We start from the raw sequence: 132,087 nt of genomic DNA, 5'->3' as shown, positions 1-132,087 counted from the left end.
AAGCCTAGTGTTGGTCAAAACCTGAGTACCAAATTCCAATTATCCCTTCTCTATAACAAAAAATTAATTTTTGAGGTCAGGAGTAAATAAAATTTTCTTAACAAAAAGTTAATTTTTTTATTCTAAAATTCATTTCAAAATTTTGTTTCCAAACTAACTTATGGATTAGCAAACATACGCATGGATTATAGTAAAATTATGTTATAAATATAATATCAAGTAATATGCAAGAATGATAGTGAATATACACATGGATTTGCACTATCTAAATTATGTACTTATCACTGATGTTGGATAACATGTAAAGGCCGTTAAAAAATAAAATATTGGACAGAAAAGATCATATTAATATGTCGATTTTGGAGTAGAACTATTAACAAGCTTCGATGTTGCAATCATAAATTGAGAAACGAATGAAACATTTACTGATGTTCCTTTTGTTTTTTGTAATTCTATAAATTATCCCATTTTTTCTTAAAGATAATGTGATTTGAAGAAATCGGAACAAAAACACATAATAATCAGTTAAACCAAAAGGTACAAAACCTCATCTGGATTGCTAAAGTAATTGTGGAACCTTGTTAACAAAAGTAAAACACATATGTTTCAATCTGCAAGACTTTATCCTGGAGAAGGAATGAGGAAACCGGAAACCAGCCTCACTGTCAGTCGTATTGTCAATTGTTTTTCCAAGAGAAAATCCAAAAGCTCGTCTAACGGGTACCAAAACAGCATTACCAACCTGCATATACCTATGTTTTATTATACCGAAGAGCTTATAATAACTGGAAAAACCATGTAAACTGGAATTTTCCTTGATTCAATTTTTATAAGAAATGAGGACCCACGATTCTTTTTTTTCTTCTAATTTCAGGAACTACTGTAATTGTTGATACTGATAGTGACGCAAATGGTTTGTTACAAGTTTTTATAGCTAGAATAGATCTATTCAAGTCATAAGGATCGTATATTTTTAAATAAGAAGAGAGATTGAATAATGGGTTTGATGGACAAAACTGATTTTTATGGCATATTTGGAGCTTTCTCTAAATGCTTTTTGATTAGATTTTTAATTATTTTTATGTCTGGATGAGGATTTGTGAGACTGACTCAGGTGAGTGAGATTGAAATAATAAAATTCTGAAGAATCCGAAGTGCTTTGAAAACTTTCTAAATCTATGAACATTAATGTGTATATCATATTTGTTTAAATGCAAGACCTATGTGCACATATACCTTACTTTTCAATTTGAAGAGGATATTTAAAAACAACATGATCATATATGTATTGTTAAATTAAAGAACCCCCTCTCTTTATTTATTTTTTCTACTGTAGTAATATTACTAACGTTATACTTGGAGACATTAATACAACACACTTACACCATCGGATGAAAGATTTCTGAGACGGCCTGACATGGCTAGTGAGTATATACAAGTATGTTGTTTTAAGATTCTCAACAAGTTTATCAATTTGGGCCGGAAACTAAGAACTTTCCTGAAATCTTACTCAATATATATATATATATATGAATGTCTTTCATAATTTTTTCATACTACCCGCTTTTGATGCGTCAAGGCCGTTTCATCATTCTGTCCGTGTAAAATATACATATTTGCAGCTAACTTTTCCCATGCACGTATCTTGACGTCACTTTGTTTTATCCCCAATTTTATTTAAGCTAACTCACTGGGAGAATGTACTACTTTAAATATTCTCTATTTTTTTTCTTTTCGATAGTTCTCCAAAATAGGTTATGCATGCTCATTCTAGTCCCAGTCCACTCAGTTGTACAAGATGGATGAGTATTTTATGTACTTGAGGAAAAAAAATAGCTAAACCCACTCCATCATGAACTCCCAACATTACCTCGTATGTACTCACTACATATGCAAATCTCAAGCAATTCATATTGTTTCCAGGTTCGACTACAATTACTTCACATCTCAAGCGTTTATCCATATTAACAATTTTTTCCCATTTATTAATTTTTGACTTTTCACATGCGAAACAAGTAGAAGCCTTGTTGTTGATTCTTACTTATTGTCTAATTCTGTTTGATCTTGATTGCATAGGCCATTGTATTTAATGAATATGAACTTCTTAGTAATTTAGTGATGTTTGTCATTGAGTCGCCTTTAGGAGATCCCATATGATCTATACCAAAATTTTAAAAAGAGAGGCAACACCCCTCAGGTTTAACTGAGGGGAACTTCATATGTCTCATCAGCTCCTTCATGTCTTTATCCATGGTTGAATAGGTTCCAGGCGTTTCCGTCAAAGGCCATGCCCTAATTTGTTTATTCAGTGCAGGTACCTCTTTTATCTGCTCTCCTAAGAGAATATTTTGAAAACTTTCCATAGATATATTTTATTAGATTTGCAGAATTAAAAGAAACACATGATGATTCAAAACAAGCTATGAAAATGCGGGGGTCTAACAACCACACCCAATAATTCGTTTGGCAATCTGAGAGGACTTACTCCAATACACTTTCTAGAGAATCAACTAGACAGTCAGACTCAATCTAGAGAAAAAGTATATCAAGGAGTTTATATATCTATCTCTCTATTCAATCTGCAATCAACAAATAGAAATCTACGAGCCCGATTGAATATTAGATAAGTAACTTGAACGGTACCAAAGACCAATGTTCAAGGATCAATCGATTTCAATCAACAGCCAAAGTTTGGATTTCCTAATTGATCTATTCAACGCACAACCTGTGATATTTCAATTATATAACAAAATATAATGCGGAAAAGAAATAATATAGACACCAGAATTTTGTTAACGAAGAAAACCGCAAATGCAGAAAAACCACGAGACCTAGTCCAGTTTGAATACCACACTGTATTAATCCGCTATAGACACTAGCCTACTACCAATGAACTTCGGACTGGAATGTAGTTGAACCCTAATCAATCTCACACTGGTTTAAGGTACAATTGCGCTCCTTACATCTCTGATCCCAACAGGATACTACGCACTTGATTCCCTTAGCTGATCTCACCCACAACTAAGAGTTGCTACAACACAAAGTCGAAGACTTGATAAATAAATCTGTCTCACACAGAAAAGTCTATTGGAATAGATAAATATGTCTCCCACAGAAATACCTATGAGTTTTTGCTCCGTCTTTTGATAAATCAAGGTGAACAGGAACCTATTGATAAACCGGACTTATATTCCCAAAGAATAGCCTAGTATTATCAATCACCTCACAATAATCTAAATCGTATGATGGCGAAACTAGATATTTTGGAACCACAAACGATGAGACGAAGGTGTTTGTGATTACTTTTTATCTTGCCTATCGGAGAAATAAATCTCGGGCAAATCTTAGAGAAGGTAGTGCTCAAACGATAGAATTGGGCAAGATCAGAACACGCAACTACAAAGAAAATAGTTTGGTCTGGATTCACAATCCCAATGAAGTCTTTCAAGTCGTTAACCTACAGGGTCTCGATAGAAACCCATGGTTAAAGAAGAATCGACTCTAGTTGATGCAACTAGTAACACACATGAGGTGTGGGGATTAGGTTTCCCAGTTGCTAGAGTTCTCCCTTATATAGTTTTCAAATCTGGGTTGAGAATCCAAGTTACCTTGGTAACAAAGATTCAACATTCACCTTTAGATGAAAAACCTGATTCAACTAAGCTAATATCTTTCAACCGTTAGATCGAACTTAGCTTGTTACACACAAATGAAATGTACCCTCATTTAGTTTTGTGTAACCGTACCCAAACGTGTACACCATGTTGACTCAATAATAGTTAACCGAAGTTATCCATATGATCACTCTCATATCAACCTTATTCATTTTAACCATAACTAGTTCAAATGACTCAAATGAAACTAGTTAAAGAGCCTTTAAATTGTTATATTCTCATAGAAGCATACAAGAACACAATTGAGGCAAAATCGGTTTGATTCACTCGAATCAATTCATGAACATTATAGCCACTTTTTGGAAAGATTGCATTCCTTATTATATAAATGTCTAAGTTCATGTACACAACGGATTTTAAAAAGTAACCCACTCAAGCACGCAAACGGGTATGCATACTTAAGTAGCCAAACCGAGTTTAGTTATGCCAGTATGCGTACGGGTGCGCATACTAATCCACACTTCCAAACTCCAGCAGAAATTCACGGACGTGAGACTTCTGCCAGTATGCGTATGGGTACGCATACTTGCCCATACATCCAACAACGGCTAGTACGCATACGAGTACGCATACTTCAGGTTCCCGGTTTTGGACTTACACACAAATGTGAGAACACACTATGTTTATATTCAAACATGGTTACTTGATTCTAAGCTCTTTATTTCAATCACTGAAACTTTCTTAGAGGATGTAAAATAGTCTTTTTCACACACTATTAGCATCAAAGCAATTTTCAAGATATTGAAATAATCAATACGAAACATTCCAAGTCTACACCAAATGATTGTATTACACAAACCATGTAAGATGTTTACTTGGAAATTTTCACATGATCATATTCTGACTTTCGTCAGGCATATAAGATAAACTTGGCCAAAACGAAAGCTTTCCAACACATATTCCGAGAAATATATAAGCGAGTTAAACTCAGCTCGAAAACTCAAATGTGTATAATTGAAAACTATATCGTAATATGACTTATGTCTCAATATGGGAGATAGAGTAGAAATTGACTTTCCAAGTGATAGATGAGTTTTAGTCTCCACATACCTTTTGTTGATGAAGTTCCACAAGGTCCCCTTAGTAGTTGTTCGTCTTCAAATGATGAACGTCGTAAAGTCTAATGCTCAACTACACAATCCATGTATTAGGCTAGAAATCAAGAATTATAGTTTTGATCACTAACATTGACAAACATGCTTGAGATAGTAACGCATGTGAGTTCGACCGAGCAGTGCTCTAACAAGCTATTGATCTCTACAATTATGTCAATTGTAAAATCAGGTTGATCATCTTCTTCACGGATCTGATAGGGATGATGATGGAGATGATAATGACATGGGTTATGAACATTATCTAGAAATTATTCCGATGGATGAGAATGATTCAAGTGAAGATGAAGGTGTTTAGTCGCATGAAGGCGTTCCTATTCAAAAATCAAGCAGGTCTTGAGTCGCATGAAGGCGTTCCTATTCAAAAATCAAGCAGGAAGAAAAATGTAAAGACATATTTTCAATATATTTCTATATGTGAGTGTATATCCTCTTCATTTGTTGCCCCTTAGTATTTATCTAAGTAGAACTTGTTCTCGAACTTTGTTGAATCGTTGGTTTTACTATGTGCATCTTTTGTTGAAACAATGGTTTTACTCTTTGTTAGAAATTTTTTTTCCTTAAGTACTTATAAACCGCCATTGTCAATATCGATTATGGAGTATCTAGATAAGTATTCAAAAATCACTTTATGTGTGAATATCTAATACCGATTAGAATTGGTTATAAGAAATTAGTGTTTACACATGATACTCGGAAGTGGAGTTTACACATAAAACTCTTCAAAATATATGTTTACCTATACTCTTAGAAATTATTATATTTATCTCATGTAAAGGTATGCAGTTTTTTTCAACCAAACAAAATCCAATTTTTGTCTCCTATGAATAATTATGAGTACTGTTAATAAGAGGAAAAGAATAGATTTGAGGAGGAAAAGAAAATGGTCCAATCATGGTCAATACCAAGTCAAAATCAGACAATACGAAAGGAAATAAATATTTTTAAACTACTAAATACCCTCAGTGAAAAAAAGTTCGGTTCGTTCGTTTCCAGAACTAGTTTTAATGTTCTTTACCTATCTTTTCCAAATTTTCACGAACTCACAGTGGTTCAAGAGTGAAGAACGATCAAAATCAAGAAGGAATTAACTAAACCTTTTCGAATTTTAAAATCATAATTTCCACTTTTATTTCATTATATATTACTTGGATGGTTTTGTTGTAGTTGGTCGGAAACACAAAATCCAACAGACACCAACATGATTAAGTTGGAATTGATATTGTACTAGTTATGAGTATAAAGGGCCCACCAATTGGGTTCTTCAAACACGATGCTTATCTTGGAGGTATCATTTGTCTCTTCTCCTTTCCTTCACTGTGCAACTTAAATTTCATACATCATTCTTCCCCGTTATTATAAACCATTATTATTTCAATTCAATCTCTAAGTGTTTGACGGTGAAAATAAAATCGTTCATGGTATTGATGTCGATTTTGCAAATTGCTTATTATTATTTACTCTTCTATGGCTAGTAAAAAAGGGTTCATAAGAAAATGAAGGATATAATTGACATTTCCGCATTTTATGAAAAGTCAATATATCCTCCCAAATTATAATTCCCTCCTCAAATCCATTTTTTCCCTCCTATTAACATGACTCATAATTATCTGTGTATAATATTTTTGTTTATTTTTTGAATTTGATTATTTTTATTATGTTCCAGTATCTAATGGTTTTTTGTTTATGTTTTTTTCAAGATTTTATATTGAAATGCTTAGTTTTATTTTATGTTCAATATATTGTACTTTGAAAACGTGAGATTCATTTTCATGCTTACGTTAGTATTAATAATACATAAACACAAAGTAAATACATCTTTTTATTTGATAATCATTTTTCTCCAAGAGTAAATATATTAAGATATCACCAATCCGTTATCAAATCTTGTCATTATTACTTTTTTAAATACAAAATATTAGCAATACTGTTATCAATTATCAAATAATCACTGGAAAAATAAAATCTTTAAGTCATAAATGAAAGATTATACAGTAGAACCTCTTTATAAGAATATCCTAGGGACCAAAAGAAATTATTCTTATATGGAGGTCTAACTTGAAGAGAGCAATAAAAAGTTGATATATATGTACCTAGGAGAAAACGTAATTACGCACAACATACCTAGGAAATACTAATTAAATTTTGTTTAGTTTCACATGTATGATACGGAAGTTAAATATGCGAAGTTTGCTATGCAACACAATGGACCTATACAATACCTAAGAAAACATAAAAAAGAAATTTAGTTTCATATGTGAAATTTGTTTAGTTTCACATGTATTAGTTAAATATACGAAGTTTGCTATGCAACACAAACCGCATGAAATTCAACAATGATACAAAAAATTGACAATCAAAGATATTTGAATGAGTCGTGCAAAAAAAAAAACATCAAACTTGCTAAAAGTAAAAGGATTTTCCAAATTAGTTAAAAGAATCTATTTTTCTTAAACTTTGTTGTACGATATGACCTATATTAGCTATATACTATTGTGAATTATTCCTATATGGAGGTAAGTTCCTTAAGACGGGACCGGAAAAAAAATACCACTTATTCCAATATGGAGTTTATGCTTAAATATAACTGGCCTTATATGGAGGTTATTCCTATATGGAGTATTTTTATATAGAGGTTATAAGATCTTGTTTGCTTGAATAATCAATTTCTTACCTAGTTATTCAATTTGGCGACTTTAAGAATACTTACATTAGTTATGTGTTAAACATGTGTTTCAAGAAATAACCTCATGGAAAGTGAATATATCCTGAAGTGGTGGAGATTTCAAAAAATGTGTGTAAGATCATGTAAGCTAGAAGAAAATTTATGCATCAGGATTCTCTATCTCACAAACACACCGGTCATTCAAATTTCAAAAAAACCCCGTTCCCAGGGATTTTCAGTGGAAGAGATTATCCGAGGTTAATTACAGATTGCTCGCCATGGTTGCTTGAGTTTGGTGGAGGGTCGGAAAGAAAAGAGAGAATAGTTCCAGAAACTATTCCTCCACCGTTTCCAATACCTCAAATAGACGACAAATATTTATTTACATTTAGGGAAGGAGGAAAGTTGCTTATCAAACAATTCTGGCACGTTACCGACCGATTTGATACAAGTTATGAAACACAGAAATGGGAGATTCTAACCGAAAAGATGGATTATTGTTGGGTGATAAATTGCGATGCAAGATGGAAGGGGGATCGAGATTTACGGGTATGTGAAAAAGTTTCAATTGGTTTCGTTTTTAGAAAAAGGGTAGAAACTTTTATTTTAGCTGGTAATGAAGAAATAATACCCAACAATTGGGTAGATATCACATATCACGAGCTACAATCCATTCTTACGGAAATGTTAGTTTTCAGGCGTGAATCTCTATTATTAACCGATGATAAACAATATCTCTTAAAAATAATTGTAATTAGGTCAGATTACGAAGATGCGATCAATGTTATTCGTAAAAAGCTTGAAGTCAAGTACTATCCAAACAAGTTATATGTTAAACATGTGTTCATTGTTTAACATAGAACTGATGTGTTGATGATAAGCTCGTTCTACAGCAGCAGAGCTTATATATATGTAGCTTTAGTATTTTAGCTTTAGTATTTCGTCATAGAAGGAAACAGATGAAACGAATAATAAGAAAGCAGAATAGAAGATCACTTGACTTTGCCTTGACATATGACTTGTAGCAAGTTATAGACTTGCAAGTTGAGTCCACTATAAGTCTATGGACTTGCCTGATTGACAAAATCACTGGGCAAAAACTAGTAAATTTGAGTATTTGGGAATTGCGGCAAAAACTACCGTGCAGAAAAGCCGCCGAGTAGAGTTTTTTCCAAGCGGTAGAGTGTCTGTTGTCAGGCGGCACAGTCTTTGCAGCTACCAAGTTTTATTTGAATCTTTTATGTATATCAAATTTCAACATCAATTCTTCTCATACCTTATTACCTTTAATTCCATAAAATATCTTTTAATCCCAAGTAAAAACTGTACTGGCCAACCTTCTCTAAGTAACAATGAAATTTGATATTCTGATCTCACACTAATCTTCTAAAACATATTCCATAAATATTCTGGTCTCACACTAATCTTCTAAAAGATATTCCATAAAATATTTTCTAATCTCACACTAATCTTCTAAAAGATGACTATTGCTGGCCAACCTTCTCTAAGTAACAACGAAGTTTGTGGTTCAAATATTTTCACCGAAGAAGATGAATCAATTTGCAGAAGCACTTCACACAAGATTCTATCAATGGTGCTCAACAACAAGGACTTGACTTTTGGGAGAAAAATCATGCGAAATTTTGTAAAGAAACACTTAACTTCAAAAGACGTGATACTACAAGATCGCCAGGCCATTCCCATTTAACCAATAAAGAAGTAGTCATATAAGTTGTTGTGGTCATCCAATCCATTTGAGTCGGAAGGAACATCGAAATTTATTTTGATGTGATAAGTACAATTACAAGAAGAAAAAAAACAATTTTTGAAAATCCTAACTTTTAAATTTAATAAATTCATTTGTGAAAAAATTGTGGAGAGGATAAGTACAAGGGTATGCTGACAATACTTATTGGTAATCTCTCTCCAAATTCAAATTCAAATCTGAATGCTAGTAAAACTGCAAAATTTAAAAGAATATATAGGTCAAAAAGTAGCAAAAAGACAGATAAGAAGGCCAAGAAGCAGCAACAAAATCTTTTTAACATTGGCGAGTTAATAACCAACATGCGTCTGAAAAACAAATAACAATTCAACGTATTTTTGTGGGAAAACAACTTACAAAAAATCGTCTTCGTAAGAAAAACATTACTATAGTTGGGAGAAGCATAAGATCTCTTTATTTGTGGGAAAGGGATTTTAACAAGTTACAGAAGCCCATGGAAAAAAATAGAAAACCCTTATTTTGTTAACGTTGACGGCTTTGATAAAGATGATGAACTTGATGAAGTTGAAGGTCTAAATAATTAGTTTATATAGTAGTTAATTGCAACTAATTTAAAAGTACTTTTAAGTTGAATATAATAGTTTTATTTTGAAACTAATGTTAGAGGTCGCCCGGTTAAGCTTGTTGTCAATGTTAAACTATTTGTTGATATATAGTCTACTAAAGTCAGTCTCCGAATAGGATTAGAACATGATAGTTGAGTATCAGAAATCACCGAGTACCCTCGAATATTGAAGAATGAAGAACAATGAAGACATCTGTGAGAATTTCATTAACAAATGTATGTGAAGACTAACTATGCTATTTACTCATCATTTATACCATTTTATATTCTGAATGTATCACTTTAGTATATGATTTTTCAGTTTGCAAGCTACATACTTTTAGGTATGAGCTCCAAAATATATTAAGTTTGTGAACCACTTTTCTTAGTCCGTGAACTTTTCTATTTTTGGGTATTACTGAACTCCAATTGATGGATAACATACTTTAGTTGGTTATTCATAAGATAACTTCTATGTACGATTATTTAATCGATAAATACACGGGTACACATTATTTTTTTTATTACAAAGAAAACTTTTCATGTGCTTACATGGTTTTCATTCTTTGGAATCAATCTATATTGAGAAGCTAAAGTTTTCTTGGGATCAAAGTAATTCATAAACATGGAAACTAGTTCGCGAATTTTCTTTAATCACAAGAAATAATTGCTTGAACTTTAAGAAACCTAGCACGTTTCATCATTGTATATAAAGGACTCTCTATAACCATGAAGATCAATCCTGATACGGTGTGCTCTAGTTGATGCTATAGTAGTCCTCTAAATACTAAGGTTTCCTCGAGAAACACAAATAGGTTATGACTTTGAGGTCTTCACTAAGGGATTCGTGAAGCTCGTTCAGACTATCTTTTATCTTATAGATCCTTGATATCCGAAATCTTTATCTTGATCCTCGTAGTTTTTGTATATTCTAACTTCTGTCTCTTTTGTTATGCGACGATTTCAAGAACTATTGATTGAGGAATAAGATTGACAGAAACTACAAAAACTTCTTCAGCTTTGACTTTGTGGTTCCGTAAGACTGACATCTAAACTTGATTTATATTGATCTTGTGAGGTAAAATCAATTAGGAATATTTATGACTTTTGAAGAGAGTCACACTCTGCAACTAGGGCGATTAACTCGGTCAATTTTTTTATTTTTGGATTTTGATCTCTTTCTTCTTTAATTCAGGTGAATTTGTGGTTGGATATCAATGACTGGTGTTAATACTACTCCGATCTGTGTCTGAGTTTAACAATATCTGAATTAAATTCAGGTGGTGGTCTTTAATTTTTGGATTTCGTTTTTTTCTCAAAATGGGATCGCAACTGCAGAACCCTAATTTTAGTTTCTTCTCTGAACAAAGTGTGAAAAGTTTTGAAGGTGCAACTTCTGGTGTAGTTCCATCATTATATATTCCTGATGAGGATCTTGATGAAAGTCTCAGTGAATGGAATTTTAGTTTAATTGGGAGATTGGAGTTAGTTAAGACAAAATTTGCTGATGCTGAAGAGAATTTGAGGAAACAATGGAAAAATTCAGGTAACTATCAACTAATTCCTATTGGAAAAGGTTTTTTCATCATTAAATTAGAGAATGAGAATGATATGAAATATATTTGGAGGGGTTTTTGGAAAGTAGATGATCAGATTCTTAAACTGAGATTATGGGAACCAAATTTTAATCCTGCTGCTCATAAAATTACCACTGCTTTTGTTTGGGTGAATTTTCCCGGGTTAGCTATTGAGTATTGGAAGGAAAAAATTCTTATGTCTTTGGGTGATGCTGTTGGAAGAGCCATTAAGGTTGATGATGTAAGTCTCAAAAGAGAGGTGGGATTTTATGCTAATGTCTTAGTTGAAGTTTATTTAACTAACACTATTCCAAACCAAGTTCTGGTTAAAACTAAGTATGGAAGCTTTGAACAAGAGGTGCAAATACCAAAAATTCCTAGTTTTTGTAATCACTGTAAAGTGGTTGGTCATGTAGTAACATAATGTAGAGTATTGAGGAAGTTGGATGATCAAAATAATACAAATGGGGAATTTCAGAAGGTAGTACAAAAAAAAGCATGGAAACAGAAGAAGAAGGATCCCCCGGAAATGGGTTTTGCTGGTGTTTTTCCTCAAACTACTCCAACTCATAATATGGATGCAAATATGAAATTGGATGCAGATAAGGTTATTACTAGTTTTGTTACTCCAACATCAAATAGCCTTAAAAATGATACTGATTTTGGTAATAGAAATTCAGGTAAGTTTCATATTCTGCAAGACTTGAAGGAATCTGAAGTTGATCAAAATACAATTCAGCAGAATTTGGAAGAAGGTGAAATTAAGTTCACTGGTAATGTTGCTTCTTTTGAGGAATTTCTTCAGTTATCTGTAGAGAATATTATTCAGATTTCTGCAGAAGTGCAATCTAAGAATCTAAATACTTGTGCCTCTGCAAGTAAATTTCAAACTTTGGTGGATGTTGTAAAAGAATATTCAGAGCTTCCTGTCAAGGAGAAGATGGTTATGAAACCAAAAAATGGGAAAGGATTACACTCAAAGGAGACTGAGGTTTCTAAAGCTAAGTCTGGTATATCTATAATCACTACTAGAAAGCATCCTACTAAATTTTTAGCAAAAAATAAAGGTGTGAGAAGTCCTGCAACTTCTCAACAGAATTCCTCTCAATGAGAGTTCTCTTTTGGAATATCCGTGGCTTGAAAAGATTGAGAGCCAGGGATAAATTATATAGTTTAGTGAAACAATTTAATCCTTCTTTGCTTTGGGTTATTGAACCTAAAATAAGAGTAAATGGTAGCAATATAAATAATTTGAGGTTACCAGGAATGTGTAAAAATTTAATTCATAATTCTACAACTACTTGTAAAGGCAATATCTGGTTATTCTGGCAATCTTCTTTGGCTTCTCCTTCTGTCATATCATCAACAAAACAGGCTATCACTGTAAAAGTGGGTGAAGTTTTAGTGACTGGTATTCACGCAGCTTGTCTTGTATTGGAAAGAAATGATCTATGGGAAGAATTACAGATAATTAGTTCTTTGAATTATCCTTGGTTAGTGATTGGTGATTTTAATGTGGTTTTATCTTGTGAAGATAAAAGTGGAGGTAGAAGTCTTGTAAAACAAGAAATGATAGACTTTAGAAATTGTGGAATCTTTTGAACTTATTCAAGCTCATAGAACTGGTATTGAATTTTACTGGTGCAATAATAGAGTGGGGAAGAAGAGAATATTATGTGATTTGGATAAAACTTTTTTCAATATAAAATGGTTGAATATGTATGAAGGTTGGAACTATAAGGTGGTAGTAAGAGGGGTATCTGATCATGGACCTCTTATGGGTTGCACTAATGATATTCCTAAGCCAATAAATGTACCTTTCAGATATCAAAGTGTGTGGACTACCCATCCAGATTTCTTTAAGTTGATTAAGGATTCTTGGGAAGTAGATTGTAAAGGGAATCCAGCTTTTGTGTTTATGTTCAAACTAAAAAGATTCAAAAATTGTGTTAAGATTTGGAATTGGGAAGTTTTTGGTGATTTAAGAGTGAAAGTTAAGCAAACTTAAGAGGAGGTAATGAGGACTTCTTTGTTATCTGATGCTCAAACTGAGGATATAACTTTGCTAAATGATCTTGTCACAGCTAGAGAGAAACAAAAAATAGTTACTTAGCAATATAATGAATTGATGAGAGCTAAATCCAGAATCCAATGGGTACAAGAGGGTGGAGCTAATACTACCTTTCTTCATACTTAAATGAAGATTAGAAAAGCTACTTATAATATTATAGAACTGGAGGATGAAAATGGTAATATCATTACAGATCAAAACAAATTGCTGATATATTGGTGTCTCATTTTTAAATAAATTTGAAGCTCAAGCAGTTAATATGGATAAGCATATTTTTGAAGTTATTCCCAAAGTGATTACCGAAGAAGATAATGTTATGATGGATGCTCTTCCATCAAGTAAAGAAATTGAAGAGGTTGTTTTTCATATGAATGCTAATAGTTCTCCAGGGACTGATGGATTTCCTGGTAATTTCTATAAGTATGCATGGGAGGTTATTTGTCCATATTTAGTAGCTGCTATTCAATATTGCTGGAACTGCAAATTTATTCCTAAAGGAATGAATTCAAACTTTTTATTATTACTTCCAAAGATTCAAGGTGCAAGAAGAGATGATTTATTCAGACCAATTGGTCTAGCAAACTTTTGCTTCAAGATAATTAGTAAAATAATAACTTCAAGAATGGAGGGCGTGATAAATAAAGTTGATTCTAAACAACAAGGAGCCTTCATTAAAGGAAGAGGAATTCATGAGAAGATTGTGCTGGCTCCTGAGCTAATTAATGAATTGGAGATTAAAAGAAGAGGAGGAAATGTGGGTTTGAAGTTAGATATAACTCAAGCATACGATTCTTTAAGTTGGGATTTTCTGTTTGAAACAATGAGGCATTTTTGTTTCTCTGAAGTTAGTATTCAATGGTTATATAAAATTTTTATTTCTGCTAGAATCTCTATGTTGGTGAATGGAGGGACTTGTGGTTTCTTTGAAGTTGGTAGGGGTCTTAGACAAGGAGACCCTTTATCTCCAATCTTGTTTGTTATTGTTGAAGAGGTGCTAAGTAGGAATATTACCAAAATGGTACATGAAGGTGCTATTAAAGCAATGGTAAATAGAAATGGGTGTCAACCATCTGATTTACTATTTGTTGATGACATTTTTGTCTTCTGCAATGGACACAAGAATTCTTTAGATCAACTGATGCAATTATTATTAAAGTATCAACAAGCCCCAGGTCAAGTGGTGAATAAGAATAAGAGCAAATGTTGGGGGGGGGGGGGGGGGGGGTTAACTGATAGAAGAAGAAGAGAGATTGCAAATTTCTTACAAATGGAGTTATCTGATTTTCCAGAAAAATACTTGGAAGTGATTTTAAAACCAGGAAAAATAAAGAAAGCTCAAGTTTGGTGCATAGTTGAAATGCTACAAAAATTGTTAGCAGGATGGATGGGTAAAATTCTTGCCTTCTCTGAAAGATTAATTCTTGTGAAAAGTGTGCTTTGTAGTATCCCAATCTATAATATGTCTGTTTACAGATGGCCTAGTGAAGTTTTAAAGGAATGTGAAAAGATAATCAGAAACTTTCTTTGGTCAGGGGATCCAACAGTTAAGAAGATTATTACAGTAAAATGGGATGAAGTTTGTGCTCCAATGGAAGAAGGTGGTCTTGGAATTAGAAGAATGGAAGTTGTTAATAAAGTTATATTGTTGAAATTGTTATGGAGGACTGAAACAGAGGATGAACAATGGACCAGGTTCATGAAAGAAAAATATAAAAACAAGAAGGGTGAGTGGATTACTACTTACAAAAAATCTTCTATTTGGCCTGATTTAAAATGGGTGATTAATGAATTTGAAGAGAAAACCAGATGGATAGTGGGTGATGGCCAAAGTATTTCTGTGTGGAGAGATAAGTGGATAAAGGCTCAGACATTATGTGAGTTACATCCACAAGACAATTTTATTCTTCAGCATAAGGATACGAAGGTAAGTGATTTAATTGAAAATGGTGAATGGAGAACTCCAGTGGATATGAGAAATTACTTCGATGAAAATGAACTACCTTGTATTGGGAATGGTGCTGATAAGAGGATATGGGAAACAAATCTGATTGGAGATTTCTAAGTCGCAAATGCAGTTCAAGATCTAAGAAAAAAATTCCATGTTTGTGCATGGGCAAAGAAGATTTGGAGAAGATGCGTACATCCTAATTTGGCTTGTAATATGTGGAAGCTGGTGAGAGGTGCAGTTGCAACAGAAGACAGTGTGAGGAAAAAAGGTTTTTCTACAGTTTCAAAATGTTACTTGTGTGAAAATGAGCAAGATATTCTGCAGCATATTCTTTGAGAGTGTTCTTTCAGTAAGCAACTTTGGCATTGTCTAGGAGGTATTTTTCACTTTCTTAAACCTTCTAATTTTGATGAAGTTCTTAGCTGGGTAAAATCTAAAAGTCCTGTGGTGAAGGAGATTTGGTATATTACTGCATACGCTCTGATGGTTGAACTTTGGCTTACTAGAAATAGTAAGATATATGATAATGAGATCCCCAGAATATAAAGTATTAGACAGAAAATTCTGTGGTTTACAAAAATATGTAATAGCAGAATTAAGGGGAAGATGAATAATTGCGGTTATGATTTGGATATCATATTATTTTTTGGATTGAAAGTGATAGGATGTAAAATCATAAGAGTGAAAAAGATTCAGTTTAAATTGCCAGTAAACAATTGAACTCTCATTTGTTGTGATGGAGCTGCAAGAGGTAATCCTGGAATGGCAGGTTTTGGTTTCATTGGCAGAAATAGTAGTAGTGAATGTGTGGGTGCAATGGCTGGTGGACTAGGGATTGCAACAAACTTTGTGGCAGAGATGATGGCCTTAGTAATGGCAGGTGAATGGGCAGTCTCTAACTCCTTTCTGAATGTGATTTTCAGCCTAGATTCTCAAGCTGTTCTGCAAGCCTTTACAAACAATAAAATTCCTTGGATGGTGCTGAATAGATGGAAAAAAGTTATTTCTCATCTGAGATGTATTGGATTTAGACACACTTACAGAGAAGTAAATGGTTCAGCTGACAAAATTGCAAAGAAAGGTGCTACATTAATAAGAGGAGAAATATTAAGATATGAGAGCAAACCAAGTTATGTGGAAAGAATGGAAAATGAACATACCACTTACTTTAGATTTTGCTGAAAAAATTGTAATTGTTTATGTATCTCTGTTTTCCTTTTTGTGTTAAAAATTAAGCCTTGGTTTGTCTTGGCTAGTAACTTTGGTTTATTTTGGTAATAAAATTTCATGATTTAGAGAAAAAAAAAGAGAGTAAGTTATCCTAATTATTGAGGTTTGTTTGATATCGTTTTTACCTGGAGATCCGTTGAAGCAAATATATTTCCATTGAAAACTAGAGTGTACCTAGTACACCACCTATTTTTTGGGTCGTGAACCTGGATGAATAATCCTTGTATAATCAATGCTTTTGGAAACCAAATCAATTTTCAAGATTGCAAAACAAGGAATCATTAATTGACATGATAAATTAAGATACAGATCTCTACAAGGTCAACCTTGTATGGACTTGAACATTTAAGATTTGAATTCAATGATGAAAAATTCTTATATGATCTATATTCCAAGATCTGAATTTAATAAGAACGAGTCTCTTCATATATTCTATGCACAGGGATCAACCTCATTATCCTTCTAATTATAACCCGCAATCCAATAATATACCCATGTAAAGCTTATTCTACTTTAAGAGCCTTTGGATATAAGTTGTAAAAGTGTTTCTGTTTCTTTATAACCTAAAATTAATTTTTGAGGTCATGAGTAAATAAAATTTGCTTGACAAAAAGTTAATTTCTTTATTCTAAAATTACTTTCAAAATTGTGTTTCCAAACTAACTTATGGATTAGCAAACATACACATGGATTATAGTAAAATTATGTTACAAATACAATAACAAGTAATATGCAAGAATCATAGTGAATATACACATGGATTTTCACTATGTAAATTATGTACTTATCACCGATGTTGGATAACATGTAAAGGCCGTTAAAAAGTAAAATATTGGACAGAAAATATCATATTAATATGTCGATTTTGGAGTAGAACTATTAACAATCTTCGATGTTGCAATCGTAAATTGAGAAATGAATGAAACATTTAATGGTATTCCTTCTGTTTTTTGTAATTCTATAAATTATACCATTTTTCTTTAAGATAATGTGATTTGAAGAAATCACAACCAAAACACATAATAATCAGTTAAACCAAAAGGTACAAAACCTCATCTGGATTGCTAAGGTAATCGTGGAATCTTGTTAACAAAAGTAAAACACAATTGTTTCAATCTGCAAGACTTTATCCTGAAGAAGGAAGGAGGAAACCGCAAACCAGCCTCACTGTCAGTCGTATTGTTAACTGCCTTTCCAAGAGAAAATCCAAAAGCTCGTCCAACGGGTACCACAATAGCATTACCAACCTGCATATACCTATGTTTTTTTATACCGAAGAGCTTATAATAATTGGAAAAGCCATGAAAATGGAAATTTTCCTTGATTCATTTTTTATAAGGAAGGAGGACCCAAGATTCATTTTTTTTCTTCTACTTTCAGGAACTACTGTAATTGTTGATACTGATAGTGGCGCAAATGGTTTTTTACAGGTTTTTATAGCTAGAATAGAGCTCTTCAAGTTATAAGGATCGTATATTTTTAAATAAGAAGAGAGATTGAATAATGGGTTTGATGGAAAAAACTGATTTTGATGCGTTGTTCATACTACCGGAAACTAAGAAGTTTCCCGAAATCTTACTCAAAATATATATATATATATAGGAATGTCTTTCGTAATTTGTTCATACTACCCGCTTTTGATGCGTTGTTTCATTATTCTGTCCGTGTAAAATATACATATTTGCAGCTAACTTTTCCCATGCACGTATCTTGACATCAGTTTGTTTGATCCCCAATTTTATTTAAGCTAACTCACTGGGAGAATTTATTAATTTAAATATTCTATGTTTTTTTTTTCTTTTCGATAGTTCTCCAAAATAGGTTATGCATGGTCATTCTAGTCCCAGTCCACTCAGTTATACAAGATGGATGAGTATTTTATGTAATTGAGGAAATAAATAGCTAAACCAACTCCATCATGAACTCCCAACATTACATCGTATGTACTCACTACATATGCAAATCTCAAGCAATTCATATTGTTTCCAGGTTCGGCTACAATTACTTCATATCTCAAGCGTTTATCCATATTAACAATTTTTTCCCATTTATTAATTTTTGACTTTTCACATGCGAAACAAGTAGAAGCCTTGGATGTGTTGTTGTTGATTCTTACTTATTGTCTAATTCTATCTGATCTTGATTGCATATGCCATTGTATTTAATGAATATGAACTTCTTAGGAATTTAGTGAAGTTTATCATTGAGTGGCCTTTAGGAGATCCCATATGATCTACATCAAAATTATAAGAGAGGCAACATCCCTCGGGTTTAACTGAGGGGATCTTCATATGTCTCATCAGCTCCTTCATATCTTTATCCATAGTTGAATAGGCTCCAGGCGCTTCCGTCAAAGGCCATGCCCTAATTTGTTTATTCGGTGCAATGACCTCTTTTATCTGCTCCTCTAACTATAATGTAAAAATTCGCGATTTTCTTATACTTATAAGAGAATATTTTGAAAACTTTCCATAGATAGCTTTTATTAGATTTGTAGAATTAAAAGAAACACATGGTGATTCACAACAAGCTATGAAAATGCGGGGGTCTAACAACCACACCCAATAATTCGTTTGGAAATCTGAGAGGACTTACTCCAATATACTTTCTAGAGAATAAACTAGACAGTCAGACTCAATCTAGAGAAAAAGTATATCAAGGAGTTTATATCTTTATCTCTCTATTCAATCTGCAATCAACAAATAGAAATCTGCGAGCCCGATTGAATATTAGAGAAGTAACTTGAACGGTACCAAAGACCAATGTTCAAGGATCAATCAATTTCAATCAACAACCAAAGGTTGGATTTCCCAATTGATCTATTCAACGCACAACCTGTGATATTTCAATTATATAACAAAATATAATGCGGAAAAGAAATAATATAGACACGAGAATTTTGTTAACGAGGAAAACCGCAAATGCAGAAAAACCACGGGACCTAGTCCAGTTTGAACACCACATTGTATTAAGCCGCTACAGACACTAGCCTACTGATAGGTAAGGAATTAAACCTAAAACTATGGTTATATTTACACCTGCAAGTGCACAGGATCTAAAGTAGAAAGTGAATAAGCAGGGGTTTGTCCACAGGGACTTGGAGGGAGCTATTGTTGTTTTCCTAGAGATTTTTGTGTTGTGTTAAAACACAACTGAGCTGTTTTGGTGTAACTGAATTAGTGACAGAAAGTGAAGTAAATGTGATAGTGAAGCAAAGGTAACTGGAAACAAAACCAAATAAACCAAGGCTGTTAGCCAAGGGCAGGGAGGAGAAGAAGTAACAAAACAGTTAAAAAAAAAAGGAAAGAAAAGCAAAGCCAAGGCAATGGCTTTAGGCATTCATCTAGAGTGGGAAGAGAACTAGCTTGCTCATTGTCACAAGTGAGCACTAGTTTCTCCCCACTACTCAATCAACACAATGCACTGAGATTTCTAGCCTAACATTCCACTAAACTAACATTACATGGAACACCAACATTTAACAGGAACAACACATATTAACAGGACATATGTAAACAACATTTAACATTTGCAGTGAAATTAGAATTGAAACATAACAGGGAATTAAAATTGAAACCCTAAAATTAAACAGTTGAAATTGAAATTTAAAAATTAAACCTAAACTAACCCAATTTTGGGGGAATCTCGGCTAGCCCAAGAACACCCTCAAATTGCTCTACACACTCTCTATTTATAGCATACAGTTACCCAAATTTTCAAACCCTAAAATTAGAAATTAGGTATTTATCAATTCCGAAATTGCTCACCAAATTCGCTGAATTGGTGGTGACCCATGCCTCTTTTCTTCCCTCTCGGTCCTTCTCTGCCTCCAATTGTGTTTCTAGGTCGACCTATTTCATCAATTTCTCACCTAGGGTTTCAGTGAGATGAGAGATGAGAAATTGATGTAATAGGCCGCTAGAAGAATAGGGGAATGATGCGTTTTGTGTAGGTGATAGCCATGATGGCTTTTGGTGGCGGTTGTGGTGGTTGAAGCAGTGGAGTTGGCGGAGTTGGTAGTGAAGGTGAGGCTGTTGCAGACGGAGGTGAGGGAGGTGAAGTCGATGGAGAAGAAGGAGGGGAGTGTTTGGTTGATGGGTATAGGTATTAGGTGCTTAGGTGTGTAGCGGGGATAGAAAGCTTGATGATTTGCAAAGTTGAGCCGAGGGATGCGGAAATGATAGATCGATCTAACGGCTACAAGTGAAGAGGCTGGTATCGACCGTCGGATGCCTGATACAACGAAACTGACGGCTCAAGATGGAGTTAGGTGCTGTAGTGTTAGACAGGAGCTTCAGACTTTGATGTACTAGCGATGCTGCGACCATAGGATACTGAGATGATCCAATCTGACGGCTAGAAAGGGAAACGGGTATGGATATAGGAAATGGATTTGGGTGAGGGTTTTGGGCCTTGGGTATGCCAAGCCCATATCTTCTTTAAGGACAATTCTTCCTCTTCAAGCCCAGTTCTAGCCTTTTGGTCTTGCGCACAACATTCTTCGCGGCTTCCTTGTGTAATTCCTCCCGACTTCTCACTACTTTTCTGCTCTTTTCTGCTTCGCAATTCATCTAACTTTATTTATTACCTAAAAATGCAAAATTAATTAATAAAAATATTTATTCTCGAAAACAAAGAAAATACAGAATATGGGATAAAATGTAGAATTAATGCACAAAAGATGAGTTAAATTGCCAACAAAAGGGGATAAATATATACAATATTTGGCACTCATCAAATACCCCCAAACCTGAATTTTACTTGTCCTCAAGTAAAACAAAACTAAGGAAATCCTAACTATACCACTGTCGCTGGTCTCTCGAATGCATTTAGCGTATGCACTAAGCCTTTTAAACCACTAAGTGTCCCTAGTGGACGAGTTGAAGTCTCGTGAAGGTTTACCAGAGGTGTGCCTACAAAACCTAAGGACAAAATATAAGCTCAGATTCCATCAAACGTGACATGTGCAAAACAGTTTAAGCTCACAGCAAAATGGAGATGTCAATCTAGCTATCGAAGGCACAATCCTAGCACTGATAACAAAAAAAGACATGTGATAAGAGTGTAAAGTGTATCTACACATGTGTAAAGAAAGATCTGAAGTTATGACTACTAATCACCAAGAGATAGTTTCTCAGGCTAAGAACTGAGGTCGAAATCTAGCTAGCTGTCCGGACTTTACGAGAATTGTGAATGAGTTGGAGGTATTTCACAATTACTCGCGTTGTACATCAATGGCATACACCCTCCTTGCTTATTACAAAAAACAACAAAAGATGACTCTTTACATGACTCTTATTTACATTGACAATTCTCTTTTTATTTTTGGAACAAGAGATGATGGAATTGATAAATACTGATTTTTTTGGTATTTTTCTGATTTTTTTTTTTTTTTTTTCTGAATATTACATTGTTTTTTTTTTTTTTTTTTTTTTTTTTAACACTGACTGATACATTTTTGATATATGTACAAAAGGAAACAAAAGATTACATGACACTTTGCAAGAGGTAGCCCTTTTTGATGCACCCAGTTAAATTCGATGGTTGTCTTTCTTAATGTAACCTCCATCTTCTATCCCAACCAACCAAAGAACAAGCTAGTCCAGTTTCGTTCAGTATTCTAAAGTGATTGGCAATCGTAACTTCCTATCCAACACCTTGAAGATCGAGGCCATACATGTATTGGTAGATCGTGCGCGTGCAAATTTCTTATCACTATGTGAATTGTGCTAGAATCAGGGTGCCTAAATATCTAGACTAAGACTCCTAATAAAAATACATATTTGCACAAGAGTCAACATTTCAAGGTAAATGAGCTCCATTTTTTATGATTTTTTCATTTTTTAATTTTTTTGAATTTTGATTTTTCAATTTTTTTTGGAATTTTTCAATTTTTTCAAAAAGAAGGAGTTCGTTTTCAATTATAGCATATTATCGTGGTATCTACTCTATACCCCCAAACCTAAACTAAACATTGTCCTCAATGTTTCAAAATATGGAAAGGGTTAAAATGCAACATATGGAAAGGGACATGCTGAGTAGAGTAAAAGGAGAGAGAATACCCGATTTCGGCGAAAGCAGAATTAAAACTCCGTTATTCAAGGCAAAAATCCAACATATTTCAGCCGAGATCATATTGGATTAGCAAAATATATACAAAAGGAACAAAAGGGTTTTTAAGAAATTTTAACTACTGGATTATGTACAAAAATATTCACCATACACTAACAATCTAAAGAGTTGAGGATCAACCCAAAAGACAAAGTGTAGACATTTCAACAGCTTCACACATATATAGCAGGAAAGAAACGCGAGTGAAACTGCGAAACAAAATGAGCTACCCCCAAACCTGGATTTTACAGAAGATATAGTTTTGAAAACAAAATCGCGCAGTTTTGGGGGTTCATCATGCAAAAGGTCTAGCTCGAAATGAACTGTGCTAGGGACGGGCAAACATGCTAATTCCAACTGTGGTTCCTCAAATGTATTATACTTAGAAGCAAAATAGTCCAAGAGGACTTGGGAAGCATACAGTTCCAAACCTAGGTTAGGAATTTTCAGAAAAATTGGTTTGACAATATGGGTACAAACCAAATCTAGGTTGGGTGGAAGGCCAACAGATTGTGACTCATGTAGGAAATAGGTATATCATTATCAATCAAATCAAAATCTCCTAAATCGTCTACACATGTCACATCATGCTCACAATCATCAATCACATTGGCAAGTTCACACTCAGAATCATCAACATCATCAACAAATTTATTCTCATGCATCGGCAAATCAGGAGAAATATCACAATGTGACCTAGGTAGAGAATCAGACACATCAAATATATTTTCATGCATATTAGTGTCTACAGAAGATCCAACTATTCCTATCATGCTCATCTTCACAGAATAATTGTACGAATCCCATGTCAATATCAAAATCATATGAATTACAATGAGTATTAGAAAGAACAACATTCATGAAGGTCGAGGGCGAGAAGCCATATGTTATTGAACCAACAGGTTCCACAATATTTTCATGTTCCTCTAATATATCATAATCATCATCATGGTAGCATGCATATTGGTCCTCATTAACAGCGGTGGTGTCATTAGTCGATTCATGTTCCTCTAAATTAGGTTCATATTCAACATTATTTACATGAATGGGACTAGACACTTCATTAGGGACAACATACATTTCCTCATGAATTTCCTCCTTTTGTCGGTGAAGCAAAATCTGATCTAAATGTGCATGAATTCGTGCTGTAGATCTATCATAGTCTTGCTTACAGAGTCTTAAAGCTTCTGTGGTGGAGTCTAAATTCATGGGAGTACAAAATTCTTCATGTTCAAATTGTGGTGAATGGTACATGTGTGCATGGTCATTAGGGTCTACAAAATATTGATCGCAACCCTCAAAGGATTGATTATGGTCCCAATGACTACCATTCTCACAATTCATGGGCATTTCATACATTGGATTTTCTCTAGATGGCCTAAAATTATGCAAAATATGACAATGCTCAACAGGGTGGTCTAAACTACCACATGCGGGACATGCATAGATTTCAGGTTGCCTAAGAAAATTAGATGTGACAGATTCCTCATGTGATTGCATTTCTAAAGCTGCGATTCGAGCTTCTAATTGATCCATAAGTGATGATTGGGTGAGTGAGGCACTAGCAAAATGTTCATTTTCACGTTGCGATGAATGATGCATGTATGAATAGTCAGTAGGGTTCATGTATTGCGGCTCAGGACTTTGAAAATGTCCATAATAATTCCTATGACTATTGACATCATGGTCCGTGGAAGGTTCATAACGTGAAGTTTGTCCATAAGCAAGTTCCCTAAGAGTTTTATTTCCATCTCCAGGAGCAGACCAAAATCCAGACATGATTGGCTCAAGAGCTAAGTAACTATGTTACAAAGCCCAAAATTTGGTTTTTAAAGGGTTTGGATTTTTGGGAAAATTTTGGTTTTGGTGGGAGACATTGGAAAAAGAAAATTTGGTTTAAAATGGGAGTAAAAATAAAAAATTTGGTTTAAAATGGGAGCAAAAGAAAATTTTAATTTTAATTATTATTATTATTATTATTTTTTTTTTTTTAAACTTAGCCTAGCATAAATTAGCACAACCCATAAAAGAAAATAAAAACAACAATAATAATTACAAACCCATAAAAGAAAGAAAAAGAAGAAAAAGAAAAAATTATTACAAGCCCAAATAAAAAATAAAGAAAAACAAAAATTATTACAAGCCCACAAATTAAAAATGGAAGCCCACAGGTTGGGTTCTCTTAATGGGTTTAGGCTTACCTATAAAGCACAGCCCAGCTGTTCGGTTTGGTTGCAAAAGCCCAGTTGGGCTTTGGATCATCCTAAGCTTTGGCTTCAACACTCAAGCCCAGTTGGGCTTGGTTCAATTTCTTCTCCTTCTGCAGCTTACAGCCCAGTTGGGCTTTTGTTTCTTTATTGCACAGCCCAGCAACAGAAGCTTGGCAGCAGGGTCACTACTGCAGTTCAAACAACAACAGGCCAGCAGCAGGCTTTGGGTTTCAGGCTGCAGCTTTGGTTCAGCAAGTTTCAGCCTTAGCAGCACAGCAACAGTGCAGCAGCAGCTTGGCAGCAGCATCAGCAGCAGCAGCAGCTTGGCAGCAGCAACAGCAGCAGCTCACAGGATTCTTGGCCTGGCACCAGCAGGAGCACCACAGCAGCACAAGAGAATAGCAACAGGAGTACAGCAGCAATAGCAGCAGCAACAAGGGTCAAATTCTTACAACCCAGCAGCTAGGCAAAAGCAAGAGCAATAACAAGAGAAAGAAGCAAGACAATGCACTAAAGAGGTAAGACAATGCCTAACAGGAAGTGCAAGAACAGGGACTATGCTTACATTAAGCTAAGCTAAAAGATGCAACTAAGTAAGCAAGAACAGCAAAGATGCTTGGTAATGCAAAACAGTATGCAAGAACAGTTAAATGCTTACACAGAAGCAAGTGAGACTAAAATGCAGTTACACAGTGATGCTTATGCAAATGGATGCAGTGCAAGAAGATATGCAAGAATATAAGATGACAAGTATGCCAAGATGATGTAAGATGCAATGCAGATGGCACAAGCTTCAGATGACAAATAAGAAAGTTACAGGACAGAATCAATGAGCTGCAAGATGAGTTGATAACTGAATATGCAGGACAAAACTAGATGCAAGCTAAAGCTAATGATGCATCCATGAAGGCTAGATGGTGCAAGTTAAGAATTCTGTGAGGCTAGATGACAGTAAATGAAAGAATGCAAGAATGCAGTTGTAATGAAACAGTGAATGCAGTGAAGATGCAACAGGATGCACTAAGGATGCAACAGAAAGGTTAAGAAAGGTCTAGCAGCAACAGGCAACAGTTAGCTAGCTAGCTAGCAAAGGCTAGCCAGCAACAAGACCTATAACAGCAAACAAATGCAGAGAACAGCAAACAAATGCAGAACAAAAACAACAACAGCGCCGCTAACCGAGTCCCCGGCAGCGGCGCCAAAAACTTGATAGGTAAGGAATTAAACCTAAAACTATGGTTATATTTACACCTGCAAGTGCACAGGATCTAAAGTAGAAAGTGAATAAGCAGGGGTTTGTCCACAGGGACTTGGAGGGAGCTATTGTTGTTTTCCTAGAGATTTTTGTGTTGTGTTAAAACACAACTGAGCTGTTTTGGTGTAACTGAATTAGTGACAGAAAGTGAAGTAAATGTGATAGTGAAGCAAAGGTAACTGGAAACAAAACCAAATAAACCAAGGCTGTTAGCCAAGGGCAGGGAGGAGAAGAAGTAACAAAACAGTTAAAAAAAAAAAGGAAAGAAAAGCAAAGCCAAGGCAATGGCTTTAGGCATTCATCTAGAGTGGGAAGAGAACTAGCTTGCTCATTGTCACAAGTGAGCACTAGTTTCTCCCCACTACTCAATCAACACAATGCACTGAGATTTCTAGCCTAACATTCCACTAAACTAACATTACATGGAACACCAACATTTAACAGGAACAACACATATTAACAGGACATATGTAAACAACATTTAACATTTGCAGTGAAATTAGAGTTGAAACATAACAGGGAATTAAAATTGAAACCCTAAAATTAAACAGTTGAAATTGAAATTTAAAAATTAAACCTAAACTAACCCAATTTTGGGGGAATCTCGGCTAGCCCAAGAACACCCTCAAATTGCTCTACACACTCTCTATTTATAGCATACAATTACCCAAATTTTCAAACCCTAAAATTAGAAATTAGGTATTTATCAATTCCGAAATTGCTCACCAAATTCGCTGAATTGGTGGTGACCCATGCCTCTTTTCTTCCCTCTCGGTCCTTCTCTGCCTCCAATTGTGTTTCTAGGTCGACCTATTTCATCAATTTCTCACCTAGGGTTTCAGTGAGATGAGAGATGAGAAATTGATGTAATAGGCCGCTAGAAGAATAGGGGAATGATGCGTTTTGTGTAGGTGATAGCCATGATGGCTTTTGGTGGCGGTTGTGGTGGTTGAAGCAGTGGAGTTGGCGGAGTTGGTAGTGAAGGTGAGGCTGTTGCAGACGGAGGTGAGGGAGGTGAAGTCGATGGAGAAGAAGGAGGGGATTGTTTGGTTGATGGGTATAGGTATTAGGTGCTTAGGTGTGTGGCGGGGATCGAAAGCTTGATGATTTGCAAAGTTGAGCCGAGGGATGCGGAAATGATAGATCGATCTAACGACTACAAGTGAAGAGGCTGGTATCGACCGTCGGATGCCTGATACAACGAAACTGACGGCTCAAGATGGAGTTAGGTGCTGTAGTGTTAGACAGGAGCTTCAGACTTTGATGTACTAGCGATGCTGCGACCATAGGATACTGAGATGATCCAATCTGACGGCTAGAAAGGGAAACGGGTATGGATATAGGAAATGGATTTGGGTGAGGGTTTTGGGCCTTGGGTATGCCAAGCCCATATCTTCTTTAAGGACAATTCTTCCTCTTCAAGCCCAGTTCTAGCCTTTTGGTCTTGCGCACAACATTCTTCGCGGCTTCCTTGTGTAATTCCTCCCGACTTCTCACTACTTTTCTGCTCTTTTCTGCTTCGCAATTCATCTAACTTTATTTATTACCTAAAAATGCAAAATTAATTAATAAAAAAACAAAGAAAATACAGAATATGGGATAAAATGTAGAATTAATGCACAAAAGATGAGTTAAATTGCCAACAAAAGGGGATAAATATATACAATATTTGGCACTCATCACCTACTACCAATGAACTTCGGACTGGACTGTAGTTGAACCCTAATCAATCTCACACTGGTTTAAGGTACAGTTGCGCTCCTTACGTCTCTGATCCCAACAGGATACTACGTACTTGATTCCCTTAGCTGATCTCACCCACAACTAAGAGTTGCTACGACATAAAATCGAAGACTTGATAAACAAATCTGTCTCACACAGAAAAGTCTATTGGAATAGATAAATATGTCTCCCACAGAAATACCTATGACTTTTTGTTCCGTCTTTTGATAAATCAGGGTGAACAGGAACCAATTGTTAAACCAGACTTATATTCCCGAAGAACAACCTAGTATTATCAATCATGTCATAGTAATCTAAATCGTATGATGGTGAAACTAGATATTGTGGAATCACAAACGATGAGACGAAGGTGTTTGTGATTAATTTTTATCTTGCCTATCGGAGAAATAAATCTCGAGCAAATCTTAGAGAAGATAGTACTCAAACGATAGAATCCGCCAAGATCAGAACACACAACTACAAAGAAAATAGTTGGGTTTGGATTCACAATCCCAATGAAGTCTTTCAAGTTGTTAACCTACAGGGTCTCGATAGAAACCTAAGGTTAAAGGAGAATCGACTCTAGTTGATGCAACTAGTAACACACATGAGGTGTGGGGATTAGGTTTCATAGTTGCTAGATTTCTCCCTTATATAGTTTTCAAATCAAGGTTTGCAATCCAAGTTACCTTGGTAACAAAGCATTCAATATTCACCGTTAGATGAAAAACCTGATTCAACCAAGCTAATATCTTGCAACCGTTAGATCGAACTTAGCTTGTTACACACAAATGAAATGTACCCTCATTTAGGTTTGTGTAACCATACCCAAACGTGTACACCATGTTGACTCAATAATAATTAACCGAAGTTATCCATATGGTCACTCTCATGTTAACCTTATTCATCTTAACTATAACTAGTTCAAATTACTCAAATTAAACTAGTTAAAGAGCCGTTCAATTGTTATATTCTCATAGAAGTATACAAGAACACAATTGAAGCAAAATCGGTTTGATTCACTCGAATCAATTCATGAACATTATATCAACGGTTTTCAAAGATTGCATTTCTTATTGTATAAATGTTTAAGTTCATGTACACAACCGATTTCAGAAAGTAACCCACTCAAGTACGCAAACGGGTATGCATACTTAAGTAGCCGTACCGAGTTTGGTTACGCCAGTACGCGTATGGGTGCGCATACTAATTCACACTTCCAAACTCCAGCAGAAATTCAAGGACGTGAAACTTCCGCCAATATGCGTATGGGTACGCATACTTTGCCAGACATCCAACAACCGCCAGTACGCGTACGAGTACGCATACTTCAAGTTCCCAATTTTGGACTTACACACAAATGTGAGAACACACTATGTGTATATCCAAACATAATTACTTGATTCTAAGCTCTTTATTTCAATCATTGAAAATTTCTTAGAGGATGTAGAATAGCCGTTTTCACACACTATTAACATCAAAGCAATTTTCAAGATATTGAAATACTCAATACGAAACATTCCAAGTCTACACCAAATGATTGTATCACACAAACCATGTAAGATGTTTACATGGAAATTTTCACATGATCATATTCTGACTTTCGTCAAGAATATAAGATGAACTTGGTCGAAGCGAAAGCTTTCCAACACATATTCCGATAAATATGTAAGCGAGTTAAACTCAGCTCGAAAACTCAAATGTGTATAACTGAAAACTAGTAATACGACTTATGTATCAATATAGGATATAGAGTAGAAATAGACTTTCCAAGTGATAGATGAGTTTCAGTCTCCACATACTTTTGTTGATGAAGTTCCACAAGCTCCCCTTAGTAGTTCTTCGTCTTCATCTTCATCTTCTTCACGGATCTGATAGGGATAATGATGGAGTTGATAATGACATGCGTTATGAACATCATCTAGAAATTATTCCGATGAATGAGAATGAGTCAAGTGAAGGCGAAGGTGTTTAGTTTCATGAAGGCGTTCCTATTCAAAAACCAAGCAGGTCTTGAGTCGCATGAAGGCTTTCCTATTCAAAAATCAAGCAGGAAGAAGAAAGTAAAGACATATTTTCAATATATTTCTATATGTGAGTGTATATCCTCTTCATTTGTTTCCCCTTAGTCTTTATCTAAGTAGAACTTGTTCTTGAACTTTGTTGAATTGTTGGTTTTACTCTGTGCATCTTTTGTTGAAACAATGGTTTTACTCTTTGTTAAAAATAAATAAATAAAAATAAATCCTTAAGTACTTATAAACCGCCATTGTCGATATCAATTATGGAGTATCTAGATAAGTATTCCAAAATCACTTTATGTGTGAATATCTAATACCGGTTAGAATTGGTTACAAGAATTTAGTGTTTACACATGATACTCGGAACTGGAGTTTACACATAAAACTCTTCAAAATATATGTTTACCTACACTCTTAGAAATTATTATATTTATTTCGTGTAAGGGTATGCAGGTTTTTTCAACCAAACAAAATCCAATTTTTGTCTCCTACGAATAATTATGAGTACTGTTAATAAGAGGGAAAGAAAATGGTCCAATTATGGTCAATACCAAGTCAAAATCAGACAATACGAAAGGAAATAAATATTTTTAAACTACTAAATACCCTCAATGACAAAATGTTCGGTTCTTTCGCTTCCAGAACCAGTTTTTAATGTTCTTTACCTATCTTTTCCAAATTGTCACGAACTCACAGTGGTTCAAGAGTGAAGAACGATCAAAATCAAGAAGGAATTAACTAACCCTTTTTGAATTTTAAAATCATAATTTCCACTTTTATTTCATTATATATCACTTGAATGGTTTTGTTGTAGTTGGTCGGAAACACAAAATCTAACAGACACCACATGATTAAGTTGGAGTTGATATTGTACTAGTTATGAGTATAAAGGGCTCACCAATTGGGTTCTTCAAACACGATGCTTATCTTGGAGGTGTCATTTGTCTCTTCTCCTTTCCCTCACTTGCAGCTTAAGTTTCATACATCATTCTTCCCCGTTATTATAAACCATTATTATTTCAATTCAATCTCTAAGTGTTTGACGGTCAAAATAAAATCGTTCATAGTATTGATATCGGTTTTGCAAATTGCTTATTATTATTTACTCTTCCATGACTAGTAAAAAAGGGTTCATAAGAAAATGAAGGATTTCATTGATTTCAGGCTAGAATGAAGGATATAATTGACATTTCCGCATTTTATGAAAAGTCAATGCATCCTCCAAAATTGTAATTCCCTCCTCTTAATCATTCCCTCCTCAAATCCATTCTTTCCCTCCTATTAACATGGCTCATAATTATCTGTGTATAATAGATTTTTATATTTTTGAATATTTTTTTCAATTTGATTATTTTTATTATGTTCCAGTATCTAATGGTTTTTTGTTTATGTTTTTTTTCAAGATTTTATATTGAAATGCTTATTTTTATTTTATGTTCAATATATTGTATTTTGAAAACGTGAGATTCATTTTCATGCTTACGTTAGTATTAATAATACACAAACACAGAGTAAATACATCTTTTTATTTGATAATCATTTTTCTCTTAGAGTAAATATATTAAGACATCACCAATACGTTATCAAATCTTGTCATTATTATTTTTTAAAATACAAAATATTAGCAATACTATTATCAATTATCAAATAATCACTGGAAAAATAAAAGCTTTAAAACATAAATGAAAACTTATATATTCAAAGAAGATACACATTTATAAATAATTATAAGTAAACAAGAAACAAATCATACCACAAATTATAAATATAAACTAGAATCTAATGTTGTATTTTTCTTCAAAAATTTGAAAGCAGCAAATCTTTTGGTATATAAAAATCCCTCGTCTCTCAAATTCTCGGATGCCCTAAGTGCAATACCATTGTTGTGGCTAATACAACATCAGAAGTGAGAGAAAATTATGGGGAGGAATTCAGTGAAATTGATTACCCAAATTGTAAGCCGAGGACGAACGTTGTGTTTGTTAGGGAAAAGAAATTTTGAATTCTTACAAGAAGTTTTTGTTACTCAAACCAAAACGAAGAAAGAGCCTTGAACTGTAAACTTAAATACATGTAATACAAGAGTTAATGAGCTTTCCTGCTTCTGCACACTCCTACCTTCTTCTTCTTCATCAAGAAGTCCTGATGAAAAATTTACTGAGTTTTCATCCGTCACCATCATCATTATCATAATCAGAATCAACAACCTTTACCATAAATAAATTTAGGGTTTGCAAACCCTAAAATACGGGTAACGGTAAACATTAGTTAAAAGAAGGTTTCGTGTGTAAAGAAAAGATTGTATTTGTAATGTGGTGTACTTATAAGTCATCATTGTTGATAAATTAATTTCTTGGGTGTTAATCGTGTTAAGTATAACATAATTAACTTTTATTATCCTTGACTATCTATTTAACTAGACGATAATTGAAATCAAATATTAATCCTTCTTCACTCTGGCCCCACAAAAAGATGACGTGGACAACTCTGGAGAGTATTAGGAAATGTGATTTAATATTTAATAATTTTTTACAAATAATTGAAATCAAATAATTAACTTTAATTATTTTTTTTACAAAACCGTTGTGTATATTTGTCCAAAATATGAAGAATAGAAGTAAGAATATTACATAGCAATTATATGTTTACGATACTAGTACTTATTTCATATTCTTGTTTTGGTGATGAAATAACACTGAAACTAGTGCACCTTATATGTTTGATTATATGCATAGTAGAAAGTTGTAACATGGCGTTATAACTACTGAAGTTCAACATCTTTGTTTGATATGTAAGTGCAACTTTCAATACCATTTTTAGTTGATTTTGAGGCATTCCTATGAATATATATCTTAATTATTTTGGGATATATAAGATCACATGTAAATGATTGTGATAGGTGATAATTTCAATTACTTGAGCAAGTTTTTATTTATCAATGAAAATTAAAATTGTGAGTAAGTGCCAGAAATCAATCGATGTGTGGAGTAACGGTTTTGTGGATTTCTTTGTTGTTATGGACAAAGTTGACAATGGATCATGACCAATTGAGCTTCCATGGAAAATGAAGTACTATGTTTGATGATCTACTTGTGGTTGTTGTAGTGATCAATTAACTGCATTATTAATTGAAAAAGTGACTGTTCAATCTTAGAATGATGTATATGGAAACAGGTTATTAAGAATAGATGCTTATTGTTTATGACAATAATAATGTGACTCATAGAAGTTTGAAACTTATGAAATATAATTTGAAACCAAAACAAAACCGAATAATAAGAAACCTTCTTTTTTTTTGATGCCAAAGAGAAATTTTATTAACTTGAAATACTTTCAAAGTCTAACAATAGATGATCTGTAATAATGTCAGGTGGTTTATCTGACCTCACCTTAGTGATACCAAACTTCCTACTGAACTTCGCTAGTTTATCAGCGGGCTTATTACAGACTCTAGAAACGAAATTACACTCCCAGAATAAGATAGATTTAAGATTCTCTATGGCGTCTAACAGAATGACTTCATTCTCCCAAGCTATGACTGGTGCAGATTTGTTTATGTAACCTTCAATCCATTGTAGATCAGTTTCAAAAACGATGTGAGTATGCTGCAAATCTAGACTCCAGCTGACTGCTTAAAAGAAAGCTAGGCATTCTCCCTGTTCCGAGTTCCTTATTCGTGCATAGCATTTGGATTTGCAACCCCACCAATTACCTGCATAATCACGCAGAATGAGAGCAATTCCTGTTAGTCCCGTATTAATATCAAAGGAAGCATCACAGTTAATGGAAAGGTAAGGATATGTAGGGGGTTTCCAAGTAGGTTTGGTTATGCTAATCATTCTGTCAGTATTACTTCTAGCCATAGTGTTAGTGTAGAGCTTTTGAATATAATTGGAGAAGCTTATCGCCTTTCTGGCAGTAGTAATTGGATCAGCTTTCTGGTTTTGGAATACCACTTCACAGCGCTCGTTCCATATGCTCCAGGGTACAATCATGACAGTATTAAGCCATTTATAATGATCAGGTTGATGTTTAATTTGAGTCATCCAGCTTTCAGACAATGTTGCAGTATCAGTAAAACCTTCTGTAAGAATGCTTGCACCTCCTTGCATCCATACAACTCTTGAAAAATAGCAGTAGAAGAGAACATGCATTGTGGATTCATCAGATTGATTGCATAAAGGACATTGTCGATTTATGTAGACACAATTTCTCGAGAGCCTGACCCTTGTTGGTAAAGAATCAGACAAGCATATCCACCAGAAATGCTTAACTTTAGGCCATGTGTTAATATCCCATAATTGCTTCCATCTGATATTGGTATTCTGAATGTTAACTGATACCTGTACTGGTCCCAAACTCTCTTCATGCAGTTTGTTATATGCAGATTTTAAAGTAAAAATTCCATTCTTCGTTAAGTTCCATATGAGCTTATCATCAACTATTACTGGAATTCTCATTTGCAGTATCAATTCTACTGTAGAGCTTTCAAACAGATGATGAAGTAAGTCCATATTCCATCGTCTACTCCCTTGTATAAACAGGTCTTGAAACCAGATACAATGTTCACTGTCATCCACACCCTTCCTTGAACTAGGTGGTATATTCATGCAGAAATCCAAATATCAATCTATATCTTGATATGATTCCCACCCCATCTACTGTGTTGTTTTATGAAGGATATTTGTTTTTGTATCCCCTTCCAAGCCCAAGAGCAATCTGATCTTATCACTGCGTGAAGTAATGAAGTCCCCGCAAAATATTTAGATTGAATTGCTTTGACCCACTGTTCATTAGGGTTTATGCATATTCTCCATGCAGCACGAACTAAAAGAGCTTTGTTAAGAGTTTTAAGATCTCTAAAACCCTGACCGCCTAGGTTTTTATGAAGACCAAGAGTTTTCCAAGAGATAATACATGTACCTCTATGATCTTTGAAACCCCACCAGAAATTGCGCTGTAGTGCATCAATCTGTTTTATAGTTTGCCTGGAAGTTGCAGAAAACTCATGGAATATGTTGGTATAGTGTTTGTAACGTTTTTAATCATCAAAGACTTGCTGCATTGATACATTGTTTCTCCATTCCAACTTGTCAGACGATTTTTTACTCTATCCACCAAACTCGTAAAGCACTGCACCTTATTCTTGCCTATAATAAATGGAATGCCTAAATAATGTTCATTAGAATTCATCATTGGGACTTTTAACCTTCTAGTAATAATTCTGCAGAAAAGTTGTGGCACATTGACACTGTAATAGACACTTGATTTATTAAAATTCACCGTCTTACCTGAAGCCGCCCCAAAATCTTCAATGATATTGAGAAGATTATTCACATTATGAAGGTCAGCAATGATGAACAACAAGCAATCATCCGCGAAAAAAAGATGTGAAATAGATGGAGCACCTGGAGCTATCTTGATACCAGAATTTTTTTTGTTTTGTTCTGCACAAAGAAGTTGTCGAGAGAAAGCCTCCGTAACCATATTAAAGAGATAAGGTGACAGGGGGTCACCTTGTCTCACCCCTCTAGTTAGTTTGTAAGAATCACATGCAACCCCATTCAGAAGAATAAAAATTTGTGTGGTACTTACGCATTGCATGAGATCACACCAATCTTGAAAAAAACCCATCTTCAGCATAACATCTCTGAGAAAAGACCATTCCAATTTATCCAATGCCTTGGACATGTCAAGTTTTAAATCTAAGTACTTTGAAACTTCTTTTTTATTTTTCATAGTATGGACAATTTCTTGAGCTAAATGGATATTATCTGATATTTGGCGCCCTGGAACATAAGCATCTTGGAGTGGATAAATGATTTTTCCCATAACTTTCTTTAATATGGAGGAAAAAATCTTTGAGATGATGTTGTATGTGGTATTGCAAAGAGCAATTGGTCTCAAATCAGAAGGAAATTGCTTATTCTTCGTTTTAGGGATTAACGAAGTGACATTCAGACTTTTAAGAATAAATACTGATTGAAAGAATTGTTTTACCATATGCACCACATCAGTCCCAACAATATCCCAATGGTATTGAAAGAAAGCAGAGGGAAAACCATCTGGTCCAGGGGCCTTCTCTGGTTTCATATCTTTCAATGCCTTGTGGATTTCAGCTGCAACTGGGATTCTCATTAAATCCATATTATCTGAAGGAGTGATGACAGTAGGGATACAATTTAGGATTTTTTTTTCTGGAGATGAAGTAGTATGTAGAGAGCTATAATGTTGTATTAATAACTCTTCAACACTTTCTCTTATTGTGCACCAATTACCATTACTATCCTTCAAGGAAACTATGTTGTTTCTGATTCTTCTTCGATTTGCATTAGCGTGATGGAATTTTGTGTTTCTGTCCATTTCTAGATAAAACTCATCCCTAGCTTTTTGTCCCCAGAATTCATGTTGGACTTGCTGTGAGTGCTCAATTTGATTTTCCACCTGAAGTACTTCATTATGTGTGTCTTGGATTTGATCACCTTGTTGTAGAACTTCTAGTTCTTGATGTAGGAGATTAATATTACTATGAATATTTCCAAGTTTATCTCTATTCCACTTGGAAATGTATTTTCTTGTATGAATGAGTCTTCTTGAAAGCCTGAAAGCATGAGAACCATTAACCTCATATGTCCATGCAGAAGCAATTTCATTCTTAAGAGAATCATCTCTTTCATAACACTGGAAATACTTCAAGTTTCTCTTTTTATCACAGTTAATAGATGAAGTATCCAACATAATGGGACAATGGTCTGATCCCAGTTACGGCAGGTGGAAGATTTTTGAATCAGAGAAGTTTATGAACCGGTCATTGTTGACCATAGCTCTATCCAGTCGTGATCTTTTTATACCTGTACCATGTACATCACTTGACCAGGTAAAGATCTGCCTGTATAACCTAAGTCTTCCAAACCAGCTTCATGAATTATATGAACATAAGGAGCATCTCTTGAAGAAGAAGTCATATTATTTGAAGTAGTAGAAGCATTAGAAGTAGCAGAGAGAACACCAGAAATAAATAATCTTTCCTTATTATTGAAAACCAGATTTAAGTCACCAATCACCACCCAAGGTTGTTGGATAGTTTGACTCAGATCTTTTATGTAATTCCAATGTCTTTCCTTATGTTTATGATAAGAAGACCCATACAAACAGGTCAAAACCCATTCCGGTTTCGAAGGATCTTCACGCACCACACAATTTATTATCCATGAATCTGCATTTACAACATTAAAATGGAAGCCATCCTTCCATAAGAGAATAAGGCCTCCTACCAGACCTCTCGATGGGATGAGCTTAATGTTAGGGTACCTATACTGTCTTATAAATTTTTTCATTTTAACCTCCCCCATTTTTTCTTCTGATAATAAAATGACATCAGGGTCATACCTATAGACTAGGTCCTTAAGATGATCTCTAGTTGTTTTATTAGCAAATCCTTGACAATTCCAAGCAAGGACTCTCATGATTCTAACGAAAAATTTAGGGGTGCTTAACTCAAAATAACTATACTGAAAATCAAATAAATGCAAGAAGATAAAAGTAAGTGGTAATGAAGCAGTAAAAGAAGTACAAGAGTTGGTATGATGGGAATTAATTACCTGAGTTGCATGGTATTCTCCTTTGCGCTAGCATTGTTCACATCCATTTCACCCATTTCTATCACATGCATTGTATTAGTATTTGAGTTGTTAGGGACATTCACAGTATTCACCCCACCATGACCAGCTAAAATAGGACCTTGGATAGAAGGATTTGATCCATTATCTTAACTAGCTTGATTTCTAGCTCTTTTAGCGTTTCTTTCTTCTTCTGCTTCAGCCATATCATCACTTTCTTTCTCAATATGAACATAATATTCATCAAGATATCCTTCCATGTTCACCTTGTTGTTTTTTGCATTGCAGTGTTCTTCATACTCCAATTCAGTCATTGCCCTTTCACGCAGTCTCTCAGCAACTTTTTCACAGTTTCCATCGTTGTGATCAATTGTATAACATTGGTCACATAGACTATCAGGATGCTTCAACCAATGGTATATAATCCATACTGGTTCTCCCATGTTCGAGTTCCACCATTCACCTCTCTTCAGTGGTTGATTAAATCAATCTCCACACGAGCAGTAATCATATTACCGGATCATGGTCTGCAATTTTTGGGCTCTATAGAGATTTTTTTACCCAAATCTTCAATAACTTCAGTAACAACTGCAACATGATGATGTTCCAATAACAGACCTTTAAACTGGACGTTGTACTCTTGTTTAGTGAATTTATAGTCTTCATAAGCAATTTCCGTAGAGTATTCTTGAAGTGCAAGTAAACATCTTTGAACATTCCAAGGAGATTTTTTCAATACATCCTTCATATCTTTTTGAGAATCAAATTTGAAAACAAACAAATATTTTCCCACAACTCTTGTTTCTCTTTTTTTTGTAGTTCTTCCAGAGAGTATTCAGATCATCCTTGACAGCTGAGATCTCAATTTCATCTTCCTCATTCTTGATTATCTTCTTAGTTATCAGTTTCCCAATCAGACTGTTTGACCAGGATTTTGCAGCTTCATTGAGGTTTCTCACAGATCCAATAACACCTCTTTTACTTCTAATAGAAGTTTCCTTCATCTTCTCTGTGATTGTTGTTATATTGTTATTATTGGAATTATTGTTGTTACCAGACTCCATTGATTCTTCACAAGACTGCTTGCTAGGCTTTAAAATAGTCTTAGGTTGATGAAGATTCCAAAGAACCTTTTTGTTTGTATTTATGGAGAAAGTTACGCAATATAAATTGTGAATATTGTTTTTTCTAAATATGGTGTGAAGATAATTTTGAAAAAAGGAAGGATAGATTCTGATAGTTTTCAACTGCATGTGATCCGAAGAATAATGAGGACTCCAAAAATCTCGGTATGCTTTGGGCGGAAAGTGTGATGTTTGAAAATTTTGAACTTGGATTGGAGATCGACTCAGCAGAATATACTGGTTTTTCATGGTTTCAAAAAGTTGATAAGGGGGAAACTGATGATTCTCATAATGATAGATACTCAAAGCAAAGATATTTTGGGTTTGCAATAAAGCAGGATGTGATAGGATTAATGGTGGCAATATAGCCAAGATAGACAATATAGTCACAAAACTGGAGATGATGCTATGCGCCAAGGTCCAAAATTGTAAGGAAACCATGATCGAACTAGAGGTACCTGCAAAAAAATTAACACTCCATCAAAAGAAAGAAAACACAAACAAAATAAGAAAAAATGAAATACAGGAAGAACCACAGGATTAGGGCTAATAATCGTATACTGTAAAAAACATTATAATTTTTGTACAAAAGATTAATCACAAGAAAGATAGAAAGACCAAAGACATGAAAACTAAACAATCAAGAAGTTAAGTACAAGGGAAATCAAATAAGAGAAGAAAATTGAACTGATTGAATCAAGAGAAGGTTGAAAACATCATAAGTGCACATAAAGCATGACCATTAGAATCATTGATAAGTAGACCGAGAAAATGAAAAGCAACTCAAGTCGTAAGCCTGAATAATAAGAAACCTAATCAAAAGAAATATCAATACCATTCTCCTCAAGAAATGAATATAATTTTAAATTATAAAGATTCCAAATTTTATATCATAAAAATTCCAAATTCTATATATCATGAGTAAGTTATACTCGTCTTGCCATGACAAGAGATACTAGATGACTATAATTATTTATATATGTATTATACCTGAAAAAAGGTCTGCACGAAATTTTGATGCCTTTATTATTTGTTTTGTTTTGTTGTGTTGCGTGTCTGAATCTCATAGAGACACAAGCAAAACGACTAAATTCTCACTAACAAGCCGAATTTGTCCACAAGCACAGCCAATGAATCCTTCCTAACTGGCCTGCTCGTGTAGCAACCTACACTAACGGGAGTATATTGGATCGTAATTTATATGGGTGGGAAAAGATTATAGTTCAACCTAAATCTAATCGATTTATAATGTTTTTGATATATGATTTTGGATTATCATGGATTGAATTTGGATTAATCTAGATTTATAGAGATTGATACAGATTTCCAAACACCAAATAATTTCTTAGAAGAAAGGTTATGAAGCATAAAAAACTAAAGAGCTTTGTAAAAAAATTCATATTCCGGGTCAAATGACAGTTTGAAAAGGTAATTTAACAACGCAACATATGGAGATGAATGACATAAAATACAATAATTCTAGAGGAGAAAATGAGCAAGTTAACGAAGGAGAAGACTATTCTTAAAGGGGAAACTCATAACCAACATCACCTTATAAATCCATAGAAGAAAGTTATATGTTTCAATGGAAAAACATAGCATAACGTGATATAAAGAAAGATTCAATATAAAAGATATCTATAAGAATCCATGAAACTCTCATGGTTCGAATTCAAATTAATTGAAAATAATAATGTACATGTTTTACTTCCAATTATTCATATATGTCTTAGAGCAACCACAATGGACGATCAAACCCATAAATATGGTCCAGAAATGAGACATAGTGGGACGGACTAAAGAGTAAAAGCTGGACCAAAACCAAATCCCAGACTATATTTGGTCTGGGACCAAGACCAAAACCAAATATAGTCGAGCGAACGTATAGTGTACGTTTGTTAATAGGCGAGCTTTTAAGTTACGCTTGAGTTGAAGCGGACGTATATCTTCCGTCCGTGTAGTGAGGCGTACATATAAGTTACGTCTCAGTGAGGCGCATGTATAAAGTAATCCTGATGGCTAATGGGGCGGATGTATAAAGTGATCCTGTGATGGGGCGGATGTATAAAGTGATCCAGATGTATATTTTTTCACCAAGCGAACATTATATGTGTGCTCGACCAAATTTACTCTTCCACCCTAATGTAACACCACGGACTAAACTCAAATTTGATCGTATTTTTTTGGTCTTTGGTCTTAGACCTTCTATTATCATAAGAAATTTTAAAAAATATAATTAAATATTTAGGATATTTGTGTAATTTTAAAAAGTTCAATTTGAATACCGTGGATATTTACCTATGTTTTTTTAGGTTTCCAACGATCCTTGTAATCTCAATCCAATACACCCTTATAAAGCTTACCCTCCTTTAAGAGCGTTTGGATATCAACAGTAAAAGTGTTTTTGCTTCTCCTTGGAATAGTAACTTTTTCGATTCTATAATTGCCAAATTAACTTTTTCTTTTCGAAAACTAATTTTTTAAGATGTATTCAAACATCCTGTAAGAAATAAAATCACTGCAAACAAATGAGACGGCGAAAAGAAATTCTACGGTAAGCGGAATAACACCGTTTTTTTCATTTTAAGCTGGATCTAGGCTTAGGCGTCTGCCTCTGAGAAGACCCACCCCATTGAATCTGCTCCTCAGCAGGTTCGATGTATAACTTCAAATAATGTACATCTACCAACATGTCACTAGGCGTCCTTGTCCTTTCTCGAAGTATATTGGAATCATTTCCCAACAAAATTTGAAAGTTATCCTTAGTTGTTACGGTTCAATATGAAATCCACTTCAAAAACTGCATGATCAATGACTTTGTACCCTTCTTTTCTCAGTTCAAGTTCTTTCAACGTTTTATTTGATCCATTTTCCTTTATAGATTCTTCTGCTTCCTCTTCCAGTAACCTTTCTCTCGCGTTTATCGCCTGCCACATTTCAGGAAAAATCAATGAGGTTGTCATCATCACAATTATTACCAAGAGGCAAGAGGAAACCGAGTGATCGCAAAGTCAAGCCTTGTCAAAAGACAGAAGTACGAGAAGGAGTTCTCAGGCTTACTTGTTTTTCCCAGTTGGTTCGACAAGTTATCAGAGAAAGCATAGCTGATTGTATAGTAGACCCAGTTACAATTCCAATCCAAAGTCCTTTTCCAGCCATATGTAGATGGAAACCCAACAAAATGGCTAATGGAACCCCAGCAAGGTAGTATGCACCTAGGTTCACATAAGCGCCAATATCCTGCCATCCGCACCCTCTAGCCACACCTAAAATAACATAAAATTCCAGCAAGGTATGGCTATTAGTGTCCATTGTAACGATGAAAGTTCATAAATTTCGATGGCACAACAATTGCACTAACCTGAGAGGACACCTTGTAGATTGTCCATGACCACTGTTAAACAAATTAGGGGAATCATTTCTGTCACGTAATCTATGACTTCCCTCTCATTAGTGAAAGCATAACCCAGAATGTTACGACAAGAGTAGAGCGTCAAGCTTACTGTAACCATCACAGCTGTTGTAATTATCATGGCGGCATTGACGGCTAAACGTGCAGCTTGCGGTCTCCCAGCTCCTAGTTCGTTTGACACTCGAGTGCTACATAATGAAAAAGGAAACTTTCTCACACACACATATCGACGCATCAATGGATATAGCATTGAAGATGTTCACAAGAGACCAAGGAATGAAATCTTGGTACAAACCTTACAGCAGCAGCAATTCCATCGGGTATCATGTAGAGCAATGAGCTGCTTGCGAGGCTGTTAATCAATAGCAAAGATATAAATGCTTGATATTTGCATAATTAAGCCAAATTATTTTCTATTTTGTGGAATAATAAGAATGAATCTGCACCGAAGCGTACCATATGGAGAGGACTGAAGTTTCTAGCTGTGGATTTGGTAAATGCCCAGATAGAAGGATAAGCAATTCTGATGACCACCATTCAAGACTGCATCCATTAAAACATTAACCGTTTAGGGACTAAAAATGAGTGTCAAAGAGGTACGGATTGGAAAGACTAACAACGGCGGTAAAGAAGAGAATGATATATACCAAACCATTACAGCAGAAGGAAACGCAATGCGCAAGAACTCTCCAATCCCTTGAAATGCCTCTTTTGAAAGTGATGCGCGAGTTGGTTCACACGACGGTGAATACTTGATGTATATTACCAGAAATATCACATTTAGCCAGTATGACACACCGATTGACAGTGCAGCTCTAATGTTTCCCAACCCGGATTTATAAACCAAAACCCAGCATAAAGGCACATGGACGCATAAAGTAGCAAATTGACTCAAGAACATGGCAATCATCAAACTCTGGGACTGAAGAAATCTCGTTAGTGATTCGAGAATTGCAAAAGCGAAAAGAGCAGGGATTAAACACACTGCATATTTTCCGGCTTCACCCGAGACCAATGGGTCTTGACCAATGTAAGTGAGTAGTTTCCCCATTGAGACCCATAAGAAAGAGATAGGGAGACAGATGAATATGGTAAGAGATAATATAGCACTATAAGTTTGCACTCCTAGTTTTCCATATTGTCCTGCTCCAAATGCTTGTCCGCACAGTGTCTCTAGTCCACTTGCCATTCCCAGCTGCTCAAATGAAGTTGCTCAATTTTAGTTGCAAGAAATTAAGATTTCCATAGAAATAACAAACTGAAATCAAAGAAAGAAAGAAAAAAGGATGACTTACAAGAAGACTAAAGCCAGTGACACCGCAGAAAGAAGTAGCAAGAGCAGCGCTAGAGAGGGAAAGTTTGCCAAGATGACCCACAAACATCATGGAGATAAGTTGTAAAAGAAACATAGACAAGTTAACAGCTACCATTGGACCACCAATATAACCAACAACCTTTGCTTCTTCTGCGAATACGCTCCACGTTAATCCAATCTTTCTTCTCTCATCTTCCCTTGCCTTTTCCACCAACAAAGAGCCTTCTTCCATCTCTTTCTCGCTCTCACTCTAGAAAATCAGCAACAACAAAAAATCAGAACCCAAGCACAGAATGAGAAAAGATATATACTAGAAATAATGAAACAACCATGGCAGAACAAGAGGGCAGAGATATACATACCATATTGTTGAGGCTTAGAGTTGAGTAAGACATACCGGAAGCAAGGTTAATTATACCAAGATTTCAATCCAGAAGAAAAGAAGTATAAAGGAACTCTTAATGATTTCTTCTGTCTTTTTAGCAGTTTGTCTACCTAAACATAAGTGAGAGTGTGATAGTTAATGATCATGGTAATAATAATTATGTTATATACGCTAATCCAAAAAAATGGCATATGGACACATAGTCAATTATGAAGGCTTTTGCTTTAACTTTTAGATAAGGCAATTAGATTTAAAATGCATATATTATTAACTACAGTACAACAGCATTATAAGATCTTGCCATTAGAACACGGCCACTTTATATAAGATGCATGGATGACGATGAGGTCATTCCGTTATCAAATTGTAAGAGTTTGCTTTACGAATAGGATCTACCTAAAAAAGTAAGTACATTTACAAAGAGATGATAATTCAGTTGGAGTTGGTAGACTTGACATGGTGGGAGTAAATTCATTGAATGCTTTTAGATTTCTCGTACGATTGAGTGCGTCAAGTTGGCTCATGCGGGGTTTAGGCGAGATTTTTCAAAGCGCTTGCAAAAGACTTCGAAATTGAACCTGATGAAATCAAACTTGGGGCCATTTCACTGCAGCGTCATTTCAACCAAGAACCCCCTCCTATGAAATGTCGGCAAATAACAAAGATGCCCCCACAGAACAGCCGCTGGCTATATAGAATAGCATCAAGATTCAACGCTCAAGCAGTATGTTTTTATATTCATGCATAATCTGTAGCAACACCTAATAAATCCCACTTTGTGCACTCTTTACTGTTAGCCAGTTACATCCTGGAACAGTAAATCTAATAAAGCAGATGAGTACAAACAAACAGCCATTTTTTCAATCAATAAAGCTACTGAAAACAGGAATCTCCTCCTCATTTCCATAAGATATATACAAGCAGTGCTATATCTGAATTCAGGCCAAATATTTCTTTTGTCATGTATCTATCGGTCACAGCCGCCTCACAGGACAAATGTTTCTCACATTTTTTAGTGTTAATCACAGTCAACAATCGGTCCAGAATTTTGTTTCAGTCCACTTTCTACTTGGGTAGTTCTCAAAAATAAAATACAATCTTCTACTGAAATATTCTGTCCCTGGCTATCTTCGCCTGCCATATGCAAGAGAAAAAAAAAATTAGTGGACAGTGGAATGCGTAATTTTGACGCGGAACATGCTAGACTTCATTAAAATTGCGGGGAATCGCACGGACTGACCTGTTTTTCCCAATTAGTTCGAGCTGTAATAGTTGAAAGTATAGTTGTTTGAATAATAGTGCCAGCCATAATCCCCAGCCAAAGCCCTCTTCCTCTTAAATGTAGAACAAAACCTAACAATATAGCTGTTGGAATTCCACCAATGTAAAATGCACCTAAGTTCACATAAGCACCTATATGCTGCCATCCACATCCTCTAGCAACACCTGCAAGAAAACATGCATGAGGTACTGACAGATGAATTTACTGGAATAGTTTTCTATAGGACTGACACCTAAGTACCTGTAAGGACACCTTGTAGGCCGTCCAAGATGACCGAGAAACAGATTAGCGGAGCCATAGCTTCCATGTAGTCTACCACTTCCTTTACATTGCTGTAAGCATATCCCACAACGTAACGACACACAAAAAGTGCCGAACTTGCTATACCCATCTCAGTATCCGCCATAATCATAACGGTGATGACTGCTAAACGTGCAGCTTGCGGTCTCCCAGCACCTAATTCGTTTGAAACTCGAGTGCTAAAAAATATACACACATGTACACAAACAGAGAGTAGGGGATTAGTAAGTCATATTCAGAATTATAGTTGGGAACTTGGGAACGAGAGAGCTAGACAGCAAACCTTGCAGCAGCAGCAATTCCAAATGGTATCTTGGAATGCAGTGAGACAGTTGTGAGACTGTTCATTCACAAACATGATAGAGCATTTTAATTGCATTGGTCATTTCATGAAAAGTAAAGCTAATTGGCTAACAAATTTATCAGTTGTCTTGAATCTGAATGACATCGAGCACATTAAACTATATCGAAATACTGCATCGACATACCATATAGAGAGCACTGAAGTTTCAAGTTGAGGATTAGGTAAAAGGCCGGATAACAGAATCATCAATTCGAACGACCACCACTTAAGACTACAGCCATCAAGTTTAATCAGTCAGAAGCACCAAGAGAAAACCGAAATCACTGCATATTCATAGATTGAATAAGAAAAAAATTACCAAACCATTATGGCGGAAGGAACTGCAAGTCTTGAAAACTCTCCAATTCCTTGAAGTGCCTCTTTTGAGAACGGCACTCGAGTTGATTTGCACAAGGGAGAAAACTTAACATATGTTCCGAGAAAGATAACATTGAACCAGTATGATATACTAATTGCAAATGCAGCTCCAATGTTTCCAAACCCGAACTTAAATACAAAAACCCAACAAAGAGGAATATGGAAACATAAAGTAGTAATAGCACTTAATAGCATGGGAATAATCAAACTTTGGGTCTGAAGAAATTTCATTAATGGCTGGAGAATTGCATAACCGAAAAGACCTGGGATCAAACATGCTGCATATCTCCCTGCTTCATGTGAGATTATGGGGTCTTGTCCTATAAAAGTGAGTAGTTTTTGCATTGAAATCCATACAAAAGATATAGGAATACAGACTAAGGTAAGAGAGATCATTGCACTGTAAGTATAAACTCCAAGTTTTCGATATTGTTGTGCTCCATAAGCTTGTCCACATAGAGTTTCTAGTCCACCTGCCAGTCCTACCTGGTTTTGAAACAAAATAGAGTATGTAACAAACTTAGATTCTAAGGCATTAAATTTGTAAGAGAACAGAAGAAATGAAATTCCTTACAAGAAGACTGAAGCCAGTAACACCACAAAGAGAGGTAGCCATGGCAGTGCTAGAAAGAGCAAGTTCACCTAGGTGACCCACCATCATCAGAGGGATGACTGTAATGAGCTGCAGAGAGAAGTTTACGGCCACCATAGGCCCTGCAATGTAGCCCACCTTCTTTGCTTCTTCCACAAACACAACCCACGTTAAGCTTTTCTTCCCACCATCTGTTTCTTCTCTTGCCTTCAGTAACAAACCTTCCTCCATATCTCCCAAAACCAAATAAACACCAAATTCACATGAAATCAAGCCAGAGATTGATGGCAGATATAGAAAAGCTAGGGAATCTCAAATAAAATCTGTTTTTGGTGTTCGACAAAGAATGTCAGTCCAAGATCACTTAGAAAATACAATAAAAAAGAATCACGAATAAAATAAAGTAAATGTTTTCCAAGTGATGTTCTCAGTGGAGTCCCCCCTCTTGCTCCATTTATTTATTAACTAAAAGCTAGTATTAAATTATTCTCATACATTCGTTATCATCTTTTAGACCACAAAAAAGTTCAGTTTTTTGTGTGGCCTGCTCTCCACAATGCTATCCCCTACCATTGACAACTTGAATAGAAGAGGTTGCAGCATTGTGGTCTTCGTGCAGATGAAGAAGAATTTATCAGTCACTTGTTGCTGCATTGCAGAAAGGAAAAAAAAAAAAAGAGAGGCTTTTTTCGTGACTAAAATCCTATTTTTGTGAAGGCACGTCCCAAAGGTAAAGTCGTAGAGAGGATGTTTTGGTCCTAAATTTGAATAACTACTTCCTATCATAGGGATAAATTGGATTTTGGTTTCCAACAATTCCTTCTTGTGGAAAAGTTGATTGACTAAAACTGAGATGGTTTTATCTTTCAGAAAAAAGTTAATGATAGTTTTATGGCGTATTTTTGACCATTTATTCTCCTAGTTAAATCTCATTCAGGCCGAAGAATTCTGTAAGGAGATTTCAGAGCACTTCTTCATGCGATTACCTGAAAAGGGCTCTTTATTGGTTATTAACAATTCATGAAAATCATCCAGACTTAATAGGCAGAAGATCAGTTAATTAGCATTTCACGAAGTCCCAAATAGACAACTTAAGCATTCATTCAGAGAAGAAAGCATCCTGACTCCTACTGACTAGAAAAAATCACGGTGCAGCTACTTTAAACCCCATTAGGATACTGGAAGAAGCTGCAGGAACTTCTCTTAGCTTATCTTGAAATTGCTGAACTTGTATTACCCTATCAGGCGAGCCAACACTAGAGCGAAAGAATAGTTCAACTTCCTTCAAAACCTTGGCATTTCTCAACAGAAAACTCAGAAGTTTGAATTCAGCATCACATCCTTCCATGTCTTCAACCTGGACATACTCGAGGTGAGATAACATTCCCCGAACTGACAATCCTGCTTCCCAGTCATCTCCAACATCCACTAAACTTGACTATACCCAAACAATCACAACAACTGACAGGTCAATTAAATGTTGCATAAAGATAAATGCTGCCAAATGAGATAGATGAAAAGCACTGATGTCGTATTAGAACGTTTGGGACGACATATCACAGAACAAATAAAAACAAAGAGTTAAATGTTACCTCCTTCAATACAAGGAAAATAGAATTAATATTAGGAGAAATGCTGAGTAAGTATGCTATAGCCCGCAAGCAACCTCTTGTACACCACAATTCCAGAGTCAAATATTGTAGATTACACAAGCGAGTTGGTTGACAGCCTAATAAGTTAGCAGCTTGTGAGAGTACCTTGAGAAACAGAAGAAAATTTTCAAATAGTATAGCAGCTGAAATCTGGCGAAATATAGTGAACCAACTAACCAAGACTACTTTAACAGAAGAGGAGAAATTCCTTTTTTTTTTTGAATGGAATACCAATGGAGTCATATAAAGAATCTCATACTAGTTCAGAATAACAAAACTTTTGATAATCTTCGACATGAATTCGTCCTCCTAAATAAAAACCGGGTTGCTTAAGCAGCAGCACCCTTTGCCCTTCTCATAAATTTGACTAGGCAGTAAAACATACTTAGACCATTTTTCGCAAAATGTTTAATTCAAGGAAAAGAGGAAGTGCCCATACCTCAAGGAATCCAGGTGATAAAAACATATCTTTCACCATATAAGCTGCTCCTAGAAATTTCATCATACGTTCAGCATACACTTCTTTTTCCCTTGAAGGCAGTTTTGAATATGCATCTGCATTCTCATAATTATTTTCTTTGAGATTCATACAAAAAGTTACCCCGTATAAGGGAGAACAGTTTTCTAGAGAATAATCTAGTGACAAGGGACATCTGCAGGTGAATTCTTTCAGATTTGGAGCACATAACTTGATAATGTTGACCATAGAATCATTTTGCGGCAAATGACGATGAACATACATAAATTCCTTAAGGCTTAGAGAATCAACAACCAAATTCCTTTGATTATCAGTTTGTATATCACAATGAACTATGTCTAGCCTTTCAAGAACTGGACAACTTGCAATGAGTCTTTTAGATGAATCTAAATTGGAAATTGATAATCCATATAAGGACAGTACATTAAGCTGAGGTAAATTCATTGATCTTGGTAGAACAATATTCTCACATCTGCCATTACCATGCACTTCCATTTCCAACTTTCTCAATGACTTGCAATTCAGAAGCCGGTGAGGAATTTCATATGTCGACTCATGACATTCAGTGATTACTAACCTTACTTCTTGAACATTATACTTGACGGCATTAAGGCTCCATCTATTCACATGCACTGGCATCGTATTATCATACGCAATGTTCTCCCAGTGCACACTAAATCTCTGAATATCAAAGTCTTGGCCAAAAATGAATACCGTATCCACAAACATTACAAAACTATGTTTTTTATCATCTGAAAACAAACTCCTACCGAATTTCAGAAACGGTAGAGATTTCCAAATATCAACCCACGTTTTCGACAAAACACTAGTTTGAACTGCATATTTAGTATCAATGAAAGACAGGATATGATGGATTAAGGAATCCGGTAACCTACTGATTCTATCTTCCCCATCAGAATATGACGCATCTCTTGTTTCTTCCATTGTTAACCCAAATTGAACAGTAAAACCTTAGTAAACTTCGAACCCCCAGAATTAGTTGTTCAGAACCCTAATCTCCAATTTGCAAACAAAATCACTCTGAGCAAAACCCTAATCTCTAATCTGGCTGAGTATTATTATATGTAGTTCAAACCCTTAATTAAAAGATGGATGAGAAAAGGTACCTTGGATGTAGAAATGGCTGATGAATAACCCTTGAAGTGCAATGCTTAAACCTTGAACTTCTGGTTTTAGTCACTGAAGGGCAATGCAAAAGAACTCCCAAATTTCTGATTTCAGCTTCTTCATATGCCACTTGAGTTCCCTTGTGTTGACAACTGTAATTAGATACACTATTCTTACACCCCTGTTACATCTGTTTGAGTTTGGTTTCTCATTTAATCGGTTAAGGGTGCCTGAGAAATCTGTCAGGGTGAATGTGAGGCAGCCAACGGGCACATAAGTGGTTATTTTTTACAAAACCACTCATAAAACACCTAAATGACCAAACTTATGATACAAAAAATCCAGCCATATTATTTTTAATAAATAAAAACCATTTGATTAAAAAGTGGCACAAAAACCCCACGTCAAATAATAAAGAGTAAATTTAACTTTTCGTTACTTTAAAAAAAGTCAAACATACCCTTTTTACCTCTTCTTCTTCTTCTTTCTTCCGTTTCCTTCTCATCACCACCAGCAGCAACAATCGATCTCCACGAACACCAGCAGCAACACCTCCGTCACCACCAACAACAACACCTACATCTCCTCCACGAACACCTCCATCTCCTCCACGAACACCTTCGTCTCTTTTCTTCTACTTTTATGTTCAGATCTATCACCAACAGTAGCTCCACCACCACCACCAAATCAGCCGCTATGTCTAGATCCGTCACCAACAACACCTCTATCTCATCCACGAACACCTCCTTCTCTTTTCTTCTACTTTTTTGTTCAGATTTATCGCCAACAGTAGCTTCACCACCACCAAACCAGTTGTTATGTCCATATCCGCCACCAACAACACCTCCGTCTCCTCCATTAACACCATCATCACTACTTCAGCCTCCTCCTTCTATCATCTAAAGCCACCAATACCTTCAAATCCGCCACCAACAACACCTCCTCCTTCTCCTTTTATCCTCTACAATCAACACAGTACTTGCAAATCCGCCCTCATTCAATCGAATTTTGGTTTCACCTGATTTTTTCCTAGTTTATTCGGCCTGACTTGGAAGTCGGCGTGTTTGGTTTCATCATTTTTTTAGTTGAGGAGGTAAGATGAAAATAGGTTTAGTTGAGGAGGTAATGGTAGTGGTGGTTGAGGTGATGGTGGTTGTGGCGGCGATGGTGGTGGTGTAGTTGACAGTGGTGGTGGTAGGTTTCATCTTATTGTGTTCCATTTTTTCTTCTTTCTTCCTTCTCCTTTCTTTTATGATGAAATCAAAATTTAGTTTCATCTAATTTTGGTGAAACCAATTTTGGTATCATCATTTTTTCTGTTTAGTTTCATTATTTTTTTCTCATTTTGTTGAATATTGATCAATGAAACTCATTTTTTGTGGCGGTGGCGGCTGGTTGTTGGTGGTGGTGGTCGGCGATAATGGTGGTGTTGCTCGGTGGCGGTCGTAGTTGTCGGCGACGGTGGTCTTTGGTGGTCGGAGGCGCGACGGTGGTGGAAGGCAGTGGTGGTGGTGGTGGTGCGGCAGTGGTGGGTGGAGGCAGCGGTGGTGGTGGTGGCGGCGCGGTGGTGGTGGTGGGTTGTTGTTGTTGGTGACAATATAATAAAAATTAAAGGTGGGGTTGATTTTTGTTTTTGTTGGGGTGATTTAAACTAGAAGGGTAATATAGACAGTTTATGCTAAATGGGGTTTTGTGAACAATTTGTTTTGTTGGGGTTTTTGTATATGGATAGTGATACCTTTGGAGTTATAACTCACAGCCCGTTTTTTTTTTCTTTTTTTTTTGTGTATTATTAGGGTCGCATATCAGAAATTTTTGCAAACAGAGTAGGATATTATTTGGATTGCTAAGCAAATTATAGTAGTTTGGATCACTTAGAAAAAGGTAATTTGATGGATTTTATAGGTCACCAAAAACAATTGGATCAAAGAAAAATTGAGGTCACACTAGCAAAGGGCAGAAACTAATAAACTGGAATACGAAAACCTTGAAATCCAGTCTACTGCTCTAGTAAAAGTGGAATGTGAAACATCTGAAATTCATAATTCTGCTTCTAGTTGGTTTATTTTATTTTATTTTGAAGGTGAAACTCGAAATATTTATATAATTAAGTGACTACAATTTTGACAATTCGTGGCAATGTAACCCCATTCCTATCATCTAAGACAATATAAGAAATGAAATTTGAACACATATTATCCCAGATTCTTGTAGTTGAAGTTGTTGGATTCCATTGTTAGTGGTCAACTACCTCGTTTGCTAATTTTCTGCTGCGTGATTTGCTTCTTATTTTGTTTTTGTATGTGGTATACTTTGCATTAATATCTTTATTGTTAGAGCACTGCTCGGTTGAACTCGCAAGTGTTGCTATCTCAAGCTTGTTTGTCAAGTTTAGTTGTCAAAACTATAAGTCTTTATTTCTAGTATACTTATAGCTATGTCTCAGATTAGGATGGAATGTGTAGTTGAGCTTTATAATTCACGAAGTTCATCGATTAAAGACGAAGAACTACTAAGGGGAGCTTGTGGAACTTCATCAACAAAAGGTATGTGGAGACTTGAACTCATCTATCATTCAGAAGTCTATTTCTATTGTATCTCATATTGAGACAAAAGTCTTATAACTATGTAGACTTTACATTATACACATTTGATATTTCGAGCTGAGTTTATCTCGTTTACATATTTCTCGAAATATGTGTTGGTAAGCTTTCGCTTTAGCCAATTTCATCTTTTATTCTTGAAGAAAGTCAAAAGATGATCATGTGAAAATCGATTGGTAACATCTTACATGATTTGTGTGAGATAGTCATTTGATGTAGACTCGGAATGTTTTGTATTGGTCATTCGATCACTTAAAAATTGCATTGAAGCTAATAGTTTGCGTGAGACAACTCTCGTCTTCCAAGAATGTTTCAATGATTGAAATGGGAGTTTAGAATAATTAACCTTTGATTGGATATAACACAGTATGCGTACTTGTATGCTAACTGGTGCAAGTGATTCCAAGTCCGGGAATTTAGTATGCATACCCGTATGCGTACTGATTCAACAGTTGAAGTCCTAGAACTATAATATGCATACCCGTATGCATACTGATTCAACTAAGTTCGGTCATGAACAACAGTATGCGTACACCTTTGCATACTAGCGAACAAGACCAAGTCAGGGAACTTAGGTATGCGTACCCGTTTGCATACATGAGTGGTTTAAGTTCTAAAATCAGTTATTTATGTTTACATGTTCATGAACAAATACATTTATATAATAAGAAATGCAATCTTTGCAAACCGTGGCTACAATGTTCATGAATCTATTCGAGTGAATCAAAACCGATTTTGCTTCAATTGTGTCTTGCATACTTCTATGAGAATATAAATAATTGAACAATAACTAGTTTCATTTGAGTCATTTGAACTAGTTGTAATAAAGATGAACAAGGTTGATATGAAAGTGTTCATATGGATAACTTCGATTAACTATTGTTGAGCCAACCAAATGTCACGTTTAGGTACAGTTACCTGTATCTAAATGAAGGCATATTTCATTTGTGTGTAACAAGCTAAGTCAATCTAACGATTGAAAGATATTAGCTTGACTCTAATCAGGTTTTCATCTAACGGTGAATATTGAATGCTTTGTTACCAAGGTAAAATTGATTGCAAACCCTGATTTGAAGATTATATAAGGGAGAACTCTAGAAATTGGAAAACCCAATCCCCACACCTCCTGTGTGATACTAGTTGCGGCGAGAGTCGATTCTCCTTTAACCAAGTTTTTTTCCTAAAACCATGATAAGTTAACGATTTAAAGACTTCATTGGGATCCTAAATCCAGACCCAACTATTTTCTATTTAGTTGCGTGTTTTGATCTTACTTTGTTCTATCGTATTGAGTACTATCTTCTCTAATATTTTCTCGAGGTTTAATCTCCGATAGGTAAGATAAAAAGTAGTCACAAAGCTCTTCGTCTCATTCTTTGTGATTCCACAATATCTGGTTTCGCTACCATACGATGAAGATTATTGTGAGGTGATTGATATTACTAGACTGTTCTTCGGGAATATAAGTCCGGGTGTATCAATTGGTTCCTGTTCACCTTGATTTATCAAAAGACGGAATAAAAACTCGTAGATATTTCTGTGGGAGACAGATTTATCTATTCAATAGACTTTTCTATGTGAGACAGATTTGTTTATCAAGTCTTCGACTTTGGGTCGTAGCAACTCTTAGTTGTGGGTGAGATCAACTAAGGGAATCAAGTGCGTAGAGTCTTGCTGGGATTCAGAGACGTAAGGAACGCGGTTGTACCTTAATCAGTGGGAGATTAGTCAGGGATCAACTATATTCCATTCCGAAGTTAACTTTTAGTTGGCTAGAGTCTATAGCGGCTTAATACAGTGTGGTGTTCAAATTTAGACTAGGTACCGGGTTTTTTCTGTATTTGTGGTTTCCTCGTTAACAAAATTTCTGGTGTTTGTGTTATTTCTTTTCCGCATTATATTTTTATATAATTGAAATATTACAGGTTGTGCATAGTTCAATAAATTGGTGAATCCAACCTTTGGTTGTTGATTGAAATTGATTGACACTTGGATATTGGTCTTTGATACCATAAAAGTTATTTCTCATATGAATCCGGCTCACAAATTTCTATCTGTTCGATTGCAGATTGATTTGAGAAATTGAGATATAACTCTTGGATATATTTTCCTTGATTGAGTCTGACTGTCTAGTTGATTCTCTTGGAATTATATTGGACTTAGTCCATACAGATTTCCTAAACGAAATATTGGGTGTGGTTGTTAGACCCCCGATTTTTCAATTGGTATCAGAGCAGGCAAACACGTTTAATACTTTATAAGTATGTGTTTGTAGAAATCTGACTCTATGGACAGAAACGTTATCTCTGAAAAAAGTATCACCAAAGACAAAAGTTATGTTTCTATGAAATTTATTAAAGAGAAAGACTTGTCAATCTCATATATAGATGAACCTTCTGTTCCTACGAAACAGACTTGTATTGATATATATATTACCCTGATTATCTTACTGGCGAATCTGATTCTGAAGTAGAAAGGGAAGCATCCCAAGAGAGTGCAGTGATTCTAAAACTTGTTAGAATCCAGGAAGTTGAAATCAATAGGCCGAAACACAAAGTCAATACAATGGTTGGTATGGTAAAAGATCGTGATTCCCAAGGGTTCTTCGTGAGAAAAATGTTGTAGTTTGTTCCTCTCGAATATTACTCGAGGCTAAACTCAAGGAAGATGCCCTTGAAATAGAACGACTATTGAGTAATCTATTTATTCAAGATAAAGGTCGTTCTGTGGAGTCGATCGTACCAATTACTTCTGATTATGTTGTGATTTTAGAAAACATGGCTAGTTCTAATGATGTTTCTCTAATGAAACCAGCTTCAGAAGCTAAACTGCAAACCCTTCTTATCGCTAAGGAGGCATTTGGTTCTTCCACTGATCAACCACATCTCATGGAAGGAAGAAATCTTCTAACGATGTTACTAATGCTACATTCTCTAATTACTCCGGTGATCAGAAAGTATGTCTTTTTTGTGATTCAAAAGCACATGTTCAATGGAAAATCAAACTGAAGCTGAATGACAATTACTTTGGTCGACTTCAACACACCTTAGATTTAATACTCAAAGGTGTAACTGACATTCAGTATGTCTAAACCTATCGATTTTAGTACTCACACTGTGAATTCTTCCAGGAAAGTCAGTTCAAGATGCTCATCGAACGTTCGAACTAATTGTAGTGTTAATACTAATCGGTTAAGAAGATTTCAGAAAGGTCCTCCTCAACCTAAAGTGAAGGATGATGTTCAAGATGTGAGAAAAGTACCAGTAGGTGGAAACAACAATGGATATATAAAGGACAACCTTAATCGGATAATTGAAGGATACAAGGATCTTATCAACAGGCTGTCAAAATCCTCCTTACAAACTACTTCTGGTAAGAATTAAAACTTGGTCTCTTATTTGATGACAATAAGTTTTATGATACTTTTTCACATCAAAAAGGGTTTTCTCCAATCATTAGAAGGAAAAAGAGGATTAACCATGAAGGATATTCATTTGATGAGCATAAAGCTCATACTTGTGCTAATTAATCACAAAGTTTGAATGCTTACTCATAAAAATCCCGTTGAGTAAGATTTGTTAATAATCAGGTATACTTACTTATTGGTAAAATGCTCTCTGATTAGTTGAGTATTAACTATTGTTTACAGACAGCTTTGCATAAGTATTGTTTTGGTTGGAGTGTTTACTTTTTAACCTTGAATAGTATTTTTGCATTCTACTCTTGTGCTCTAAATTTTTTTTCTTATGAGAATATAAAATTTATTGAACCAAAAATTTGGAAACAAAACTTTCATGTAGCAAAATTTTGCTGTGTTCTTTTTCTTTGGAAAAAAAAGTATTTTACAGTTTTTGTTTTGGGAACCATATTGGATTCGTACAGGTATCCATTTGACTTGTCACGAACAAATATTTAGAAAACCTAAAGTCATTCCCTAAAAAACCATTTAAATACCTATATTATTGAGTCACGTAAGTGTGCTCTAAGTTATTCTTTTGTCTCAAGAATGTTATCTCATTCTCGCACCTGTGATTTTGCAAAAGGTTTTCTTGACAACGGTATTGGTTTCGGGTCCAAAGGGAAGAAGAAAAGAACCCTAGTATATGTTGATGATATCAAATATCAAAATCCTAGGGATTATTCTGATGTCTGATGCTACTATGCTTATACTCATCAAGATGTTGAGAATGATGAGATGGTTTCCGCCGAAGTGGTTCACGATTTTCTTAAATACTTTTAGGAAGCAAAACTGCAGCTCGTTGATACTATGAAGGGTCTCGATGTGTTAAGAATTGAGTTGAAAAATGTTAACTCTGACCTTGTTCTCATGAAGACACATGTTAAAGATCTTCTCAATGAGGATATCTTCTCTGAAGAAGCAGTTGATGTTGTCAATCACAAGCTCAAAGGTCTCAAGACTCGTGGGGTTCCGGAAAAGCTTTTTGATTTTAGTTCATGATCGGTTCTGATAGTCTAGGAGTCTTTTTGTTTTTAGTTTGTTGGTTTTTATTATCTCTAGGAAACTTATTATGAGAATTTATTCTTGTGTTTTAAGAAGGATAACTAAGGTTTAGAATAAAATATATTGTGATTACTCATAGCTATTGCCAACGATTTTCAGCTTGCAATGTTTTTAGATTTATTTACTTAAATTCTAAAGTTTATTTGGAAGATGATTTTGCAGTATTAATCTTTATTGGTTTTATATATTGCAAATAATATTATGGGATATGTGTTTACGTCCGTGAACTTTGATTGTCCGATATATGTTAAAAGTTAAGTCTATTCTGTCATTATGCACATAGTGATGGAAAATAGAATGAAATTTTAATTGCAAAGATTAAATCTATGATATATCATTATGCAAATATCGATGAAAAATAGAATAAATCTTTGAATATTCTGCAGTATTGATCTTTCCCTAATACACTTCTATGTGAAAGTATTGTGCGGATCTGTAAGTTTCTTATGTTGAGCATTTTCGATTAAATTAATCATTGAGGTTCCTTTATGGTTAATTTAATTGAGTTTTCTGGATACAAATTCATGTTTCATGTGATCTGTTAATGTCCAAAGAAATCCTTCTTTTCTTGTAAAAGTAAGGTCGCTCTTGTTGTTCTTTCAGGAATGACATTTTATGGGGGAAAGTTCTTAATTGAACTTCTTCTTAATTGCCAAATCTTTGTGGGGAGTGCGGATGTGGAATATTGTAGGAGTTTTCTTGTATCTTTATAAACTTCTTGATGAATACACTAAGTTTCGACTATGTGAAATCATCGAAACAAAGTTGATATGTTCTCTTTTAGTCATGAAGTATCTCTATGAGAATTTCATTATGATCCCACTAGTTTTCGTACCTTTTCCAATCTATATTGACCAAAAGGGGATGAATTATTATGTAGTTAACACTACAAATACATATGGTTTACGGATTATTATGTAAGGGGGAGTGGTTTTCATTGTGAAAAGAAGTATTGACTATGGGAGTGATACATATCACCATAGTATTACTGTCAAAGTTGTAATACAATTGAAGTTTGATGTTGTGTAATAATACTATGACACTGTATAAAAATACGAAAACATCTTGTTTTTATATATTGTCATGGCTACGGATCTTTAGCAGCTATGATGCTGAGTTGAACACTAATTGTGGGCGAAAACTGTTTCTGCTGGTTTTGGTAAATTCGTGTGTGTGGATGAGAAACGAGTCTAGACCCTAAACAATGTACTGCGCGGGAGTACTTTTGATTCGAGAGATCAATCTGTACAACCCTGGCCTAAACCAAGAAATGGCCGTTCCAGGCTTGCTTCGGTCACAAAGTGAAGGAGAAGGGTTGGTCTTAGGGAGGGAAGCGAAGAAAGTGTTGAGACCAGAATAGTTGATTCTAAAGGTGTGGTTTTTTACGACTTGTATCAGAAAGTAAAACTGGCTAGCAGAATGGAAAGCTACCGGGTGATTTCAGGTGATTTCTGGATACTATGTTGTTCTCTGACCAAAACTTGTTGATTAGTGGAAATAGGTAAGACCTATTTATACAAGTCGCGACAAAACTTACCCTGGTCTCGTAGGAAGTGAAAACGATTGAGTGGTGGAAGAAAGGAGTAACGGGTAACGCCTGGAATTTATGTTTCCGTAATGAAGGATACATTTACACCATTACTTCTTGACATTAATAACCGCCCCGCTTTATGACACTTTCTTGTAACGGGCGTATTGCACGCCGCACGCTGTAAACCGCCAGACCAATACCCTGATGAGTATCCCCCAGTTTGTGACATGTTTTGATGTCTCGAGTGTTTTCGTGGAAAACATGTAGCACTTTGCTACGTGTGGCATGTTAAAATTGAGAGGCTTGCCGCAGGTAAATAGCATGTGATGCTATTAGGATTGTCTTGGTCGGTTGCCTAAAACTTTCCACAAGCTTGCCGGCTCGGTGGAGAACTTCGATGGCTGAGATCGCATCTTACGAATAAGGGTAGCCGTTGATTTTGGCTACCTTGTGTTGGTGCCTGATAATGGCGCAGGGCGTTTTGGTGTACGCCAGTGGTATTGCGGCATGGATCGTGCATGCCAGTGGCATGGTGGTGCAAGTGGCGCCTGGCGTAGCCATGGACACTGGATTTAGGTGGCTGGTCGCCTAAAAGTTGCCACAAGTCTATCAGTTTGGTGGCAAACTTGGACGGCTGAGATTTCATCTCAGGAGTAAGGGTAGCCGTCGATTATGGATACCTTATGTTGGCGCCTGATAATGGCCCAATGACACTTTTAGGGCATGCCAGCGGCATGGCTGGCATGGCTCGTGCAAGTGGCGCCTGGTGTATCCATGGACACTGGATTTAGGCGGCTGGTCGCCTAAAAGTTGCCACAAGTCTATCAGTTCGATGGAAAACTTGGATGGCCGAGATTGCATCTCAATAGGAAGGGTAGCCATCGATTATGGCTACCTTCTGTTGGCGCCTGATAATGGCGCAATGTCTCTTTTAGGGCATGTCAGCGGCATTGCGGCATGTCTCGTGCAAGTGGCGCCTGGCGTATCCATGGCCACTGGATTTAGGCGGCCGGTTTCCTAAAAGTTTCCCAAAGTCTATCAGTTCGGTGGCAAACTTGGATAGCTGAGATTACATCTCAGGAGGAAGGGTAGCCGTCGATTATGGCTACCTTATGTTGGCAGTGGCGCCTTTAACGCGCGCTAGCGGCATGGCTGGCATGGATCGTGCATGCCAGTGGCACAATGATGTAAGTGGCGCCTGGCGTAGCCATATCCACTGTATTTTTTGGCATGTTGGTGCGGGAACTTTGCCTAAATTAGGGTTTGGCATGTTGAAACCCTAATTAGCATATATGGCATGCCTCATGCGGTAGGCGGCCGTGGCATGGTTTTTCATACAAGCGATGCCAAAGTCATGCTGGAGGAGCCATAGGTAGGCCACCATGTAGAAAACGACCACAAGAACGAATATTCCCACGAGTGGCAATGGTGTGGCGCCTTTTTTAGGGTTTCCTAAGTTCGTACGGCTTGTGGCATGTTGCGTGACCGAGATGGCATAGTTTTGTGCAACGATTAGGAATTAGGGTTTTGTCCACCTCTAGTAGAGCATGGCCGCACCTAGGGTTCAGGCTATCCAGGTTGAAGTCCATCGTGAAGCTGGTCACGCACGGAGAGTGGGCTGGCAAGTTTTGGCATGTTGTTGCGGTATGTGGCGCGTTTGGCATGCTACTGCGGTAGAGTGGCATGTTGGCATGTTACTGCGGCAGAGTGGCATGTTGCCACGCCGATTAATATGTTGTTGTGTCAAGGCGCGTTTAGCTTTCCAGTTAATATGGTGGTGTGGCAGGGTGTGTTTGGCATGCCGATTAACATGGAGGCGCGGCAGGGTGCGTTTGGCCTTTAATGTACTGTGGCGAGTTTAAAACGATTTGATTGGCCAAGAAAAGGGGCGGAAAAGCATGGGCGTGGATACACTTCTGGTGCGAGTGTGGCGGCTTTAGATCAACCTGATTGGTCGATGAGAAATGGGGACGGCAAGTATGGGCTCAGCCACAACTTATGTGCGTGTGGCTAGTTTGAGGAGACCTGATTGGTCGAGGGAAATATGTTCGGTTTAGGATGGGGCGTGGCCAATGGAAAGTGGCGCCAGTTGGCCTAAGGCATGGACACGCCTCCCTTTGCAGATGCAGCTCCCTGTTTTCTGATTCTGGGCAATATTTTGCACCTACTTATCCATGGCGGATTAATTACCTAGTTTGACTAGGCTTACTTTCGACAAGCAAGGTCTGGTATATTGCGCAAGGCGAAAAAGTAATTGATTGAATTTTATGGGTTGACACAGAGTTCTTTAAGTTCATTTTCAGAGAGCAGCATGCTTTCTGATTGAATACCTTATGCGAAGACCTTATCCTTGATATTTGGAAATTCTTGCTACTCTGCTGCGAGTGAACACAAATTGTCATGCCATATCAACATTAAGGGTTCAGCCGAGGAACGTAGCATAGAAAGCATTCAAAGAAAATTATATTAAGTGAATATATGCAATGCGCCTAAATTTACAGAAGATCTGGGATGGTTGCTACATGCGCCTGTCTGGATAAATTTCATGTAAATATATTGAATGGCTCAATAAGTATTCCAATGGAGAGGTTAACACTCATGCCTCCGTTTCCTTATAGAGTGGCGTCACATCATATGCAAGGTTTTACAATTTTAACCCTAAGCTAAAAACCACCATCAACTTTAAGTCCCCTGCTTAGCACGTAGCAATGGCATTTTTGCGGGGTAAGCAAGAGATGGTGACAGACGAGGATAAAAATCGAAAACCAAGACATGAGAATATTACCAGGAAAATTCGATTGACCTTTGGCAAGAGGCATGAGCAGTCTGCAATCTGCAATCTTTGTGCTGGCGCGCTTCTGTTTTGGCCGCGGAGCACAGGTGCAATGTAATATTGGTGCAGCGAGCCTTTGAATACAAAGACGAGTGTTGAGGTGGTGGATCCGTCAACACTATAATGTATTGAAACAGTATGCATGACAACACAGTAGTGAGTGTTGAGGAATTTGAACTCCTCAACACCAAGAGGAAAAATGTGTTGAGGCAGTTTGCCCGGCAACACAGTGGTGAGTGTTGAGGAAATTTCACGTCTCAACACTAAGAGGAAAAATGTGTTGAGGCAGTTTTCCTGGCAACGCAGCAGTGAGTGTTGAGGAAATTTCACGTCTCAACATTAAGAGGAAAAATGTGTTGAGGCAGTTTTCCTGGCAACACAACAGTGAGTGTTGAGGAAATTTCACGTCTCAACACTAAGAGGAAAGATGTGTTAAGGAAGTTTTCCTGGCAACACAGTGGTGAGTGTTGAGGAAATTTCCACGTCTCAACACTAAGGAAAAATATGTGTTGAGGAAGTTTGCCTGGAAACATAGTGGTGAGTGTTGAGGAATTTACACGTCTCAACACTAAGAGAAAAAGGTGTGTTGAGGCAGCATGCCTGAAAAAACAATAATGAGTGTTGAGGAATTTACACGTCTCAACACTAAGAGGAAAGGATGTGTTGAGGAAGCATGCCTAGCAACATAGTAGTGAGTGTTGAGGAATTTACACGTCTCAACACTAAAAGGAAAGGATGTATTAAGGAAGCACGCCTAGCAACACAGTAGTGAGTGTTGAGGAATTTACACGTCTCAACACTAAGAGGAAAGGATGTGTTGAGAAAGCATGCCTAACAACACAGTAATGAGTGTTGAGGAATTTACACGTCTCAACACCAAGAGGAGGGTGTGTTCTGGCATCATGCCTGGCAACACAGTAGTGAGTGTTGAGGAATTTGCACGTCTCAACACTAAGAGAAAGGATGTGTTGAGGAAGCATGACTAGCAACACAGTAGTGAGGGTTGAGGAATTTACACATCTCAACACTAAGAGAAAGGATGTGTTGAGGAAGCATTCCTAGCAACACAGTAGTGAGTAAGAGAAAAGGTGTGTTGAGGCAGCATGCCTGGCAATACAATAGTGGTGTTGAGGAATTTGCACGTCTCAACACCAAGAGGAGGGTGTGTTGAGGCAGCATGCCTAGAAATACACTAGTGAGTGTTGAGGAATTTGCACTTCTCAACATTAAGAGAAAGGATGTGCTGAGGAAGCATGCCTAGCAACACACTAGTGAGTGTTGAGGAATTTACACGTCTCAACACTAAGAGAAAGGATGTGTTGAGGAAGCATGCCTAGCAACACACTAGTGAGTGTTGAGGAATTTACACGTCTCAACACTAAGAGAAAGGATGTGTTGAGGAAGCATGCCTAGCAACACAATAGTGAGTGTTGAGGAATTTACACGTCTCAACACTAAGAGAAAGGATGTGTTGAGGCATCATGCCTGGCAACACAATAGTGGTGTTGAGGAATTTGCACGTCTCAACACCAAGAGGAGGGTGTGTTGAGGCAGCATGCCTGGCAACACAGTAGTGAGTGTTGAGGAATTTGCACGTCTCAACACTAAGAGAAAGGATATGATGAGGCAGCATGCCTGACAACACAATAGTGGTGTTGAGGAATTTGCATGTATCAACACTAAGATATTCAAAATTTATTGAATATGCCTAATATATATAAAAAATTTAGTTTAAGGATAGTTACTTAGCTCTGTCTCCGCTAGGCATGTCCTTCGCACATGAGTAGGCTTTGGGTATTTTAGGCTCCCCCATGAGTGTGCATCATCAGGCGTTAGTGATGACATCAGGATGATGACGGGTTGGTAGACGGGCAAAAGTCCCCAGGTCTTTGATGGGATGAAACAAAAGGTGGTCACAACTATGAAACTTGGCTGGCTGCGATCACGATCCTTGACAGGGAGGAGTGTGGTGGTTATGGGAACGAACCTTGGAAGGAAGGAGTGTGGAAGCTACGACACTATCTTTGGCAGGAAGAAGTGGCGGCTATGGCACGATCCTTGGCAGGAAGAAGTGGCGGCTACAACACGATCCTTGTCAGGAAGAAGTGGCGGCTACGGCACGATCCTTGGCAGGAAGAAGGCTTTGAAGCGGCTTCGGTTCTTGGAGAGGAGGACGTTGAAGCTTATGGAGAAATACACTGAAGCTTCGGATCCTGAAGCAGCTTATGGAGAGAACGCTGAAGCGGAGCGGCTGTTGGAGTGAATGTTGAAGCGGAGCCGCTACTGGAGAACATTGAAGCAGAGAGACTTCTGGAGAGAACGTTGAAGCGGCTCCTGGAGAGAAACGTCGAAGCGTCTCCTGGAGAAAACTCCAGTGAGGGCGCTATTAATCCTTGACTTCGAAAAACGACTTGATACGATATGGCATATGGGAAGACGGCACAAATATTTCTGGTCGGCAAGTCGTGTTTTTATCCTCATGGGAAATAATACGCTTCTTCTGTTTAATTTTCTCTTGCAACTCTCAGAGCCTTGACGGTTACAATGTTGAAGTCGGAGGCAGCGTCAATCAGCGTGCTGTCAAACTCGACATCCTTCAAGTGAACATTGGTTAGGAGTCCCCAGGTCCATCTATCAATTGTGCTTTCCAGGAGAGGTTGGGGTTTGGGAACGGCTTCCCGGGCTGGAAACAACTGCTTTCCTGATGCAGTGCGGTTGAGGGCTGTAAATATGTCTTGACGCTGCGCCTTGGAGAAATACAGAATCTCACATAAATGTTTGATCATATACTGCACGATTTTGTGGGCCAAGTCCCCAGAAATCATGCAGCTCCTGACGGGAAGAGGGTCTCTGTGAACTCATGAGGGTTGTTGATTTTCTTTGCCTTGATTTTGGAGAAGTGTTCCTGATCTTCACGTGTGATATAATTGGATTGTTGATTCCTTTCTACTAGGCGTTCAAGAGCAACGCGAGCCTCTTCATCTATAAACGCGCATCCTACTAAAGTGCCTGCGCCGGATGTTAAAATTATTCCTTGTCAGCTCCATATGGGGTTGATGTGACTCTTTTGGTGGACGCTCCGTTAGTGTCTTGAGGAAAATAGGTATCTATTTCTGAGTTGTGGCCATGTAAGTCTGAGCCTTACGATATTTCCATCAAATCAACAGTGGTAAGAGGAGATCGGATTCTTCTGACTCCTCCAGTCTCTCGTCCTGATGGTGGAGTAGCAGCGGCTCTGGTGATGGTTGGAGGGTCACACTTGAAGAAACGTTGGGGTGGCGGAAGAGGCTCTGGTTCTGTTGATCATAGGTGTAACGCCTGAAGGAACATTTTCCGCGTCGCTAGTGTTGACAGGTGGCGTATTAATTCCACTGGAAGGAACGTTAATACCGAGGGTGATTTCAGCGCTAGTGTGTTCAAGGTTTGTTGCTGATCTGGACCTGAGTTCTACCATCTTGAGATCGGGGTTGAAAATAAAATTGGAAATTGATATTGCAACCGAGAGATAATCTCCCACTGTGGTCGCCAATTGTTTGGGAGAAAACTGTTTCTGCTGGTTTTGGTAAATTTGTGTGTGTGGATGAGAAACGCATCTAGACCCTAAACCATGTATTGCGCGAGAGTATTTTTTATTCGAGAGATCAATATGTACAACCCTGGCCTGAACCAAGAAATGTCCGTTCCAGGCTTGCTTCGGTCACAAAGTGAAGGAGAAGGGTTGGTCTTAGGGAGGGAAGTGAAGAAAGTGTTGAGACCAGAATAGTTGATTCTGACGGTGTGGTTGTTTACGACTTGTATCAGAAAGTAGAACTTGCTAGCAGAATGGAAAGCTACCAGGTGATTTCAGGTGATTTCTGGATACTGTGTTGTTCTCTGACCAAAACTTGTTGTTTGGTGGCAATAGGTGAGACCTATTTATACAAGTCGCAACAAAACATACCCTGGTCTCGTAGGAAGTGGAAACGATTGAGTGGTGGACGAAAGGAGTAACGGGTAACGCCTGGAATTTATGTTTCTGTAATGAAGGATACGTTTACACCATTACTTCTTGGCATTACTAACCTCCCCGCTTTATGACACTTTCTTGTAACGGGCGTATTGCACGCCACACACTGTAAAACGCCAGACCAATACCCTGATGAGTATCGCCCCAGTTTGTGACATGTTTTGATGTCACGAGTGTTTTCTTGGAAAACATGAAGCACTTTGCTACGTGTGGCAAGTTAAAATTGAGAGGCTTGCCGCAGTGGCGTTTTGGTGTACGCCAGTGGTATTGCGGCATGGCTCGTGCATGCCAGTGGCACGGTGGTGCAAGTGGCTCTTGGCGTAGCCATGGCCACTGTATTTAGGCGGGTGGTCGCCTAAAAGTTGCCACAAGTCTATCAGTTTGGTGGAAAACTTGGACGGCTGAGATTGCATCTCAAGAGGAAGGGTAGCCGTCGATTATGGATACCTTATGTTGGCGCCTGATAATGGCGCAATGGCACTTTCAGGGAATTCCAGTGGCATTGCGACATGACTGGCATGGCTCGTGCAAGTGGAGCCTGGCGTAGTCATGACCACTGGATTTAGGAGGCTGGTCGCCTAAAAGTTGCCACAAGTCTATCAGTTCGGTGGCAAACTTGGATGGAGGAGACTGCATCTCAGGAGGAAGGGTAGACGTTGATTATGGCACTTTTTGGGCATGCCTGGCATGTCTCCTGCAAGTGGCGCCTGGCGTAGCCATGGCCATCGGATTTAGGCGGCTGGTCGCCTAAAAGTTGCCACAAGTCTATGAGTTCGATGGCAAACTTGGATGGCTGAGATTGCATCTCAGGAGGAAGGGTAGCCGTCGATTATGGCTACATTCTGTTGGCAGTGGCGCCTTTAACGCGCGCTAGCAGCATGGCTGGCGTGGATGGCATGGCTCGTGCATGCCAGTGGCACAGTGATGTAAGTGGCGCCTGGCGTGGCCATGGCCACTGGATTTTTTGGAACGTTGGTGTGGGAACTTTGCCTAAATTAGGTTTTGGCATGTTGAAACCCTGATTAGCATATATGGCATGCCGCATACGGTAGGCGGCCGTGGCATAGTTTTTCATACAAGCGATGCCAAAGTCATGTTGGAGGAGCCATAGGCAGCCCACCATGTAGATAACGTCCACATGAACGAATATTTCCACGAGTGGCAATGGTGTGGCGCATTTTTTAGGGTTTCCTAAGTTCGTACGGCTTGTGGCATGTTGCGGGCCCGAGATTGCATAGTTTTGTGCCACGATTAGGAATTAGGGTTTTGTCCACCGCCACTAGAGTATGGCCGCGCCTAGGGTTCAGGCTAGCCAGGTTGAAGTCCATTGTGAAGCTTGTCACGCACGGAGAGTGGGCTGGCAAGTTTTGGCATGCTGTTGCGGTATGTGGCGCGTTTGGCATGTTACTGCGGCAGAGTGGCATGTTGGCACGCCGATTAATATGTTATTGTGCAAAGGCGCGTTTGGCTTGCCAGTTAATATGGTGGTGTGGCAGGGTGCGGTTGTCCTGCCGATTAACATGGAGGCGTGGCAGGGTGCATTTGGCATTTAATGTATTGTGGCGAGTTTAAAGCGATTTGATTGGCCAAGAAAAGAGGCCAGCCAAGCATGGGAGTGGATACACTTCTTGTGTGAGTTTGGCGGCTTTAGAGCAACCTAATTGGTTGATGAGAAATGGTGCCGACAAGTATGGGCTCAGCCACAACTTATGTGCATGTGGCTAGTTTGAGGAAACCTGATTGGTCGAGGGAAATAGGGCAGGTTTAGGATGGGGTGTGGCCAATGGAAAGTGGCGCCAGTTGGCCTAAGGCATGGCCATACCTCCCTTTGCTGCTGCGGCTCCCTGTTTTCTGATTCTGGGAAATATTTTGCACCTACTAATCCATGGCGGATTAATTACATAGTTTGCAATGACTTACTTTCGACGAGCAAGGTCTGGTATACTGCGCAAGGTGCAAAAGTAACTGATTGAATTCTATGTGTTGACAGAGTTCTTTAAGTTCATTTTCAGAGAGAAGCATGCTTTCTGATTGAATACCTTATGAAAATACCTTATCCTTGATATTTGGAAATTCGTGCTACTCTGCTGCGAGTGAACACAAATTGTCATGCCATATCAACATTAATAGTTCATCCGAGGAACGTAGCATAGAAATCATTCAAAGAAACTTATATTAAGAGAATATAGGCAAGGCGCCAAAATTTACAGAACCTCTGGGATGGACATCAAAAGATAATCAAGACACAGTAAAACCACATACCTATAAACAAAAAATTAAGCAGAAAGCCTTGACGAACAACAGTAGCAACAGCAGCAGAAAAATTTGAGGAGCAACAGTAGAAGCAGCAGCAGTTAATAACAAGGATACAAAAGCAGAGAACAAAGAATGAAAATTTCGAGGAAAGAGAAGGAATGAAATTTATGATTAGAGAATTTTCGCATTCCTTCTCATATATATATGCAAAGAAAAATAAAAACCGCCCCACTACCCAAGAAGAAGTTATTGCAAATAGTGGGGAACGTGCCCTAAAATCTAGGAAAATAGTAAAGAGAAGATGAAGAGAGTAACACGTTTTTTCTTCCCACTTCGACTAACCGCCCAGTAGGAGGAAAAGGGGAAAATTGTAGGTACACATTTCATCTTCCACCACGTGCCCACAAAGACACATGTGGAGGACATGCGGATAAGGGCATCAAGATATGATATCACGCGTGGACAGCCAAGATTCACTTTATCATATCCCTAGAAAGATCTAAGATCTACGACTAGGGATAGTCAGACTGACGCAGACAAGACAGGGGAAGAGGACAGCTGTCTACCGTGGACAGACATCTCAACTACCCGCATTAAATACCCTCAAACATCATACGTGTCAGTCATCCTGTATTGGAAGCGCAGATAATACTGCGTATCCAGACAGAACACGCAGATGCAGCCGAGAACACAAAGACTTCTGCGTGAGTGGCACAAAACACAAGAGGATAAGGTTATAACGGGCTTCAAAAGTGGACCCCACGTAACCTCCATATAAATACCCCTCTCTCCCAAGTGAAGAGGGAGGACGAAAAACATTGAGAGGAGAATAGGAGAGAGACAGAGAGATAGAGAAAGTGTAAGTGAAGTTCCTCCTGCTGCGCAGGCTTATATTGGTCTCAAAGTCATTCGACTATTTCTGTAACCTTCATACATATAATGAATAACCCAAACCCGTAGACAGAGATCTGAGTGATGAATCATATAAGTTAATCGTTTCATCTATTGTCATGCATTTATACTTTATATGTTCAATTCGATACTTATGGTATATCATGTTCGTACATTTTATATTTCATCCACTATTTATCTCATTGCATGAGCCAAGAACAATGATTGTAGTTGATGAGACGAGGAAGAGTATTAGAACTCTGAGTCAAGGATTCGACATAACCTATCCATTCCCTTCAGGCGCAGCTTATTTACTGTATTGTCATGAGTCTGCGCGCATTATTTGTGAATACTCAGATGACACCAGATTTTTGTGTTCATATTACCTATAAAATTATTTATTGTGAACATGATCGCACGAGTTGAACGTGAGGAAGTCCTACAGGTAAGTTCAATGTGAGGAGTTATCCTCTTTCCCCATCCACATTTTTATTACCTGTAAAAAAATAGGATTTTCATGACACTGATTAAAATTTTGCTTTTGTGAAGGCAATTCCTAAAGGTTAAGACGTAGAGAGGATGTTTTGGTGTAAAGATGGCGAAACCAAGCAAAAGTTATGTTTTTCCCCAACAACACTGAAATAGCCATGGCTTTTTGTGCGTCCGTCTAAATCTGTATAACTACTTCCTTTCAGAGAAATTAGATTGGATTTTAGTTTCCAATAATTTCTTCATTTGAAAAAGTTGTTTGTCAAAAAACTGAAACAGCTAAGTCCTATGGGTTCTAATCTAGCTGCTAGATTAGCAGTCCACGTCAGCTAGGACTACCTTCTAAGTCTTATGAGAGTGCTAATCTAGCTGCTAGATTGGCAATCCACGCCAGCCCAGCGCTGAACGGTTCAGCGCCCAGCGCTGTTTGGTTCAGCGCTTTAAATCTCAGTCGTCATATTAAAAGATAAATCGTCTAGCGCTGAACCATTTAGTGAAAAGGTGATTTTTTTAGCGCTGAACCATTCAACGCCTCAATCTCGCTGTTAATTCAACTGCGAGCACATGCTAGGAGAGAGAACTAGTGTTAAATTTTAGGCCACACTTTTTTTTTTTGAATTGCAACACTTAGCTGCTAATCTAGCAGCTCAATCTAGCCCATAGGACTTAGCCTTAGGGAAATTCCTATGGAAATGGCCAAACCCATTTTTTTGTTGAGCCCGGTGGATGGCTAAGGAGGTTTTTCCACTATGGTAAAACATTGGACGGTTGATCATCAACCGCCCGTACTTGAAACACGCGCCAGCTTGTGAAGGTTAAATGCCGGCGTTGGAAGGAGAAGCGCTGGCGTTCGTAACATAAACGCGGCGCTCGAACGTAGAGCGCTGGCGTTTTTGCTGCAAATGCCAACGGGTAGTTTTTTAAATTTCAAATTTCACTTTTCATCTCCATAAATTACCATCATCTTCAAAAAATTCACGCACACCAAAATTCACTCTTGAATTTTCTCTTCTAAGATTTATTTCAGTTTTTAGATTATTGTTGGTGAAGTGGATGAAAAGGCGATCACACTTTTTTGCGATGCAAAAATTGAAGCTGTTGTTTCTAAGATATGTGGGAGTTTTAAAAAGATTGAAAATTGTAAGAGGGAAGTGCAGGTTTTTGAAGTTGATCCAAGAAAATATTCCTCTAAAAGGCAAAGAAGAGCTCCAATTTTGAAAATTAACAACAAAAAATTCAAAAACAAATGCGAAACTGTCAAAGAGCGCTTTGAATGGAAGATACGTCAAATGAAGATAAACAGGAGGCCAAAACTTGTACTTGATTTATATTGAAGTTGTTAGTACGCTTTATTATTGCCTAAGTTTATATCTTGTTAAAAGAATTGGCATCAATGAATGAAAATATCTAGATTTTAAAATAGATTTCCAATTCAGATTAAGAGAAATTTATTACAATTTAAACTTGCAAATAACATCAAACTACATTTTAATAAACCTCAACAAAAACATCAAACTACATCAAAGCCAGCGACATTCTCTTTGTAGAGTTCATAGCATTCAGAATGCTTAAACTCTCTTCCGCTTTCTTCAGTAAACTTGGTACGAGTGATGGTTTTCTGTAAAACAAATAAACAACAAGTTCATATATTTATGATGCAGTTGAGTCCATGAGGAAAAAGGTAAGATACTCACCAGTTCGTCGTTGGATAATCTAAAATTGCTACGGTGAACTATCCACAAAACTTATGTATAATGTTTGACTTCCTTAGTGATGAATGCAACTCTTAGTTCTAGGCTCAAACTGTTTCTTATGGTTTCGTTCCGCGATGCTACGAAATGTCCTAATACTCTTTCCCAGAAATAGTCACTGTTCATTGGTCTCCTCATACGATGCAACCAAGATCGAATAAGAGTAACATCTTCTTCCATTATAAAGACCGGGAAAGGCATTCGAGTGCAGTATAGACGTGCTTGAGATGGACCATCTTTTAGAATTCTAAAACACGCTTCGTAACGAAAAGGTTTACCGTGAGCTTCCTCCCAATCATCAAGAGCTGTTTGGATCACTTCTTCTTCAGTTACACCGCTGAACTTTTCTCGATCAATTTTCATTACCAGAGCAAGAAATGGTTGGAATGCAAGCCCAATAGATTGAAAACGAGCACGCAATCGATGAGCATCTCGGTTACCTGGGTTTCCCGTCAGTGAGATGAACATTGGAAAACCGTTCTCCCAAGAACCATCTTGAAATCCCATACCATTGATTACCCTATGAAAAAATATGTTTTGCATATAGTTATATCATGTTCTTCAGTAAACTTGGGACCTTTCTAACAGATATTTCTGCAGAGTAAGAGAGATTAAGAGTTTTAGAAAAGAAAAAGAAGAAGAAAAAGTGATTTTGGAGATGGGAAGAATGGAGTTTATAGGTAGAGAAACAAAATCGAGTCGTTGGAAATTTAACCGTTGGCGTTTGTAGTAAAACCGCACGACTTTACTACAACCGCCCGTTTGAATTACCATAGGAGTTGGCATTTGTAGTAAACCCGCGCGACCTTACTAAAACCGCCCCTTTGAATTACAAACGCCTATTTTTTGTTATAAATACAACACTAGGTTTTATTCTCTACCAAACCAACAGATTTTTTTCTCAACATCCACCATGTTTTCTAAAGGCAAAGCGAAGCAAATATTATGTGTTGAAGCAAAAGAGGTTTGTCCATTATGTTTCATGGATAACCACAGTCTTATGCAATTCCCTTGGATGTATTCAAAGTGTCCGCGAGAAGGTTGTTCACGCATCATAATGGTGATTGAATCACAACCGGAAAAGCTCAGGTATTTGCAATGTCAAGATCCCAACTGTCCAAAGGAACCACATATGCTAGATAATGCTATGAATATTAAAAAACAAGAAGAAGAAAAGATTGCAACACTCTGCAAAAACTTCAAACTTAAAGCCAAATTGAAGAAGGAGTTATTACACTGCAAGCATTGTGGATATGGAGATCTCGAATACGAAAATTGTCCACAGAGAATCAGTGGATGCTCAAAGCACGATTGCAAGACTTTTATGCATTTGCGGACTTCTTCAGAAGAAGACACATATGGAAGGCATTTCTGAGAATGTCCTAGGTGTTTGTTGGTGGAGTGGGATAATTGAAGTTGAAGGACAAATCGATGAATATGGTATTATGTTATTTAGTTTGTTGTTTATTTTGTGTTATTACGATTATCTAAAACCAAACATATGGATATATTCACATTTACACCATCAATATCATAAGTAATTTAAATTTTTCCTGGATTAAACATTGCACCATCAATCTCATAAATAAAAACATACTTCATTGAACAACCACATCATACATGAGAATAAAAGAAAAACATTAGATTAAAACAATTACCACATAGGCGTCAATTCTCGGCGGGTGGTGGAATTCTTAGTGCGATGTAGGGATTGTATTTGTTGAGCACCCTAAGAATGTTGAAACAATCATAGAAGTCGAAAGGACGACCGCGGTGAGATACTGCCCACATCGCCAGAGTTCTGGGTTCCACTTCATGTTCGGCTTCACCGTTGAGCTTATTTTTGTGATTCTCCATTAGTTGAGCAACGAATTCTGATACATTACAACTAATTACACTAAAACGATACGCCAATCCGTGACAATCACGCCCATTAATGTTCATTGTTTCAGCGACGAACATTTCATAAACTTTCTCCCAGAACGTCGATTGGGATACATTCCTATCGATAGCAGCAACATCTTGTGTGTGAAAAATGTAGGTTCTGCAAATAGCTAAATCCTCTTGTTGAGTGAATCTAACACCACGAACTCTGGGAGGGATTTTTGTAGATGATTTGAGAGTGAAGAATGTGTAGAATGTGTGAATTTAGAGTTGAAATGAGAAGTATTTATAGAACTCAAAAATTATAGACGTTAGATAACAAGAGTTTTCAGCCGTCCAGATTCAGCCGCTGGCGCTTTTACAAAAACGCGGCGCCTTAAGTAAAAACGCTGGCATGGAAAGTAACAACGGGGCGCTGGATTGACAAGCGCCAGCGTTGGTGCCAAGCTCGCCCGCTCTTTCATCAAGTGCGCGCTACATGTTCCATCTCACTCAACAAATCAACAAATTTGTTGGTTTGTACATCCATTTTTCATGTTTGTTGAGTCCATAGTGGAGCAAAATCAACAAACTTGAAGTTTGTTGAGTCCATCAGAACTGCTTTTACCTTTTAGAAAAAGCTAGTGGTAGAGGGGTGCCTATAGTGATAGTCTGGGGTGCCTATCCAAAATTCCCTTGCGAAGGCAAGCTACATGAAGATTTCCGAAAGTCCAAAATAAATAAGTTATTCCAAGTGCTAAACTGCCCCAATACTTTGGTATGACATTTCAATTGGTGTCTGTGATGCTATTGCCGAAACCTTTTTGTGATTTTTATCTGCAAAACAAAAAAGACACATTTTTGCGAGAACTGCTTCCTTAACATTTTTTTTTTCAAGTTACAGTTTAGTTGCATAACACCCATAAAACCCACTAACTCTAGCTAGAACGCCAGATAGTAAGTATTCTACTGGAGAGAGGGGTTATCAAAGTGGAATGTCTAAAAATTACTCAAACGGATAGAAAGGGATTATCCATTTGTTTACAGGAGTATCAAAAATGGCCGAACAGGGATATCTTTTCTCAACAGTGGAAGTTCGTTGTCATCAATGCCTTAACTTATCCGCCGCTACAGAACTTCAAAATGCCAAAGCAGGGATATATTCTTCCGTCAGTCTACGTTACTTTTTCTCGCCTCAGTTCATTCATGCTACTGAAACTTCAGGCCCTTGATGCATCCTTTCCTTTGCGTTCCTTGCCTATAATTTTTTTTAAAACATTATTGTTAGTGCCCGAAGGGGATATTTGAGCCAGTAGGTCGATCCGTGATGGTAATCATGTTGCCCTAGAACTGTAGGGAATTTAATACCGAGTATTGAGACTCATAACTCTACAGGTTTACCTGATATTCCCAATCAGTTCGACAGGTTATAAAAGCGAGCATAGCTGTCTGTATAAGAGATCCAGTTAATATTCCAATCCAAAGTCCCCTGCCCCCGTAATGTAGATGAAAACCCAACAAAACGGCTACAGGAATTCCAGCAAGATAAAATGCTCCTAAATTTACATAAGCACCTATATGCTGCCACCCGCACCCTCTAGCAACACCTAAAGAATACACAGAATAAAAGTTTCAGAACCCAAAGAAATTCTTGGGTATGGCTGTAAAGAATGAATAGTTGAACACCTAAATTATGAGAGTAGTATCACGAACCTGAGAGGACACCTTGTAGGCTGTCCACTATAACAGACACACAAATTAAGGGTACCATGTCTGTCACGTAGTCTACAACTTCCTTCTCATTGCTGTAAGCATATCCCATAATATTACGACAAGCAAAGAGCCCCACGCTTATTACAACCAACTCAATTAGCGCAATAATCATCACGGAGCAGACAGCCAAACGCGCAGCTTGTGGTCTCCCAGCTCCTAATTCATTTGAAACTCGAGTGCTACAAAATGAAGAAGTGTATATTTTTGTATACATAAATTATTATTCTTGACACACCACCCTGATCTGGGATCATCTCCATTTAGATCCCTTTAGTGCAATGGTGGAAGAAAAGAGGCCTGAATGGATGTGAACTCCATGAAAGAAATGAGCAAGTTTAGATAGCAACAAAATGCGCAAAGGCAAGCAAGTGGAGAGCAAACCTTACAGCAGCAGCAATTCCATACGGTATCATATAGACCAACGAAATAGTCGTAAGGCTGTTCACAAAGATAACAAGAACTTAATTGCATTGATCAATTGCAGGAATGGAAGTTGCAAAATTTATAACTAATAGGAAGCGTCCAGAATTGACTGAATCAAATCATACCATATGGAGAGTACTGAGGTTTCGAGTTGTGGCTTAGGTAAAAGTCCAGATAGAAGGATTAATAACTCAAATGACCACCATTCCAGACTACAGCCATCAAAACAGCAAAACTGTTATGAAACTAAGAAATGAGAGAGAGAGAGATAAGGAAAAGCTTAAAATTTCATTAACAAATCAATGACAGGGATTTTACCAAATCATTACAGCAGAAGGAACCGATATACGTAAGAACTCTCCACACCCTTGAAATGCTTCCTTTGTTAGGGACGTACGAGTTAACTCACATGAGGGAGAATATGCCACATATAATCCGAGAAAGACCACATTGATCCAGTATGATATACCAATTGCTAAACCAGCTCCAATACTTCCCAACCCAGATTTATAAACTAAAACCCAACAAAGAGGTATGTGGATAACTGCTGCAATTGAAGTACTTAATAGCATGGGAATGATTAGACTCTGAGATTGGAAATATCTCATTAGCGGCTGAAGAGCTGCATAAGCAAATACTGCAGGGATCAAACTTGTCGCATATTTGCCAGCTTCAAGTGCGATTAAGGGGTCTTGACCTGTGAAAGTAAGTAGTTTCCCAATCGAAACCCATAGGAGAGCAATTGGGATGCAAACCAAGGTAAGAGAGATTGTTGCACTCCAAGTATAAACCCCTAGTTTTCGATATTGCTTTGCGCCAAAAGCTTGTCCTGATAGAGTTTCCAATCCACTTGCCATTCCTAGCTGGTTGTCATGTAAAAAGATAGGCGTCAGCAATGTAAAATTCAGAGAAACCAACATACTTCAACCTCTTTACACAGATAACAAATGTAAAATGCAGTATGCACCACCTTTGACATAACAGCAGTTACATTGAACAATAAAATTTCATGTCAAAAACTAGAAATTTCGCTCGACCCACAACCATTCGTTTGCACCAACTTTGGGACACTATGAATATGATAGATAGAGCACCTACAGAAATACACCCAACTAATCCATTACATTGAACAATCTCATAGGTGCCTTTCTAATAGAAAATTGGAAATGGTAACACAGAGGGGATGAGACCCACCTACACCATGCCCTCAGCCAAATAATCATTTGTCTATCACTATATACAAATAAAACTTGATGCAACAGAGAAGTTCAATTCTTCTCTTCTAATTCTAATTAACCACTAACCGTGTGACAAGTGATGATTATTCACGGGCTCCTTGGCAACAATACAAATTCAATTTTCCGCTTATTGTTTTTTTGCAATCAAAATTTCCATACTACTGCAACAGGAACAGGACTAGTTTGCCATGACAATGATAACAATTATAACAGAACCTCTATAGGACAGAGCAAATAGTTGCGTAATAAGTCATTTTCAGGTGCAAATAATCAATACGCAATAAAAATAAGATTGACAAAGATTTGATTGATGATTGGATTGGGATAGGATTACCATAAGGCTGAAACCAGTAACACCACAAAGGGAAGTAGCAAGGGCAGCACTAGATAAAGAAAGTTCACCAAGATGACCAACCATCATCATAGATACAACTTGTAATAGATACATAGATAAGGTAACAGCAACCATTGGACCGCCAATATAACTTGCAACCTTTGCTTCTTGCACAAACACACCCCATGTAAACCCAATCTCTCTTCTTGAATCTTCTCCTACCTTCAATAACCGTGCTTCCTCCTCCATATCTCCCTTCATTCTCTATCCCTTTTTTTTTCCTCCAAAACAAAATCAAAGACGCGGCAGAGAAAGAAGAGAAGAAGAAAGGAAAGACCTCTTTTAGAGACAAGACGAGACTAGTCTTTATCAGAAGAAAACTCCTTTCTTTGCCGATTTTCTTTTTTATTATGTTTTCCTCAGGGAATTTGTCCTTTTTCGTACTACTCGAGATTCAACAATTTTTGTTGTTTATCGGAACAAAGACCGACAACACTGCGTTAATTATAGGATCACGGGACTTGTTGATTGTTTGGCCTTTCGCTTTTTGTCTGGCGCTCGGACCCCCGGATAATTGTGCCCGAATATACTTATCTATATCTACTCAGGATTCTGATCTCAATAACCCACCAATATATCAAACAGCCATGGCCCATGGTGGTAAACCATGCGATGTGCTTGTGTTCCTAATTGCGCCAAACTCTCAGTGCGCACTTTCAGTTGCTGTCTGGAGCGTGGGTGGGGCAGCAGCATTTGAAAGGAACACTATTTGGGACCAGGTGGCTATTAAAAGTTAGCCTCTTTAAGCTTCACCTTATAGGAAAGACAATGTAGAGTTGTACTCTGAATTTGTTTGGTGATATAAGTATGATCAAAAGTCTAGGAGGTTAAATCATTGGGGATGGACTACATTTTAACTTTCATGAATAAAATCAATAAAATACTTTTCAACTGTTATTTTTAGTGGGGTTGACAATCCGACCAACCATCGACCATGCCGAGTTCATTGAAAAATCATGCCAGCAGGTACAGTAAAAATATTTCTCAATTAATTTTTCATAAGTAATTGTAGAGTTTTTTTTTTTAAAAGACAATAAAAATAAATAAATATTAAATTACAAGTACAAATACAAGGACAGTTTAGCCATTACAAAAATATATGGATAAGGGGTTCTTCATTTTACTTCAAAATGATCTATTTTGTTTTGTTCAATATCCGCAATTAATTTCCACATCCCAATCGTAGGTTCATTCAAAACTAAAAGCTATTTCACGTAGAAATTACTTCCAATGTAATGGAAAATTCCTTTTCACGGTATCTAAAATCCAGGTTCAAGCCTTAGAGAGATCATTTTAATGCATAGAGATATTTTATGCAAGTTTTTCCATTCGATATATTCATCACTATGATTCTACAAATTTTCCTAGGGCTCCCAAATAGTATACTACGGCCATGGGACCCTCCCATAGTATTGACATATTATCTATTTTGTTATTCCTTTATTTTTCTAACAAAAGATCATTGGAAATTATTATATAAATATATTTACCCCTAGGTAAAATATAATTATCTGGTTTTACGTAGGTGTAAGTCGGGCCAGACTCGTCTCCTAATCCAAGCCAGACGTGGGGCCTTATATTAGCTACCTAAAAAGCCCGTCAGACCGGGCCAGCTAAGTAAAAACACTTATTTTGAGATTCAAAGCCCATTCTATTAACCAGGTCAAGCAGCGAAATATGCTATGAGCTTTTTGTACTTTTTAAAGTTCTGTAGTAAATGATTTAGTTCATGTTTGGAATTTGGAGATTGAATGAACTAAGCTTAAAACAATTGTAAGTAGTTAATATTTTAGGGTGTTCTTGTATCTATCCTCATGAAATACTAACGGTACCCCATCAGTTAGTTATGTTAATTAAAATTTGGTTAACATGAAAATTATGACATTTTCTCGAAATTTTGATACTAATACCCCTTTCAAAATTATATAACCATAAGTAACCCTAAATAATTATAGTATATTTTTGTATACGCCTGTAAAAAATCCCTACAAAATCTTTTTTTCTTTCAAATATAGAATATAATTTTAATTGTGCGATTAATTGTGAGAATATATGATAAGAAAGAATACTATTTTATTGAAGATCATGAAAAAACCCTAGGTAAATAATTATTGTATGTTATATGTTATATAATCTCATTCGGGAGGTCTAGAAATTCATATCATGTCTTACAGACCCTTAGATCAAATTATGATTGGTCCGATTCTAAGATAATTATGTCTTCGGATAGCTTTCTACCAAACCCAAATCAAATTCACAAGCTTTTATCAAGTTCATCCCTAATTTCTAAGAATAAAAGATCACACTATAAGCTCTAATCAAATTTTGCCCATCAACGGAGTGTTCTATATCCATATGCCTTACGATCAAGTTACAAACAAAATTAAGCCACACCCACTGTCAAAGGAGTCTAAATTAACAAATGCCTATCAACTGAGTGTTCATCGTCCATATGCTTTATGATCAAAGTTACAAACAAAATTAAGCTAAACCCACTATCAATCAAGTCTAAATTAATAAGAATTATGAATGTTTTAAGATTCTAAAATAATAAGTTAAGAAAAAATTAACCAGATTTAGGCACAGATTTTAAGGGTGAAGGAGATTAGGATAAAGCATAAAGAATTTTAATCCAAAATCTGAAATTTTCATCAATCCCTTGGGAAGATAGGACAAGAAGAACAAAATCTGAAATTTTACAGTTAAGAGGGAAGAAGAACAAGATCTGAAATTTTCATCAGTTCCTTGGGAAGATAGGACATAAGATGGATTTGCGTTCGTATTTCGTTTTAATGTTTAGGGGTATACAAATTTTGCGAATCTGATGGATAGGTCTATAAATGTTGGGATATATAGATAAAGGGGTACCGTTAGTATTTTATAAAGAACACCATATTTTAAATGTAGAATGAAATGACAATAAGAATTTTAATCCAAAATATAACTAAAATACACAATAATTTACTTTAATGTAAACCTAAAACTCTTGAGAATATTCAAACGGATACCAGGTCGGGGGGAGGGGGGGGGTTATACAGGTACCACGACCAAGGTATTAAGTGTTTAGGAAAATCCTGAGCCTACCCATTTAAAATGAAAATGAACCAGAGCATGCCAAGCGATTTATAACGAGCGGTAATAGACTTTGAGCTCCTATTGGTCCAGGCAGGCTGAGTATTTTCGGGTATTATTTACAACCCTAATTTTATGATTTATTTATCTTTTACTTATTTAATTAAATTATTTGTTATTTTACTTAATATTTCTTAGAAGAAGAAGGATCCACTCACATTTCTATTTTCACATTATCTCGAACTTTGGTCGTCTTTTTGAAGAATAAAACCTAAACGATATTGGATCTTAAGATAATATTTTAAGGATATTTTCTCTTACAAAGTTTTATGTTCCAACCAAAAATAAATACATTATGCGATACAAAACCTCACAACTCTACCGTTCTTAATTTTAACGGTTGAAAATTCGTTAATTTTCAACAACTAATTTTCAAAGTAGTGGATAACGGTGTGTATATGTTTAGCAATGTGTTGATTTTTTGTAGGAATTTAAAGCTTTGTAAGAGAAACATATCCCTAGAATACTAACATCAAAAAAATTTTCATTTAATTTTATTTAAATGATAATTAAAAAAAATGCCAAAGGTGTGAGCTGGTGTGACAATAAAAGTGTGGGTAGATCTTCACTCATTTTTTAGTCGACTAATTTGAAAAATTCATTTAATCATATTTTCTTCGAAATTACATAAATATTTTGTATTTGCACCAGGAAAATTTAATGAAGGAAACCAAAACCAGATAGTCTCAATTAATTAAATTTTAAATACATTAAATTCTAAATAATTAATCACTTAAATTAACCAAAGTATAATAGTTTATATAAATTTAAAAGAAACAAAGCGAATGAAATAGATAAGGGTCCGAAAGAAATTAAACCAGAAAAAACTAAATCAAATGTTAAGTTGAAAGATGAATGTATGTAATGAGCTCATGTGAGTGTGTGATTTTTTCTTTTACCTTTTTAAGTGCGTGATCCATAAATTAATTACAAAATAAATGAAAAAGAAAAACATATCAAAGAGAATGTGAAACATTATTTGGACGGGTTGAGGACAACATTTTTTACTTTATTTCGTGTAAGAGCCAGAATTATAGGGTTAAGATCCTCAATCAAAAGGAAATAAACTACCAAAATATTGTTAAGGATACAACTATCAACATAATTGTAGCTGATCCTCTGCAAGATTTTATCTCCTCATGCCTCAATTAACGCAATTAATTGTGTAATTGTAATATTCTCATTCATTGTAAATTGACCATATTTTGGGTATGTAATCTCCATATATTGTTGCATATATCCGACAAGTTAAGAGTGGAAAACATTACCTAGAATATCTAGTTCTGTTTTGGTATCAGAGCTAATGGGAAAGGGAAGTTTACGGCTTTTGCTAACATGACATGAATGGCAAAACTCAAACTTTTTATTAGAAACAGGAAGAGAAAAATTCTTGATAACTTTCAAAACCGTACGCAGCATTGGATGGCCAAGACGTTGATGCCAGATTGGAATTGTAGGTGAGACAAGAGCAGTTGGTGAAGCTTTAGCAATCTCTCGTACACCATCAAGTATGTATAGCCCATTTCTACTGCTGCCTCGCAATAGGATTGTCTTGGTGAGTAAATCCTTCACAAGAAAGAAACTAGAGTGAAACTCAAAATAAACTTGATTATCTTGACAAAATTTTGAAACCGAAAGCAAGTTTGTTTTGATTTCAGGGACATGGAGCATATTATTGAGGGTAAAATTTCTATTATTATGTGAGAATGAGGCATTACCAATATTTTCAATATGTAACGCATTACCATTAGCTCTTCTATTTCTGATAAGCCTTTGAGCTTAGTTGTATCTGACTTGTGGGTTTCCCCAACTGTTTCAAGAACTGGGTATCGATATTACATGCTTTTACTTGATGTTTTTTCTCATTATACCTGGATATATCCCCTAGCTAGAAAGTCAGATGCGTTGCCTGTGTTTATACAGTTCAAAAAGCTAATAGAACATCAAACTGAACACAAAATAAAAGTGTTTCAATCTGATAATGGAGGAGAGTATAAGAAGTTTACAGCTCCTAAACAGCTCAGGTGTTGTCCACAGATTTTCATGTCCTCATACATCCGCTCAAAATGGCCTTGCCGAACGTCGTATCAGACATATCACTGAATCAGGTATTGCTTTACTCTTTCATGCTTCCATGCCTAATTCGTATTGGTCAGATGCTTTTACCACTGCTTGTTATCTTATTAATCGTATCCCAGCTTCACAACATGAATCTAAATCACCTTTAGAGCTTTTACACAACAAGAAACCAGATTTTTCTCTTCTTAAAGTCTATGGTTGTCTCTGTTACCCATGTCTAATGCCTTATGTGTCAAACAAACTAGAACCAAGATCTCTTCCTTGTGTGTTTATTGGATATAGTGGTGCACACAAAGGATGTCTATGTCTTCATGTACCAACAAACAGGATCTACATCTCTCGTCATGTCAAGTTTGTTGAAACTGAATTCCCATTTGCTGCCAAGCAATAGGTAAGCTCCTCTGAAACTCAACATTCTCTACAATCTACTAAATTACTTACATCACACACTTTTATAAATCCCTCTTTAACAGTTGAACCTAATACAGCTCAGCAAGGTCCAATTGATGTTGTTATTCAACAACCTCGAGTGTTAGAACAAAGTGTACAATCCTCAGCAGTCCCTATACCATCTACATCAGTTCAGGGAGCAGATGATAGATCAGTCCCTATTGAGAATATAGTTGTTCAGTCGCAAAGACCACCACAGCAGCACACCATGGTGACAAGAGCAAAGGATGGCATCTGAAAACCAATTAAGAAACTCTGCCTAGCTACAACAAAACATCCTTTGGAGCTACCTGAGTTTATGGCTCCGTCTTGTTACACTGAAGCCTCTAAAGATCCTAACTGGCGACCTCCAATGGACAAAGAAATCAATGCTCATATACGCAATGGAACGTGGAGTTTAGTTCCTTATGAGAAATGGATGAACATCATAGGTTCTAAATGGGTTTTTAGAGTAAAACAAAAACCAGATGGCACCATTGATGTACGAAAAGCTCGGCTAGTAGCTAAGGGTTACAATCAAAGGGAAGGGTTTGATTATGCAGACACTTTCAGTCCTGTCATAAAGCCTAGAACTATTCGTCTTGTGATGTCCATTGCAGTCACACATGGCTGGAATATGCGTCAATTAGATGTTCAAAATGCTTTTCTCCATGGGGTACTAAAAGAAGAAGTGTTTATGAAGCAACCATCTGGATATGTGGATCCAGATTATCCAAATCATGTATGCAAGTTGAACAAAGCCATTTATGGGCTCAAGCAGGCACCACGTACATGGTACTCCAAGCTCAGCACCCATCTGACTAGCCTTGGTTTCAAAAGCTCAATTGCAGACACCTCTCTATTCATACGACAGTCACATAATGATATCACCTATGTGCTTATTTACGTTGATGATATCGTCATCACAGGTTCAAATCAGTCACTTATCAACAAACTTATTACTGACTTGAATTCTGCTTTTGCAGTCACAGACTTAGGTGAACTCAGTTACTTCTTAGGAGTAGAAGTGATCAAACAAGGCAACTGTGTGCTACTCAGTCAACAGAAGTACGTCTCTGATCTTCTCAAACGTACGAAAATGGAGGGAGCAAAGCCAGTAACTACAGCACTTGTAGTAAATGCAAAAATCAGCAGACAAGGAACTACACGATTTGCAGATCCAACTTTATACCGCAGTGTGTGTGGAGCATTGCAATATCTTCATCTGACCCGTCCAGATGTTGTTGTGGCTGTCAATAAAGTGTGTCAATACATGACAGATCCTTTTGAAGAACATTGGGAGCTTGTGAAAAGAATTTTACGGTACCTAAAGCACACTGTGAATTATGGCTTAGTGTTACGACCATCATCTGACACTCAATTACATGCTTATTCCGACTTTGACTGGGCCGGTAATTTAGACGACAGAAGATCAACTAGTGGGTTTGCCATCTACTTTGGAGGAAATCTTGTCTCATGGAGTGCCAGAAAACAGAAGACTGTTTCAAAATCAAGCACGGAGGCTGAATACAGGGGTATTGCTATTGCTACTTCTGAGTTAATGTGGCTTCAATCTCTTCTAAAAGAACTAGGCATTACAGTTCAATCACCCCCGTTGTGGTGTGATAATCTTGGAGCCACGTATCTAACCGCCAATCCTGTGTTTCATGCTCGTATGAAACACATTGAAATTGATTACCACTTTGTCAGAGAAAGAGTGGCGAATAAACAGCTGCAAGTCAAGTTCATCTCTACCAAAGACCAGGTTGCTGACATTTTTACGAAGGGATTGGCTAACTCACGGTTTGATTCGTTGCGCAACAAGTTGAATATTCGGCAAACTCATGCACAACTTGAGAAGGGATGTTAAGGATACAGCTATCAACATAATTGTAGTTAATCCTCTGCAAGATTTTATCTCCTCATGCCTCAATTAACACAACTAATTGTGTAATTGTAATATTCTCATTCATTGTAAATTGACCCTATTTTGGGTATGTAAATCTCTATATATTGTTGCATATATCCACCAAGTTAAAAGTGGAAAACATTACCTAGAATATCTAGTTCTGTTTAATATAACAAATTTGCATGTGCTTTGGTGATGGCATCAGTTTACTGGGGCCAGTAAGCTGCTACCCCCTATTATCAACGTAGAAACAAAACCACAAACCATCCGCGGTTCAGTAGAGATATTTGTTCAGGCGGAAGACTATATGCCACACATGGCAGTAGCACGATACATAGACTGTCAATTACTGTAGCCCGTACCAATAAAATTCACATCAAATGGTACACCCCAAACAAAGTAGTGACTCCTATTAGCAGCCTAGTAGCTAGAATTCATCCAAACTATAAGACTGATCTAAATCAGCTATTGATCACAATATTGGTTTTCTATCGACGTGATCGAATTGACAACTGGAAGTTGCAATTTTCTTTCTTCTCTCACTGTCGGCAAACACCATGCTTATTTTCGGTTAACGGAAATCAATTGGATATCTAGATTCTAGAACTAGAAATTGAATTGGCGTACAGGGAGATAGCAGCAGCAGTAGACTTACCATAACACTGAAGCCGGTAACAGTGCAGATTGAAGTTGCCAGGGCGGTGCTAGATAGAGACAATTCATCAACATGACCAACCATCATGATTGATATAACTTGCATGAGCTTTAGAGCTAAAGCCACACCAACCATTGGACCAGCAACGTAACCTGCCTTCTTCCCCTCTTCTGCAAGCACGCCCCATGTGAATGATCTCCTCTTCTTCCTCTCCTAGTAATTTTTTCACATCATCTCGCCTTTCTCCTTTGTTCAATAGACCTTCCTCCATCTTTATCCCTCTTTTCTTCAAAATCACAAGAATGTAATGTTCATATCGATGAGAGACCAGGAGTATAAATTGTTTGACTTTATAATTAGTTCACATTTCAATGTCGATAGGTCCAAGGGATCGGATCCCGTATTAGGTTGCTAGCTACTTGCTTCCATGATGTCTTCTGCATTGAATGTCTTTCAGCTCGTGCTTATTTTATTATATTACTGCATTTTACAATACAAGTCCATAACGTAACTTTGTAGTTGGCCGCCTTTATAAGGAGTAGTTGCAAGGAAAAACGCTAGGAAAAAATAACAAACAAACAAATTTGTTGATAGCTTTGCCAGCGAGAATGTCTTCCTCCGTGCAAAAAGCCATCCATTTGTATCATTTAGCAATTTTTTAGTCCCAAAGATTGATTTTTTCCAACCCTATTTTAACCACATAAAACGGTTAAACTTTCGAGAGTACTCCGTTAGGTCTTTCCTTCTTGAGGATATTCTCACATATCCGTTAGGTTAAATTTTTTTTTACAATCGACATAATTTTTCAATGCTGATTATTGTTGTCGCTATGGTTTTTTAATACCAACTGCAATAGTCGGCATTGAAAAACTATGCCGACTGCAATAATGGACATTGAAAAATTATGCCGACTGCAATAAATATATTCTCAAATTTGTGGGATATCCCCCAATTTTCCCACTTTTATAAAAGGGGATACTAACGATAAAAGGTACACAAATTCATATATTACTAAAACAATCTCGATTATTGAATCTATGAATTGGTATCAACCATGCTAATATAAGTATCGCCATTATCAATGGTTTATTTCAAACACTTTATGTTCTAACCAGTTGAAGTGTAACATATTACGGTAATAAGGGCCCATTTTCATTATTAGCCATGACTTACTACCAATGTAGTTGATTTCGGATCTCCGTTTTATTTCTGTTGTGACCGAGACATTGGGACAATTTTAACTCTATGAAATTATAGTGAAATATCGATGTAAAGTTCGAAAACTGTTTCCCCATGTTATATCACTAACATGTATGTCAAGTGTTTTGAGCAATTTGCACCCGTTAAATTTGTATAATGTAATAATGAAACAACACCATTCTCTTTATACAAAATTAATTAAACAATAAATAATAGTTTAAAACTTTTAGTAAATGTAAACAAACTTAAGGGGTTGGTGTTAGAGCACTGCTCGGTCGAACTCGCAAGCGTTGTTATCTCAAGCTTGTAAGTCAAGTTTAGTTTATCAAAATTGTAAGTCTTGATTTCTAGTCTATTTATAGCTATGTTTCAGATTATGATGGAATGTGTAGTTGAGCTTTAGACTTCGCGACGCTCATCGATTAAAGACGAAGATCTACTGAGGAGAGCTTGGAAGAACTTCATCAACAAAAGGTATGCGGAGACTAAAACTTATCTATCACTCAGAAGTTCATTCTATTATATCTCCTAATGAGACTAAGTCGTATATCAATATAGACTTTTATATTATACACATTTGATATTTCGAGCTGAGTATAACTCGCTTATCAATTTCTTGAAATATATGTTGCAAGCTTTTTGCTTTAGCTACGTTCATCATTATTCTTGACGAGTTTAGTTGGAAACAATTTATTTGTTGGAAACTAAATAATGAGTCAAAAGATGATCACGTGGAAATTACCTTGAAACATCTTACATGATTTGTGTGAGACAATCATTTGATGTCGACTCGGAAAGTTTCGTATTGATCATTCGATCACTTGAAAATTACATATAAGCTAATGGTATGTGTGAGACAGCTATTGTTTTTTTCAAAGGATGTTTCAATGATTGAAATGGAGTTTATAACAATTAACCTTTGTCTGGTGTTTTGTGGGTGAAAACTATTTCTGCTGATTTTGGTAATTTTGGGTGTGTGGATGAGAAAAAAATCTTAACCCAAAACAATGTACTGCACGGGAGTACTTTTGATTCGAGAGATCAATCTGTACAATCCTGGCTTAAACCGAGAAATGGCTGTTCCAGTCTTGCTTCGGTCACAAAGTGAAGGAGAAGGGTTGGTCTTAGGGAGGGAAGCGAAGAAAGTGCTGAGACCAGAATAGTTGATTCCGGAAGTGTGGGTGTTTCGTGACTTGTATCAGAAAGTTGAACTGGCTAGCTGAATGAAAAGCTATCAGATGATTTCTGGATGTTGTATTGTTCTCCTGACCAAAAAAATTGTTGTCTGGTGGAAATAGGTGAGACCCATTTATACAAGTCGCAATAAAACGTACCCTGGTCTCGTAGGAAGTGGAAACGATTGAGTGGTGGAAGAGTAATGTGTAACGTTGGGATTTATGGTTCCATAATGAGGGAGGTGGATCCGCTCACGCCATTACTCTTTGCCATTACTAACCGCCTCGCTTTATGACACTTTCTTGTAACGGGCGTATTGCACGCCGCACGCTGTAAACCGCCAGACCAATACTCTGATGAGTATCCCCCAGTTTGTGACACGTTTGATGTCTCTAGTGTTTTCGTGGAAAACATGTAGCACTTTGGTATGTGTGAAAAATTAAAATCAAGAGGCTTTCCGCAGGAAAATAACATGTGATGCTAGTAGGCTCGTCTTGGCTGGTTGGCTGAAACTTTCCACAAGTCTGCCAGTTCGGTGGAGAACTTGGATGGATTAGATTGCATCTCATGAGGAAGGGTAGTCGTTGATTATGGCTACCTTGTGTTGGCGCCTGATAATGGCGCAGTGACGTTTTTGGTGCACGCCAGTGGCAATGCGGCATGGCTGGCATGACTTGTGCATGCTAGTGGAACGGTGGTGCAAGTGGCGCCTGGCGCAGCCATGGCCACTAGTTTTAGGAGGCTGGTCGCCTGAAAGTTGCCACAAGTCTGTCAGCTCGGTGGCGAACTTGGATGGCTGAGATTGCATCTCATGAGGAAGGGTAGCCGTTGATTATAGGTACCTTCTGTTGGTGCCTGACAACTTTGTCTAAATTAGGGTTTAGCACGCTGAAACCCTAATTATCATATATGGCACGCCACATGCGGTAGGTGGCATGTTTAGCATGTTTGGCATGCCGTTTTGCATGTGCGCCTGGTATGGGTTTCTGGCCTGTTTGGCATGCCGATTGGCATGTGCGCCTGGTATACGTGTCTGTCTTGTTTGGCATGCCGATTGGCATGTCCGCCTGGCATGCGCGTCTGGCATGTTTGGCATGCCGATTGGCATGTGCGCCTGGCATGCGCGTCTGGCCTATTTGGCATGCCAATTGGCATGCGCGTCTGGCGAGTTTGGCATGCCGCTTGGCGTGTGCGTCTGGCATGCGCGTTTGGCGAGTTTGGCATGCCGTTAGCATTTTTTGCATACCGATTGGCATGTGCGCCTGTGATAGACACATTTTTGTGTCTAATTTTTCCTCAATGTTCTGTATTGTTGGTACTCGATTTCGTACTTATTTTGATGTTTTGTGTGTTTGTAGGTGTTTTTGGATAAATACACTTGTGTGAAAAAGTTTCTCGAAAAGTGCTATTTGGACCCCCGGAGAAAAGTACTAAAGGCACCCTCATTCTGGATAAGAGGCTCCTCAGTTTGTCTCCTGCTATTTGCACCCCCGATTTGGTTAGGGAGACACTGTCTTCATCATTTCAAAAATCTAGTTTTGGCGGGAAAAGCTCATAGGCTGTAGCAGATTTAGGATTCGCATTTTGGACGAGAATCAAAGAGACTAAACGGTTGAAACTCTTTGGGATGACGTGATTGGGCTTATCAGGCTTGGTAAAGGCCTTTGGTTCCATCCAGTTTGGCTAGATATTCCACGAGAAGAAAACAGGGTAACACGTTCAGGCGAGAAGTATTCACGAGATTTCTTGTTGTTTTGGAAAGATTATATGTGTCTGAGGCGTGTTGAATCAATCCTACAGCGTGTACGATCATGTTTGGAGTTGTTTATGCATCATTTCAGCGCGTGAAATGTTAATTCAGGGAAGAAAATATCCGAATATTATTTTCTCTTTACTGCCGAGTAATGGAGAATTATTTGGAGTTATGGAGGATATTTATTGTGCACGAGAGGTATAAAAAGGTCCCTGGGATGTCTTAGAAGGGTGACAGAAAGTTTGGGAAGGATTTGGAACATCACAGAGGCGAAATACAATCACCAGAGAAACCTGTTGCTGCTGCTGCCATTGAAGAACACGAAGAACATAAGACCTCAAGAAGCAGTCTTATTTTACTATAGTATTTGGGACTGTTCAGTGACAGTCTTAGAGCTACAGTAACAGTGACACATCCTCTTTATCGTTCTTTGGTTTGTAACAAATATAATTGTTACAAACCCGGTTTTGAATTATTTCTCCCTTTTCATCATTTATAAACCATTTTTGAGTAATGAAATCGAATTCTGAGTGTGTTTCCAACATGATGAGAGGCTAAATTCTCGTTTAACCAACGCAATGGATGAAGCTATTTACACATGAATAATGGGTAACTATTTCATTTTCTCTAGTTTTTAATTATAATTCACTCAATCACTGCTTTTGCAGAGTTTTTAAATGTTTACATAATTTTCTTAATTACTTGTGATTCAATTTGGTAGATTATACTTTGTTTAATCAATTGATAGTCTATGCTTGGGGAATACAATTAATATTTGAGAATATGTTTGATTATTTGTGAATTATGAAATAAGGGACTTAAAAGATAATTAGAGTTTTGGATTATTTGCCATAATTTATTCGTGTGTGATAGTGGAGTCAGTGTCTTGGTTATTCTTAATAGTCTTGAATTAGGATTTGTTTGTTTTTAAATTTCATTAAATCTAAAATCTTTTGCTTTCACAAGTCTCAACGAACTTTTTACTACAACTCAATTGAAAATCACCTCAATTTTTGGCGCCGCCGACGCGGACTTGTCTTCAGGCTAGAGTTTTCAGATTTTTATTTTTTAGGTTTTTATTTGTTTTTCATTTTTATTTTATTTGTTCTTCTTTACTTTTTTGGGTTTTTGTCTTTTCCTTACAAATTTTGGAGTTTGGAGCGAAAGAAAAAATTTTCCAAAGCTTTTGGTGAATACTTAAAGATTTGGAGTAAAAGCAAAGCGAAAGAAGCGAAACAAAAGGAGAATAAAAATTAATTAAAAAAAAGAGAGAGAGATACATTTTTAGAATTTTTTTTTAGATTATCTTTTTTCTTTTGCACTTTATTTTTGGACTTTGGACTGTGGACTTTGGGACTTTATTTTTAAAAAAACCTACGGAAGGGTAGTTTAAATATACACTGTTTGCAGAGAAGGACGACGATTACGATATCGCCTCGGACCCTCGGGTTCGTACATGACATAGGAGTCGTGGCCTGAGTCGACTTCAGCGGTTCATCCCCCGTCTGGTACGGGAGGTAAGTTTGTCGAAACACTCGCGAATCCCCTGTCAGCGAGTTACTGTATTCCTTCGTTTGCATATGTGTGCTGAGGATTTGAAAACGGTTGCTTTAATTTCCTAGTAAAGGGCAAGGACTGACCATACAAGATAAGGGTTCGGATTTCATCACAGTTCCCTTCTTGTCCGCCTTAGGAAAACGAAACCAAACGCGAACCTAAGCCTAAAATTTGACTAGAACGAGACCTATAGGGAAATATCTTAATAGGAAAGTCATTCGAAAAATATTGGTTACTCTTTTAAGCATGCTTCAAAGTTCACGATGGTTTCTGTGAGTTGAATGCACCGCATTGTAACGCCGGTGAGGCCTTGGGTATCAAAGCTCCACTGAGCTTCCCTCGTCTCGATTCAACTTACTTTAACTCGGATTGATTCCAGAGGGGTTTACTTAAATTGTAACGAATTCCCTTTCGAAGGATTAGAAGTTGGTCTAGAAACAATCTAAGTGGAGCCATCATGCTTTTTGTTTGCTAGAAATCAGTAGGTTTGTTGTGGTGGAGTCAGCCTTGCTTTGTGTTTGCTTAGAGCCTCCTTTCCTTTAGGATTCTTTTATTTCTTTTTCTTTTGTTTTTCTAGTGTATGCCCGAGGTCATTAGAAAACGGGATTGGAAAAGAGATAATCTAGGTCGATTGATTAGTGAAAAACCTAGTAGTTCTTCTTGTGGAAGCGGGGAGCTCAAAGACTCTTCTTTTGAGAGCCCTGTTTTTGGAAACTTCAGTTTTGGGAATCTGTCTCTTCGTGAGGAAAATACCCCTAGTACTTCAGCTGTGCCAGCGATGGCAACTTTGAAAGATTACATGTTCCCAACTAGGTCCACCCGAGCCTCGTGCATTAAATTGCCAGCCACTACGACTAATTTCGAGATAAAACCTAGTATTCTTCAGATGATCCCTATATTCTTAGGGAAAGATGATGAGAACCCTTATTTTCATATTAGGGACTTTGAGGAAATTTGTGGGACAATTAGCATAAAAGACATTACTGATGAAGTCTTGAAACTTAAGATGTTTCCCTTTTCCTTGAGAGATAAAGCCAAGACCTGGCTGAACAACCTATATGTCGTATGATTTTATTAGATTTATTGCAATGAACAAATTTCTAGTCAAACTTGTCTTGTTAAACATCTTGGATATTCATAGATCCCTAACAATCTTAGTTAAGAACAATTTATTGTTCAAGAACTATTTTTGTCTCAAGTTAATCATTTGGAAATTTCCCAAGCAATGATATTTCATATTTATGGTGATTGGGAATGTTTCAAATAGCTTAAAGATAGTTCTCAAAACTACTGAGATTTTGGACACAGGGTAGATACGCGTACCTTAGAAAATCGAGTTCCGGAACAAGGTGAATTCGTATAAAGAGGGGAGGTGCGCTTACCCAGTAAACGTTCCCCAAAGGCCTGAGTTTGTGAACTGCTAGAGGTATCAAACACGGTACGGGCACACAACATCCTGAGTTCTCGGACTAGTCCATACGTACGTGTACCCCTACACATACCCACCCAATACAGATTAAGCATATGCTCATAAACTATTTTCACAAATATTCTTGGAATTGCTACAACTCTCATAAACAATATAATGAAGAATAGAAATAACATAAGACACTGGAAATTTTATTAACTAGGAAAACTGAAAAGCAGAAAAACCTCGGGACTTAGTCCAAGCACCACACTGTATTAAGTCGTTATAAATGTTATCCTTTTATCATACTTCGTACTAGAATATAATTGAGACCGAATTGTCCCTAGAAATTCAGCTGCAGTGATGTGATTTGTAGATAGTGGTAAAAAGAGTGTTGTTTCTCAGACTTGTGAATGATTTTTTTTAGACTTAAATTCAAAACTAAAACAGAAAACACAATAAAAATTATAGCAAACTCAAACAAAGATGATATCAATATTAAAGGAAACACTGAGGCTAAGATTCCACTATTTTCCAAGTTCAAAGTGATTAAACCAATACTTATATTTATGCAATTTTCTCGTTTAATTTGATTCTAAAATATTGCAACAAGTATATTTTCAAAAGTAGTAATTGTAAATACCAAGTATGAAGCATCAAAAGTATTAAAACTAAGCATACTACATCAAAATAGATCACAATCACTCAAAAAAAATCGTATTCAATAATAGTTCAAGGCAAATAATCATATAATTATTGCAAATAAAAAGATAAAATAGAATATACCACTTTTTGTTGGAAAAATAGCTTCCTCTATCGCCTCAGCAATGGGGTTTAGCTCCTCATATTAATCATGATCTCAAAATATTTTTTTATGGCTCAAAAGATGATTAAAAAGATGAAAAGTGATAATACAGACGATTCGCAACACTTTGTTGGTGTTGCAGAATCACTGTTACAGCGCGAAATAGTAGCTAAAGACCTAATGCAACCGCTGTGATGAACGACACATAGGTTCTGCTGTGAAACAACGATAGTTTTCTGTGACAGTTGCTTGTGCGTCAATGTTCTTCCTGTTCTTCCTCTTCAGCAGCAGCAGAAGAATAAGGTATTTTCCTGCAACTCAATCTCTGGAGCTCTGTGGTGTTCTAAACTTCTTTGAAAGGATTCGGACCCCTTATATGACTTATCCCCTCTCCTTTTATAGGCCACAGCTCGATTAAATCTCCCCCCAAAATCTTGGTTTATCTCCACAGCAAGTTTCAGCGTTTTCTTTCTGCCAAACTCTCTTCACGCGTATTTGACCTCTCCCAATACTTCGAAACTCTTTATTAGATAACTACGAATGTTGGGGAAGCTTTTTATAGCCTTTAATCTCCCTGAATTTTCGAAAAAATATTCCAACAACAACCCGTGACCACAACACCTCTGTTTCCTTCTCCCGGTCGATCTAACCCAATTCATTCGATCCAATCACATATACCGACCCTGTTATGCTCTAGGAAGTCCAGCCCAACAAAAATCCGAGATTGAATCTCCTTAAATCTTCCCAAGAATGCGAACCATAATCCATATGCGTGCTGGTTTGTTTTCCCGCCAAATTTGAAATTTGAATTTGTGAAGAAAGGAGACGCCCCTATCCAGAATATGGGTGCCTTTAGCAGCTGCCTTAAGGGGGTTCTGGGGGTGCCCCTTATCCAAAACGGGGGTCCGAATAGCAAGTGTCCCCTGGGTGCTTTCCGACAACTTTTCGAGCCAATTTTTTCCAAAAATGTTTATTGGCCAAAAATACCTACAAATAAATAAAACACCATAATAAGTACAAAAATGAGCCCTAACAATATATAGAATCGAGACAAATCGGACACAAAAATGTGTCTATCAAATACCCCCAAACCTATTATTTGCTAGTCCTCGAGCAAAAATAAAATAGAAATAAAATCCTAACTCATTGTCGCAGGCATCGTCCATTGCATTTAGCGTATGCAATAAGCCTTTAAACCCCTAGGTGTCCCTAGTGGTGGAGTGTTGTCTCCGGAGGGCTTACCAGAGGTATACCCACAAAACCTTTATACTCCAAACCCTAGCTATCAACACAGAACCTTGGAAGGCACTAAAGAATCTCCTTGGTTGGCATACTTATTGACTACAGGAGGAAGTACCCTGATGCGAAATTCCAATTGTTATACACGAGTTTGCACTCTAGCATACTAAAATTCATATATAAGTGACAGAGCTCTACTCAGATAGTCGCACTATGGACATCAATATCCGGAGTCAAAACTAATCACATGGATAGATCAAGAAGATGGATATAGAGAAATACATAGATGGTTTTGATGTTTACTAGGTGAATAGTATTTCTCATATCTGTCTGAAGGCCTTCGCCAAAATGAACCTATCCTAATGGACTGAGATACTAGTCTGACTAATATCAACATACTGGCATATACAAGGGAACCAGTGATTGATAATCCTAACTCTAGGTCAACACAACTGGCATATACAAGGGTTCTAATGGTCGACTTTATTGAATTTATTCCGGTTGGTTTGATGGTCTGGTCTCAGTTTCTGTTATTTTTTTTTTTTTTTTTTTGTATCTCAATCACTCTAATTCACCCTAACATTGGTAACAACTTGAATCGTGAGCCCCACCTAATCACTTAGAGAAACATAGTTTAAAAACAAAACAAAATAAAAACAGAAGTGAAAAGGACTCAACGAGATATGGTGAAACTATCATGTTATTTCTAACACCTAAGCTCTGTGCTTTTATGAATAGACTCTTTATATGTTTCCATCTAATCACATTGGTTCCTCAACTCCTACAACCAAAATGCTTCCATACACTTAGATTGGTTAGTGACATCCTTAATAGGATAAATTTCTAGGCTCTGGAGTTTATTTATTGCAACGAAAAGGTAACAAAAAGTTCTACCCCACCCCCAAACTTAAATCTAACATTGTCCTCAATGTTTCTAATTAAAGAACAGTACCAAAAATATAAGTAACATGAGGAAATAGTAAAGAGAGAAGTCGGAAAGATAGTACCTGGGTGAAGTGTAACCAAAAACCTACAAAATATACAACATACAAAATCGCCTCGATGGTCAATCAAGGTAAACAGGGTCCTCCAGAGGGACCTCCTCAACATCACCTGTAGGAAAAGGCTCTAAAAGGGCTTCAATCGCTGACCGTTAACCTTCGAAGAACTACTACCATCTGGTGTCTCAATCTCAACAGCGCCATGAGGAAAAACAGTACGGACCACAAAAGGACCGGTCCACCGAGAGCGCAACTTCCCGGGGAATAGATGCAAACGAGTGTCATACAGAAGAACTTTTTGACCTGGAGAAAATGACTTTCGTAAAATATTCCTATCATGCACAAGTTTCATTTTTTCTTATACTCCTTAGCACTATCGTATGCATCTCTACGAATCTCGTCCAACTCATTGAGCTGGAGCTTTCTTTGAGCTCCTGCCTTGTCAAGTGAAAAGTTTAAGTTCTTAATAGCCCAATAGGCTCGATGCTCTAACTCAACAGGCAGGTGACATGCCTTGCCAAACACTAAACGATAAGGTGACATTCCAATGGGTGTCTTAAACGCAGTACGGTAAGCCCATAAGGCATCAGTAAGCCTCGACGACCAGTCTTTCCTATTTGGATTAACTGTTTTCTCTCTAGAATACGTTTAATTTCCCTATTGGAAACCTCTACCTGACCACTAGTCTGAGGGTGATATGGGGTTGCTACTTTATGGGTAATACCGTATTGTTTCATTAAAAGAGCAAACGGTCTATTACAAAAGTGTGAACCTCCATCACTAATTATAGCTCGCGGCGTACCAAAACGTGTAAGTATATTCTCTTTCAAAAACTGGACTACGACCCTGTGGTCATTCGTTTTACACGGAACCGCCTCAACCCACTTAGACACATAGTCTACAGCACAAGTATGTAAAGATAACCAAACGAAATAGGAAATGGACCCATAAAATCAATGCCCCACACATCAAAGACCTCAATCACTAAAATAGGGTTCAAAGGCATCATATTTCTACGGGAAATGGTTCCTAACTTCTGGCAACGCTCACAAGAAACACAATGACTATGGGAATCTTTAAACAACGAAGGCCAGTAAAATCCACACTGCAAAATCTTAGCAGCAGTCTTCTTAGCACTAAAATGACCCCCACATGCATGTTCATGACAAAAGGAGATAATACTAGACTGGTCACTCTCAGATACACATCTCCTAATAATCTGGTCCGGACAATACTTAAACAGATAAGGATCGTCCCAAAAGAAATGCTTAACCTCGGCTAAAAACCTAGAACGATCTTGCTTACCCCAATGTTGAGGCATTCGACCAGTAACAAGATAATTCACTATATTTGCATACCAAGGTGATTGGGAAACAGAGAACAATTGTTCATCAGGAAAACTATCCCTTATAGGAAGGGAATTATTAGGGGAACTAACAACTAGCCTAGACAAGTGGTCTGCTACTACATTCTCTGCACCCTTTTGTCTCTAATGTCTGGAAAAATTCTTGTAACAAAAGGATCCATCTAATCAATCTAGGTTTGGTATCCTTCTTAGACAAAAGGTATTTCAAAGCAGCATGATCAGTATAGATTACGATCTTAGAACCTAATAAATAGGATCTAAACTTATCCAAGGCAAACACGATGGCTAGCAATTCCTTCTCGGTAGTTGTATAGTTCATTTGGGCATCATTCAGAGTTTTGCTAGCATAGTAAATCACATGGAGTAATTTGTTTTCTCGTTGACCTAGCACAACGCCTATAGCATAATCTGAAGCATCACACATAATTTCAAAGGGTAGGTTCCAGTTAGGTGCCTGGACTATCGGGGCAGTAGTGAGTAAAGTTTTAAGCTTATCAAAAGCCTTTAAGCAAGCATCATCAAAGACAAACTTAACATCTTTTGCAAGCAAATTGCAAAGAGGTCTAGAAATCAAGCTAAAATCCTTAATGAATCGACGGTAAAAACCTGCATGCCCTAAGAATGACCTAATATCTTTTACGGTTTTTGGGACCTGTAGAGTCTTAATAAGGTCAACTTTGGCTTTGTCTACCTCTATACCCTTTGAAGAAACGATGTGCCCTAAGACAATTCCTGATTCAACCATGAAATGGCATTTTTCCCAATTAAGCACTAAATTTTTTCCTTACACCTAGTCAACACTAATGTCAAATGATGCAAGCACTCATCAAAAGATGAACCAAACACTGAAAAATCATCCATAAAGACCTCTAAAAACCGTTCTACCATGTCAGAAAATATGCTCATCACAACGCTGAAAAGTCGCAGGGGCATTACAAACCCGAAAGGCATGCGTCTATACGCAAAGGTACCAAAGGGACAGGTAAAAGTGGTTTTCTCTTGGTCTTCTGGGGCAATAACGATCTGATTATAACCGGAGTAGCCATCTAAAAGCAATAGTGACTATGTCCAGCTAATCTCTCTAGCATGGTCGATGAAGGAAGGGGAAAGTGTCCTTCCTTGTGACCTTGTTCAATTTCCTATAGTCAATACACACACGCCATCCCGTGGTCACTCGGGTTGGGATTAATTCATTATTATCATTCTGGACTACAGTGATACCTGATTTCTTGGGGACAACCTGAACAGGGCTGACCCACTTACTGTCTGAAATTGGGTAAATAATACCCGCATCTAACAACTTAAGCACCTCTTTTCGAACTACCTCTTTCATGTTAGGGTTCAGTCGACGTTGCATCTCCCTAGAAGGTTTGGAGTCTTCCTCTAAATGAATCTGATGCATACACACAGTAGGACTTATACCCTTAATGTCTGCTATAGTCCACCCTAAAGCTTCCTTATTGTCTTGAAGTATTTACTAGCCTACTCCTGATCACTATCCAAATCGGAAGCTACAATCACAGGTAAAGTCTCAGATGGGCCTAAAAACACATACTTTAGAGTATCGGGTAGTGGTTTAAGGTCCAACTTTGGGGGCTCTTCTAAAGAAGGAATTAGGGTAGTCTCAGAAACTGGTAACGGTTCGAACCTAGCTTTCCATCTATCAGTGTCTAACACAGGGGTAGAATCTAATAGAGCATTCACCTGTTCAATAGTGCTATCGTCGTCAAAATCTAAACCAAAATGGGATAGACAACTTTCTAATGGGTCTTCAACAAAATGTTTGGTAATGACTCTGAACTAAGGCTTCTATCATGTTCACCTCTTCAACACATGTGTCATCTAGCTCATAAGGTAGCTTACTGACATTAAAAATGTTCATCTCATAGTCATATTACCAAAAGATAAACTCATCACCATTTCGACAGTTAATGATCGCATTAGACGTAGCTAAAAATGGGCGACCTAAAATCACAGGTATCTGGTTCTCTGGGTCAGGGACAGGTTGGGTATCTAGGACCACGAAATCCACTGGATAATAAACTTGTCGACCTCATAAGAACATCCTCGATAATACCTCGAGGGATTTTAACAGACCTATCAGCTAACTGCAGTGTCATCTGAGTAGGTTTCATTTCACCAAGTCCTAGCTGTAAGTATACATGGAATGGCATAAGTTCACACTGGCTCCTAAGTCAAGTAAAGCTTTTTCTACCCGGAAGTTACCTATTGTGCAAGCAATGGTAAGAACCTGGGTCTTTGTACTTTGGAGTTGTGGTGTTCTGAATGATTGAACTTACTGACTAGCTAAAAAGGCTTTCTTATGGACGCTAAGTTTTCTTTCGCTACACATATCCTTAAGGAACTTGGCATAAGCAGGAATTTGCCTAATTGCATCTAATAAAGGAAGGTTTATGGTAACTTGCTTAAAAACCTCCAATATGTCATTAAAGTTCGATTCCTTCTTTGTTGGTACTAATAGCTGAGGAAATGGGGCTCTAGGCACAGAATCAGACCTCTCAGGACTGAGTTGGCATCATCAGAAATTTTATCAGTTTCCTTAGCTAGTGGTCCTGAGGGGTGAACTACAGTATGTTCACTATCGGGCATGGTTACCTGATTGTCTACTATTCTACCACTCCTAAGGGTTCTAATAGCATTCAATTGATTCGATGGTTTTGTACCTACTTCATGAACTCCTCTAGGATTGGGATTAGTCTGACTAGGGAACCTACCATTATCTCTCTCACTTAAGGTCTTAGCTATTTGGCCGACTTGAAGTTCTAACTTAGCAAGGCTCTGAGCATTAGTTTGAAAATTCTGCTTGGTTTCCTGTTGAAAACTAACATGGCTCTGTGCTAACATTTCCTGAGTTTTTGCTAACATCTTAATAGATTCCTCTAAGCTAGTCGTTTTATTTTCTGGGCCTGATGTATTCCTAGTGTAGCCAAAACCTGGGGGAGCATTAGAATTATTAGACTGACCCTGACTCTGGCCCTTAGACCATGAAAAGTTCGGATGGTTCCTCCAACCAGGATTATAGGTTTCTGAATATGGGTCAAACTTCTGACGATTATCAAACCTAGTGTTATTATATAGAGCATTGGCTTGCTCTTCATTATTCTGGCCTTCCCAAGAGGCTCCAATCTACCACTAGTGTTACCCACTTCTAAAGCTTCTAACCTTTTCGCTATAGCAGCAATTTTGGCATCTGATTCATAGCCTCCTTCTACCCTATTAACGTTTCCTCTGCTAAGAAGAATTGTTTTCTGGGGTCCCCTACTACTTTCCCATTGTTGGGTTTTTTCGGCGACTTCATGCAAATATGTCATCGCGTCATCAACTGTTTGGTTCTCAAATCCACCAGTACACATAGATTCTACTGTGGTTGTGGTGGGATAATCTAAACCCTCATAAAGGATCTGAACTAACCTAACCTTCTCTAAACCATGATGAGGACATTGGGCTAATAAATCATTGAACCTTTCCAAATACCTATACAAAGTTTCTCCCTCCTGTTGAGAAAACGTGCAGATTTTCGTCCTAATAGACGATGTTTTGTGCCTAGGGAAAAACTTGTTCAAAAAGGCAGATGTAAGTTGTTCATACGTTTCGATTGACCCAGAAGCCAAACTATATATCCACGATTTAGATTTATCTTTCAGGGAAAAGGGGAATAACCTAAGTTTCAAAGCATCATCATCTAGGTTTCTAATCCTGAGGGTACTATAAATTTCCTCAAAGTCCCTAACATGGAAATATGGGTTTTCATTTTCTCCCTAAAAAGATTGGGAGCAGCTGTAAGGTCCCAGGTTTAAGTTCATAAGTTGCTTCCGTCTCAGCTAACCTGATACATGAAGGACGAGTAGTCCTAGTTGGATTCAACAAAGCTTTCAAAGTTGTCATTTCTGGCGCTATCGGAGCAACATGGATTCTCTCCTTAGTCAAAGGACGTTCAAAAACAGGCTCTTCAAAAGTCGGACTCTCTAGATTAAGGTAATCGAGACGCTTCGAACTACTAGGTTTCTCTTTAACAAATCTACCTAGTGCGTCTCTTTTACGTTCAGGCATACAATAGAATTTTCTAAATTGGAAGGGTAAGCAAACACAAATCAAGGCCGACTCAACCAAATCAAACCTATTGATTTATAACAAACAAAAAGCATGATGGCTCCACTTAGATTGTTTCTAGACCAGCTTCTAATCCTTCGAACGGGAATTCATTACAATTTAAGAAAACCCATCTAGAATCAATCCGAGTTAACGTAAGTTGAATAGAGGCGAGGGAAGCTCGGTGGAGCTTTGATACCCAAGGCCTCACCGGTATTACAAGGCGGCACAGTCACGCATTCAACTTACAGCAACCGTCAAGAACTTCGAAGTATGCTTAAAAGAGTAACCAATATTTTTCGAATGACTTTCCTGTTAAGCTCGTTACCCTATCGGTCTCGTTCTAGTCAAAATTTTAGGCTTAGGTTCGCGTAGGTTACGTGTTCCTAAAGCGGGCAAGAAGAGAAGGTGATGAAATCCGAACCCTTATCTTGTATGGCCAGGCCTTGCCCTTTACTAGAAAAATAAATTTCCATATTCAGTCCTCAACATATATGCATACGAAGGAGTCCAGTAACTCGCTGACAGGGGATTCGCGAGTGTTTAGAATATTACCTCTCGTTCCAGACGGGGGATGAATCGGTTGTAGTCGACTCGGGCCACTGACTCCGATGTCTAGTGTACGAACCCAAGGTGCAGAGACAATATCGTAATTGTCCTCCTTCTCTGCAAACAGTTATATTTAAAGTACCCTTCAGTAGGGTAATAAAAAAAATAATGTTCCAAAGTCCAAAAGTCCAAAAAATAAAGAAAAATTACAAAAATAATAAACCCTAATACAGTTTTTTTTTTCTAAAAGAAAATATACAAACCCTAAACTAAAATTTTCTAAAATAAAATTGTCTTCTTTTCTGTTCTTTTTGCTTTAATCTTTAGCTCCAAGTCTTTATGAAATCACCAAACTCTTTGGCACAATTTTCTTTATGATCCAGAACCTGTAGACACAAGATAAATACCCAAAAACAGAAAAAAAAAACAAAAATAATAAAAATAAAATAAATCTAAAACCCTAAAATTGATGTGATTTGTAGATAGTGGTAAAAAGAGTGTTGTTTCTCAGACTTGTGAAGGATTTTTTTTAGACTTAAATTCAAAACTAAAACAGAAAACACAATAAAAATTATAGCAAACTCAAACAAAGATGATATCAATATTAAAAGAAACACTGAGGCTAAGATTCCACTATTTTCCAAGTTCAAAGTGATTAAACCAATACTTATATTTATGCAATTTTCTCGTTTAATTTGATTCTAAAATATTGCAACAAGTAGATTTTCGAAAGTAGAAATACCAAGTATGAAGCATCAAAAGTCTTAAAACTAAGCATACTCCATCAAAATAGATCACAATCACTCAAATAAAAATCATATTCAATAATAGTTCAAGGCAAATAATCATATAATTATTGCAAATAAAAATATAAAATAGAATATACCACTTTTTGTTGGAAAAATAGCTTCCTCTATCGCCTCAGCAATGGGGTTTAGCTCCTCATATTAATCATGATCTCAAAATATTTGTTTATGGCTCAAACGATGATTAAAAAGATGAAAAGTGATAATACAGACGATTCGCAACACTTTGTTGGTGTTGCAGAATCACTGTTACAGGGCGAAATAGTAGCTAAAGACCTAATGCAACCGCTGTGATGAACGACACATAGGTTCTGCTGTGAAACAACAATAGTTTTCTGCGACAGTTGCTTGTGCGTCAATGTTCTTCGTGTTCTTCCTCTTCAGCAGCAGCAGCAGAATAAGGTATTTTCCTGCAACTCAATCTCTGGAGCTCTGTGGTGTTCTAAACTTCTCTGAAAGGATTCAGACCCCTTATATGACTTATCCCCTCTCCTTTTATAGGCCACAGCTCGATTAAATCTCCCCCCAAAATCTTGGTTTATCTCCACAGCAAGTTTCAGAGTTTTCTTTCTGCCAAACTCTCTTCACGCGTATTTGACCTCTCCCAATACTTCAAAACTCTTTATTAGATAACTACGAATGTTGGGGAAGCTTTTTATAGCCTTTAATCTCCCTGAATTTTCGAAAAAATATTCCAACAACAACCCGTGACCACAACACCTCTGTTTCCTTCTCCCGGTCGATCTAACCCAATTCATTCGATCCAATCCGAGATTGAATCTCCTTAAATCTTCCAAAGAATGCGAACCATAATCCATATGCGTGCTAGTTTGTTTTCCCGCCAAATTTGAATTTGTGAAGAAAGAAGGCGCCCTTATCCAGAATAGGGGTGCCTTTAGCAGCTGCCTTAAGGGGTGTCATGGGGGTGCCCCTTATCCAAACCGGGGGTCCGAATAGCAAGTGTCCTCCGGGTGCTTTCCGACAACTTTTCGAGCCAATTTTTTCCAAAAATGTTTATTGGCCAAAAATACCTACAAATAAATAAAACACCATAATAAGTACAAAAATGAGCCTTAACAATATATAGATTCGAGACAAATCGGACACAAAAATGTGTCTATCATGCAGTCACACTCCTTTACGTCTCTCAGATATTGCAAGACCCTGCGCAAAATGATTCCCATTGATGACGTCCTTTACAGGCCTATGAGTTGCTTCAACCTAAGTGAAGACTTTTATGACTATTGCTGCCTCTTACATAAAGCCTATTTGATTTATGTCAGAAATATATTCAATCAAGGTAATGGAAATCTATATGCTTATGAGGGATCTTCAAGAAAAGAAAATATCAAGAAAACTCAAGATTATAGAAATGCCTAATCAATTCTTCCTCACAAGAAAACCTCAAATCATAAGTGAATTAGTTATCTACCTTGTCTATCACAAAGTCTGAGAGGAAGAGAACTTTGTGATTTCTATCAATCAAGTTCCCGAACTAAAGTTTCGAGAACTTAGAAGATCAATAAGAACAAGATACAGATAACAAAAACTTCACGAATGCCTTAGTGAAGTCTTTTTAAGTCGTAACCCTAATACATTTTTACTGAGGAAACTAGTTTTTAAGAATGAAACTTAGGTTTCGAGTGGGCGAATCTAGTATGCAACTAGGACATAGAAGTGTCGGAGTTGAATTTCTAGTGCGTAGGGGGTCCTCTATTTGTATTCATGAACAACCTTGATAGCTTAGAAACAAACCTAAGTTCGTAAACTATTTCCTTGTATGGAACTGCCAGGTAAGCGGAACTTCTCTATATGGATTATGCATGAAGCATGTGAGAAGTTTTTTTTGAATCACAAGGAAGATGTATGAAACTAGAGTGCACCATATGGTTTTCCAGAGAGCTATGGTTAAATAGATCTAAAACCGACAAACATAATTTTTCCTAAGACCGAGTCAGTTCGCGGACTGTCAAAACAGTTTGTGAACTAAAAATTCGTCTCGTAACTTTTGAAGTTTTATATTAACAAGTTAGCGAACTGTGAAAAATAGTGTATTTACTTAAAAATAACAAGTATACATTAAGCACTAATAATTAACTAGTTCACGAACTGACCAATCAGTTTGTGTATCCTGAAACAAATAGTGTCTACAACTTTCTCAAAATCTACTAGTTCGCGAACTGACCAGTTTAGTTCATGTATGCGAGTCAATTGAGAAATTAAAAATCAAGTATTCATATTTACGAGTTCAAGATCGTGAACTGGTAAAACGGTTTGTGGACCTTAAAAACTAACTTGACTACTCCTTATAGCTTGCAATCTTGTTTTCAGAGTTCATCATTATACTAAAGTCATATGACATGTGTCAATAGATAGAATGCTAGATAATATGAGTGTATAGGATTTTCGGTCTTCACATACCTTTATTGATGAAGTTACTGTTGACGCTCTTCAATCTTCAAACTTCAAGGTCGATTGGTGATTTCTGATACTCAACGACCATGCTCTAATCCTAGTCTGAGACTGATTTTTTTTTTATTAATTAAAATTGACAATAAGATTGACATACATTACACATAAATTAATGTTTCTGAGGCAAGTGACGATAGCTTTAAATAATTTTATTCATTAATTCTTTTATTTTATTTTGGTTTTTGGAAAAGAGGTGAACCTCATTCAGTATATTGATAACACCGGTTTTGAGAAACAAAAATATTAGAAAATATTTTTTTAGTTCATCCTACAGTCATCAGTTCAATAGTATCTCCCTCGTGTCTTGAATAATCCCATTGTTAGAGCACTGCTCGGTCGAACTCGCATGCGTTGCTATCTCAAGCATGTTTGTCAATGTTAATGATCAAAACTATAAGTCTTTATTTATAGCCTATTTATAGATGTCTCGGACTAGGACATAGTTTGTGTAGTTGAGTTTAGACTCCACGGCGTTTATCACTTGAAGACGAAGAACTACTAAGGAGATCTTGTGGAACTTCATCGACAAAAGGTATGTGGAGACTTAAACTCATCTATCACTTGAAAAGTCTATTTCTACTTTATCTCCTATATTTAGACATAAGTCGTGTTACGATATAGTTTTCTCTATATACATTTGAGATTTCGAGTTGAGCATATCTCGCTTACATATTTCTCGAAATATGTGTTGGTAAGCTTTCGCTTCGACCAAGTTTATCTTATACCATGAGAAAATTTCCGAGTAACATCTTACATGGGTTGTGTGATACAATCATTTGGTGTAAGACTTGGAATATTTCGATAATGATTATTTAAATATCTTGAAAATTGCTTTGACGCTAATAGTGTGTGAAAACGACTATTGTCATTATAGAAGAATGTTTCAATGATTGAAATAAAGAGTTTATAATATTGTAACCATCTTTGGATATAAGAATAATGTGTTCGCACATTAGTATATAAGTCCAAAACGGGGAGCCTAAATTATGCATACTTGTGGGTATACAAAAAGGTTATAGGAGACTGGGTAAGTATGCGTACTCGTACGCATACTGGCGGAAGTTCACGTCCGTGAATTTCTTCTGAGTTTGAAAGTCAAAACCAAACTCATCTGATTACCTAAAGTACGCGTACCCGTACGCATACTGGTGGAAAGTTCACGTCCGTGAATTTCTGCTGAGTTTGAAAACTAAAACAAACTCAAATCCGGATACTTAAGTACGCATACCAATACGCACACTTAAGTAGGTTACTTTCTAAAATCGGTTGTACATGAACATAAAAAATTTATCAATAAGGAATGCAATCTTTGGAAACCATGGTTGTAATGTTCATGTATTGATTCGAGTGAATCAAACCGATTTTGCTTCAATTGTGTTCTTGTATAAATCCATGAGAATATAAAAATTGAACAACTCTTTAACTAGTTTCATTTGAGTCATTTGAACTAGTTATGGTTAAGATAAATAAGGTTGATATGAGAGTAATCATATGGCTAACCTCGGTTAACTATTTGTGAACCAACATGGTGTAAACGTTTGGGTACGGTTACATAAACCTAAATGAGGGTACATTTCATTTGTGTGTAATAAGCTAAGTTCGATCTAACGGTTGAAAGATATTAGCTTGGTTGAATCAGGTTTTTCATCTAACAGTGAATATTTAATACTTTGTTACCAAGGTAACTTGGATTGCAAACCCTGATTTGAAAACTATATAAATGAGAACTCTAGCAACTGGGAAACCTAATCCCCACACTTCCTGTGTGTTACTAGTTGCATAACTAGAGTCGATTCTCCTTTAATCTTAGGTTTCTTATCGAGACCATGTAAGTTAACGACTTGAAGACTTCATTGGGATTGTGAAGCCAGACCCAACTATTCTCTTTGTAGTTGCGTGATCTGAACTTGTTGTTTCTATCGTGATTGAGTGCAATTGTAAAATTGGCTTGATATTTATATCTATGATAGGCAAGATAGAAAATTAGTCACAAACACCTTCGTCTCATCGTTTGTGATTCCTCAATAACTTGTTTCGCTAGTCGATTAATTTTATTGTGAGGTGATTGATAATACTAGGTTGTACTTCGGGAATATAAGTCTGGTTTATCAATTGGTTCATGTTCACCTTGATTTATCAAAGACGGAACAAAAACTCTTGGGAATTTCTGTGGGAGCAAGATTTATTCAATCTTATAGACTTTTTTGCGTGAGACAAATTTGTTTATCAAGTCTTCGACTTTGGGTCGTAGCAACTCTTGGTTGTGGGTGAGATCAATTAAGGGAATCAAGTGCGTAGTATCCTGCTGGGATCAGAGATGTAAGGAGCGCAACTTTACCTTGAATCAGTGTGAGATTGATTAGTGATGAAATTTTTTATAGTGGTAAGAAAGGTTTGTCGTTCACTCGGACTTTGTTGAGATTAAATTTTAGATTTAAATTATAAAACTAGCAAACGTATACAAAATAATAACAATATTTCGAGAGGTACTAGGACTAGGATTCCACCAAATATTCAAATTCATACGATTCACCTATTCATTTTAAACCATTATAGCTCATTCAATAAGAATTTTGACTCTATTTCTTTGCCTAAAGTAGATTCTTAAAATATTAATTGTAAATCTTAAGCATGGCATATCAAAAGAATTAATCCTAAGCATAAACCATCAAACGAAATAACAATTAATTAAGCAAAATCTTTTTCTAAGTTTAATTTAGGGGTAATTTGCGTTACCTCCCCTGGCCAAAATCATAATTTGAGTTACCTCCCCTACAGAAATAAAATTAGTGAAGCCTCCCCTCATTACATTTTCCGTCCAAGACTGTTATCCGAGTCAGCAAATTTGTACAGGTGGACCATTTTTTACACGTGGATGTTTGACTTTCCCAAAATGTCTCGCCAGATTGTCCACCGCCGGACCCGACGAACGTGTACATGAATTCTGGTAATGAGCGACGTTGCAGACGAGATTCACCATCTCCTGCGGTTCAGGCCTTTTGTCGAACATCAGATGCGCCTTAATCTGGTAAAACAGAGACACCCATTTTGTTGTTTTACTGAGTTCTCTTTAACCTTCAAGATGTATTCTTTCGGTACTGATGTGAAACACCAAAACCAAAATCAAGCAAACTAAAATCACAAATCCGAATTACTTCAATCGGAAATTCAATACATTCACCACAATCCATTACAAAGTCAATTTAGATCCTTTACGGCCAAAATAAAATAAAATAAAATACCAAGCCTTAAAAATTATTAATCGAAACATAATTATTCAAATTAAACACTCACTACAGTTTATATCATTCAATTTCAGACATTCCCCCATTAAAGACCCATATTTTAGCAATTAAAAATCATAATACATGAATTTCCCCGAATCAGTAAACCCTAATTTCCATTGAAACAAAACCAATCAAATTCCAACAGAAATTTTGGGAGAATAATCTAAATAAAAATGGGGTTTCAATTGTTTCTCGTATTGATTTGTCTTTGAATAACTAATTAGTTCATGTTCTTCGGAGTTCTTCGAATTTTAGATGGTGAAACTCTTCTATTTGTCTTACTAGCACTTAATCAACAAGAAGTAAGCACTGCTAAATTTCAATACTCACCACAAAAATTCTCCGTGCAATTATTTCTCAATGTCTGGTTTTTGGATGGGTCTTAATGGCGACATAATAGAGAAGATGAAGTATTGTTAAAGGAAACCAGTGGGGTGTAAATAGTAAAGAAGGTACCCCTTAGTAATTGAGGTTCCCCTTAACCAACAGTGAGAGTCCGAGTAATACTTCCTTTAACAACTTTCCGAGCCGATTTTTCCAAAAAATGTTTATTGCCCAAAAACGCCTACAAAGACATAAAATACCACAATAAGTACAAAATCGAGTGCCAACAATATATAGAATTGAGACCAAATTAAACACAAAAATGTGTATCAAATGCCCCAAACTTATTATTTGATAGTCCTCGAGCAAATCTAATCTAGAAAATAAAATCCTAACTCACTAGGTGGCCCTAGTGACCGAGTTATAGTCTCGGGAGGGTTTACCAGAGGTGTATCCACAAAAATTTTACTCCATACCCTAGCTATCTACGCAGAACCTTGAAATGCACTAAAGAATCTCCTTGGTTTGCATACAATCATTGACTACAAGAGGAAGTACCCTGATACAAAATTCCAATTATTGTACACGAGTTTGCACTCAAGCATACTAAAATTCATATATAAGTGACAGAGCTCTACTCAGATAGTTTCTGGACATCATAACCGGAGTCAACCAATCACATGGAAAGATTAAGAAGATGGATGTAGAGAAAAAAGTAGATGGTTTTGATGTTGACTAAGGTGAACGGTGTTTCCCATATCTGTCTGAAGGCAACTACTAGGATGAACCTACCCTAATAGACTGAGATGTCGGTCTGACTAAGATCAACACAGCTGGCATATGCAAGGGGACCAGCGGTTGATAATCCTAACTCTAGGTCAACACAACTGGCATATACAAGGGCACCAGTGGTCGACTTTATTGAATTTATTCCGGTTGGTCTGATGGTCTGGTCTCAAATTTTTTTTTTGGTATCTCAATCACTCTGTTTTCATCCTAGCAATGGTAACAACTTGAATCGTGTGCCCCACCAAATCACTTGTAAGAAAAGAAAAATAAAAACAGAAGGTGAAAAGGATTCAACGAGATATGGCAAAACTACCATGTTTTTTTTTCTAACACCTGAGCTCTGTGCTTTTATGAATAGACTCTATTTAGATGTTTCCATACAACTCAGATTGGTTCCTCAACTCCTACAACCAAGATGCTTCCATCCACTTAGATTGGTTAGTGTCATCCTTAATAAACATAAATTTCTAGGCTCTGGAGTTGATTTATTGCAACTAAAAAATTTCTCCCGTACCCCCAAACTTAAATATAACATTGTCCTCAATGTTCTAAAGATAAAATTAAAAGCATGAACAAGGAGAAATTGTTAGCACTTGAAGCAAAAGAGTTAAGGAAAGATATTACCGTGTTGCATGAGCATGGGTTACCTCCCAAGAAGTGCTAAGTTTAAAGTCTTCAGCCAGACATTGGAAGGAATTAGTCACCTCATAGAATCATATAGAAGTAACCTGCACAACTGCCGATCATCTGAATCAAAAAGTGTTACCCAAAGGAAAAGTAAATTACAACAAACCATTAAGATACCGAACATACCCTTATCTATTTTTTTAATTAAGACAATTTTATCTAGTTGTGGTTCAGGTTCAAATTCTATAACTGGGTCTAGATAAAATATTTTCATGGGTTGCATTTTCTCATAAGTTAGATCCGAATGTTTAGGTTCAAGAGTCAGGAAAAACTCAAATAAAGACTTAGAAGCACATGATAATAACCTAAATAATTGCGGATCCTTAAAGTCAACCAAATTTGACTTACACAGCTGACCACAATGAGAGTGGTGGTATTCCTTAAACAAATATGTCAACCCTAATCTCCTAAAGTAATTAGGTTTAGTCTCAAAACTCAATAACCGACACATCTGAAACTCATATGTTCCCACAATTGGAAGAAAAGTTTTTGGTGGGAAAACAAAGTCAATCTTGGTATCATAGCCTAGGTTAACCACATCAACCAGAGGATGGATTTCTAACAACTGAACTTCTTTCTGGACATTATTAGGTTTGGGAAAACATGTCTGAAGATAATCTTGTAAAATGGTCGAGGCACATATGTCAAGTACCAAGTGAGGGACCTTTATAAGAGTTAAAACACATAGAGAATAATAATCATCCACAAACTTAGAGATTTCAGTGTCTCTAGAAAGACTAGTCACAACTTCCCAAATTTCTAGGTTATCAGATTCCTGGAAATGGTCAATTGATTCTTCTAAGTCAGGTTCATCCTCACTCATCTCTACGAGTTCACTTTCTTTGTCTAAGACTATTGTTTCTAAATCGCTAGACTCAAAATAAACCCATTCCTCTAAATCATCATTGGCTTCATAAAAAGGAAATACTACATCGTCTAAAACGTGGGTATTTCTAGTCAAATCCTCGTCCTTTTGAATAGGTGAATAATTATTAAAATTATTTGGATTTGTACTAGAAATAACATTATCATTATAAAGCTCAACCGGAGTAACAAATTCCTGATCACTATGCCTACATATTTCAGATTCTTCATCAATACTATCCTCATCACAATCATCATTATAATAACATGAAAATGATCGAACCTCATCTAAACAAGTAGTGTTACCAATTATAACCTCGTTATCTTGATTATTTGAGTAACTATCCTCATTTTCAAGGGTACTATTGGAAACACTATATCGAGCATTATGTGCCTCTATCAAACGCTTCTCAATCGACTCACAAGACTTCCTGATGGTATCATATATAGAAGTTTTACTCTTGGTTGCGATTATTTCGTCCATAACTAAGTCATTTGTCTCAGTTGACTCATATGTCGACTCAAGTAACCTACGTGTTGACTCAATTTTCCTACGTGCCGACTCTAGTTGAGGAGAAATATAAGAATCTTGCTCGTATGACCGGTATGCATGTGGATAGTAATTTGGCTCACCATGGTATGACCCATATCCTTCAAAGGATGGCGTTCCCAACCACTATTCACAATATGGTCATAATAAGAATAATGTCCATGTTGCTCAGTCGGATATTCTTTGTATTGGCTATTATAATACCGATTTGACATTCTCATTCAAAATAAACCCACTGACAGGGGATTCGTGGGTGGATAGAGTCTTACCTCCCATACCATACGGGCGATGAACCATTGAAGTCGACTCAGGCCACCGATTCCTATGTCAGTGTACGAACCTGAGGCGCCGAGACAGTATCGTAACTGTCGTCCTTCCCTGCAGCAGTTTTATTTAAATTAACCCTTCCTTAGGGTTCTAAAAATAATGTCCAAAAGAATGTTCCAAAAATAAAGTCCAAAAAGTCCAAAAATAAAAAGAAAACTTAGAAAAATAAAATCCTATTTACAGTCTCTAAATATAATATAAAATAAAATAATTATATACAAAATCTTCTTCTTCACTCCTTTTGGATTCCTCTTTTCCTTTCTTCTTTGGCTTCGCTTTTCTTTTCAGCACTTTCTCTCTTTTTCTTTAGCTCGGATCCAAATCTGAAAGCAAACAAGAAATATCAAAACGCGTAAAAAAGAACAAAAATAATAAAAATAAAAAATAAAACCTAAAAACAAGTCAGCGTCGGCGGCGCCAAAAATTGATGAAATTTTTGATAGTGGTAAGAAAGGTTTGTCGTTCACTCGTACTTTGTTGAGATTGAATTTTAGATTCAAATTATAAAATTAACAAATATATACAAAATAATAACAATGTTTCGGGAGGTACTAGGACTAGGATTCCACCAAATATTTAAATTCATACGATTCACCTATTCATTTTAAACCATTATAGCTCATTCAATAAGAATTTTGACTCTATTTCTTTGCCTAAGGTAGATTCTTAAAATATTAATTGTAAATCTTAAGCATGGCATATCAAAAGAATTAATCCTCAGCATAAACCATCAAACGAAATGACAATTAATTAAGCAAAATCTTTTTCTAAGTTTAATTTAATGCAAATAGTCATATAAAGATAAATGTATTTACCACATGATGAATTTTGGTTTCCTCCGTCGTCCCAAAGAAAGGTTTAGCTCCACATAGTGAAAAACATGCTCAAAATATATTTTTATTGCTCAAAGTGTTTACAAGATGTGAAAATGGAGAAGAATAACAAAAGCAGCGAGTTTGCGACGATGCAGGGACGTTACAAACTCACTGTTACAAAGCAGTGTGGCGAACCGAAGATATGCGTTGCGAAAGGACTATTACAGAACTTTTGAAATTTACGACAGTGATAAATGACAGCTTCTTACAGTCTGTTGTTCTTCGTGTTCATCTTCATGCAGCAGCAGAATTGCTCTGCAACTCTATTTTCTCGCTCTGTATCCTCCCCTAACTCTCCTTCCCCTCGTCTGTGATCCCATACGCTTATATATACCCATTTGGATTGAGAATAAATCCTTATAATTCCAAATAATCTCGGCAATCAATCAAGAATATTCTCTTTTACTTCCATGAAAGATACGTGCTTTTCTTCCCTATTTTACTCTTCCACACGCCTGTACGGATTGAGACACACCAGCATGCTGAAACTAAACCTCCGTTAGAGTAAAACTCGGTCTCCCCATGCGCCACGTCTGTAACTAACACCATATCCCGTGGATAACTTATTTTCTTTGTTTTGTCAAGAATCACTCTGTAATTCCTTTTTTCTCGATGGTGAACTGATTAGCACTCATGTTTAACCGAAACAGGTTGGTCCGAAGCAATAACGACAAATAAATCTCCAAAAATGTCTCCTAAATTGCTTCCAGGATATCACGCTGTAACTGGATTTTTAAAGATGATTTTCACGCCAATTTCTGATTTTTGAAATGAAGAAGAAGGTACCTCTTGACCAAATCCGTGGGTGCCGAATAACCAGTGGGGTGTAAATAGTAAAGAAGGTACCCCTTAGTAATTGAGGCGCCCCTTCACTAACAGTGAGAGTCCGAATAACACTTCCTTTAACAACTTTCCGAGCCGATTTTTCCAAAAAATGTTTATTGCCCAAAAACGCCTACAAAGACATAAAATACCATTATAAGTACAAAATCGAGTGCCAACAATATATAGTATTGAGACCAAATTAAACACAAAAATGTGTCTATCAAACACCCTAAAACTTATTATTTGCTAGTCCTCGAGCAAATCTAATCTAGAAAATGAAATCTTAACTCACTAGGTGGCCCTAGTGACCGAATTATAGTCTCGGGAGGGTTAACCAGAGGTGTACCCAAAAAACCTTTACTCCAGACCCTAGCTATCTATGCAGAACCTTGAAGTGCACTAAAGAATCTCCTTGGTTGACATACAATCATTGACTACAAGAGGAAGTACCCTGATGCGAAATTCCAATTATTGTACACGATTTTGCACTCAAGCATACTAAAATTCATATATAAGTGACATAGCTCTACTCAGATAGTTTCTGGACATCATAACCAGAGTCAACCAATCACATGGAAAGATTAAGAATATGGATGTAGAGAAAAAAAGTATATGGTTTTGATGTTGACTAAGGTGAAGGGTGTTTCCCATATCTGTCTGAAGGCCACTACTAGGATGAACCTATCCTAATGGACTAAGATACCGGTCTGACTAAGATCAACACAGCTGGAATATACAAGGGGACCAGCGGTTGATAATCCTAAATCTAGGTTAACACAACTGGCATATACAAAGGCACTAGTGGTCGACTTTATTGAATTTATTCCGGTTGGTCTGATGGTCTGGTCTCAATATATATATATTTATTTTGGTATCTCACTCACTCTATTTTCACCCTAACAATGGTAACAACTTGAATCGTGTGCCCCACCAAATCACTTATAAGAAAAGAAAAATAAAAACAGAAGGTGAAAAGGATTCAACGAGATATGGCGAAACTACCATGTTTTTTTTTGTCTAACACATGAGCTCTGTGCTTTTATGAATAGACTCTATTTAGATGTTTCCATCCAACTCAGATTGGTTCCTCAACTCCTACAACCAAGATGCTTCCATCCACTTAGATTGGTTAGTGCCATCCTTAATAAACATAAATTTCTAGGCTCTGGAGTTTATTTATTGCAACTAAAAAATTTCTCCTGTACCCCTAAACTTAAATCTAACATTGTCCTCAATGTTCTAAAGATAAAATTAAATGCATGAACAAGGAGAAATTGTTACCACTTGAAGCAAAAGAGTTAAGGAAATATATTACTGTTATCATGGTGTACGAACTAAACTTGCTGTCGAGACAAGTAGATCCAATAAAACGGGTTCTCATGTTGTTGACACAGTTTCAAGTTATCGGAAAAATCTTCTTTCTGGTCAAATGAAAAGGAAGTTAGAAAGCTTTAGTAACCTTGATTATCATCATTACTATCATTATATCACTGGCACTGCTCAGAAATATCAACCAGGAATAGTGCATGAAGATCTCTCTGTACATTGTGCCACTTGGTAACAAGTCTGGCTATACCCCATTTGTATATATCTTGAGATGGGGAAAGAATAGGTTTGATTTGTGTACAATTGGGTTAAAAATAATATTTTGTCCTTCTAGGATATTCTAATAAGCTTTTTACTGCATCTGTCTCCTCTAACAAATTATGTTTTCACGGGATGCACAACCTTGGTGTGTGAACATCAAAGAAAACCCCACATTCTTTTTGTGGATCGCAGTTCATAAACGGGTCCAATCCCATTAGTAGGCATATAAAGAAGAAGTACGTGTACCTTCTTCTTCTTCCCATCTAGTCCGCGTACGTGAACTTTCTAGTGTTCACGAATTTCCTCCATTAAATCTTCCTTGGAGGAAAATAAGACAAATGGGTGTTCAAGGTTCATTCCAAGTAAGTAATTTTCTCTTGTATTCCCTTCCAAATTCTAGATCTTATGATGAATTTCAAGGTTTCAAAAGGAATTTCAAAAAAATTGGGTTCTTCATCTTCTAACATGAATTTACCTATAGATCAAAATTCTCTTAGGATTAGATTTGTCAGTAATTCATGTGCTGAAGTTTTTGAACGGATTTCACCCAATGGTTTTATTTTAGAAAATAAATTGGATTTATCTAGTGTACATAAAGAGGATTTAATTTGTTTTCAAAAATTCAAGCTTGGAAACATCTTTGATGGTCTTGATGAAGGTTTTGACACTCTTACAAGAATCTTCTATGCTAACATCCATGATGTTAATCTTAACGACATGGAATTTATGACCATGGTTAATATACAAAGGATTCATGTAACTAGAGATTTAATTTCAAGAATTACTAATATTCCCCTTGGGAATTTTCGCCTTTCAAGATCTTGTCATGAACGTCCATCTTATGAAACCATCTTCATTGGTCTATGTGGTAAGAGTGTAGTTTGGAATGAAGGAAAGTTTCCCATTGACGATCTTAGTCTTACTTTGACGTCCTTTGCTAAACTTGGAATATCTAATCTTTGTATCTCCACGATTGAGAATTCCCATTGGAGTCGTGAGTTTGCGAAATTGGTCTATTTCCTTGTGTTGGAATTTCAAAGTCTCGACATTTGTGGCTTTATCATTTTTCAAATGGTGTCGATGACATCTTCCAACAATAAGCTTGGGTTTCCTTGCTTGATTGAGCGATTTTGTCGCACTTTCGCTATAGATCCGATTAGGAACTCCATTGGTTCTCCCAATATCGTCCGCCCTTGTACCTTCAATCGCATGAAGGAGAATGCTTGCAAGAGACAAAGGAGCAACACACTTGATGGCTCATGTGATTCCTCTTCCATGAATCTTCTTCAACAAATTCACAAATATGTTTGTAAGATCAGTGCCAAAGTAAGGTGTGTTCAAGAGCAACTACTTGTAATTGCTACCAAGTTTCCGGATATCAAGGATGACATGGACAGAATTCAAGCCACCCTTATGGTTTCTGATGATGAAGGTGTTGACTAATCTTACCTTGTCTTGTCACTGGTGATTACTCTTTGTTCTTAGAGTTGTTTTTGATTTTGTCTAGTAAATCTTCTTTTTATGTTTTTAGAAGAATAACTAGGCTTTGGAATAGCCATTATTGTGAGTACACATAGCTATGTCCAACGATTTTCATCTTCAATGTTTTTAGATTTATTTATTTAAATTCTAAGTTTTTGGAAGATGATTTTTGCAATTTTATTCTCTATGATTTTATATATTGCAAAGTGTTATGTGATATGTTGTTTACGTCAGTGAACCTGTGACAGTCCCATATTTGTTCAAAAGTTATCTCTATTTTATCAGTATGAAAGTAGTGATAGAAGATAGAATGAAATTTTGACATTACAAAAGTTAAGGCCTTTTATGTCATTATTTGATGGAAGAAAGGATAAAACTTTTGTTTACAAGGATTAAGTCTATTACATGTAGGGCTGTTCATGGTCGGTTTTGGTTCGGTTTCTAGCCAAACCAAAACCGAAACCAATATTATTGGTTTCTAAAAATCTAAACCAAACCAATCCATTAACCATTGGTTCGGTTTCCAAATGGTTCCAGTTGGTTTCGGTTTTTCCCAGTGGTTTTTGGTTAACCAATAATTATGTCAAACCAAAAAAAAATACACAAATTTACAGATAAAAAAATCGTAGTTGCCGATAGTATTGGTTTACACAAATATACAGACAAAAAAAAATCAAGAATAGTTAAAGCTTACTCTAATTCTAGAGATCAAATGAAGATATATAATATATCTTAATTTAGATATTGACAAATAAAAAAGAAGGAAGACGGGAAGAAAAAAGTCGAGTAGCAGCAGCTGTAGTTGGGGGTGGAGAAGGGAGGCGGCTGAGAGAAGGAGAAAGAGAAAGAGGGAGGGTATCATAATGAAATATTAGATTTAGGGTTTCTATTTATCCTCTAAATTAATGGGTAGAATCTAATACTTTTAAATCGACGGTAGAAATTAAGTTTAAAAATTAATCGGTTCCCCAATGGTTTTTGGTTCGGTTTTCAGGTCAAACCAAAACCAAACCAGTAATGTCGGTTTTTCAACATTTTTTACCAAACCAATCCAAATCTAAATGGTTTGGTTCGGTTTCTTGCTTATTGGTCTGGTTCGGTCGGTTTCCAACGGTTAACCGACACCATGTTCAGCCCTAATTACATGTCATTGTGCAAATAGTGATGAAAAATAGAATGACTCCTTTTCTATTCTGTAGTATTGGTCAATCTCCGATCCACATTTTTGTGCATATATTGTGTTGCTCCATAAGTTTTCTTATGTCTGAGAATGACCAATTGAATTGATCATTCTCTTGTGGTCAGTTTAGTTGTTGTTCCGTAAGTTATCTTATAACGAGCATGACCAATTGAATTGATCGCTTTCTTGTGGTTAATTTAGTTGTGTAATTCCAATTGAGTTAATCATGGGTTTTCTTGTGGTTGATTCAATTGAATACTTTGGATTCAAATTCATGTTTTCATGTGATTTGGTTATGTCCAAAGAAATCCTTCTTTTCTTGTGAAAGTAAGGTCGCCTTTGTTGTTCTTTCGGGAATGACATTTTATGGGGCAGAGTTCCTTTTGAACTTGTGCTTAATTTCCAAATCTTTGTGGGGAGCGTGTGGCTGTGGAATATTATAGGGGGTATCTTGTATCTTTATAAACTCCTTGATGAAAAAGCATTTAGCTTCGGCTTTATGATGTCATCTAAATAAGTTGATATGGTATTCTCTTTTGGTCATGAAGTATCTCTATGAAAATTTCATGAGGATCCCACTAGTTTTCGTACCTTTTCCAATTTATATTGACAAAAAGGGGGAGAATTAATGTGTAGTGTTTAACTACAACTACATATGGTTTATGGATCATTATGTAAGGGGGAGTAGTTTTCATGTCGAGATGAAGTATTGACTAGGGGGGGTGATACATATCACCATAGTATTGTTGTCAAAGTTGTGATACAATTGAAATTTGATGTTGTGTAATAATACTATGACACTGTATAACAATGATTGAGAGCACTTTGTTTTCTCATTGTTATCGCTACAGATCTTCAACAACTATGATACTGAACTTACAACCTTTAGGATCATGGAGTACTTGGAAGTGACGAAGATTTCGAGTCGCGTTGAAGATGCCAAGGATATCAAGCATTTGGATTACAAGCTACAATTTTTATTTATTTTTTAATCCATATCTATTGATAGCTTTGTCACTAAAATTGACAAAGGGGGAGATTATTAGAGCACTGCTCGGTCGAACTCGCATGCGTTGCTATCTCAAGCATGTTTGTCAATGTTAGTGATCAAAACTATAAGTCTTGATTTTTGTCCTATTTATACATGTCTCGGACTAGGAAATAGTTTGTGTAGTTGAGTTTAGACTTCACGGCGTTTATCACTTGAAGACGAAGAACTACTAAGGGGAGCTTGTGGAACTTCATTGACAAAAGTATGTGGAGACTTAAACTCATCTATCACTTGGAAAGTCTATTTCTACTTTATCTCCTATATTGAGACATAAGTTGTGCTACGATATAATTTTCTCTATACACATTTGATATTTCGATCTGAGTATATCTCGCTTACGTATTTCTCGAAATATGTGTTGGTAAGCTTTCGCTTCGACCAAGTTCATCTTATATCATGAGAAAATTGCCGAGTAACATCTTACATGGTTTGTGTGATACAATTACTTGGTGTAAGACTTGGAATGTTTCGATAATGATTATTTCAATAACTTGAAAATTTCTTTGATGCTAATAGTGTGTGAATACGGCTATTATCATTATAGAAGAATGCTTCAATGATTGAAATAAAGAGTTTAGAATCTTGTAACCATCTTTGGATATAAGAATAATGTGTTCGCACATTAGTGTATAAGTCCAAAACCGGGAGCCTAAAGTATGCATTTGTGTGTATACAAAAAGGTTGTAGGAGACTGCGTAAGTATGCGTACTGGCGGAAATTCACGTCCACAAATTTCTGCTGAGCTTGAAAACCAAAACCAAACTCATACGGTTATCTAAAGTACGCGTACATGTACGCATACTGGCGGAAAGTTCACGTCCGTGAATTTCTCCTGAGTTTGAAAACTAAAACAAACTCAAATCCGGTTACTTAAGTACGCATACCTGTACGTATACTTAAATAGGTTACTTTCGAAAATCGGTTGTACATGAACCTAAAAAATTTATCAATAAGGATTGCAATCTTTGCAAACCGTGGATATAATGTTCATGTATTGATTCGAGTGAATCAAACCGATTTTTCTTCAATTGTGTTCTTGTATAAATCCATGAGAATATAGCAATTGGACAACTTTTTAACTAGTTTCATTTGAGTCATTTGAACTAGTTATGGTTAAGATGAATAAGGTTGATATGAGAGTACTCATATGGCTATCCTCGGTCAACTATTTATGAACCAATATGGTGTACACGTTTGGGTACGGTTACATAAACCTAAATGAGGGTACATTTCATTTGTGTGTAACAATCTAAGTTCGATCTAACGGTTGAAAGATATTAGCTTGGTTGAATCAGGTTTTTCATCTAACGGTGAATATTGAATGCTTTGTTAACATGGTAACTTGGATTGCAAACCCTGATTTGAAAACTATATAAAGGAGAACTCTAGTAACTGGGAAGCCTAATCCCCACACCTCATGTGTGTTACTAGTTGCATAATTAGAGTCGATTCTACTTTAACCTTAGGTTTCTTCTCGAGACCCTGTAGGTTGACGACTTGAAGACTTCATTAGGATTTTGAAGCCAGACGCAACTATTGGTTCATGTTCACCTTGATTTATAAAAATACAGAACAAAAACTTTTGGGTATTTCTGTGGGAGACAGATTTTTATTCAATCCTATAGACTTTTCTGTGTGAGACAAATTTTTTTATCAAGTTCTGGTGTCTGTGTTATTTCTTTTCTGTATTATATTTTGTTATATAATTGAATATCACAGGTTGTGCGTGATCAATCAATTAGAATATCCAACCTTGGGTTGTTGATTTATATTGATTGACACTTGAACATTGGTCTTTGGTACCGTTCAAGTAACTCCTCTTATATTCAATCAGGCTCGCAGATTTCTATTTGTTGATTGCGGATTGAATTAAGAATTAGAGATATTAAACTCTTTGATATACTTTATTCTATATTGAGTCTGACTGTCTAGTTGATTCTCTAGAAAGTGTATTGGAGTAAGTCCTCTCAGATTTCCAAACGAATTGTTGGGTGTGGTTGTTAGACCCCCGCATTTTCACCCATCTTTCCAAACATCACAACCATTTTTCATAATTTCAAGAGGACCAAACTTTGTCAAAGGGATAAACTGATTTTGTAGCAAAATCAATATGTGTGATTGCATAAAGCAGTGACTGGATCAAAACCAACCCAATGTTTTCAAGATCATGTACGATTAAGAAACATGATATGTTTTGAAAGTAATAATATCGACCTAAATCTAAGTAACCAATTTTAATGTAGCGAATATCATTTGAATCGGTCATTAGCGGTCTGGATCGGGTCCAACCTGACCGAATCGACTGGGGAGTCTTTGTAACAGGGGTTGTAGTTGATGAAAAAGTTGATGATCTTGATATTGTTGTTGTTGTCTTTGTTTCCTTGTCTAGAGTTCATGTTGATGTTCTTGTTGCTATTGTTAACATTTTTCCAAAGTGAAACTTTTTTTCTTTTGAGTAGGTCTTCAACCAAATAGACAGACATGACAAAGCTCAGAAAATAAGTTAGATCTAGTCTACTAGAGACGAAAGATATACACTAAGACTAAAACATAAACAAAAAGGAGTTACAGTTGGCAGGAAAAGATACAACATTAGGCCTAAAACAAATAAAAATAAAGTAGAAAAATAGCCGAGATCATCTATGAAACTCGATCTATTCGGAGTTGCCAAAGCTGATATTATTGTTGCGATTTGGTTGAAAACTCATAACTGAAAGTGAATGTATGACTTGATCTCTTCGATTGTTTCTCATCATAGATAAAGAAAACAAATCAACTAAAGAAAACACCAAATCAAACTTAAAAAGGCAAAGAAATATACCGATGTAACAAAAAAAAACTAAACTAAAACTAGCAAAGAAATAACGGGATGAGTGGTACTAGGTGAAAAGGGGTTTGGGTGTTATTAGTTCTGCTCGGATCTGCTAAAGAGCCGATCTGAGCAGAAAGATGTTTAAAATTTTAGTGTTGCGTTGAGCGTTCTTAGGAGAAAAAAACAGTGTTTTTGAAGAGTTTCCAATCTTGATTCATTAATTCATTTGATATGATATGTTATAAGGAGATATTACTACTTGCTGATTTTTCATTACTCTTCTCGAATTCACTTAAAATCATTTAGAACTTATAAAAGCTTTAGTTTCGTTCTACTTTCTGTCTTCAAATTTTTCCGTATTTTAAAGTCTTATATTTTATCTACAAAACTTCAATTGTGCTAGTGGATGCAAGAAATTTTTGGATGTTGATAGGGGTCCATCCACCCATGTGTTTAGTTAATAACCATTTGACATTATCTTTACCAGGAGTTCCAACTATTTGATAAGAGGTTTATTTATAATTCTATGAGATATGTGTGAAGGAAAAAGGTTGTTAAGTTCAAATCGTGGTTGCACGGGTCAATTGAGTCTGCAATAAATGTTATATTGATGCCTTCTGAGCTGCATAGTGGAGACATTGTAGAGCTAAGATTGAAAATAATCATGCCATTTACGGTCGTCTACTTCCCGCGAAGTATTACTCCCTTCGTATCATGAAAGTCGAGTTATTTTAAGTTTGCACGATTTTCAAGGAAACCATGAGAGAGAACCATTTTCTAAGAATTTTTCCTTGTTTATCCTTTTGTGTTAAAACTTCAAAATGACATATCTCACAAACTATAAGACAGATAATTGTGAATGTTATATTATTATGAATTTTTATAAAAGATTAAGTAATGAATATAAACATGACTACCAAATTCTTTATGGGTTTGTATGGGAGCTTGGAAATGGAATAACATAACCTATAACAATGTATCTTAATTTATTTCATTCATGATAACCTTGAGATCGATCAGTTTTAATGTTGTTTGTCTAAAAGTCTATCTAGTCTTTGATTAACTCAACAAACCCAATTACTAATCTTCTTTCTGTTACAACAACATCTTCTTTTATTCGATCTAAATCTAAAATTGAGCAAAACTTGATTTGGGGATTTTGTTTCTCTTCTCTGCAACTAGTTTTAGGTTTTTTACTCTCTCGTGTCTTTTCCCGCTTAATATAGGTGGTAGTTGAAGAGACAGGGACGCGTGTTCTAATTTTATAGGTGTACGAAACGGTGAGCTGTTAATCACCGCTCATTTTCTGACATATGCAAAACCGTCGGATCTCAATCCACAAAATATCTTACACGTGTATCAGCAACCACAATGATGAAATGAGGTTGGCCTGGTATTTCCATATATCAGCAACCACAATGAAAAAAATGACAAAATGTAGCTGGCCTGGTATCTCCATATATATTAGCAGCATAAAATTATTTCATAGGAGAGGCACAAACGCAACAAATGAATTGAAATCAAAGTGGGGTTGGCACATGCAAACTGAAAATGGGAGTATTTTATCTTTCTTAGTTTATTACAAATATATTCCATCGGGAAAGATAATTTATTTGCCATGTGAAGAATTAATTGAGGAATATTTACACGTGAGATTATTTTGGAAATAAAGTAATTCTTTCTTCATTTGGGAGATTTTGGAAATAAGGAGAGATTATTATTTCGTTGGAAGAACGAGGTGGCAATACTATTTTGGGAAAGATACTGATGACGACATCAACTTGCATGCAAGATATTTTCATAGAATAATTTATTTTGATTCTTTGATTAATGAAATAAAAGAAAGGGAAGGCGATAAGAATGGGGTCGACTATTTGAGAGAAGCACCCGGCCACAGTGCCGCAACAAAGGAAGGGTTTTGAAGTTTTGTTTTTCGATTCTTCATTCTTCATTAGCTAGAGTTTAATTTTAATATGTTTATGGCTTTTGAGAAAGCCATTTCTAGCTAGTGTTATGTTAGGGTTTAGGTAGAAACCAATAAATTGTGTAAACTCTATATTTATATGCTCAATAATGATTTGAATGGCTAGTAGTTTTTCTTCATATAGCTTGGTATTTTATTGTTCATGTGATTTCATTGATTATTTATGCTTATCAATGGATATGGCGTGCTTTGGTTAAATCCCTTGACGTGATATGCTTTAGGATTGATAGGTAATGCTTTAGAATCGCTATCCATGAAGCGAAGAAAACTATATCGGAGAAACAATATTTGAAAATGCATGGAATTTATTTTTAACGAATAGTAGAATTTGTATAATTAATTGGTGGAAACCGAAAACCATAATAACTCACACTCATTTTGTTTATATTTAAATTATTTATCATTTCATTTTGTTCCGAATTTCTAAAAATCCTTATAACATTATCTTGTTGATTACTTAATTTTTGGTATTAGTTGGTAGAGTATTTCACACTCCTCGTGGGAACGACCTGTACTTGCCATTGTCTACTAGTTATACGTTGTGCACTTGCAGTATATTATTGTAGGTTTCCAAACCTACCAAGTTTTTGGCGCCGTTTCCGAGGAGTGGTTGCATAATACTCTCTGATTGATATCTTGTACATAGTTTATTTTTTTTTTAATTTTTTTAATTTTTTTTAGTACATAATTTATTTTTATTTTTCTTTTAGTTCTTTTTACGCAGTTTGCTTGGAATTTTCCAGGTACCTTAGTTTGAAGTGCTACCAGCGAAAAGATGCACTCGCAAAGCTTTTGCAAGAGCCACTTGGAAGATCCACTAGAGGTTTGCTTAGCTCATTTTGGGTATGATTTTGATGATGATAGTGTTATGTGTGAAGTCAATGCCTTATTAGACTCCACACCACTGCTAGACACTAATAAATGGAAACCCAAACTAGAACCTCTAATTTTGTCAGAGTCTCGACTAGTTCTATTAGATGAGAAAGCTCCGACCTTGACCCTTAAGTCATTAAGTTCTGAATTTGTTTGTCTTGATGATATTGATAATGAAACCGTTTTAAATGATAATGGGTTTATGAGTCGTGATATTATTGCTCCATTGAGCTATTGTTCCGCGGATGAATTTGAACCAATATTAGCTGCGGAAATCATTTCAGCTGATTTAGAACTTGATTTAGAGAGTGTTCTACGAATAGAAATTGTCAAACAATCTGAACATGTTGCTTATGGGAGTGATGTAATTTGCACTTACAATTTTCTAGTGGGAATGAATTTAAACATCTTTCTGGAGGTTTATAGTATTTGCAGGTGCATATTTTCAGCTGACCGGATTAGTTGGGATGATCCTCAACTTTTTAGACTCTATATATATATGATTGGATGTCTACTTTGGGGTACCAACCTCACCTTGTTTGAGACTACATGTTATTGTCAAGTTGGGAAACAAATACATTTCGCTTCATGGGAGTCAACCCATCAGATTTTTTCCCTCTACTTTATCTCTTATTTTTATTGTTTATTTTTGTATTTTCCATCTTAATTTCTACGTTGGATGACTCAATTACATTGAGGACAAGGGGGAGTGGGTAATTATCCATATTTTTGCAGGTTTTCACTTTTCTTACAATTAAAAAAAAATCAATTGCATAATATCTCTGTTTTGCTCGAGGACTAGCAAAATATAAGTGTGGGGGTGTTGATAAGCATGTATATGCTACATTTTATACCCATATTTATATTAGCTATGATACAATTACTAATACTATTTTAGTGCTTTTGTAGAAAGTACAAGTGAATTCGATCATCCAACGAATAAACAACAAAATGTGAGACTTAATGGTGTTTGCGACGAAAATGGAAAAATGTGGTTGGCCTGGTACTTCCATATATCAGCAGCCACAATGATGAAATGTGGTTGGCCTAGTATTTCCATGTATCAGCAACCACAATGATCAATTTTGCTGCCTGGTATTTCCATGTATCAACAACAATTATTATGCTGGCCTGGTATTTCCATGTATCAGCAGCCAGGTTGGCCTGGTATTTCCATGTATCAGCAACCACGATTATGAAATGGGGTTGGACTGGTATTTCCATATATCAAGAACCACAATGATGAAATGAGGTTGGCCTGGTATTTCCATATATCAGCAACCACAATGAAAAAAATGACAAAATGTAGCTGGCCTGGTATCTCCGTATATATTAGCAGCATAAAATTGTTTCATAGGCGAGGCACAAACGCAGCAAATGAATTGAAATCAAAGTGGGGTTGGCACATGCAAACTGAAAATGGGAGTATTTTATCTTTCTTAGTTTATTACAAGTATATTCCATCGGGAAAGATAATTTATTTGCCATGTGAAGAATTAATTGAGGAATATTTACACGTGAGATTATTTTGGAAATAAAGTAATTCTTTCTTTATTTGGGAGATTTTGGAAATAAGGAGAGATTATTATTTCAATGGAAGAACGTGGTGGCAATACTATTTTGGGAAAGATACTGATGACGACATCAACTTGCATACAAGATATTTTCATAGAATAATTTATTTTGATTCTTTGATTAATGAAATAAAAGAAAGGGAATGTTATAAGAAGGGGGTCGACTATTTGAGAGAGGCACCCGGCCACAGTGCCGCAACAAAGGAAGGTTTTTGAAGTTTTGTTTTCGATTCTTCATTCTTCATTAGTTAGAGTTTAATTTTAATATGTTTATGGCTTTTGAGAAAGCCATTTCTAGCTAGTGTTATGTTAGGGTTTAGGTAGAAACCAATAAATTGTGTAAACTCTATATTTATATGCTCAATAATGATTTGAATGACTAGTAGTTATTCTTCATATAGCTTGGTATTTTATTGTTCATGTGATTTCATTGATTATTTATGCTTTTCAATGGATATAGCGTGCTTTGTTTAAATCCCTTGACGTGATGTGCTTTAGGATTGATAGGTAATGCTTTAGAATCGCTATCCATGAAGCGAAGAAAACTATATCGGAGAAAAAATATTTGAAAATGCATGGAATTTATTTTTAACGAATAGTAGAATTTGTATAATTAATTGGTGGAAACCGAAAACCCTAATAACTCATACTCATTTTGTTTATCTTTAAATTATTTATCATTTCATTTTGTTCCGAATTTCTAAAAATCCTTAAAACATTATCTTGTAGATTACTCAATTTTTGGTATTAGTTGGTAGAGTATTTCACACTCCTCGTGGGAACGACCTGTACTTGCCATTGTCTACTAGTTAGACGCTGTGCACTTGCAATATATTATTGTAGGTTTCCAAACCTACCAAGTTTTTGGCGCCGTTGCCGAGGAGTGGTTGCATAATACTCTCTGATTGATATCTTGTACATAGTTTATTTATTTTATTTTTTTTTAATTTTTTTTAGTACATAATTTATTTTTATTTTTCTTTTAGTTCTTTTTACGCAGTTTGCTTGGAATTTTCCAGGTACCTTAGTTTGAAGTGCTACCAGCGAAAAGATGCACTCGCAAAGCTTTTGCAAGAGCCACTTGGAAGATCCACTAGAGGTTTGCTTAGCTCATTTTGGGTATGATTTTGATGATGATAGTGTTATGTGTGAAGTCAATGCCTTATTAGACTCCACACCACTGCTAGACACTAATAAATGGAAACCCAAACTAGAACCTCTAATTTTGTCAGAGTCTCGACTAGTTCTATTAGATGAGAAAGCTCCGACCTTGACCCTTAAGTCATTAAGTTCTGAATTTTTTTGTCTTGATGATATTGATAATGAAACCGTTTTAAATGATAATGGGTCTATGAGTCGTGATATTATTGCTCCATTGAGCTATTGTTCCGCGGATGAATTTGAACCAATATTAGCTGCGGAAATCATTTCAGCTGATTTATAACCTGATTTAGAGAGTGTTCTACGAATAGAAATTGTCAAACAATCTGAACATGTTGCTTATGGGAGTGATGTAATTTGCACTTACAATTTTCTAGTGGGAATGAATTTAAACATCTTTCTGGAGGTTTATAGTATTTGCAGGTGCATATTTTCAGCTGACCGGATTAGTGGATGATCCTCAACTTTTTAGACTCTATATATATGATTGGATGTCTACTTTGGGGTACCAACCTCACCTTGTTTGAAACTACATGCTATTGTCAAGTTGGGAAACAAATACATTTCGCTTCATGGGAGTCAATCCATCAGATTTTTTGCCTCTACTCTATCTCTTATTTTTATTGTTTATTTTTGTATTTCCCATCTTAATTTCTACGTTGGATGACTCAATTACATTGAGGACAATGTAATGTTTAAGTGTGGGGGAGTGGGTAATTATCCATATTTTTGCAGGTTTTCACTTTTCTTAGAATTAAAAAAAAAATCAATTGCGTAATATCTCTGTTTTGCTCGAGGACTAGCAAAATATAAGTGTGTGGATGTTGATAAGCATGTATATACTACATTTTATACTCATATTTATATTAGCTATGATACAATATTTTAGTTACTAATACTATTTTAGTGATTTTGTAGAAAGTACAAGTGAATTCGATCATCCAACGAATAAACAAAAAAATGTGAGACTTAATGGTGTTTGCGACGAAAATGGAAAAATGTGGTTGGCCTGGTACTTCCATATATCATTAGCCACAATGATGAAATATGGTTGGCCTAGTATTTCCATGTATCAGCAACCACGATGATCAATTTTGCAGGCCTGGTATTTCCATGTATCAGCAACAATTATTATGCTGGCCTGGTATTTCCATGTATCAGCAGCCAGGTTGGCCTGGTATTTCCATGTATCAGCAACCACGATTATGAAATGGGGTTGGCATGGTATTTCCATATATCATCAACCACAATGATGAAATGAGGTTGGCCTGGTATTTCCATATATCAACAACCACAATAAAAAAAATGACAAAATATAGCTGGCTTGGTATCTCCATATATATCAGCAGCATAAATTGTTTCATAGGCGAGGCACAAACGCAGCAAATGAATTAAAATCAAAGTGGCGTTGGCACATGCAAACTTAAAATGAGAGTACTTTATCTTTCTTACTTTATTACAAATATATTCTACCGGGAAAGATAATTTATTTGCCATGTGAAGAATTAATTGAGCAATATTTACACGTGAGATTATTTTGGAAATAAAGTAACTCTTTCTTCATTTGGGAGATTTTGGAAATAAGGAGAGATTATTATTTCATTGTAAGAACGAGGTGGCAATACTATTTTGGGAAAGATACTGATGACGACATCAACTTGCATGCAAGATATTTTCATAGAATAATTTATTTTGATTCTTTGATTAATGAAATAAAAGAAAGGGAAGGTGATAAGAAGGGGTCGACTATTTGAGAGAGGCACCCGACCACAGTGCCGCAACAAAGGAAGGGTTTTGAAGTTTTGTTTTCGATTCTTCATTTTTCATTAGCTAGAGTTTAATTTTAATATGTTTATGTCTTTTGAGAAAGCCATTTATAGCTAGTGTTATGTTAGGGTTTAGGTATAAACCAATAAATTGTGTAAACTCTATATTTATATGCTCAATAATGATTTGAATGACTAGTAGTTTTTCTTCATATAGCTTGGTATTTTATTGTTTATGTGATTTCATTGATTATTTATGCTTTTCAATTGATATGGCGTGCTTTAGTTAAATCTCTTGACATGATATGTTTTAGGATTGATAGGTAATGCTTTAGAATCACTATCCATGAAGCGAAGAAAACTATAGCGGAGAAACAATATTTGAAAATGCATGGAATTTATTTTTAACGAATAGTAGAATTTGCATAATTAATTGGTGGAAACCGAAAACCCTAATAACCCACACTCATTTTGTTTATCTTTAAATTATTTATCATTTCATTTTGTTCCGAATTTCTAAAAATCCTTAAAACATTATCTTGTTGATTACTTAATTTTTGGTATTAATTGGTAGAGTATTTCACACTCCTCGTGGGAACGACCTGTACTTGCCATTGTTTACTAGTTAGACGTTGTGCACTTGCAGTATATTATTGTAGGTTTCCAAACCTACCACTTTTTGTTCTTCTCTAATTCACAAACCCAGATTTTAACCCTAGTTCTTGACAACAGAATTCAAAACCTTCATTTAATCACCATCAAATCGATCCCCATTTCTCGAGTCAATTCATCACAGCAGCTCCATGTTCTCTCTGTTATCTGAGCCAAGTTCTCTCCACATCTCTTTCTTTCTATGTTAACAATGGATCCGCCATCAGTTTTAGGCAGAAGAAGAAAAATGTTTTCTTCAGTGAAACTCTGGTGTTTTGTAACAAACTGGATTTACACGCCCCAACTTTGGATAAGGTCCAACCAGTTCATTTGGTTTGTCAGTTCCATAAAATCGACTGCCTATTTGATCTTTTGCTCATAACTTTCTCATGTGACGTCGAAGTGACCTCTTTCTTTCACCGGTGGTTTCGTCTTTTAGTTCTCTTCAAAATGTTGAGAAGAAATCTTAGATTTTAGCAAGTTCCGCTTATTTTTGTTCCAATGACTCCAAAACACCTATAAAACTCAAATGCAAACATAAGATACATAATTTACAAGAAAACTCGCAAAGAAAGTATAAATACTAGATATAAATGTAGGTGCTTTAGACACCTATCAACAGTGGTCTACCAACAATAAAACTCTCCAGAAGGCCGGAACCGTATCTTTTGATACTAATTGAGAGCAAGAGGACAATTTCATTTCCTACTCTTATCATTTTTTTATATGGGTTTTCTAAATTACGTCTCACTGATTCATTTGTTTCTATCTTATTCAGTGAAATATGAAAATTCTTATCTTTGTGACTCAAATGATTCCCATGTTCAGAAAAACTCGAGGACCAAGTCCAAAACTTGAGCATCACACTATATTAAGCTGTTAAAAATATTAGCTTACTACCAGATTTCAGACTCGAATGTATTTGGGACAACATCAAATCAACGAGCAATTCGGTTTCAGTCGCGCTCATTTACGTATCTTGGATCTTGCAAGACCCTATGCAGCACGATTCGCTTAGCTGGCGTCCTCTACAGGCCTATGAGTTGCTTCAACTTAAGTGAAGACTTTTAAGACTATTCTTCAACTAACAGAAAGCCTGTTTGATTCCCTCAAGAAATATATTTAATCAATAAACAAAATGAGGGATCTTTAAGAAAAAATATCAAGCCAACTCAAGAATATGTTCAACTTATTATGTTCAAAAGTTATAGAAATGCCTCATCAATTTTACCTCACAAGAACAATATAAACAAATCAAATCATAAGAGATTTAGATATTTATTTTATGGAATCACAAAGTATGTGATGAAGAGAGAACTTTGTGATTTCTATCAATCAAATACCTGATCTAAAGTTTCGAGAACTTAGAAGATCAATAAGAACAAGATCTGGATAACAAGAACTATTAGGTAAAAGATAGTCTGATCGGGCTTCATGAATCCGTTAGTGAAGTCTTTCCAAGTCGTAAACCTAATAAAGTTTCACAGAGGAAACTAGTTTCAAATAATGAAACTTAGGTTTCTAGAGGACGACTCTAGTCTGTTACTAGATATATAAATATCAGGATTGAGATTCTAGTGTGTAGAGAGTCCTTTATTTATATTGATAAACAAACTTGGTAGCTTACAAACAAAACTAAGTTCGGGAACTATTGCCTTGTATTGAACTGGCAAGTAAGCGAAACTTCCATATATAGATTGCGCATGAAGCATGTGTAAAGTTTTCTTTGAATCACAAGGAAGATTTATGCAACCATAGTGTACCATATGGTTTGCCAGAGAGCTATGGTTAAATAATTCTGAAACCAACAAGCTTAATTTTTCACAAGACTATATCAGTTTGTGAACTGCCAAAACATTTTGTGAACTAAAAAGTCGTCTCATAACTTCTGGAGTTTTATATTAACAAGTTCATTAAATTCTGGAGTTTTATATTAACAAGTTCATGAACTATTCAAAATATTTTGTGTACTTGACAATAAAAAGTATATAGTTCACGAAGTCTCCAATCAGTTCGTGCACGTTGAAATGAATATTGTATAGTACTTTCTCAAAATCGATTAGTTTGTGAACTGACCAGTTCAATTCGTTACACGAGTCAATTAAGAAATTAAAAGTCAAGTATTTATATATACAAGTTCAAGTTCGTGAACTAGTAAAACAATTTGTTAACTTTAAAAAATAACTTGACTATTCTGTATATATTGCACTCTTCTTTGGAAAGTTCATCATTATACTAAAGTCATATGGCATGTCTCAGTAGATATAATGGTAGATAATATGAGTAACTAGGATAGTTAGTCTTCACGTACCTTTGTTGATGAAGTTTCCGTTGACGCCTTCTTCAGTCTTCGATATTTAAGGTTGATTGTGATTTCAATACCCAACTACCATGCTCTAATCCTAGTTCGAGTTGAATTTATTTGATTAACTAAAATTGGAAACAAGCTTGACATACCAAAACTTGTGAGTATGACTGAGTGATCCTCTAATAGACATTTATGTCTCCGAGGCAACTATAAATAACTTTAAAGAACTTGATTTGTTAATTATTTTCTTCTTTTTTCCGGAAAAGTGGTGAACCTCATTCTGTATATTGATAACACCGATTTTGAGAATCGAAAACACTACAAGAAATATTTTTTTTGAGTTCATCCTATATACATCAATTATATAGTATCTCCCCCGTGTCTTGAATAATCCCATATTTACAAATATCACAACCATTTTTCAGAATTGCAAGAGGACCAAACTTCGTCAAAGGGCCAAATCATGTGTGACTGCATAAAGAAGTGACTTGATCAAAACTAACCCAATGTTTTCAAGATCATGTATGATTAAGTAACATGATATATTTCCAAAGTAAGTTTTTTAATATATAAATAAAAAATATATTAAGAGGAGAGAAAAGTACATAAGTTTCTTACAAGGTGTAAGAAAGAAATAACAAGTACAACTAAAGATTACATAGATTATCTTATTCAAACAAAAATAAGATCTCAATTAAGAAAGATGTTGTAGAAATTTGTTCTAATGCCAAATTTGGAAAGAGAAACCCATGAGTAAAGAAGAACTCTTGCATTTTCACATAAATGGTCTTCACTTTTGGATATTTCCTCAAATGTTCTTGTGTTCCTTTCGATCCATATTGTAGTTGCAGGAATTAGAAACCATATCTTCTTGTCTATTTCTTGTGATATGAGACTTCCCCAAGACCATAAAAGAACTAAGATAGAAGATGGCCACATAACATTTATACCGGAGGATTGTAAAAGGTGATTCCAAA

General features: G+C 36.5%; 4 protein-coding genes across 6 annotated transcripts; all 4 read right to left on the bottom strand.

Annotated features, from left to right (window-relative positions):
- Window positions 1–41,112: 41,112 nt before the first annotated feature.
- Window positions 41,113–44,373, bottom strand: LOC113275434 (protein DETOXIFICATION 14-like). The gene is made up of 8 exons (XM_026524930.1): window positions 43,759–44,373; window positions 43,377–43,646; window positions 42,729–43,276; window positions 42,538–42,624; window positions 42,377–42,433; window positions 42,031–42,269; window positions 41,730–41,935; window positions 41,113–41,596 (listed from the first exon to the last, which is right to left on the bottom strand). Exons 1-8 carry the CDS (start codon window positions 43,789–43,791, stop codon window positions 41,432–41,434), a joined length of 1,605 nt encoding a protein of 534 aa, XP_026380715.1. The 5' UTR covers window positions 43,792–44,373; the 3' UTR covers window positions 41,113–41,431.
- A 247-nt stretch (window positions 44,374–44,620) lies between these two features.
- Window positions 44,621–47,271, bottom strand: LOC113275435 (protein DETOXIFICATION 14-like). 2 transcript variants are annotated; one of them, XM_026524932.1, is made up of 7 exons: window positions 46,740–47,271; window positions 46,026–46,570; window positions 45,852–45,938; window positions 45,647–45,703; window positions 45,304–45,542; window positions 45,022–45,227; window positions 44,621–44,915 (listed from the first exon to the last, which is right to left on the bottom strand). In XM_026524932.1, exons 1-7 carry the CDS (start codon window positions 46,905–46,907, stop codon window positions 44,883–44,885), a joined length of 1,335 nt encoding a protein of 444 aa, XP_026380717.1. In that variant the 5' UTR covers window positions 46,908–47,271; the 3' UTR covers window positions 44,621–44,882. The 2 variants fall into 2 exon arrangements, with proteins under 2 accessions (XP_026380717.1, XP_026380716.1); XM_026524931.1 differs by having other exon boundaries at window positions 46,659–47,269.
- A 121-nt stretch (window positions 47,272–47,392) lies between these two features.
- LOC113275433 (putative F-box/FBD/LRR-repeat protein At1g78760) lies at window positions 47,393–50,042 on the bottom strand. The gene is made up of 3 exons (XM_026524929.1): window positions 48,768–50,042; window positions 48,269–48,433; window positions 47,393–48,114 (listed from the first exon to the last, which is right to left on the bottom strand). Exons 1-3 carry the CDS (start codon window positions 49,749–49,751, stop codon window positions 47,821–47,823), a joined length of 1,443 nt encoding a protein of 480 aa, XP_026380714.1. The 5' UTR covers window positions 49,752–50,042; the 3' UTR covers window positions 47,393–47,820.
- A 23,493-nt stretch (window positions 50,043–73,535) lies between these two features.
- Window positions 73,536–84,861, bottom strand: LOC113275432 (protein DETOXIFICATION 10-like). Of its 2 annotated transcripts, none has more exons than XM_026524928.1 (7): window positions 84,712–84,861; window positions 75,194–75,738; window positions 75,001–75,087; window positions 74,834–74,890; window positions 74,393–74,631; window positions 74,081–74,286; window positions 73,536–73,937 (listed from the first exon to the last, which is right to left on the bottom strand). In XM_026524928.1, the coding sequence occupies exons 1-7, from the start codon at window positions 84,844–84,846 to the stop codon at window positions 73,884–73,886; spliced, it is 1,323 nt and encodes a 440-aa protein (XP_026380713.1). In that variant the 5' UTR covers window positions 84,847–84,861; the 3' UTR covers window positions 73,536–73,883. The 2 variants fall into 2 exon arrangements, with proteins under 2 accessions (XP_026380713.1, XP_026380712.1); XM_026524927.1 differs by lacking the exon at window positions 84,712–84,861 and adding an exon at window positions 76,448–76,911.
- Between the last annotated feature and the right edge of the window lie 47,226 nt (window positions 84,862–132,087).

The sequence above is a fragment of the Papaver somniferum genome, chromosome 4 (assembly GCF_003573695.1).
Source record: "Papaver somniferum cultivar HN1 chromosome 4, ASM357369v1, whole genome shotgun sequence".
Classification (NCBI taxonomy): Eukaryota; Viridiplantae; Streptophyta; class Magnoliopsida; order Ranunculales; family Papaveraceae; genus Papaver; species Papaver somniferum.
Note: the sequence above shows the minus strand (reverse complement) of the source record. Positions and strands in the feature narration are given on the sequence as shown.

Excerpts from the sequence above, each read along its gene's own strand:
- LOC113275434 (XM_026524930.1), bottom strand. The coding sequence starts at position 43,791 with ATGTCTTACTCAACTCTAAGCCTCAACAATATG. Across the intron at positions 42,625-42,728 it reads CCTTCTGCTGTAATGGTTTG|TCTTGAATGGTGGTCATCAG; the intron begins GTATATATCATT and ends TAATGGATGCAG. Across the intron at positions 42,270-42,376 it reads GGAATTGCTGCTGCTGTAAG|CACTCGAGTGTCAAACGAAC; the intron begins GTTTGTACCAAG and ends TTCATTATGTAG.
- LOC113275435 (XM_026524931.1), bottom strand. The coding sequence starts at position 46,907 with ATGGAGGAAGGTTTGTTACTGAAGGCAAGAGAAGAAACAGATGGTGGG. Across the intron at positions 46,571-46,658 it reads TTACTGGCTTCAGTCTTCTT|GTAGGACTGGCAGGTGGACT; the intron begins GTAAGGAATTTC and ends TTTCAAAACCAG. Across the intron at positions 45,228-45,303 it reads CCTACAAGGTGTCCTTACAG|GTGTTGCTAGAGGATGTGGA; the intron begins GTACTTAGGTGT and ends GTTTTCTTGCAG.
- LOC113275433 (XM_026524929.1), bottom strand. The coding sequence starts at position 49,751 with ATGGAAGAAACAAGAGATGCGTCATATTCTGATGGGGAAGATAGAATC. Across the intron at positions 48,434-48,767 it reads TATCACCTGGATTCCTTGAG|GTACTCTCACAAGCTGCTAA; the intron begins GTATGGGCACTT and ends CTGTTTCTCAAG. Across the intron at positions 48,115-48,268 it reads TTTTCCTTGTATTGAAGGAG|TCAAGTTTAGTGGATGTTGG; the intron begins GTAACATTTAAC and ends GTTTGGGTATAG.
- LOC113275432 (XM_026524927.1), bottom strand. The coding sequence starts at position 76,708 with ATGAAGGGAGATATGGAGGAGGAAGCACGGTTATTGAAGGTAGGAGAA. Across the intron at positions 75,088-75,193 it reads CCTTCTGCTGTAATGATTTG|TCTGGAATGGTGGTCATTTG; the intron begins GTAAAATCCCTG and ends TGATGGCTGTAG. Across the intron at positions 74,287-74,392 it reads CCTACAAGGTGTCCTCTCAG|GTGTTGCTAGAGGGTGCGGG; the intron begins GTTCGTGATACT and ends TGTATTCTTTAG.